The sequence below is a fragment of the Setaria italica genome, chromosome II, assembly GCF_000263155.2.
Source record: "Setaria italica strain Yugu1 chromosome II, Setaria_italica_v2.0, whole genome shotgun sequence".
Classification (NCBI taxonomy): domain Eukaryota; kingdom Viridiplantae; phylum Streptophyta; class Magnoliopsida; order Poales; family Poaceae; genus Setaria; species Setaria italica.
In genome coordinates this window covers 26,573,533-26,704,993 of record NC_028451.1, presented here as the reverse complement: position 1 = coordinate 26,704,993, position 131,461 = coordinate 26,573,533, and the positions used below count along the sequence as shown (strand labels likewise).

At 44.8% G+C, this 131,461-nt stretch overlaps 10 protein-coding genes and 2 pseudogenes across 15 annotated transcripts; 5 read left to right on the top strand and 7 right to left on the bottom strand.

Annotated features, from left to right (window-relative positions):
- Positions 1 to 272: 272 nt before the first annotated feature.
- On the top strand, positions 273 to 3,638 carry LOC101752505 (sugar transport protein 14). The gene is given in 5 exon segments (XM_004956530.2): positions 273 to 555; positions 737 to 969; positions 1,809 to 2,386; positions 2,388 to 2,762; positions 2,883 to 3,638. Coding segments are annotated over 4 exon segments (1,557 nt in total). The 5' UTR covers positions 273 to 555; positions 737 to 827; the 3' UTR covers positions 3,345 to 3,638.
- Positions 3,639 to 10,386: 6,748 nt separating this feature from the next.
- On the bottom strand, positions 10,387 to 17,193 carry LOC101786395 (putative disease resistance protein RGA3). Of its 2 annotated transcripts, XM_004956528.4 has the most exons (7): positions 16,787 to 17,189; positions 15,102 to 16,262; positions 13,927 to 14,844; positions 13,395 to 13,482; positions 12,685 to 12,986; positions 11,766 to 11,922; positions 10,387 to 11,377 (listed from the first exon to the last, which is right to left on the bottom strand). In XM_004956528.4, exons 1-7 carry the CDS (start codon positions 17,126 to 17,128, stop codon positions 11,136 to 11,138), a joined length of 3,210 nt encoding a protein of 1,069 aa, XP_004956585.1. In that variant the 5' UTR covers positions 17,129 to 17,189; the 3' UTR covers positions 10,387 to 11,135. The 2 variants fall into 2 exon arrangements, with proteins under 2 accessions (XP_004956585.1, XP_004956586.1); XM_004956529.3 differs by lacking the exons at positions 10,387 to 11,377; positions 11,766 to 11,922 and adding an exon at positions 13,246 to 13,279 and having other exon boundaries at positions 12,785 to 12,986; positions 16,787 to 17,193.
- A 6,766-nt stretch (positions 17,194 to 23,959) lies between these two features.
- LOC101784128 lies at positions 23,960 to 25,201 on the bottom strand (annotated as a pseudogene).
- A 3,032-nt stretch (positions 25,202 to 28,233) lies between these two features.
- Positions 28,234 to 38,415, top strand: LOC101785707 (putative disease resistance protein RGA3). 2 transcript variants are annotated; one of them, XM_022824426.1, is made up of 10 exons: positions 28,528 to 28,663; positions 28,768 to 28,826; positions 29,279 to 30,412; positions 32,488 to 33,735; positions 33,844 to 33,910; positions 34,455 to 34,670; positions 35,998 to 36,081; positions 36,160 to 36,504; positions 36,623 to 37,017; positions 37,560 to 38,415. In XM_022824426.1, exons 3-10 carry the CDS (start codon positions 29,324 to 29,326, stop codon positions 37,875 to 37,877), a joined length of 3,762 nt encoding a protein of 1,253 aa, XP_022680161.1. In that variant the 5' UTR covers positions 28,528 to 28,663; positions 28,768 to 28,826; positions 29,279 to 29,323; the 3' UTR covers positions 37,878 to 38,415. The 2 variants fall into 2 exon arrangements, with proteins under 2 accessions (XP_004956583.1, XP_022680161.1); XM_004956526.4 differs by lacking the exon at positions 28,768 to 28,826 and having other exon boundaries at positions 28,234 to 28,663.
- A 1,329-nt stretch (positions 38,416 to 39,744) lies between these two features.
- Positions 39,745 to 42,633, top strand: LOC101785440. Its single transcript, XM_022824304.1, has 4 exons — positions 39,745 to 39,903; positions 40,029 to 40,230; positions 41,034 to 42,304; positions 42,349 to 42,633. The coding sequence occupies exons 3-4, from the start codon at positions 41,732 to 41,734 to the stop codon at positions 42,631 to 42,633; spliced, it is 858 nt and encodes a 285-aa protein (XP_022680039.1). The 5' UTR covers positions 39,745 to 39,903; positions 40,029 to 40,230; positions 41,034 to 41,731.
- Positions 42,634 to 45,933: 3,300 nt separating this feature from the next.
- LOC106804155 lies at positions 45,934 to 46,767 on the top strand. Its single transcript, XM_014804700.1, has 2 exons — positions 45,934 to 46,221; positions 46,336 to 46,767. Exons 1-2 carry the CDS (start codon positions 45,934 to 45,936, stop codon positions 46,765 to 46,767), a joined length of 720 nt encoding a protein of 239 aa, XP_014660186.1.
- A 26,388-nt stretch (positions 46,768 to 73,155) lies between these two features.
- Positions 73,156 to 77,744, bottom strand: LOC101783703 (nudix hydrolase 20, chloroplastic). The gene is made up of 9 exons (XM_004956521.2): positions 77,454 to 77,744; positions 77,287 to 77,351; positions 76,099 to 76,279; positions 75,458 to 75,538; positions 75,125 to 75,250; positions 74,152 to 74,231; positions 73,934 to 74,049; positions 73,695 to 73,815; positions 73,156 to 73,595 (listed from the first exon to the last, which is right to left on the bottom strand). The coding sequence occupies exons 1-9, from the start codon at positions 77,682 to 77,684 to the stop codon at positions 73,526 to 73,528; spliced, it is 1,071 nt and encodes a 356-aa protein (XP_004956578.1). The 5' UTR covers positions 77,685 to 77,744; the 3' UTR covers positions 73,156 to 73,525.
- Positions 77,745 to 80,484: 2,740 nt separating this feature from the next.
- LOC101784109 lies at positions 80,485 to 85,199 on the top strand. 3 transcript variants are annotated; one of them, XM_022824118.1, is made up of 7 exons: positions 80,485 to 81,068; positions 82,173 to 83,755; positions 83,881 to 84,135; positions 84,232 to 84,405; positions 84,487 to 84,593; positions 84,737 to 84,987; positions 85,069 to 85,199. In XM_022824118.1, the coding sequence occupies exons 2-6, from the start codon at positions 83,702 to 83,704 to the stop codon at positions 84,957 to 84,959; spliced, it is 813 nt and encodes a 270-aa protein (XP_022679853.1). In that variant the 5' UTR covers positions 80,485 to 81,068; positions 82,173 to 83,701; the 3' UTR covers positions 84,960 to 84,987; positions 85,069 to 85,199. The 3 variants fall into 3 exon arrangements, with proteins under 3 accessions (XP_022679853.1, XP_022679851.1, XP_022679852.1); XM_022824116.1 differs by having other exon boundaries at positions 84,737 to 85,195; XM_022824117.1 differs by lacking the exon at positions 80,485 to 81,068 and having other exon boundaries at positions 81,601 to 83,755; positions 84,737 to 85,195.
- A 387-nt stretch (positions 85,200 to 85,586) lies between these two features.
- Positions 85,587 to 90,777, bottom strand: LOC101785034 (UDP-glucose 4-epimerase 4). The gene is made up of 9 exons (XM_004956525.3): positions 90,372 to 90,777; positions 89,118 to 89,167; positions 88,850 to 88,985; positions 88,122 to 88,223; positions 87,816 to 88,043; positions 87,064 to 87,148; positions 86,654 to 86,736; positions 86,195 to 86,286; positions 85,587 to 86,112 (listed from the first exon to the last, which is right to left on the bottom strand). Exons 1-9 carry the CDS (start codon positions 90,585 to 90,587, stop codon positions 86,001 to 86,003), a joined length of 1,104 nt encoding a protein of 367 aa, XP_004956582.1. The 5' UTR covers positions 90,588 to 90,777; the 3' UTR covers positions 85,587 to 86,000.
- Positions 90,778 to 96,552: 5,775 nt separating this feature from the next.
- LOC101782496 lies at positions 96,553 to 101,693 on the bottom strand. Its single transcript, XM_022824303.1, has 5 exons — positions 101,314 to 101,693; positions 99,756 to 99,890; positions 98,246 to 98,380; positions 97,879 to 98,176; positions 96,553 to 97,085 (listed from the first exon to the last, which is right to left on the bottom strand). Exons 1-5 carry the CDS (start codon positions 101,691 to 101,693, stop codon positions 96,849 to 96,851), a joined length of 1,185 nt encoding a protein of 394 aa, XP_022680038.1. The 3' UTR covers positions 96,553 to 96,848.
- A 16,836-nt stretch (positions 101,694 to 118,529) lies between these two features.
- Positions 118,530 to 121,874, bottom strand: LOC101783294 (putative G-type lectin S-receptor-like serine/threonine-protein kinase At1g61610). 2 transcript variants are annotated; one of them, XM_022824006.1, is made up of 7 exons: positions 120,452 to 121,874; positions 120,236 to 120,340; positions 119,970 to 120,166; positions 119,636 to 119,843; positions 119,286 to 119,547; positions 119,044 to 119,194; positions 118,530 to 118,934 (listed from the first exon to the last, which is right to left on the bottom strand). In XM_022824006.1, exons 1-7 carry the CDS (start codon positions 121,770 to 121,772, stop codon positions 118,632 to 118,634), a joined length of 2,547 nt encoding a protein of 848 aa, XP_022679741.1. In that variant the 5' UTR covers positions 121,773 to 121,874; the 3' UTR covers positions 118,530 to 118,631. The 2 variants fall into 2 exon arrangements, with proteins under 2 accessions (XP_022679741.1, XP_004956577.1); XM_004956520.3 differs by having other exon boundaries at positions 119,286 to 119,523.
- A 1,161-nt stretch (positions 121,875 to 123,035) lies between these two features.
- LOC101782086 overlaps positions 123,036 to 131,461 on the bottom strand; it is a 13,830-nt pseudogene continuing 5,404 nt past the window's right edge.

The following is a 131,461-nucleotide window of genomic DNA, read 5'->3' as shown; positions in this document are numbered from 1 at the left end:
GATTTATAGATTCGTCTCGCCGTGTTAGCCTCCGCTTATGTAATTGGTTTTGTAAATAGTCTACGTTTAATACTCCTAATTAGTATCTAAACATTCGATGTGACACGGCTAAAAATAAGTTAGTGGAAGTAAACACCCTCTAAATCTGACAGGTCAAGCGGATAAGGACCTTTCTGCAGTGGCACGCCTGTTGGCAGCCGCCGGACGCGGTCAACTGGGAGAAACCACTCATCTTCAGCAGTTAAAACACTGAAGAAAAATCCATCGTCGGCAGAAGACCCGGGGTGGGTGCGGTGGGGGTGCGCCTAGCTCCGTGCGGCCGCAACTCCCATAAAACCCTCCCCGTCCCAACGGCCTCCTGCCACCCCCGCAGCCTCCCACTGCCTTCCCCTACCAGATCAGCGGGGCAGAGTGGATCAGACTGGCTTTCTTGGTTCGGAGCAGCCGGTGGATCATTGTTTAATCGCCGGTTACCTGGCCCGGTGTTGAATACTGCTCGCCGCACGCATTTCGGCGAGGTCCCCGGGAGGAGCTGGTCCAACTCCAAGAACGGAGGTATCTTTTTCTTCAGCGATTGCTGCCGATTTGTCCTGCCTCTCTTTCGCCCTTGTCAGTTTCTTGACTCCCCCGGTGTTGACTTGTGCCGTTGTGGGCGCTCTCCTCTCTGATTTGCCCTCTTCCTCTTCTTCTCCGCCATCGTTGTCGGCTTCGTCATCCTCCTGTTTCTTTCTTTCAGGGAAGAGAGCCTGTCGGAAGAGAGGCGAGGAACTTGCTTCTCGGGTGAGGAGCAGAGGAGGAAGCGGAGGAGCGGGAGAGAGTAAAAGACCATGGCCGGCGGGTTCGGCGGCGGAGGGGCGGCCACCGGGAGGGCGGAGTTATACGAGGGCAAGATCACCGGCTACTTCATCCTCGCCTGCATCGTCGGCTCCTTCGGCGGATCCCTCTTCGGCTACGACCTCGGAGTCTCCAGTCAGTACATCTCTCCTCCCACTGCTCTTCTTCTTCTTGCAATTTTCTGTAGTATACTCTGTTTCTCCCATTCCAGTTGCTAGCCCATTTGATTCAATTGAATGCTATTCATCTCGTTTCCAAATGATCTAGTCTGAGATGCCGCGGTTGATAATTCTCTGCAAACAATTTGTCTCTTAATTCTCTATGTGGTTTGCGAAATGATTGCTCCTGAACAACCCAACCATTTCTTGAAAATGTTTTTTCAGAAAACAAAAAAAAATGTAGAAATGCAGGGGAATATTCTGATCCGAATTTCATTGACGGTCTCAATCGTGCCTACTGCTTTTGACTCAGAAAACAATCGATTGGGGTAGACCAGATAATCAGATGAGACGGAATTGGAAACATCATGATGTCTCTGTCTCGTATCATCTGTGGAAGCAAGCAAACCCGCTTTACTACTATGTTCCCTTGTGCAAAAATGGTTCATGGTTGTTGCCCACTGTCCGCTGGAATCAGGAAACTATGATTAATCCTCTTCAACAACCATTACCAAATCCTGTGTGATAACAGAAACTTGTTCCGTCTCATCAGTTTCTTGGAGACGAGACGTTCCCTGTCCTCTCATTTTCAGTACAGATATACTCTGTTTCGTGGAGCACAGCACATCCTATCCGCAGTATTGCAAATGCCATCTCTAAAAATTAGCATTTTCAGAAAGCAACATTTTTTAATTTACATTTTATATAAAATCTGAATTGCGTGAAATGAAGTCTGATTGAGCGAAATTCATTTTAATTCACTGCAAAAAAAAGGAAACATCAAAGCTTTCCTGCTGATGAAGACCATTGTTGCAGGCGGCGTGACATCCATGGACGACTTCCTGAAGAAGTTCTTCCCGGACGTGTACCAACGGAAGCAGGCGCACCTGCACGAGACGGACTACTGCAAGTACGACAACCAGGTGCTGACGCTCTTCACCTCCTCGCTCTACTTCGCCGGCCTCGTCTCCACCTTCGGCGCCTCCTACGTGACCAAGCGCCACGGCCGGCGCGCCAGCATCATGGTTGGCGCCACCAGTTTCTTCCTCGGCGGCGCCATCAACGCCGCCGCCATGAACATCGCCATGCTCATCGTCGGCCGCGTCCTCCTCGGAGTCGGCATCGGGTTCGGCAACCAGGCCGTCCCGCTCTACCTCTCCGAGATCGCCCCCTACCGCATCCGCGGCGCCGTCAACCAGCTCTTCCAGCTCACCACCTGCCTCGGCATCCTCGTCGCCGACGTCATCAACTACTTCACCGACCGGCTCCACCCGTGGGGTTGGCGCCTGTCGCTGGGCCTCGCCATGGGCCCCGCCACCGCCATCTTCGTCGGCGCGCTGTTCCTGCCGGAGACGCCCAACAGCCTCGTCGAGCGCGGACACCTCGAGGAGGCCCCGCCGCGTGCTGGAGAAGGTGCGCGGGACCCACAAGGTGGACGCAGAGTTCGAGGACCTCAAGGAGGCCAGCGAGGCGGCGCGCGCCGTGAAGGGCACGTTCCGGAACCTGCTCGCCACGCGCAACCGCCCGCAGCTCATCATCGGCGCGCTCGGCATCCCGGCGTTCCAGCAGCTGTCCGGGATGAACTCCATCCTCTTCTACTCGCCCGTCATCTTCCAGAGCCTGGGCTTCGGCAACTCCGCCGCGCTGTACTCCTCCATCATCACTGGCTCCATGCTCGTCGTCGGCGCGCTCGTCTCCATGGTCACCGTCGACCGCCTCGGCCGACGGTTCCTCTTCATCGAGGCTGGCGTCCAGATGATCGCCTCCATGGTCAGTTCTTTTGTCTTGATTCTTTCGTTCCTTAATTTCTTTACACAGGATTAACAAGTATAATTCTCATTTACACTTGCTGGCTGACACTGATCGACGTTCTTGTGACATTTTGGGCAGGTGGTTGTGGCGGTGATCCTGGCGCTCAAGTTCGGGCACGGCGAGGACCTGACCAAGGGCGTGAGCACAGTGCTGGTGGTGGCCATCTGCCTCTTCGTCGTCGCCTACGGCTGGTCATGGGGCCCACTGGGGTGGCTTGTCCCCAGCGAGCTGTTCCCACTGGAGATGCGATCAGCAGGGCAGAGCGTGGTGGTGTGCGTCAACCTCTTCTGGACGGCGGCCGTGGCGCAGTGCTTCCTCGCCGCGCTCTGCCACCTCCGGTGGGGCGTCTTCGTGCTCTTCGCGTCGCTCATCGTCGTCATGTCCATCTTCGTCATCCTCCTGCTGCCGGAGACGAAGCAGGTGCCCATCGAGGAGATCTGGATGCTCTTCGACAGGCACTGGTACTGGAAGCGCATCGTCCGCAAGGATCCCAAATACCCGGGAAATCTCCACGAGCAGCAGGAGATGGCGAGAGCTTAAACGTGATCTGATTTTATTAGATAGGGGAAAATGGTCCTGGATGCAGAGATGTGTTAGGATTGGTGTTGCTGCTGCGCTTTACGTTGTGTCTCTGTCCATGGTTTCATGTTCTTGAAGTTCAGACTTATGGGGCAAAAAGTTTGCCCCGATGTGTATTTGGTGGCGGGTAGATGAACGGTTATGCGAAAATGTGCTACGATATTGTTCATTGTTTGGGCTTAGTGTCCAATTCCCAATCTGATGAGTGTACTGATGGATTTCTCAATGCTCATATACAACTCTTAGTCAATTTAACTGGGTGCATTGTTGTCAAAAAAACATTTCGGCTTCCATAACCAGTTTATTCGTCTGAAATTAGATTGTATATCAAATTATCAAGGTTATTGTTTATGCATGTTTAGTGAACAATTACATAGTCTCTGTATGACTCAATGGTGAGCTCAGTTCAGACTTCAGACTAGTTCCAGAGTTGCTTGTGCTTGTACATCTTGTCCAACAAAATTTTAAAAAAAAGATTTCTGTCCCTTTCATCAGTCAAACATAATCAATTTTCAAATATCAGACTTGGACAGTCAAATGCTCACATGGATGTCTCACTCAGTAGTCAGCAAGACAGCAACTCATCATGTACTTCAGTCAGTCCTGCTTATCTCTGAACATCCAGCCGACTAGCCGTTTTCAACTATTTAAGTAGCCCAATTCTCGCCGTTGTTTCATTAACAAGGAATGTGTAGGAGTCAAAGTTATAACACAATTATTGTATATGAACCACGAACTGATATCAGTCACTATCAGTACTCTTTGAAGGCTCACTTGAGCTGAACAAGATGCTTTCAGAACCACGTACATTTATTCATCGAAACATGTTTGCGTTTTTCATTTGGGTGCGTTGTTTACAATATGTAAAATCATTTATGTCTCACTTCAGCTACCCACTGGCAGAGTACATGTACCAATACTTGACCATTCCGAGCTAGATCTCCCTTTTGTCCATAGCTCAAAGAGTGCACATCACTTAGTTTTTTTTGTATCTGAATTTTCTATACGCAGGTCTTGTCATTACGTCTCAAACTAGATTTCTGAATATTCAACAGACTTCCCTTGTCTATGCAAAGTCTTCTGTCTACAGGCTGGAAACATAAAAAATTGCTCATGACATAGACATGAAGACTTCCGTAGCTTCAGTGACAATGACTTCCCATTGGTGTTTCATAGAACTGAAATGACAAGGGTAATGATAATTTCACATGCATGTAACCGCTAGCTCTTTATCGCCACGATATCTCACTTTAGCTTGACAAAGATCATCTTTAATTTCACTGCTGATGTCAATCGAGGACAGCAGCAGCTGCAGCAGGAAAAATGGCAGCAAGAGCTGCTGCTAACGCTGATGGTGTCAACTGTCAAATCCAAGTCATATGTTTGTTCCTTTCAGGAGGAAGAGAAGCTACTAGAGATATGGCTGTAAGATCCCAAAAACCAGGGAAACCTCGATCAGCAGGAGATATGACGAAGGTGTGATTCTTGATGCAAAGAGGGACTTAGGAATTAGGATTGGAGTTGCTGCTTTAGGTTGCCCCTTTGTCCAAAGTTTGTTCTTGAAACTTCAGGCTTGTAGGACAAAACGTTTGTCCCAATGTGTATTTGGTGTCAGGTAGATGAATCGTGATACCAAAATGTGCTAGGCTTATTGTAACGTTACGTCGTTACTCGTAATTCGGATTTGAAATCGAATTTATATTTTACGAATGCAGTGTTGGCACTCTGAATGTTCACATGCTCCAATTGGTTGTCAATATAACAGGCGCTTTGTGCTCAAAAGCATTTTATGATGCCTGCTAATTTATTTTTCTGAAATTAGCATATATTGGCAAGGTTATTGCGTGCGTCTTTCTAATGATTACCTGAAAGTGCATAAATCTCTTTGATGTACCGCCGATACTCAGCTCATTTCAGACACAGCTCTAGAGACGTTACTCCGGTCATTGGGTGAGTCTTTCTTGTGAACCGTACAACCATACGTGCTAAAAAGGTATAGCCTCGGGAGTGCTTGTTTATGTGAGGTCTTATTTCAAACCCCACTAGCTGAACCTAGTCATCCATCCCAAGGGGCTAAGATGGACAATGGATATGCTGGAGCCGGACCATCGCATAGTCCCAGGTTCGGTCCGCACGGTTGACAGAGAGGGTCAGAGACCCTGAGGGGATGTGATCCGTGAAGCGGATGTTAGTGGTCCTTGTTTAGACCCCAGTATATCCGTGGATAGACCTAGGGAATGCTAGAGATAAACATGGGTGGGTATGGATCTCGTAGGTTAGTACCGCCTTTTCGCGAGGGTATGGGCTGATCGGACATATGGGAAAAATGTACACCTTTGTGTAGAGTATAACTATTCAAATAGCCGAGGCTCAGGTCATGAGCTCACTAAGTTAATACCTCATGATTACCTCTTGAAGCTCTTTGGGAGAGGGATTAATATTAGGAAATACTGGAGGAAGGTTGATAGACTGGAATCCAGAATAAAACTTGGGGACTGGTAGGGGGATAGTTTCCCTATATAGAACCACAACTATTAAAATATGAAATAATATATTATTAGAAGAATCTTTTCAATTCTCACCTTTTAACTCATCTTGCATGAGGGAGATGATTTAGGCATAGGATATGCCCATAAACTAGTCTCCTTGTCCACCTCCCAAATTGCATATAATTACGTAGTAAATGTTGGGACTTGCTGAGTACCAACCATAGTTATACTCAGCTTTGTTTTCATCATGCAAGTATAGATCTTCGGGTGTTTAGACCATTTTGTTAGTGGATGGGGCACCACTTCGCTGTGCTAAGGTGAAAACTTTTTCTTATTAAATTATATACCTTTTTATTGCTTAAATACTAAACTATGATGATGATTGTATTAGCCTATTGATCTAGGGACTAATATAGGTGATCAGTGAGAGGAGAGATCCCCGTAGAGTTGGTATCAGATTAATAAATAATTTATAAATCCATATAAGCTAGCCCATACACCTTAAGACACCCAAGACCTTCTATTCTGATTATATTTTTTAGAAATATTCGAAAACTACACCTCCCGTTCCCTCATACTCATCGTATCTCATGCTTAACTTCCATAATGCTACTCTGGCAAGTATGGATCATGGAATCAAGTTTGAATGATGATTCACAATATGGAGAATTATCAGGAGAAAATTTAGCTGAAAAGCTGTAACTATAAGAGTAATTAGAATAAAATTGTTATAATATTAGATGCTTTCTAAAATATAAGTCTAAAACCCATAGTAACGTATTTTTGATTGAATAATGCTTGATTATACCTAGTTAATAGACCCCTCCCATATAATAATTATAGGATTGTTTGGTAGTTGATTGTAAAGATTTTGTGGATAAGGCTCTCTTTCTAAAAAGCCCTATATCTAGATCCCGTTCAAACCCACATTTCAAACCCCATTTAAATTCGAGATCCGATATAAATTTAAACCTAAAACCCTCCATCAAACAAATGAAAAACCTTTCGAATGATACGCGGGCCAACAACCTCCTTTTTGGCCCACTCCTCGGCCCGATCTACCTCCCACCTCTCCTCCCTTTCCCGCTGCAGCCCAGCCCAGCCACCAGGCCCAGGTCGCCGCCTCCTCGCATGTGGCCCATCTCCCACCTCCCACGGCCCAGCATAGCGCTGCGGCCCAGCTCATCCCAGCATGCGCGCACTGGCCCGGCCTGCCTTCGCAGCACGCCAGCGGCGCCGCCGCCGGGGGAAATTCCCCTACCACCACCGCAACACGCCGCCGTGTTCACCACCGCGCCACACTACCACGCCGCCGCACACCGGGATAGCCTGCCACAGCACCTCACAGCCACTGCACCTGTCCCCATCGCCCCTACCCTTCTCTCTCTCCTCCCTCTTCTGCCTTGCCACCACGCACGCGCACGCCATTAGCCTTGCCGGAACAGCACCCCCGGCCGGTCGAATCCTTTGCCAAACCGCTGCCGCCTGGTGCCGACGCCCCAAAACCACCTCACCTGCCGTTGGTCTCATCCGCCTGCCCAACGTGGCGCCTCCCCAACGACCTCCTCTTCCTGTAAAAGAGCACCCGAGCCCCCCTCTCGAACCCACACCTCTGCCTCCCTCTCCCTTCCCCGGTTGGTAGACGCGCTGGACGCGTCGAAAGATCTGCTCTCGCAAACACCATTCCACCACCAAATCGAGCTCTAAGAGCTCTAAGCCTCGGTCCTCCATGGCCACACCATCTCCGGCCCTCTCCTCACCTCTCCAACCCCCCAGCTAGCTTCCCCACAACCCCCGCTCCTTCTTGGCCCAAACCGCGACGCCGCCGGCGAGCCGGAGTGCTGAATCGGCGCAACTCCGCCGTGTCCCGCAGTGGCACGCATGACGCCGCAGCGGCGCCGCCCGACCGCCGGCCGAACCGGTGAGCGCCGTCTCCCCCCGTCACCCTCCGTCTCCTCCCCTCTCTGTCTTAACCTGACGCGCGGGCCCGAGCAGCCCAATGCCGTCATCCCGTCGTCTACCTCCCTTTCCCACCCCCGCATGCACCTGGCACACGAACACCAGCCACCCAAACCACCCCCCACCACTTTGTGGTCCACGGACCACCGCACAGTAGCCACCCCGCCTTCCTTCCTTGCATGAACCCAGTCCACTAGACCATGGACTCCAGTGCGCCCGATCCACCGGCCCACGGGCGCGAACCACGGCATAGTGCCGAGCCGGTCCCTACCCTGCGCTGCAATATCTTTCCTTCATCCACAAGTGTCACACTGCACTGCAAAATTCTTCGGCTATTCCACTCTCATCGCCAAACTATACTCTGTAGGCTGTAAATACCAAATTGTACCGTTCTTAAATAGATACCAAATTTTTCGAGACCTCGTACTTCTTATGCTACTTTTCTATACGCAGATGTTGGGCATGTTCGGCTGGACTTATAAGCCGGCTGAAAAGCTGAAACGGCTGATTTGTTGTGAGAGAAAAACACTGTTCGGTGGCTGATAAGCTGAAACGAACAGAGCAAAGTCATTTGTCATGTTGTCCTTACGTTTCGCAAGTCTTCTGTCTACAGGCTAGAAACATCAAGAACTGCTCATGAAATAGACATGCGGACTTCCGTAGCATTGGGGACTACGATTTCCCATTTTCGAATTGGCAAGAGCAATGGTAATTTAGGAATCATATATATTATATATAACTGCTAAGTTTTTACTGACACGACATGTAACAAACTTGACAAAGATTCTATTCGGACTTGTACTCATTGAGAGATGGAGGCACGCGGCTAGCATTAGTGAATACTCAGGGGCAAGTCTAACTAGCGCGCGCCACGAAGGCTGCCAGCCGCCGATCCCGACAGCCCCTGCCGCTTCCCCGAATTTCTATATTTAGAAATTTTTAATTTTCCCAACTTTCTATTTTTAGAATATCATAATTTATATACGTACCTTTGACGCATAACTTTACACTGGCAATTTTTTATGAGATAAATTTTTAGCACAACTTTGATGTCAGGCAGAATTTATGCGTACAACTTTTATGCATAATTTCTAAAGGATAATTTTGAATATTTATTTTAGAAAGTTATAATTTATACACACAATTTATGTGCATACCTTTTAACCAACAACAACTTACATGATAAATTTTATGACACAATTTTCATGGTATGCATAATTTATACATACAAGAATGTTGTTAAACAATTTATGCACATAACTTATATGTATGGATGATATTTATTTGAATACATAAGGTATGAAAAAAAATAATTGAATAGGAAAAATGGAGAAGAAAAAAAAAACGACCGAGTGCCGGGCACGGCCGCAGGGGAAGGCGGGCACGCAGCAACAGCGCGTGAGGCCGTGAGCGGTGGCCCCCGTGGGCCCGGCAACAACTTGCTCGCATAATCAACATTGCGGATATTCAGCTCAGTTATAGAGTTGTTTAGTTGCTAGCACAAATTATCTGATTGTCTGAACACGGTTATAAAATGGTTTTCTGTCCCTTTCATTGGTCAAACATTATCGAATTTTCATACATCAGACTTTGACCTTTCCAAGTCAAATGCTCACATGGATGTCTCGCTCAACAGTCATCATGTACTTCAGTCAGCGCTGCTTATCTCTGTAGGTCCAGCAGAATTGAACAATTAATTCATGCTTGTCCTGAAAGAGTTCTGAAACATCACAATCCCGGATACTCGCCTTAATTTTGTGAATATGGAAAGTGTCGACATCAAACTTGTGACGCAATTGACTTGAGATGAAGAACGTGAAGTCAGAACCATGTAAAATCGTATGCCGCTATACAGTGTTTCCATTCAATGAGAAAGTATTGGCCCCAAACTGAACCTTTTGATTCACAGAATTCATATCTTCTGTGAAAGAAATTGTTGCATTTTAATTTTGATGCTACTCCCTTCGTTCCCTTCGTCCCAAAATAAATGTAGAAAAGAGTTAGGTAGTCTCATTCCTAGATGTGCACTTATTTTGGGATAAATTTTGAACTCTAGAAATGCACTTATGGAATGGAGGAGTATATCCTCTTACATTATACTTACATTATACGGTATCTTCGATTCCTTGCTTCAACTGGCCACTGAGATGCCTGTTCTAAAATCTAACCTACACTGCCAGGTTTTTAATTGGTACACTCCATTTCCAAAGATATTGTTCTTTCAATAAACTGTTCTTTCTGAGTCAGATCTCCCTTTTGTCTGACTCGATGTCGTCATCTCCTAGTTTTGTCAGTGCTACTTTTCTACATGCAGGTTTTTGACATTACTTTCAAACGAGAACTCTACGTATCCAGCAGGATCCCCTTCCCCTTATTTTGCAAACTCTTCCATCAACAGACTGAAAACATCACAAATTCCTCATGAGATAGGCAATAAGACTTCCGTAGCATCAGTATAAAAAATTCGCCGTTTTTGAGGTTCTTCGATCTGAATAAATATTTTGACATTGGACTGAAAGAAATTCAGGAGAGTATCGATAATTTCATCAGGATGTGACTGTTAACTTATTATTATTAACGAGGATTCATTAATCACGCTATGCTGGGCTCCAATAGTACAATGGAGCAGTATTAGTATTACACACTTCTCAAAAAAAATATAAAAATAAAGGCAACAGCATTAAACCTCACGAAACTGGGCTACGTTACATAAAGATCAAGAAAATTATAGACAGAAATGGGAAAAAAATACTAGTAATGAACAACTCTATACATAATGGATGGATCATTTTTTGGAAGAATAGTTCTTAAGTTCTTATTTTATAAAATATAGCCAAGGGCTATGCTAGGTTAAGAATTTAAATCTTACAAACTCTAGACAGTAGTTTTTTTTTCCTGGAGGAGAGAATGCAGTACTTGTGTGTGGGAGTGATTTTGGCGAATCGGAGGGAACACTTAATTTTTGGGCTCCGAAAATTTTCCAGCCCAACCCAGTCGTAAAACGTACGGACAAACTCTGCAAGCCCATATATGGTTATAAAAAGATGCTATCCTACGAGGCCCATACGGGCAATATCTAACGTCCAGTGAGAGATTGGTGGAAATGGCAAGGCCCAGTCTCTGGCTGTTTCAAACTCGCGACGCGTCGCTGCGGGGGAGAGCCGGAGGCGGCGGCCGGCCGCCGCCGGGGGAGTCCGCTCCTTGCTCAGCTCAAGGACGCTATGGTGAAACGACTGGAGAAGCCAGAGAGCCATCGCCACGACCCCCAGCCTCGCATCAGGGAAAGGGCAGGTCTGGCGCCCATTCAGGCACGCGGGCACGATGGCTCAAATGTCATCTTGGTTAGAGTTCCTGGCGGATCTCCTCCTCTTTTCAGTTGGTGCTCTCTAATGTTCTCTCTCATTCTGTCTGCCATCCCACTTGTATCTTGCATAACGTGCTCTTCTAATGTGCTGATCATTTCAGACTCCCTATTCTGCTGCATGTCGAGCGGCTTCTCCACAGAGCGATGTTGCAGTTCTAGTATGCCCCCAAGTGGAAGGGTACCTTATCCAGAAACAGGAGATTAAATTAAACATAGTTACATAAGGTACGGTTATACATGTTTGCAGCATCACGCTGTCTGCTCTCAAAATTCTAGACTCCCAATGCAATTCTGAAACAATAGGTATTGTTAAATAGAATAATATTTTTTATGATAATCTTTGCCACAAAAATATGGTCTAGAATGCTAAATTTTAAGAGGAGATAGTTAAATTCCTAGAGGAAACAAGAGAAACAACTGTATCCCAATTACTAATGAGGCTATTTCAAGTTTACAGATATTTATTGTTGGTTCGAGATGTTCATTTAACATTGTTGTTTTGCCTTCAGAAAGATTATTCTTATGCGTTAGTATGAAGTAGGAAAAATAGTGTAGTACAGGATGGCGTACCTGTTGTATTGCAGTTATTAACGTGCTTAGTCGTGGTGTAGATTTCTGAAGGCTTTGTGCCCTGTGACGTCGATAATAAGCAGGATGAACAAAGGACTGATCCTTGGTTCAACTCTTCTCCATTAGGGATGAATGGTTTCCGTTCACTAGTGTTTTGCTATACCAAGAAACAGGAGTAAGTTTTGCTCAGTAGATGCCGTGGTTTGGTTGTATACAGATGTTTCTATACTATAGATGTACATCGATATGATTATAATTGAAAATTTTGAAATTTCCGTTGCATTGATGAAAAAGTAATTAGGATGAGTATTGCTATTTGATTGCAGGCTTGCAAGGATTTTAGATACTAATTTGCTATATTTTGATATTTATTAACCTTTGTGACACCTAACTTACTATGCTATAAATTTCCAGTTCAATCCCAAACATAACATGTTATAAGAGGACTATTTGTTCATTTGTCGTCTATTCCATACAAGTATGGTATCATCTTGTCAGGTCTAAAGGTACCTAGAACCACCAATTTTCCTGTTTGATGCAACGGTAGTAGCAAATAAGGAAAAAAGAGCGATCTACTTACCTGGAATAACAAAATTAGTCCATTTCTGCTATTTAGCTGACGGAATGGCACATATAGCATATGTATTGCTAATTTCCAAACCTAATTTGCATTTACTTTTAAAAAAGGTTCGAACTATTTTAGGATGACCAATTGAACAAGCTACGGTCAGAGATAGACATGCCCACATGTTGATGTCTGAGGAACCTAATGCAATGTGGTATCCCTTTTTCTTGTGTAAGAGTGTGCTTTATGCAGCAGTAGAGTGCGCCGCAACTTTATTGCATCAGTACGATACTGTAGTATATAAGAAATGACATGTTGACGTGTTAGAAGCATTTTTCGCTGAAAATTGCTTACCTCCATGATGTATTCAAGCTTGGAACCATTTGCATCAACTGAAGAGGTAGAGCTCTCTAACTTAGGCGGGATTTGCAAGTCTCCGTGTTGATTGCTGGTAATTACCACATGAATTTTTTCAGCTGCTATGTTTATTGCTTTCTTAGGACCCTGACTTGTGCCCTCTAAATCCTGGCATCCACCTGGGGATTGAGCTAAATTCTCAATGGGTTGATGCACTTTAGTACCATTGGCATGCCTTTTTGCTGACTCAACAAGACTTGACTGCAGAGAAGTAGATGATCCGACTGCTCCTTTCATACCTGTGTCCAAATTACAAGCATTTGCACATTAGTTTCAGGCAAAATTAAAACTTGTGTTAAATCACCTATCATTTTATTTTTGACTTTAGGTCGAGTACTTGCATGTTTGGATTCAAATAGAGCACATGACTGACCAATAATTCTATCAAATCTTGTTATATTTGCTCAAATAGGTATCAAGTCAGAAAGTTTTAATTTAATCTTGTCCAAAACATTGACACCACAGGAGTAGTAATAGGATGATTGATTTTGGAAATACCTTTGTAGTCTTAATGGCAACTGGATCAGGAAATCTGTCACATTATAAAAGAGCTTATAATATAAAGAACCATGTAGATGCAGTGGTATGTGAAACTTTTAGGTTTATTTGGTTAGCTGGAAATTTATGATGTAGTTGAAATGATGTACCTGTTGTTTTGCCGTCATATGGATCCCCAAATGTTGAGTCGCTTGATGATAATGATGCACGATGTCCTCGGTTTGTCTCTGGCGATGGCTACGGAGAGAAGAGCATCATCATGTCGATCAGTACATTAGGTAAGTACAAAGCTCCTATTTAGTGCAGCAGTACAAAGTATAAAACAGATTTACTTTTTCTATGAATTCTAACTTCTAGCCTCTGCACCAATTAGGAGCCATTAAACTCCCAAACATCTAAATGTGAGAATAATAGGATTTGAACCCTAGTGGCTGAGTCGTACACACACAATGGAAAGTTACTTGAGTACCTCTGTCCTCTCTTTTGGTGTTCATTTTATAGAACCAAACCTGTCAACTTCAAGTTACATTTTCCAAAACGGCGTTGGGATTTTATATGCACAAGAAAAACAAGTAGAAGGAGACCTTGAGGTTATAGATTCCTTTGAGTTCAATCAGTTATAGCTACTTTTGGCACGTCACAATTTCATAGCAAGCGTAATGTCTGAAAAAGGCAAAGTACCTGAGATTCCTCTTGTTCATCGGCTAGATCTACCAGAGAAGTTGACTCCAACAGAAGCCCTGGATGGCTTCCCGTAATTTTGTCTTCCGTGGAAGATATTGCTGGCTGAATGGGTTGGGGATTTGGAACCTTGTCAGGCTGAGGAAGCTGATCTGGTTGAGGATCTGGAACCTGGTTTGGCTGAGTTTGGTCACCTTGGAGCTCAGAATTAAACTGTAACACTACACTCTCCTGGCAGCCAGATAAGTCAATTGTGCAATCTTGCCGAGGCGATCTAAGTCTCTTGAATGATGCAGGCAATTTTGTGAGTCCAACACACAGTGCTAAGTTAAGATATTTTAGACTAGAAAGCATGCCAAATGACTCGTGCACCCGTCGAAGATTGCGGCAGACTTGTAGGTTCAGATAAACGAGCTTTCTCAAACTGTTGTCCACACAAGGCAGTTCTTTCATGTCCAAGTTAGAGGCATCAAGGTACCTTAGCTGCTTCAGCTGACAAACACAAGCTGGTAGTTCTGTGATACCACATCCGCTAAGATCCAAGACTCGCAAGTACTTATTTCCTGAGATTACTTCACTGACAGCAACAGGGATCACAGGTTTGTGTTCCTGCAGATTGGTTGTGGGTATCAGAATTAGCGACCTGACCTTCTGTGGACGATGCTTGGTAAAAACTGGGAGTTGTGCATAGCGATGGTCACAATAGGTCAAACTGGTCTGTTCCTTTTCTTGAGAAAAACAACATGTCCGATTGGCCTCATCTCTTTCTTGAGGAAAAGAGCTGACCGCCGCCTCTTCACCTTCTAAAACCACAAGGATATCTTTGTTCGAGGTGAAACGGGCCAGTTCATATGCCATGTAATGCATGCGTAATACCTCACCTGTTGCGCCGGAGCTTCCTTCAGCATGGTTATCAACCTGAAGAAGCAAATTAGATTAAGCTTAGATCACATGAATGATAGATTAATTCAATTCTTTTTTATGTCAATTTGTTTTCTTTTGAGCGAAAAATAGTTGGCCTGGATCAAATTTTGTCCATCCTTGTACTGGGCATTGAAGATGGATCATTTGATCTTTGCAAAGATACAACACTTGATAAGATAAAATAAAAGGGCAGTTGCACCCAATACGCAAAAAAGGCTTAATTGGCATGTGGCAAAGGCCTCCAATCATACCTGAAGGAGATGGATAGCCTTTAGTTGCTTTATGATGTTCTCTGCATTCATTTCAGCTGTAACGGACCCATGTGTAGCAGGCTCAACCATGTTAAGTGAAATCCACTGCTGAATAAGCTTTCTCTTGTGTATCCGAGATCCTTTAGGGAAGACTGAGCAGTATGCAAAACACAATCTCAGACCATGAGGTATATTATAGAACATTAACCTGAAGGGGGCAAACAACGTCAACTCCTTGCTTAGTGTAGCAGCATAATCCTCCTCTAATTTCCACAAGTCTTTGTCCCTAGCATTTTCCCAAACAGCACGCTGATTCCATCCACCGCTACGTACAATACTACCAAGGAAATCGGCAACAAGAGGTACGCCTTCACACCTTGAAATAATTTCCTTTCTGTATCTAGGGAACAGTGAATTGCGACCACGCAATGCGCTCACAAAGATATCTGAGCAATAATCACCTTCAAGCATAGGAGCCAATCTGTACAACGGAAGAGTTGACATGTGTTGAGCAATTTGTTCGTTGTGCGTGGTCACCATGATTACGCTTTCTGTGTCCTCACTACAACTTGTGAACATCTGTTTCAGTGAATGCACATCATCATCTGTACCCCACAAGCCATCTAGTACGATGAGGCATCTTTCTCTTTTCAGTATCTCATGAACCTTAGTCGTAATTTCCTGCATTGTGTAATCAGCACTCGGTCTTTCTTCACCCACCAGAAGACCCTGTGAAACTACTTGTCTCCCAATTCTTTTGATATCAACTCTGGAACAGGACTTGTGTACATAAACCCAAATTCTGCGATGGAATCTGCTCCCACTATCTAGGTGGTTGAATACAAGCCGTGCAAGACATGTCTTCCCAACACCTACAGGCCCAACTATGGCAATAATGGAAAGTCGTTTCGCCTGTTCCTTTATAGTGTCCACAATTGCCTCCAGGTCGGTCGCCCTACCAATGACTTCATCTGGGCCATCATATGAGGTTGTTTCTTTCTCAGCAAACTTCCTTGACTCTAAACCAGTGCCAGCAGGTCCAGTACCATATCGTTCATTTAACTTGATGGCTGAATTCAGCTTCTTTGTCTCTGATATCATCCTTTTCACTGTCCATACTCTAGCCGCAATCGGATTCGAATATGAACAGAGTAATGATGCCTGCAGTATACTTTTTGTTAAATAATGCCAGCTAGACAGCTCAAAATAGTTGTAGCTACCTGAAATTTACTCAATTTGATGAGAAAATGAAAGAATTCTAGCAATTCTTCCATTACTATAGAGAGAATTCTAGCAATCTCTCTGCTGCTTACTGTTGTTTTTTTTTGGGTTTAGTTTGCTGGGTGTTAATAATTGAGCTCTTTTACGGTGCACAATACTAGGGGCATCTGATAACAAGAATGGTTAGGAAAAAATTAAACAAAAAATATGGGACAAAGCAAAAACATACTTGCGATATATTTCTTTCTGAAATCAGCTATCTAGGGAACATTATTCTGATGCAGAAAAAATGAAGTACCCTGAAATAGATGACATCTTAGTATTACATGGTACCTAGTGTCCTTCTAATGAGAACATGAAACCGATGATATATCGGTTAATGGCTTTATGCTGAGGCTAGAGTGGATAAAAAGACATGGTAGTTCCAGGTGCAAGGTAATTAGGAACTAAAGCAGAAGTCTTACCTTGTGGGCACAGGTGCTCTCATGGTAGAACTCTTCGGAGCAGACAAACTCATCAATGGTGTCTTCGATCTCAAAAGCCAGCTGCTTGGCATCTCGATGCCAACTCTGCGCCAGCACGGTTTGCGCTTCGTCAGCAACCTCGATGCCAAATAACCACTTGTCTTTTTCCTTGAGCTGGGCTTCAAGGCAGAGAAGCTCCTTCTCTAAATCTCTTAGATCATCTCTGAAGTTGCAGAATAGGCTGCAACAATAAACCTTCAAGGGAGGAAGACTGCAGCTGGCGAGCTTCTGAGCTACTATCTTCGCCACAGCGATAGCCACAAGAGTCTCAACGGCAAGCATGGCCTTTTAGGATGTGGGATGCCAAAAGGAACAGAGGAGGTGCGTCCTCTATCATACCCTATACTTCATCTGAAAGCTGCCCCATCATCTGTGGCTATACTTCCCTGATAATCGTCAGCAAAGATGCCCCATCATCTGGTCTGGGCCCCGGCGCCATGACTCATGGTCACATGTGAAAAGATCGAGAGAAAAAGAAAGACGAAGGAGGTGTTTGGATCCTGGAGCTAAAGTTTAGTCCGTGTCACATCAAATATTCGGATGCTAATTAGAAGGACTAAACATGAACTAATTACAAAACTAATTGCAGAACCCCAAGGCTAAATCGCGAGACGAATCTATTAAGCCTAATTAATCCATCATTAGTGAATGTTTACTGTAGCATCATATTGTCAAATCATGGACTAGATAGACTTAATAGATTCGTCTCACGATTTAGCCTAGGGGTTGTGAAATTGATTTTTATAATTAACCTATATTTAATACTCCTAATTAGTGTCAAACATTTGATGTGACAGGAGCTAAAATTTAGCACGAGGATCCAAACACCCTCGAAGATATAACCGCGAGGAAAAACCTCCAGATCTGCACCCCCATTCCCCACCGTCACTCATCGCCCCTTTCCAACTTTGCTTCGTGGTTATTCTTTCTTTCCTCTCCTCTTTTGTCTTCTCTGCTCTCTGTTCCATGCTGAGAAAGAGCAGGAAGGGAGATGGAGACGCAGGCTCTGCCGATTCATTTAAGGTTACCGTAAGGAACTGGTGCTCGAGGAAGAGGAGGTGAATTAAACAACTTAAAAACTGTTTTTAACCTATAGTTTCTACTATTTTGCATCAAAACATAAACCAGATCATGCTATCTAAATGTACAATCTATGGTTGATCTAATGTGAAACCCTCGTTCCAAGATAAATTTTGCAATCTATAGCCAATCCTATTAAGATATTACTCTAGGAAAGTAAAGGCACACAACTTGCAAGTATGAAATGCGGAAACGTAAGAGGAGATAAGAGGGAGCAAACTCTTGATACAAGAATTTTTTCCATGGTATCGGTAGACACTAAGCCACTACTAGTTCACGTTGTTAAAGCACTCACACAAGAGTATTGCTTCTCGATCAACAAGTCTCTCCTAAGGCACCCCTTAACTTGCCATATAGGTTTAGCCACTAAGGCGCACGCCAAATTCCTCGATCACCTTGATACCATTTCCACTAAGAAGCTTCTTTATGAAGGAAGGGGGTCTTCACATCCCCACACAAGGTTGTTGACGCCGCTCCACATCAAGCTGGAGGGTTGAAGACTCGCCGGTGAGCCACCAAGGTTCCAAGGCGCCGGTACACCTCTTGTACAACGGTGGTTCACTCTAGAACCTGATCATAAGGTCAGCACATCTTGTACTCACTCCTCTCTAGGCCTATCCTAGCACTACTCACTCTCCTAGGCTTGTGCTAAGCCTTTTATGAATCACTTAAACTTATTATTTTTGAATAAAAAATTAAAACGACATATATTTTGGAACGGAGGGAGTACAAGATACTCAAACTTATCATTGAGAAAACTTCTCATGGAGACGGAGGCTTACAGGGAAGATAAAGGAGGATGGTGGCGCGGCCGTATAAAGTAAGGGACCTACTCCCTCCGTCCTGCGATCCTTGAGTTGCTAAGGGGTGTTTGGTTCCACGGATTAAAGTTTAGTCCCTGTCACATCGAATGTTTAGATACTAATTAGGAGGATTAAACATGAGCTAATTACAAAACTAATTGCACAGATGGAGGCTAATTCGCGAGATGAATCTATTAAGTCTAATTAGTTCATGATTTGACAATATGATGCTACAGTAAATATGTGCTAATCATGAATTAATTAAGCTTAATAAATTCGTCTCGCGAATTAGCCTCCATCTATGCAATTGATTTTATAATTAGTCTATATTTAATACTCCTAATTAGTATCTAAACAAATTAGTATCTAAACATTTGATGTGACAGGACTAAATTTTAATGCGTGGAGCTAAATACCCCTTATGAATTGTCAGCTCGACGCCTCGACCAAACAGACAATGCCTTTGTTCAGACGGCAGCCCGCAACCCCATGTGGCCATGTGCACGCCAACAAGGACTTTTGACTTGACTTGCAGGGAGAAGGACGGCATGCATGGTGGACCAAACAACTAAACAATTCGTCGGCGGCCATTTGAACTGGGAGGCAACTTTCAGCTCCGGCGTGATCATGACCACACTGACCAGCCTAAGGCTCTGGACACCGTGCGAATGCAAGATAATCTTTGCATGACCTTTTGTAAGAGATGAAGATGGTTGCCATTTTAAGCTGAAACGGAGGACGTGTTAATTTGGTTGGTGCTGAAATTTGCCGTGCCAAAGTTTGGACGTGTCACAATTTCTTAGGTCGTTGTTTAGTTGTTTGATGGTTGCCATTTTAAGCTGAAACGGAGGACGTGTTAATTTGGTTGGTGCTGAAATTTTCCGTGCCAAAGTTTGGACGTGTCACAATTTCTTAGGTCGTTGTTTAGTTGTTTGGTTCGCTTTCACAGTTTCGGCTTGCCACACTTTCTTATACATCCACATAGCCCATATGGTGTAGACTCATTTTTTTTGCCAAACTTTACCACAAATGTAGCTTCAATTTTGTTGGCCAAACTTTCTTTGGCAACCATAACTTACATAAGGTCAGTTGTAACAAGGTTACGCATGCGATTTTTTTTTTGTTTTTTACTCTTTTTTTGAAAGATTCTCACAAATACAAATACGTCCCTAGCGGAACCATTTCAAAATCTGGACTCTTAGCTTGGCGCCATCCACGCTGGCGCCAAGCTTACACGTCTCGGCGCCAGCCGTCCTGACACTAAGGTCCATGCGCCGCTGCTGACGCGGATGCCGACGTGGCAAAGGCTTGGCGCCGGCCATCGTGGCGCCAAGCTTGGCGCCGTGGATCTTGGCGCCAAGCAGTTACCCTATACCTTTTGGCGTTTCGAATGAAATAAGTATAATTATTCCGAGGAGCATGCAACAAATCACACTGTGGTTCAGTTGGCTAGGACATGGGCTTCTTATCCCATAAGGGTTTTGTCACATGTTCCTCGAAATAATTATACTTATTTTATTCAAAATGCCAAGAGGTACAGGGTAACTACTCGGCGCCGAGATCTATGGCACCAAGCTTGGCGCCAAGATCCATGGCGCCAAGCTTGGCGCCACAGTAGCAAGGGTAAAAGAAAGGGACAATTTCCTCTGTTATTTATAACACTGACACAGTAAAACTGGGCAATGGATCTTTTCAATTTAAAGGATTGCCTAAAATTAGAGGATCTGAATGGCAGCTGCCTTTATTTCGGGAAGAGATAAATTTATTTTCTACATATGGTCACGTTGATCCTTATACCCACCAAACTAGTCGGCAATCGCATACGCTCGGGAGCTGGGAGTGATGGGGGTGGCAGCGCAAGCACTCAGAGATTGAGCAGTGGCGGCGGCGCTAGGGCTATAGTGCGGAAGTTGGAAAGAAAAATAGCAAGGGTAAACGGAAGGGACAATTTGCTCCGTTGTTTATAATACTAACACAGTAAAACTGGGTAGTGGATCTTTTCAGGATCTGAATGGCAGTTGCCTTTATTTCGGGAAGAGATAAGATTATTTTCTACAAATGGTCACGTTGACCAAAGACCCTTATACCCACCAAACTAGTCGGCTAAAGGCTTGGGGGCTGTGTGCCACGTGTCCATCAACAAAAGTTTTTTCTCAGGGTTTTAAGGGGAAAGTGGTGCAAAATTACAGATTGACCCTCAGCCTGATTCTTCGATTCAACCTAAGGCTCGGGGGCTACTCCATATGGAGTGCGACTTTCGTCACACTTCCATATAAAATTCAAAGATGAAGATTACGAAATCCAGTTTAATGAGACTTGAGCACATTCCAACCTCATGGCAGTTTTGGGTACCTTTGATGATCCAACCAGATGAAGTACTCGAGGAGTATTAAGAGTAGTCGGTGGGGATTTCAACGCTAAAAAGTATTCGGGGCCTTGTCGTACATACATCTATGGACCCATCAGAAGGTTTGGACAGTCCCAAATATTGGGTTGGACACCGAGATGCATCTGACATGAAGACCATGGCACAGGACAGCGTGATCTACATGAAGATAGGAACTAGTCAAGGATTAGGAAAGTACTCGTTGTAATAAGAGTAGAACTTCTCTAGTTGTATCCGACTAGTTCTCTTGTAAATCAACCAACCTGTAACCCTGCCCTCGACTATATAAAGCGAGGTAGGAATCCCCTCTAAAGCAATTCAATCCAACCAACACACAGGACGTAGGGTATTATGCTATTCAACGGCCCGAACCTATCTAAATCATGTGTCTGCGTTTACCTTCGAGTTCCTGATCTTGACGAGCCCCACCAACCAAAATACTACCTCGGGCACCCCCCTCGATAGGTTGCTAGATCTAAACACCAACACCAAATTCGTATTCGTATTCAATTTAAAATATGGTAAAAAGTGCTATCCGAATCCGATTCCATATGAATCCAATCCAATTCCATCCCTCCTTCGTGTGAACCCCGCGACGAACAAGGCTAAAGGGTAGGTCGACGGCCGAGGGTAGCAGAGGGCGCGCCACTATGTGCGCTAGTGGACAGCTCGTGGATGAGAGGTTTGTGGTATGAATTGTTCATTGGGACCCACAACCATGTGGTGTCCAAGACGCACTAGAGTAGATGGGTTAACTGCGTCACCACCTCCTATTGGCTCTATAATATTCTCTAGAGTGGAAAGTGGTATCCAGATATCTGAATTATCCGAATTCGTATCTGCTAAAATATACATATGGATAGTCAATCTGAATTCCTTTCTAATGTGTCACCTTAAAGGGATATATTCAAATTTGATTTTCATTATCTGAATTCGTATTTGTATTTGAAATAAACGTGAATGTAGATGGATATCCGATATTATCCGCATTCGTATTGCATTAACACCTCTCTAAAGTATACAATAAATATTATTTTTATTTATTTTGAACCTGTTTATTTGTTTGTGTAAATTACTTCAGATAATTTATTTTGTTATGGTAAAATTTTATGCTTTATTAATTAATTAATTAATAGTTACTCCCTCCGTCCCAAATTATTACTATATATTCGTTTTAACTTTTCGAGATACATGCATGTGGGACAGAGGGAGTATTTAGTTATTATAATATTTTTCATAATATTTTTAATGAATAATCTTTGTATAATGTGTTATATTTTACCCATACTTTGTAACTGTATGTGTAATGAGGATTTTGTTCTTTCAAAATTATCAATAAAATGAATGTATACTTGCTAATTGCTACCACCCAAATTAAATGGATATTCGAATAAAAATCCGAATTTGAGATATTTGAATCTGAATTCGCATTCAAGTAAAAACATGGTAAAAGATGCTATCCTAATGCGATTCCTCCGATCTGATGCCATCCCTAACTATCACACACATAACAACACAAGTTTATCTTGTAGTTCTTGTAATCTAGTATGATAAATTTTATTTATTAGGTCTCAATTTGTAAATCTTTTGGAATTTCACACTCCAGTCCGCGTGTCAATGATCTAAAATGACTCTTGTTTTGCAAATCACACAGTAAAGATGCAGACGCTCACATACACGCACACACACTCGCTCCTACAAACACATGCACGCAAAGTGATTTAAAATGACCCTTTTTTTCGAATCACACAGTATAGATGCAGACGCTCACATACACACACACTCATCCCTACAAACATACACATGCAACTCTACCCCTATGAGCATCTCCAAAGGACTGAGCTGGCAAATCTTTGAAATTGACGAAGTCACCACTAGCGCCTCATTATCAACGGGCACGTCGCCTACCATTGAAAGAATAGCGCTGGTTAAATCCTGGAATAAATTCAAGAAAATGCGAGCACCAGTGCCGAGTTAAGGACTCGAATCAGGTTCCACCACAAGGATCTTTACCAGTTGAGCTACGCTTAGTTCGTATTTAAAATGACCCTTAGGAGGCATTTGGTTGGGGCTCAGGTAACGCAAAGGGAAACGTAATCAGGTCAGAGCTGGTTTTGGGGTGGAATCACTTATTACATCCTTTGTTTGGTTTGATGCGGTAATGGTAATGGATAATGTTATAGCTGTTTGGTTCACCGCTCAGGTATCACAAGGTAGTTTTCAAATTTCAATACTCCTCATGGTAAGTGATGCATTGTCAATAACCAATACTATATTGAAACATTACAAGAATGATATAGCAGTAGCTGCAGTACGCGCATAGCGGTACTTTTTTAGCTTTACTAAACAAGAAGGTTAACTATTTTTAAATAATTAACTTAGGACACAAGATAAGGGTAACTCAAACACAAGTGTATCAAAAAAAAAAGCATTCAACATAGACCGAAACTAGCCAAGGAGACATAGGTAACATGAGACGCTTCAAACTAAAGACAGCAAGCATGATAAACACCCTTTTGATATTCAGATTCGTTGTCGCTTGACTGCCAATGTAGTTCCACCTTCTATCTTCTTCTCTCCTCTACAAAAAGGTGACAAGTTAAGGTACGAGGTGTTATATTTCTAAAAAAAATGGTATATCGATTCAACAATAATATTCAACAAGTTAAAGTATATTGATTGAATATTTCTGTACAAGATTAGCATCCTTAAATTGCAAACATACAGCTACATATACTAGAATATGTTGGCATGATATAACAATAAACTTGGTTGAATTCTTGTGAAAAAACAAGCATCTGAATTATGGCAGTAAATAAACAGCTGAAACAATATAGCAAAGTATCACATACCACTAAGCATGTTTAGGAAAAATTCTCTCCTCAGTGTCTCGTCCACCGTTAACAACATGCTCATTTGGTCTGGAATTCTCACAAACACACTAGCAGCTTTGACTTGTTCGCTCCCTGTGAACCCAATCTTGCGCAGCTCTACTGTTGCCTTCTCTCTTAACTTCTGCTGATGATCCTCTTTGGAATTTTTCTCTTGAACAGTAACCTCACATTCCATCACTGCTGCCATTTTTCTCATATTCGTAGCCACACCCTTTAGATCACCTTGGACTTCATGTAACACTTCATGATCTTTTCCATTCCTGTCTGTCTTTCGCCTCTTCAAGCTTGATGAAGGTGAGTCAGTAGAGCGTCTAGGGGTTTCTCTAGACATCCTATCCTCCTCTTCCTCTTGATGGTTACCACCTTCACTGCAAGTTCTTTCTCTATGTTTCCAACTGCTTCGCTAAGCTCTTCTGCACCTTCACTAGTAGCTATGTCACTCCCATATATAATAGTCAGTGAATCATAATAAGGGAAAGCAACACCATATAAGCCCCTCGCTTCATGATGATACTGCAAAGGAATGCACTAGTAAACACCATATGTGCAAGGAAAGGATGATACTACAAAGGAATGCACTAGTAAACACCATATGATATTGGTCAGAAATTACAGTGATTATCATCAGAAATGCACAGTGTTTCTCAACCTCCCATAAATTACAGTGATTATTATCAGATATTGGTCAAAAAATGAAATAGTTGATTCAATATGACTTCCAATAGATACTTCTTAATCAGAAGAAATCATGGAAACCCACACTTGGCAATTGATACAAAATGTTGCATTGCAAGTTGAAATGAAATACCTACACTGAAGTAAAGTTTAGACATACCTTATAATGTGCTTCATATTGTATTTTTTCACACTAAAGCATCTTTCTATTCTCATCCCAGTTGAAGCCACTTTTGTTAAGCATTACCTCCACTGCCCTGAACTTTGTTCTAAAGTGCCTTACTCTTGACTCAATGTGGGGAACATCAGATATTCCACAGTTAGGTAACTTTTCAGCCAGATGAGTCTCAAGCACTAAACAATATCCATTCTTAAAGCCTCCCTCGCCCTTCCACCTTGGTTCCAAAGATATCTCATACAAGGATTTAACCAATTCATCATCCTCGGCAACAGTCCACTTCCTTTTATTCTTTCCCCTACCACTGATTGTTGTTGATGAGCTATCAAATAAAACCATAGCTGCACAAAATGATAACATGTTAGAAGTGATCGTAAAACAAATCTATAAGTACTATACATGAATTTTGAACTCAGTAATAGAAACTAAAAAGCAAACCTTAATAAGAAACACTAGCCCTATAATTATTATACATGCCTTGAGCGAGAACATCTCGAAAACTACTCCACTCATTAGATGTCGACACACGTGATAAATTCTAGTTCACTCATTCCCCCTCTGTAATTTCCCCTGATGATTCCCCTGATGAGTTATCCTCCTCCATTTCCATTGGATCAACAGTTGTGCAAAAGGGCACAAGCCATTATTATTCGGCATTGAGTCTTTATAGGAAAATATGATGGCGACCTCAAAATTCCCCACGAACCCTTAAGCCTTCACCTCTCAATGATATTTCTTGCTCTAGCATGCCTCATATTAAAATATTCCTCCACACTGTGTGGTGGATTTTGTGCAGTCCAACCACCCAAATGATACCTTTGATCTCGGTATGGAGCTAGAAATTCATTTGCATTTGCATAATCAGCATCAACAAGGTAGTAACAGTCTTGAAGAACACACAACCCATTTGGCCTTGAAATAGCATCTCGAAGCACATGCCCATCATGTGCTGAGCCCTCCCATCCAGGTATATATATATATATATATATATATATATATATATATATATATATATATATATATATGCATGTCAGGAGCACAAACACCGAGAACATTCGTCACAATATCTCATTTTCTTGACCTATATCTTCCTTTCAGCCTAGTTGGAACTGTTACCTTTATATGAGTTCCATCTAAAACTCCCAAACAATTCTGGAAATAGAAGACACAACAAATAAAAGAATGTCACAAAACTACTTCTTTAATTAGGATTTTTTTCTTGAAAATAAAAACTGTTTGATAAGTCATTTACCTTACAATATTTCCATTTACCATCCGTGCTATTCTCTGGTATAGGTTCAGGGGCCTTAAGTAGCAAGTGGTGCAACTTTAGAACAGCTACAAGACAGAAGTTGAACTATCTACTAACTGTCTCACCACTTCAAAACAAAAATTCTTTTATTGTTGAAGTCTTCAATGATGGGATAGTGTGTATAGGAATTGAGCCACTATCTCCTCTAGAGACATATTCCGTGTTGCTTTCAACCCGCCAACATCACTAAGCATTTCACACAAAGAGTAGAATGTTCTCCTGTCCATCCGAAGCTGGCTGATACAAGCAACATTACTATTGCGAATAAGGTTGCTCAACCGTACATTCCTTTATTCTATGTTTTTTTTATCCTTTGTTTAATTTTTAAACATCTCCTTTTATATGCTACTGCAAGGAGTGATCACATATAGTAGTAAATGACAATGATGGAAATCATCATATTTCTAAGGGCCATGTTCCTTCTTCGGGTTCTTGTGGATAAAGGAAGGCAAGCCATATTGCTGTACACGATAGAGAATGCAAGTAAACAAATAGGGCGTCCAAAATAAAATTCTCTTTTATGCAGCCAACAAGCATAACAAATTCTAGCAACACACATCCTGTTCTACTACTGCATATCCAATTCAAGAACAGAATTGATTTGTAGCTTTGTTATAAGTACAGATTTAAACCTAATTCTAGAACCTATCGGCCCTCCTATGTTTTCTACTTCACAAACATTGTTTTTCTCTAATGTACCTGTCTCAGTTTAGCTGCTACTCTTACAAGTGCAGTGCCTAGATTACTATAGTGACTGGCAAAACCAACTCAAACAGGAGATGGAAAACTGGTAAAAGGTAATACGTAAGCTGAACATAATAATAACTCAGGAATCAGGATAGTAAAATATAACAGAGTGACTAAATTAAAGTAAGCGTTGTAAGCAATAATTAGAGGCAGTGCAAAAATTAAGTAATCGGAAAGGCATAAAGGAAGCTCCGTTGCAATCATGAACTAAAGAAGCTATCGCAATCATAGACAAAAGGATAGGTGCCCAAAAATAAAATAAGGACCATCGCAATCTAGAATATTCAGAACCACAAAGAGATGGCAATATGGCATGGAGATAAAAAAAAGGAAAGCGACGATGCTAGCAATTAGAGGTTGTAAAGTATCGATTTGCACTAATCTTGTGAGGTCGTGAGGATTAAACTATTTCAAGATGAACTTAAACTATGAGTTAAAATTCTTGTAGTGCAAACCCGTGCTTCATAATTCCTAGCTAAAAAACACACGGTACTAAATTAAGTTAGCACAGGGTACTAGAACTGCAAAAAGAGATTATACTCAATGCTTGTTACTCTTGAACAAGAATATCAATGGACAGACGATACAAATTAAGATGACACCCAAAAATCCACATGCTAACCATACAATTCAGAGATCCATCTCAATCACTTCACATCTCAGATCAAGAAAGTTAAGCTCAACCAGATCAAACATTAAGCGCGAGATAGATCGAGGAGGACCCGTGTCAAGGAGAGGCGTGCGAGTATCTCTGGCCTCCTGGTTGTTTTGTTGCCCTTCTCTTCCTTTTCCCCCGCAGATCATTCTCTTTGCCTTGCAGATCCTTCTCTTCCTCCCACAAATCCTTCGATTTTCCTCATTCTCCTCCGCTGCCTTGCAAAAGAACCGATCTAGGATTAGAAGAGAAGAGGATTTGAGAGAAGGATGGGAAAGAGAGAAAGATATCAACGACTTTGTACCGGCAATGAGGGGAGCAGCCGTTGGCGACGTTCGGGAGACGAAGGACAGACCACTACTACTCCCTGCGCGAGATGGAGGCGATGGGAAATAGAGAAGTCTCGAGGGGGTGTCGGGGGCGACGGGAAACAGAGAAGCCTCGGGGAAAGGGGTATCGATGGGATACCGGGGAGGAAGGGGTGTAATCGGATGGAAGCTACCTGGTATCCAATTGCGGGTAATCGGATTACGAAGGATGTTGAAACAAATAGGTGTACGGGTATCATTTCACGGCCCATAATCTGTTTATGTACGTGTACGCAAACCAAACACCTCCCCGTGTCATTGACTGATAAGGTGTCAAATGCCGGAAACCAATAACATGAAATCTCTCTCAGCCCAAGAGGCCAAGACAGAGTTGTCACACTTTTGCTGTGCTAACGGAATTGTCTTAGTTTGATGCCACGCCACAAATCCCGCCCCCTTCTTTTGAGGTCGAAGATCGGCCAGCCATGGCCACTGCTAGCGCTGATATAGATCGACTCCAAAGGAGGCTTGCCTCCGGCGGCCATGGAAGGCAGCTTCCCTCCAACATTTTGGCGGATCTATCGCGCGTAACGAGAGCTCTCTACAGATTGCAAGGCGTGCTGACTACTGCGGAGAAGCAACCGTTTGAAGCGAGCAGGGAGCCCCGCCTGAGGAAGATCAAACAGAATGTCTACGATGTGGAAGATCTTCTGGACGAGCTTGAAGATAGCAGAAGCAGTGGGCGGAAGTTTGCTGGGGCTTCAGATCTCTGGTCACAGGTGAGTAGTATGGATGATTTTAGGCACATATTTAGTGGCCTTAATTTCGAGTTGAAGAAATAATCTTCGGATTGCTCAGCGGAAGTTCCTTTTCTGTTTTTCAGACTGACTACGTTACTTTGTCAGGAAATGCCTGTTTTGCCAATCTACTCTGTTCTTGACGGTTGGTGCAGAATAATTAGGCCACCTTCACCTCTATATTTACATGTTATTTGGGAAGAGTCCTAATTCGGGGGAAAAATGTAGTGAAGGATTATTATGCCAACTGGTTTCGTTGTTTTATTCGGGAATTATATTCGCACCTATCTAATCTTTTCGCTTCAATCTGTAATTGTCAATCTAGGACAGAGTAACAGTCTATATTGTCAATCTATATTAGAGCCGGGAGATTTTTGGCTTGACATTTTCTAGACATTCAACTAGGCATCTTCCTATTTTCCAGTGTACCATTTTTTTTTTGCATTTTTCAGTTAAAAACTGCTAGCTTGAAGTGTAATTTGATTTTCTGTGCTGTTAATCATTCTTAATAAAGGGTTAGAAGCTATACCAATATACCACACCAAGGGAGATTTTGAAACCACATAGCTACTTAATGGTCACTTGGTGTAATTTCAGGCAGTATTTTTCTTCTCGTACGACCGCTCAGTTCTGCATTGTCGTATGGTGAAAAGAATGAAGAGGATTAGAAAAAGTTTGGATAAAGCATCAGAAGACTCCTTATTCAGCTTACTGCACCACAGGGCTGATGGAGATAAAACTAGTGATCAAGACGTGTTTGATGAAACTGCAATAATTGGAAGAGATAACGATAAGGAAAATTTAAGAGCCTTGGTCTTGAGTAACAGTGAAGAAAATTTTTCGATTATTCCTATAGTTGGTGTTGGGGGATTGGGGAAAACCGTTCTTGCCCAGCTCATTTTCAGTGACAAAGATGTACGATATCATTTTGACCTCCATGTATGGATCAATCTGAATATGAGTTATGATTTTAATAGTATCGCTAGTGCAATAGTATCAGAAGCTAACAGAGCAGAGGAAGGCACGTCACAAGTCAAAGAGGAAATCGAAGATAATCCTCAGATCCTAATGAATTGTCTTCGAGAAGTACTTCATGGCAAAAGATGCCTCATTGTCTTCGACAGCCTATGGACCACAGATGAAGGGGAGTTACTTCATCTCAAGAAAATGCTACAGGGCGCTGAGAACACCAAGATTATAGTGACTACTTCTAGTAAAAATGTTGCTAAGCTGATGCATACTATTCAGCCCTACAAATTGGGTCCTTTATCTGAAGAAAATTGTTGGACAATATTTTCTCAAAGGGTATTTTGTGGTGGAGGTAACTCAGACCTCACACGAATGGGGAAGCAGATTGTTAATAGGTGTGAAGGTATACCAGCAGTGGCTCATTGTCTCGGCTCATTGGTGCGTGATAAAGGCATGAGTGTTTGGAAAGATGAAAAGCAAGATCTGTGGAAACTGGAGAGACAGTTTCCATTCCAGGTCAACCTGTTCTCATCAATTAAACAGATATATTACAGCATGCCATCGGCATTGAAATCATGCCTTAATCATTTATCAATGTTTCCTAAAGGATCAGATATTCGTACAGAAAATCTGATTAAACAATGGGCTGCACTTGGCATCCTTGGATCAACACATGGGTCCTTGCCTGTTTATTCCCAGGGGAAGAAATATATCCAGGAGCTGCTTTCTGTATTCTTCCTTGAAGAACCCAATAAATCCTCAGTAAGTGACTAATGCATTTCTGGAGTTTTGCAGTTCAATATGTTAAGAAGAGCTTTTCAGATGTTTGACTAGCATCTGCCTCTAAGTGTGGATGTCCACTAGTTTCAGCATAATGGGTTGGATTAGATTTTGGATCTAGATTTAATTATTCATAAGGACACACCTATCGTCACTGGCATCATGTCCTTGAACTTGATGATCAGTTAATAAAAAGAACATATGAATTCTGCATGATACTTCTATTTTTTCTCGAACAACGCAGGAGAGCTGCGTGTCATTTCATTAAGAAGAAGACATGATACTTCTATTGAACTTTGGATATTTAAACAAATTTTACATGATAAGTTGGCAACTTGTTCGAGTAAAAGACACACACTACCAGAAACTTAGATCCCCTAACAGACAATGATACCCTGACAGTGATAATCTGGGCAAACTGACAGTATTGTTGATACTGCATTTTAAAAGTAAGTGTTTGCAGCTAAAAGAAAATCACACCAAGAACACACCTCACAATTTGTTCAATGCTCTAATGAGTAAGAGCCTAGGGAAATCCACCTACCATTTTTTTATGAAATAAAAATTTTATTTGGTGTAAACATTGTGAAATGTGGATGAAATAGATAAAATGGTGTCAAAATTACTAAAAAGAAGGCTATAATAAGAAAGTAGGATAACTATAAGAAACTGCTTTAGCTATCCTACTAATTCGCGTCAGAAAACTGGTGACAATCTAATCCCTGTATCGAAATGAAATTTTGAATGTGCATGAGTTTTGAAATACTATGACTAAATGATACAATTAAGAATCTCAGTAAAAACTATTTGAAACCTTTGGTAATATATGGACTGTCCTTGACGTAATATCCTCACTGATAAACTGTCAAGATTTTGTGTTCTTGTTGTAGTGGTTGTGCCTTAGGAAATACTCGCAAGTATGCCCATGTAACACGCATTGTAGCCATATTGTCCTTATTTTAATTGAAACTCAGAATAGGCGTGTATTAGCTCTCCATTGGACTGTTGAGCTCTCATTCTCCAACCTCTGAGTTGAAACTATGGTGCATTGTTTGACACCTTTACTTGTATCCCTAGATTATATGATGCTTGCAAATCTTCTATCTCCCAAAGCCAATTCTTCTCTGTGTTGTTTATCTGCATTACTACGGCGAGTACAACTCTTCACCAGTGGATCATCCGGTGTTTCCAATTCAAATCATCTCATAGCCATTGATCCTCTGACAATTTGTCCAGCGCTCATATTGTTCATCATCTGGCATGTAGATCTTCATCACTTCGCACTTAGCACCAACTTGAATACTCCGGCATGTATTTTTTCCAGTCATAGGATCATTTGGCCCATGTCCTCTACTTGCACTTCATCTGATCATTGCCACTATACCACAACACCAAATTAGCGTCGCACATGGGTCAGTAAAAGTTAGCTATCACTGATAAACACTCGATCGGTAAAGGTGCAAAATGTACTGTAGGTCAGAAATTCAAGATTTTCCGAGCGACAATCTGTTGGTTGTGATGCTACGATCACTACCAGTTCTTGCGCAAGCAGGAGTGATGCCCGGTTTTCTGGTAGTGTGGTGAAGTTGGGTCAGTGAAGTGTCTCGTTATAATTCATTTGGTCACCTCATGAGGATTGGAGGTTTAGCATATCGTGCAGTTGGAGTTGTACACTTTTACAAGTGTAAACATATGCAAAGTCCTGACCACACAATGATTAGATTCACGATGTGCATACTTCTTGATGGGTGTGTGGATATGTGGTGCCTCTGTTTGAGGACCGATGTTGTTGTGGACTAGGTGGGACTTGTGTCCACCAACTTAAAGCTCGGATACTGTAAGGGTAATATCAGGAAATATGGAATATGAATCCACGATACCAGAAAGTGGACTTAGTTTGTGCATTGTAGTGTGCACCCCAGCTGAGCATTTTTTGCATGTCTGCCATTGGCCTTGATATATGTCAGAATCGAATAATAATTAGCATTTCTGGGTTCGAGTAGGATGGTTGATTTGTAGTTAACTACTCCATATGATTAAGTCATACCTTTGTGCAGGGTAGAGGACTAAATTATGCTAGTGCCTCAAAGGTCCTCAACATGCACAATTTAGTACATGAGTTTGCCAGATATGTTACCAGTCATGATCTGTTTATAATGGATGGTGAAAGGAAAAATAATGATATCATGGAGATATGTACTTCCCGATATGCAATATTGACTAGATGCCATGATGAATCCAAAATTCGCAAAGTATTTCTCACAAGTGTAAGGGCGATATGTTTGAAGGACTGTATGGGAGCAAAGCTTATAGAAAACATATTATCTTCTCTAAAGCACCTACAGGTATTGGACCTCAGTAGATGCTCGTTTCTCGAGATACCTAGTTCTATTTACCAGTTAACCCATCTGAGGTACATTGATGTTTCTAACTCAGCAATTCAGGCACTGCCTGATCAAATGAGTTTCTTGCAAAACCTTGAAGCACTGGATCTCTCAGAGACATGTGTTCAGGTGCTACCTGAGTTTGTTGGAACTTTTCAGAAGTTAAAATATCTTAACCTAGAAGGATGTCGCAAACTCCATCACCTGCCCTCAAAACTTGATATTAAGAGTTTGCAGCATCTTAACCTGTCATGCTGTCCCGCAGCTCTCCAGCTACTTGAATCTATTAGTGGATTTCAAGAACTTCGTTTTTTGGATATATCAAGTTGCACAGAACTTCAAACATTGCCAGAATCTCTCAGCAGACTAACAAATTTAGAGGAACTAATCCTGTCAAAATGCACCAGACTCAAGAAGTTACCAGAATCATTTGGTGAACTTTGTTTTCTTCAGTTCTTGAATGTATCCAATTGCTGTGATCTTGAAGAATTGCCTACATCTCTTGGAAGGCTTGCTAGCTTGGAGATTCTAATACTTTCAGGATGCAGCAGAATTCAAAATCTTCCTCAATCATTCACTGACATTGTGTTCTTACGAATTCTAGACCTTGCAGGGTGTGTGGATCTTCACATGAACCTTGGAATGATACCAAATAATAATCTAGAGAATCTTAATTTGGATGGATGTCGCAAGATCTATGCTGAGCCTGGGTGGACTGTAAACTTCCCTAAACTACATCCCAAATCTCTACAAACCTGTGACGAACAGATTCAACGCTTAATTACAGAAAGCCAAGTGTGTCCTAGTCACAATGAAGTAGAGATCAGTGAGGAGCTGAATTTGCCTGTGCATGACAAATCTGAGGAAGCAATGGCAAGTCAATCATGGGAACACACTGGTAACTTTGAATGTACCACTAAGGTAATTCTACCTAAGAGTGTCTCTTATTTTTTATTTTTGAAGTATTACAAACCTTTTAGTGATTCACTAGAAATAAAAAGAAAACATTTATAACTTTAACTTTTTCAGGAAATCTTTAAGGATTCCTCTGCGCGTACAAGTCATAATGTTCCTCAGCATCACACTACCCCTACCGGTACAGAGATATAATTTATTCATACGCACACTTACTTTCTAATTTATACACTTTCCTCAATTGGGGATGATCATCAAAGAAAAAACAGGTTCCATGAGGGCAAGAAAATTTGGCTCATCACAATTTTTATTTTGGTGAAACCTAAGGAACTAAAAATAGCACAAGTTGAATATCTTAAACCAACATATAGAAATCCAATAGTCGGAGTCAGGATTGGTAGCTGAGGATGTATATTCTCTTGATGTGAACTAGCGTTACTGTCCCCAGCAAGTGAGAGAGAATATATAAAAGATAATAATAAGGGACAACTTCACCTGTTGTATTATTTATGATATGTGTACAACAGAAAAGTGTTTACAAGAGCATGGAATGCTTATTACAGATAGTGATTGAGGGTCCTAGGATTATCCAAGTAATTTTGGAGGATTCTAAGACTTGGGAATTTTTTCTATAAAAGTTGTTTGGAACAAAGCAATGGATTTGTCAAAATACTCTAAAATTTCTAGGAAATTGCTTATTCCTTAAAAATTTCTTGGGCATGCAGATATTGATATCGCAGCTGGACCCGCTGACAGAGCAGCAGCTGCTGGGGATCTACAACCAGAAGCAGTCGTCGGAGCAGGCGGAGGAGGCACTCGCACAGGGCCTGCACGAGCTGCGTCAGTCCCACGCCGACATCATCGACGCAGCTCCCAACTACATGAGCCTCATGGCTATCACACTGGAGGAGCTCGCCAGCCTCAAAAGCTTCAATCAGCAGGTCACCATTTTTTACTCCCCTTCTCCATTTCCTACATCATTGACTGTGCCCCTTAAGCTGTTATTCTTACTGGATCGTGATCAGGAAACATTTTTAACCCAAGAATCAACACAACGAGGAAAAGCTAGTTTAAACTTTCAAGTAAAAAAAAACTCAGCCAACGGGGGAAAACTTTCAAGTACACTAGTCCTTCTCTGTAAGAACTGCATAGTAACAGTAGCAATGGAGCTGATCCACGTCCTACAAGCTACAGGGCCTTGGTCCTGCTTTCTCCATGGCAGGCCAACCTTTGATCAGAAAGCTAATGCTTAATAGACCAGCATAAAACCGGGATAAGCATCATTACCACTTTCCAGCACGCATAGTTAGGTCGTGATTAAACAACAAGCTAATGCTGCTGGTGACAACTACTGTACGTTTTCTAGAGGAGACAGGAGTTGATAGGGAGACCAAAGAATGCAAGGCTTTGATCCTTTTTTTATATGTGTGGATTTGGCAAGGCTTTGTTCCTGGTCACATATGTGTATTGACTGTGTACAAACAATGCCCCTTGCGCACCTTCGCTGTGCTGGCCAAGTCTTTATTCTCTCTGTTTGTTGGTGCCTCGGCAGAACAGAGGGCCAGTAAAAATACTTGAGGCCTCTCTCATTCGAAAAGTTTCTGGGTGGCATCTGGATGCCAGTTGCTGAGGTTGTTGGCAGGTGGATTTCTCCATTCGTGACAACTGGTGTTTGAGGCTGGCATCTTTTGTCGGTTGTTATTGGCTAGTGTGTGTTTCATGAGTTTTGTATTCATTGTTCTCCTCTCTTATATATGACACACGGAACCTCTGGGGTTTAATTTTTTGTTTTGCAAAAAGAATTTCTCATCTGATTAAGGTTGTGACTACTGGTGTTTGAGGCTGGCATCTTTTGTCGGTTGTTATTGGCTAGTGTGTGTTTCATGAGTTTTGTATTCATTGTTCTCCTCTCTTATATATGACACACGGAACCTCTGGGGTTTAATTTTTTTGTTTTGCAAAAAGAATTTCTCATCTGATTAAGGTTGTGAATGTCGTAGATTCAAAATCGGATCAGGGCTCTCTAGGTAAGATGGCAACTATAGGATTGTTGAAACATAGATTATACTGATGAATAGAATATTAGAATGGAGCCCCTTAGATGTAGAGTCGTATGACAATTTTGGCAACCATGCATGTGATGCAGCACAAATCAAAAACTAGCTTCTTTCCCTTTTTTCCCTCCTTTTTTCTCTTTCCTGTGTTTGTATGAGAGTAATTTAGGGTAAGGAATATATGACTTTGCTGCTGACATCTTATTTTGAGCAGGAAGTAATTACTCCAGTACTGGAGAATTTTGTTTTGCATGTTGGCCACGCAGGAAACTACAAAAGCATTTCTCCGATGTACCTGGTAAGCATGCAAAACAGCAGGAGAATAACTTAAGGAATAATATTGAGTCAACTTAAGGTGAGATTTCGAATGTTGCAGGCAAAGAAGATCCAGAGGTGCATCTTGGCCAGCTTAAAAAGTTTTCACTACGAGAACTACGAGTTGCAACAGATAACTTCAGCAGTAAGAACGTTCTGGGAAGAGGTGGGTTTGGCAAAGTCTACAAAGGAAGGCTGGCAGATGGTTCATTAGTAGCTATTAAGAGACAAAAGGAGCAGAGAACACCTGGTGCTGGGGAACTGCAATTTCAAGCAGAAGTTGATGTACTTAGTACAGTTGTACACAGAAACATTTTGCATCTTCACGGATTCTGTATGACACCAAAAGAAAGGTTGCTTGTGTATCCATACATGGTCAATGGAAGTGTGGCGTCACGTTTAAAAGGTACTCTCTGTTGTTTATTCCAGTAATACAGTTTTTTCTTTGTGTATTTTAGCTTGTCGTACTTTGTTAACAACAATCTCAAACTGGAAGGCATTTATTATTTGGTTTAATTCTGTAGAACGGCCAGGATCTGAACCTCCACTAGATTGGCAGACAAGGAGGAGGATTGCATTGGGCTCTGCCAGGGGCCTGTCCTATTTACATGATAATTGTGATCCGAAGATTATCCATGGTGATGTCAAAGCTGCAAATATTTTGCTAAATGAAGACTTCGAAGCTGTAGTGGGGGATTTTGGTTTGGCCAGACTAGTGGATTACAAGGATGCCGATGTAAATACTGCAGTTAGTGGAACAATTGGCCACATAGCACCAGAATATCTTTCAAAAGGAAAAGCCTCTGAGAAAACTGATGTATTCGGTTATGGAATTACGCTTTTGGAGCTTATAACAGGAGAACGTGCCTTTGATCGTGCTCGCTTTGCCAAGGGTGAAGATGCCATGCTGCTTGGTCGGGTAATTTACTAATGACATTTCCTTAGTTCAAATTGCAGTGTAGATATTCATGCCGTTTTGCAGCTTGATGCTGTGTTGGGTTTGGATGCTCACTTTTTCTGTACTATTATAAAAAACAAATTGTTTCTGAATCAGTGCCATGTTTACAGCTAAACTAAGCATATGGTAGATTGGCATGTCTCTGGAACATTCTTTGTTCATTGACATATCTGAAAGCTTTGATACCATGAAAGCAATTGAGGTTGCTGTAGATTGTAGATTGATTTAATGGAGTACAAGGATATGCAAGAACCCTGGAGGTGGTTTATAGAAACATAACCGACCAGAGTGATCCTTGCTTATCTCTAATCAATCAGAGGATATGCACACCTTAATATGCCGGCTATACCTCCAGGCGCACACGCCTGTACATATCACGCACGCATGCACACGCTACATGATAACAATATCACATTAGCTTGTACATGAGTTTTTTGTTTTGTTCTTATGATAGAACACCTGGTTTGACTAGCAAGCTAATAGTGCTTATGTGCTTTGAGCAGGTCAAGGGGTTGATTAAGGAGAAGAAACTGGACCTAATCCCTGATCCAGATCTAGGAAACAACTACTACGAAGTTGAGGTGGAATCCCTGGTCCAGATTGCGCTCCTCTGCACGCAGCGGGATCCCATAGAACGTCCTAAGATGTCAGAGGTGGTGACGATGCTTGAAAGCGGTGGCGGCCTCGTGGAGAGATGGGAGGAGTGGCTCAAGGTAGCAGATGATCAGGACGTCGAGATAGGCCCGCATCGAACAGCAGAGTTGTTTGTCGGGTTGAGCTTTACAACACTTAATGCAGTGGAGCTGTCAGGGCCTAGGTGATGACAACGCACACTCATTACCTGCTGTTAATATTTTGTAAGCGTAATAGAGATGTGTATCAACCATCCATTTGTTCATACCAATTGGTGGACGAAGATGTAGTCAGCTCATCGCGCTCTTGACGTATATTGCTGCTGCGTCGCCATGGACATCTTATGCTGAGGGCAGCAGAGCTCGAGAAGCTAGTGTCATGTGCAGAGCTCAAGTTGACTAACCTCGAGGTTGACAGAAATACTGATTGGGAAACTGGAAAGGGAGGAAGGTATATATCAGTCTTCCGTGCAACCCTTCTTCAAGTCATCTTGAAGGTGCCTTGTCAGGCACGGGTTAGAAGATGAAAGCTGGTAAGCTAGCTGTGGTCGTTTGATCATTATGAAAGAAGTGCAGTACCGAGTCACTGGGAGTCCTAAAACTATTCGGTTTGATGTTGTACTGTAATGCGATGATGAGCACATCGTTTTAATTTGTTCGTAAAAGAACACTGAGCGTGTTATTTGGAATCCAATAGTTGAGTAGTTGACCCATGTTTATTTTTCAAGACACTTTCTGTTGATCCATGTTGCTGCACGCCTCCAAAGTTCACGCTTTTGTTGCATCGCGCAACGCCAGCGGTGTGCTCCATATCGCAGTTCGATGCATGCGCACATAATGAGCATCCCTTGTAATGTAAATCATGCTTTTTTGTTGCATCTCTACTTTGACGGCATCAAGTGACAAAATGCACATCATGGTTTTTGCTCACAGACGTATGAAGAGCAGTCGTTGATACAGCAATGTTACTAGATTCTTGTTAAATTGCAGGGCCATCTCACGGAAAATGTAGATGGGTGCAACTACTGCTTCCGTCCCAAACTGTGTTCTTTTTAGCATTTCTATATCTAGATAAATAGTAAAATCCCGACCCCGTCAGTTTCAGCTCCTCCCTTCTCCTCCTTCCCAAGCTGAGCGCGGCAGCTCCTCGTTCCCTCCGCTGGGCGGCGCGCCACCACCGCCGTGCACTTAGAGTCTTACAGGAGCTACAACCGCCTCATCCTGGCTACCACCAGCTGGAGTCCGAGCTCCGAGGCAAGGACACCGAGGCCGAGCGAGGGTGCCGTCCTGCTCCTGAAGTCCCAACGCCATCTCTCCTCGGTTCACTCCCCCCACACCGAAACAAGCAACAATAGCAATCTGCTTAACTAGAAATATTTTAATACGGGGAAGTTAGTCCAGACCTAATGATAATTAACTACCCGACACGAGTCGATCCGCAGGACAATGAAATAGAGCTTTGAACAATACAAATGGAAGTAGCTTCTTCTAGTAAGACAACAATTTGCCATGTCGCTTGGTTGCCATGTATCTTGAATTCCAACGTCCTCGTCACATTCCTTGCTGACATAGTACACTCTATTATACGGAGTACTTGAGAGGAACAAGGAAACAAAAAGGAACAACAAGAAGCAAGTAAAGTTTTTACTCCATTTTACAAACTGGTTCATTCAGGATATGTTGCAGCCTATTTGCAGAAAAACAGCGAGTAATCCAAATACTAAAGATGGTTGGGTGTCTTGTTTCCTCTAAAATTGATAGGTAGGTTGGAGAGGTAATAACAAGAGTGTTCTAGTACAAATTCTTACAAGAACATTCGACGCAGCATTGTGTTGGCCTAGATGCTGCATTCCGAAACCCAGGCCGTCTCCAGTAAACATATGTTACCGACCGGACAGGCCGCAAACATATTTGGAAGCATGGAGGCGAGTTGGCCCAAGTCCAAAAGCGGAGGCAAAGGTTGATGGAGCCCTTGCCCCGGTGGCCCGGTCTCGCTCGGTGGCCGCCGCCCTCCAAAAGCAACCGCGACGTTCACGGAAGGATGGCGTTGCCGGAAGGAAATGAGTGGAGGAGAGGACGCCGTCGATACCTTGTTGACCTGAAGGACATGAACGAATAGGACATGAAGGCATGAAGCCATCAAGCTATGCCGGATAGCGGAGGCTTAGCTCTGCTGCCTTCCATGCGCCTGCCCAGAAGGCAAAAGATGTTCGACGTACTCACTCCTCGCCTCCGCATCCAGTGCGGTTTCCTTTTTTTTTTTTCGTTCTATTATATATTCCGACAATCCAGATATATCTTTTGATGATTGGTCACGAAAATGCTTACACGCCAATGCAGGATCGAGCGATTCTTGGAAGTGATGAACCGTGCAGCCCGAAACGACGAGCGGATCACTGCTTGCTTCCCGGATGTATCTCCACATGCCACTCATTAAGAGCTCAGTAGCGCCGTTGGTGCCTCCCTTCTCCCACCCATTCGAGATCTAGAACACTCTCTCTCTGTTTCGTATCTGCAGCAGCAAGCTTCTGCTTCATTCCAGGTTCGCATTCCTTTATCTCTGCAATTTTCTGCTTAATTTCAGGTTCGCATTCCATTCTTTGTGCAATTTTCTGATTAGTTTCGGGTCCACGTTCTGTGGTCTACTGTTTTTTTAGATAGAAGACCGTCGCCGGCCCAGCTTTATAGAAAGCAGAAAAGGTTTTGCTGGGGTTACCAGCTTACAGCGTTCAGGTTCCTGACAGACAGAAAGCACGAAACATGTGCACATTTGTTTCACAGAAGCTTAATGCCTCGCTCTCTAAGCACCCTCTAAGAAAAACCTCCTAGGCAGACTAGTAAAGCAAAATAAAGCGTTTCCGTTCCTCTTTTCCCCCTTCACGCGTCCTGGGCTCCTTCAGATCTTGATGATAACAGTCGGAGTTTTAGCCGCTGAATCACCGTATCGATCCAGCATTGTTCCTTCTCCTTGCTCAGGATCTTCCATTTCTGCATAAATGAGATTACACGATACAGGCTTACATCAGGTGAAGACACTACAACATTGTTGAAAACAAAGTCATTCCTAATAAGGCAGAGACTCCAAGACAGACAACCGAATAGAAAGATTATGTTCCTAGTTTGATTATTAGACCACTCATTCGTCCTCTCTTGCAGTTCATTTGCACTCCTTGGGATGGCAGGCCACTCTAAAACGTCTCTGCACACACACCAGGCATGTTGCACGATTGCGCACCGGAATAAAATGTGATCAGTAGTTTCAATCTGTCCGCACAGTTTGCACTCTATATCACCTGGCCAATTTCTTTTCTCAATTGTTCAACCGATTGAATTTTGTCATTGCAGGCTTGCCATAGGAAAATCTTGATTTTCAATGGGAGCTTCGCTCTCCAAATACACATCATCCATTTATTGTTGAAGCCCATGAAAGTTAGTCATTGTACAAGGAAGCTGTTGAAAAATTCCCAGACTTCTCCAGAGCCCATTTTACTGTGTCTGGAGCATCAGATAGGGTGATATTTTTCAGTAGGTCTGTTAGTTCTTCCCTCTCTATTTCCTCTCTACCTCCGAAGTTTCTTCTGAAAGTTAAGTTGATTTCATCATTTTGGAGAACTTCGAACACTGTCCACTTTTGCTGATGGCACATGTCCAAAATTTCAGAGAAAGTGATTTTCAGGGGACAATTACCCAGCCACACATCTAACTAGAACAGTGTCTTCTTTCCATTTCCAATCACATATATAAGGCTGCTAATGGTTTGAGATCCAGACCAAAGCCGCACCAAACTAAATGCTCTGCTGCTCGCTGATTAAACCCCCACCAGACCAATCTGCATTCCTAAAAAACCGAGCACCTGCACCAATCTTCCAGCGTCTTCACACCAGAGAGGGAACGGAGGTGCAGATGCTCGGTGCCTTAATGGAGCTTCGGCCGCTACCGTTGGCTCTGTTGCCCATCTGGGTGGTCCGGCGGAGCCTTGGAGTCGGCGAGCCGCGAAGAGCGACCGTCTAGTGCTGGCGGATCCGCGGCCGGGCAACGCGTCAATGGCGAACCCACCTCGCATGGACAACAAGGACAAAGAGCCGCGCAAGGACCACCCCGCCGATGAAGACTTCCGGATGGCTGACAGGACCGTCAACATGATCTACGGCGGGCCCGAGCAATTCGAGTCCAAGAGGAAGCAGAAGGTCACCCAGAGGCAGATCGTCTACGCTACTGAACCAGGCACTCCAGAATACCTACGGTGGTCCGAGGTTCCCATCACCTTCAGCAGAGCCGACCATCCAGGCATGGTGGCCAAGCCAGGAAGATATCCCCTGGTCATCAACCCCAGGATCCGTAACGTGCACCTTGGAAAGGTCCTCGTTGACAGCGGCAGCGGATTAAATATCCTCTTTGCCTATACGCTCAAGGAGATTGGTCTCTGTGCCATGAATTTGAATCCAACGCACACGCCTTTCTTCGGCATTGCCCTGGGTGACCCAATGGTCCCCCTAGGACAAATCACACTGCCGATTACCTTCGGTACGATCGAAAACTACCATATCGAGTACCTTCGCTTCATCGTCGCTGACTTCGACACTGCCTATCACGGCATACTCGGTAGACCAGCTCTGGCAAAGTTCATGACTGTTCGCACTATGTCTACATGATCATGAAGATGCCTGCTCCAAATGGAGTCATCACGGTGTTGGGCAACGTGCACATATCATACGACTGCGAGAGGGAAAATCTTCAATTCGCAGCCACCCTGGAGCTCTCGGCGTGCATAGAGGAAGTCCTCACCGCCTCTAAGAAGATGGCGTCGGAGGAGTTGGAGATCCTGACCAAGAAACTGGCGACGAAGGCGATCAAGGAGAAGCCACAGGAGATGAAGAAGGTGTCGCTCGACCTTGAAGACCCGTCTAAGACCGCGACCATAGGGGCCAACATGGACCCCAAATAGGAAAGTGCGTTCATAGAGTTCCTCCGGGCCAACTAGGATATTTTCACATGGAAGCTAGCGGATATGCCAGGGGTTCCGAAGGAATTTGCCGAGCACTCCTTAACGATTGACGTGAAGGCTAAACCGATCAAACAAAAGCTTCATCGTTTCGCACAGGTCTGCAAGGAGGTGATTAGGGTAGAGATTACAAAGCTGTTAGTGGCTGGTTTTATCAAAGAGGTGTATCACCTCAACTGGTTAGCTAATCCAGTTCTTGTAAAGAAAAAGAATAACGAATGGAGAATGTGTGTTGATTATACCGATCTCAACAAACACTGCCCTAAAGACCCCTCACCCTCCCGCGAATAGATCAAGTCGTAGATTCTATGTCAAGATGCAACTTACTCTGTTTTCTCGATTGCTACTCGAGCTATCACTAGATAAGCCTGAAGGAAGAAGACCAAATCAAGACATCATTCATCACACCCTTCGACGCGTACTGCTACACGACTATGTCTTTCAGTCTCAAGAACGCTGGTGCAACATACCAACAAGCGATCCAAGCATGCCTAGACTCGCAAATCGGAAAAATATCGAGGCTTACGTGGACGACGTGGTCATCAAGACCAAAGAAGCTGATTTGCTAATTAGCAACCTGATCGAGTCATTCAACAACCTTAGGTTCTGGTGGAAACTAAACTCGGAAAAATGTGTTTTTGGTGTCTCGTCCGGGAAACTACTCGGCTTCATTATCAGCAATCGCGGCATCGAGGCTAACTCAAAGAAGGTCAATGCGATCACTCAGATGAAGCCTCCCCAAATCTAGAAGGACATCCAGAAGCTCGCCGAATGCATGGCAGTACTAAGTCGATTCATCTCTAAGCTCGGTGTATGCAGACTACCCTTCTTCAAGCTCCTGAAACACCAGGACAACTTTACTTGGGATCGGCAGACTAGGATGTCATTCAAGGAGCTCAAGGCTTACCTTCAGAAGCCCCCAATCCTCACGGTGCCGGCAGACGGGATGGCAATTTTCCCCGTGGGGGTGGATCTCCGCGGAGACCCGAGTCGAACGAGGTGAGGATGAGGGCTAAATCCCCCCGGGGGAAGCGGGGCAGGGCCCCGAAATGTTAACGGGGTAGGGGCGGGGGTCATTTTTCACCCGCGGGGGCACCACGGGGACCCGATATGAGGTATGGCCCATCAACAATAGCAGCCCAACTAAAGCCCAATACCCCATGCGCATATATAAACTCACACTTCCCTGAAACCCTAACTCCAGTCTCATTCTCCCTCACTCCCACAGTAGGCGGCGGCGGCCACTCCTCTGGTCCACTCGACTCGCACTCAAGCGACTCGCGAGCGGATGGCAGGAAGCTAGCTAGAGGACGAAGGGCTTATCCACGCACCATCTCTGTACACGCGGTGGTGCTGGTAAGGGGAGCATCAATCGACACCACGCGAGGCAAGGTCTGGGCATTCTGATTCCGTTCACGTGGACTCGTGGAGGTTCCAGCAAGGAGCAAGCCGTCCACGATTTGTAGTAGGCTACTCCTATACGCTGGCTGCATACGCATAGCCATCTTGTTCTTGATCTTTTAGCTTTAGCTTGATCTGAGACTACTTGTTTCTGAGTATGTGCTGTTGTAAATATGCATATTCAAGTGCTCGATTGGAAGTTTTGGACCAGCAAGCAATATTCCTTTTCCTTGATTGTTTTGCAAGTCTAATTGATTCATGAACTCATTATTTCAAACCATGATGAACATGTACGGAATTTTTGAAGTGATTCCCCACGGATCCCCAATGGAGTTTGGGCCCCGACGGAGTCAGGGACGGGGCGAGCTTTTGCCCCGATAAGCAGCTCGTGGTCGGGGCGGGGATCGAAGTTCGGGGGTCGGGACGGGGACGGCGAGCACTCCCCGGGCCCCACCCCACCCTGTTGCCATCTTTAGATGCTCTACCTCTACATCTCTGCTACTACCCATGTAGTCAGCACATTACTGGTGGTTGAGCGATCAGAAGAAGGACACGCATACGACATCTAGCGACCCGTATACTTCATTAGTGAAGTCCTAACAGAGTGTAAGGTCCGCTACAATCATGTGCAAAAGCTGCTATACGCACTCCTGATCACCGCCAGAAAGCTGAAGCACTACTTTGAGGCACACAAAACCGTTGTAGTGTCCGGCTATCCCATAGGCGATATCTTACAAAACAAAGACGCCATGGGACGAATCGTGAAGTGGCATAGAGTTGGCTGCGCACGACATCACCTTTGTCCCCTGGACCTCCATTAAGTCGCAGATTCTATCCGACTTCGTGGCTGAGTGGACCGAGATCTAGATGCCCTTTCCAAAGGAGGAACTCGAATAATGGTCCATGTATTTCGACGAATCCCTCAAGATTGAAGGAGGCAGCGCTGGAATCTTGTTCATCTCCCCCAAAGGGGACGTTCTCGAGTACATTCTGCAGATAATGTTCCCAGTATCGAACAACGCTACAAAGTACGAAGCAGCCCTTCACGGGTTACACATCGCAATTTCACTTGGGATCAAGTGCATTATTGTCAGAGGCGACTCCACGCTTGTGATCAACCAAGTGAACAAAAACTGGTCAAGAACCAGTGAGAAGATGGATGCCTATTGCGTGGAAATATAGAAGCTGGAAGGAAAGTTCTATGGACTAGAATTCTACTACGTCATCCACGACAACAACATGGCAGTTGATGCTCTAGCGAAGATGGGGTCCACCAGGTCGGCAGTGCCATCTGGGGTGTTCGTCCAGGACCTTTTAAAGCCTTCGATAAAGAACCCTAGGGGGAAGAGGAAGCCGCGACATCAACTTCGGCTCCCCCACAAGACGGCCTCAACGATGTCCTGATGATCAAGCTTGAGCCCCATTGGATAATAGAAATTAGGAACTTCATTAAAGATGGTGCGCTTCCGAGGCTCAAATCCAATCCGGATTGGGAAATGCGAGCAAATCACTCGGCAGAGCAAGAACTACATCCTCATAAGAGACAACCTATACCGCCGAGGGGCACGATCACGCATCCTCCAGAAGTGAATCTCCCAGGAAGAAGGATGACAGTTGATCCATGAGATCCATGCGGGCATCTATGAAAACCATGGAGGCGCTAGAACTATCATTGGCAAAGCATTCCGATTTGGTGTTTACTAGCCCACAGTGGTAGTGGACGCTGAGAATCTGGTTCACCAGTGCGAGGGATATCAATTCTTCACCAAACAGATCCACACGCCGGCACAAGAGCTGCAAACTATCCCTATGTCATGGCCCTTCGCATGCTAGGGACTCGACATGATCGGTCCCTTCAAAAAGGCATCCGGAGGATACGACCATATATTGGTCGCCATTGACAAGTTCACCAAGTGGATAGAGGTGAAGCCAATCAAGATGCTAACGGATGCTAATACCGTCGAGTTCATAGCAAAGATAACCCACAGGTTTGGGGTCCCCAATAGGATCATAACCAACTTGGGCACAAACTTCACTAGTTGGGGGTTCCAAGACATCTGCGACAAACAGAACATCAAGGTGTACCACACCTCTGTCACCTACCCAAGGCCCAATGGCCAAGTCGAGAGGGTCAACAGAGTGGTGTTGCAAGGAATCAAGTCTAGGATCTTCGATTGGTTGAAGAAGTACACAACCAAATGGTTGTGAGAGCTGCCTGCGGTAATCTGGGGGCTGTGTACGCAGCCAAGCAGAGCCACGGGCCAAACCCCATTCTTCCTAATGTACGAGTCAAAGGTGGTACTGCCAACTGATCTCATGTTCAGTGCGGCGCGAGTGGAGATGTTCAAAGAAGATGAAGCTAAGAAGGAGTGCATTGAGGACATCGATAGCATCAAGGAGGAACGGGTGGCGGCGTGCATCCAGGACGCAAGGTGCACTCAAGGCTTGCATCGCTACCACGACAAGAACATCCAAGCGAGAGGCTTTTGCGTCGGAGAGCTGGTGCTCCGACGCATCCAGAGCAAGAAGGACATGCACAAGCTAGCGGCTCCATGGGAGGGGTCGTTCATTGTCAAGGAAGTCACTCGGTCGAGCTCCTGCCAGCTGATGAGGAAAGATGGCATAGACGTGCCAAACTCGTGGAACATCGAGCATCTACGATGCTTCTTCCCATAATAAGCTATGTATCTTATATTTTTGTTTTAATCATATAATGAATAAAGTTCATATCGTTTGGCAGTCAATATATTTGACCCTAGTTTTCACCCCAAATTTTGATCCCCTTTTACTGATCTTGAAACTTGGGGGCTGCACAATTTTATTTTTACGATTTGTTTCTTGCATAAACGCTCATCTTCTCCAACCCTAAAAACTACATAAAGTACTTCGGTAGAACACATCTTAAATCGAAGGACCTAAATATTTTTGTGACGCCAAGGTACTACGCATGCACGAGAGTATGCCCTCTGCGCTAGGAAACTGTGGCTAGCGGGACTACGGATCCCCATAACAGATTAACTAGCAGGGAAATTAAAGTCAAAGGGAACGGAAAAGTAAGCTTATTTACAAAAGCTTGTTCAACTCGGACATCCCACCGAGGCAAAAGGCATAAGTTCAATACTAAACATCCTACATTGTTTTTGGCTACGGGCTCACATGATCAACATCGCCATCTTCAGGTACGACATCGTTGGTGAGGGAGACGGTGACCGGCTTCACCTCCTGTAGCGGCTTGTCAATATCCACTTAGGTGGTTCCAAGGGCGTAATCGGCGACGAGCGACTCCAAGGGGAACCGAGGAAATAGGGACTTCAGCACCTCTAGCACATGGCTAGTACTCGGGAGGCTAACCATCCGCAGGTAAAACTGAAATCTCTCAGGGGCGACACGCAGGCGATCCAGCAAGCTGGGCAACCCGCGGATCGGCTCCCTGAGTGACTTGGAAGTCGACGGTTGCATGGGGAGCAGATCGAGGATCTCCATAAGGGGTAGCACCGTTGCCTCCAGGTTGTCTTCCCTCTCCTACTCCCACTAGCGGCGTGCCTCCAGATCTGCAAATTGTGCGAGGATGACCCCGCGATATCCTGCACCGGCATCATTCTCATTGCAGCAAAGAACTACAAAGCAAAACCAGTCGGATTGCGAGGTTGTTACCTTCCAGAACCTTCTTGCCCTAGGCTTCACTCTGTCAAGTTTGCTTGACCTTGCCGCCAAGGTCCCGCACCTTCCACCGGAGCTCCTCCAACTCTTGACACGCCCCCGCCTGTTCCTTCTCACAGGCTGCAAGGCAACCAGGGATGTCAGAACAACGGTAGGATGCAACAACAAAACAAGTCCAGTCAGCAATGCACCTTTGAGGCTACTACGGAGAGTTTCAGTTTCTTGCTGAAGCGTCGACAACTCCACCCGCAGCGTCTTGATCTCCCAATTTGTGGAGTACTACCGCTCAATCACCTGCTCCTCAAGGCTTTCAACCAAGCCCTGAGTTGCTGATTCTCCTCATAGGATAGCATCGTCTCCTCCAACATCTCGGATTTGCGCTTGTTATGCACAATGATCCGCTGCAACAATGACGATCAGACACAAAGGAGCATGAAAGAAAGGTGACACGGGGAACAGGTACTTACCCGAGACAACTAGGAGGCCTGCCGCAACGACCACCTTAGGGACCTCCTCAACCTCCTTGACATAGCTCGTAGCAGTAGCCCAAATGGTGCGCAGGGGACATGGAGGACTAACCCGGGGCGGAGAGACCTCTCGACGGATCTCCTCCGCAGCAACCTCCGCCTCGATAGCAGTCGACGTGTCGATAGCTACCAGAGCACCCAGTGCTGCAGAAGAATCATCCCCAGCCCGATGCTGGGGGCTGGCCGGAGGAGTAGGCATATGAAGAACCTCCGGTTGCACCGCTGGTTCCTCCAGCATGGCGGCAGCTGATGTGGCAGAAGCTGCACCAAGAGCAGAGCTAAGGGACGGCTCAACCCCCGTGCCTTGAGGCACAGGAGCCATGGCCTCCCTGAAAGCAGTGTTCAAAGGAGCCCTGCAGCTAGAATCACAGATTAAACAGACACCCGTAAAGTGAAAACAGATGGCAATCACAATCCTTGGGTTGGGAACCACTCACCATGAAGAGGTGCGCACCCGTGGGCATGCATTGAACAGCGGAAGAAAGGGTGGTGCAGTAGCTGCCCACGCTAGCACGATGGAGGGAGAAGCACTGACTCGAGCCCACTGGCAACAACTCCAGGAGTTCTGGCAGCAGCTAGAGGAGTACTGGCAGTAGCCGGCGAAGTCGGGTAGCACCCGGAGAAGTACCAACTCGAGCAGAGGGAGTATTGGCAACAGCCGGGGAGGTGTAGGCAGCAGTCGGGGAGGTACTGACCCGAGTTGGGGGACTACTAGCAGCAGCCGGAGAGGATGCGTGGGGCGGAGTCCTCACAGTAGCCGGCTCTGGAAACGCCATGGCCCCCTCGTCGTCCGAGCCCTTGTCGTCATTCACCAAGAGGTGGCGACGGCGCGGAGCGTGCTCGTCCAGCCTTATGCTGCTAGCTTCCTTCCCCTTTGTCGGCAGCCGCCATCGCTTCTTTGACAACGCCATCGGTGCCTTCCCGGGTCACCTCCCACCACTCGGCGGAGCATCATCCTGGGTCGCAGAGGAGGCCTGGGGGCTATCACTGTCAGTGCTAACCTCCACGGCACCCTTTTGTGCCCTCTCCTCCCTCAGCTCCCTCATCCATCTGGTTAGAGTATCCTTGGATCTGGGGTGATCAGGGAGGGGAGCGGTGGAGACAAAGGCTCAGCGACTCTGCAAGAAAACAAACAAGAGAAACATATTTTTTTAATAGGCATATGTTCATCGCACCCAATGGGCGCATATGCTACTCTAGCAAAATAAACCGCAAAAGGAAAACTTACCTCGGACGAGGAGTTCCGAGGCTGAAAGGTGGGGGAGGCTGAAAGGTGGGGGACACCCCCGGCTTGTTATCCTCGTACCGCTGGCAAAAAATTTATCCAGCTAGCAGTAGAGGTCCTTCTTCCTCACCGGTTCCGGCGCCTCCTGCGTCATGCCAATGTCCCCGGCGAACTCAAACGTCGGATAGGCACGGTCGTTCGCCAGCTGGATGTAGCGCGTCGCGTAGTTGATCACAACCCCATCACCGGTGAGGCCATGGTCCTTGAGGTCCTTGATCAGGGCCACCAATTCTCGCACGTGTCCCCTCTTCTCCTCCGGAATGGACTCGGTCCAGCAGCCCCTCACCTTGGGGTGAACGTCAACGTTGCAGTGGACGGCGGGATCATGGTTGGTGATGTAGAACCACTCATTGTGCCAACCCTTGTACGTGGTTGGAGTCGGGACCAAAATGTACTCCTAGGAGATCTTGTCCCGAAGTTGGATTCCGGCTCCACCCATGACTTTGGGCTTCTTGCTGCCAGGGAAGCGCTTGAGATGGAAAAATAGCGAAAAAGATCAAAATGGGGCTCGATGCTCAGATATGCCTCACAGAGGTGAATAAAGATGCAGATTTGGAGAATGGAATTGGGATTGAGGTGGCAAAGCTCAATCTAGGAGTAGAGAAGGCCACAGAGGAAAGGATGCATAGGGAGGCCAAATCCCCGCTAGAAGAAAGAATTGAATACCACAGCCTCGTTGGTTTTGGGGGTAGGGAATTCCTCACTTGCCACTAGCCGCCATCCGGCCGTCACCTAATCCAGCAGTACACCATCCCAGATGAGGCCCTCCAGTTGCTCCTGCGTGGAGCATAATGACAGCCACTCCTAGTAGCGCGACGGTGGCGTCGCCTCCCTATTGCCCTCCTTCTTCCCCTTCCCCTTCCTCTTCCCCTTCTTCCCTCTAGTACGCGATTTGGGCGTCATTGTCCCTTGCGATGCGTGGGGGCTGGAGGGTGTAGAACGGCGGGGATGAGCCCTCGCTATGCTCGGGGGCTGCAAGTGGAGGAGCGACGGCGGATCTGAGGTGCGGCACGGGCTCGATATGACGGCGGGCACGAACGTGGAGCTTGAGCGTGGCAGATTAGCTGGATGGAGAAATGGTGGAGCTCGCATGGCTAGGATGGAAGATGTCAAGGCAGCACAGAAAGTGGGGTTAATGCCCGCAGCACGCATGCATGTGCCTCCAAGAGATGCAGCACGGCGCCTTGGAAGCTCAACTGCCATCGCCTGATGGTGGGGGATGGAAAAGGAGGGCACGTGGCCCACCCATCTTGTCACTCTTGCCACCTCAGCGTGGCGGGTTGATCGGGATCCGCAGGTGCGGGGAACCGTGATAAATCGCGAGACAACCCTCCGCCTTCAATTTCTCGTGATGGTCACCTAGGATTTTCAACTAGGCTCTGTCCTGGGCCTTAGTTGGGTCGTCGCATGTATGGGCCTTATTTAAGCTCGAATTATTCCTGTTGTCTTAGCGGGTTTCTAAGAACACTTGGGAACGATAACTACACAAACTCTAGGGTTCAGAACACAGAGGGCCAGGTTATTAGATAGTTCGTCCTCGATTTTATTTTGGTATGGTTCCTAATATGAAATTTCTTCTAGCTCATGAGGATTTGTTCACAGGATGTGCCACACATGGCCAAGTTGTCTTGATTTGTAAGAGCAAATCTGGCATGCGTTCTGTGCAGGCTTCCTTGGGAATGCAGTGTGCCTGGAGGCTAAATCTATGCCCAAGCTGGAGCTGGGCGTAGGCATTGCACCAGATCAATGATTCGAGAAATACTCTCCCCAGAGGGATGATAGGTGTAGTAAAGGTCCTTTTAAGAGCCTCAACTGGATTCTTCAAATCCACTTGAGTCTCGGGGGCTGCACCCAATGGGTGCATCTGGAGATGCACCTATTGAGAATATTGTAGGTCAGTAAAAACTCTTGTCTTGAGACCTTTGGCTGGCTTCTTTGAACCCAGTCAAGGCTCGGGGGCTAGCAGGCGTATGTTCATCTCTGGAGGGATGAACGTCATATTGCTTAAAGGCTCATTTTCAGACCCTTAGCAAGCTTATTCTAAACTTCCCAAGGATCGGGGGCTAAGTGTACACACTTTGCCTTCAGCGCGCGTGTGGAAAAGTCCTTAGAAAGGATATGTTGAGACTTCAAATCAAGACTCTTGGCATGCTTATTCTAAACTTCCCAAGGCTCGGGGGCTAAGTGTATACACTTCGCCTTACACTTTGCCTTTGGTGTGAGTGATAAAGAAGACAAGGGGAGGAGCTCTCCTCAACCTCTCGGCAATCACGAGTCAGGCATCAACCACTTGGTTGAAAGTTGAGAAGCACTCAGACTTGACGGAAACTACTCGACAATGGAGAAAATCACTCGGATAAAGGATCAATCGAGGTTGATGTTCGGCCAAGAAGCGCTCGGGGGCTGCTGTGGGGGATATAACCCTCGGGTACCACTCGGATGGGCCAGTATCGCGGCCCATGCGAGGGGAACTCGGGATAGACGTACGGATCAAGATGAAGGATTGGCATCAAGAGATATAGTTACAGATAGGCATGTTTAAGTATGTGAAGAGATAACTTGTACCAAAAGGTAGTAGATTTCCTTGTAACCGATTAGGATTAGATCAAATCATATCTGTAACCTTGCCCTCCAGACTATATAAGAGCAGCAGGGACCCGCCTCAAAAACGCAAGCCATATTCGATACGCTACACGCTGAGAATACAAACGCGAGCACAGGAATTGGGGTATTAAACCAATCTGGTGGTCCGAACCTGGTAAAGTCCCTTGTGTCCTTGTGTTCATCGATCTAGCTCTAGGTGCGGCGATCCCGTCCACATAATCTACCACCTTGGTCTACCCCATGGTGGACTGCCAAACTATTCCCCCGACACATGCCTAACTATTTTGTTTGAACCAAGCACGAGGAAATATGAGTTATGATGGAAGATGATGAAGAAGATGAAGATGATAACAACATTTCAAACTAGGCTCAAGAAGGTACCTTTTGTAGATACTCCAATGGGTGAGGCTGAAGAAGAGGTTGCAAAAGAATGCCCTACTAATGATCTAGGTCAGGTGTGTTGGGATACGAGGTAGGCTACGCTAGCGCAAATCAAAATTTCTACCACGTAAAACCAGGAATGACTGCCATATAAGGATCACGGGATTACCACTCGACGCACTACTGGTGCGGAAGATGTAGATATGCGTCGATGCAGTGAAGACGATCACGTAGTCGTACGTAGTCGATCAACGTAGTCGTACGTAGTCGATCACGTCAACGTCCACCAGCTCCTCAGCAGCTCGTCCACGAGCAGCAAGATCGCCTCCGGTGCCGCGGCTCGTCGTCGGCTCGTCGTGGCTCGTCGGCGGCTCGTCGGCGGCTCGTCCAAGTGCTGCAGGCGCAACACCTCCAAGGTATCCACACGTGTAGGGAGGAAGCGTCGCAAGTCGGACTGCTAGATCCGCGAGTTGCAACAGGTGAGGGCGTGGGAGGCGCGGCAGGTGTGTTTCGCCAAAAAGGTGTAAACCCTAGGGCGCCCCCACCCCTCTATTTATAGAGGTTCCTGACGGGCCTCTGGGTCCGAGGCCCATTAGTACTTCTAAACCTAATCCAACTCGGATCAGATCCGAATTGGGCTTCCAGCCCCTTAAGTGTGTGACCCTATGGGTTCGGATACGTATAGACATGGCCCGAGTACTTCTACTCGGCCCAATAGTCGGTAGCGGCCTCTAGCAAGATGTGCCAACTCCTATACGCACACGAAGATCATATCAGACGAACCATCACAACATAATATACATGCTATTCCCTTTGCCTCACGATATTTGGTCTAGCTTCAAGCCGACCGCTCTTTCTCGATCCTGTGATTCGGAATCCCTTTGTAGGTTAACTCTTAACCGTACGTAGCATGGCCATGCATTTTCGGATCCGATCACTCGAGGGGCCCAGAGATATCACTCTCAATTAGAGAGGGGCAAATCCCATCTTGATTGACTATGTCTCATAGCATGCTTCTTGACAAACCCGAAAGCTACCTTTATAACTACCCTGTTACGGCGTAGCGTTTGATAGCCCCTAAGTAGGTCGATCCACATCTAGAATACATGCGACAATCTCAGGTCTAAGGACAAAGCGTATATGTTGTTTAAAGAGAGAACTACTTCTCATGTTGGGTCAGTCCTAGCACATGTCTCCACATGTGTCCACATTATTAGTTCAACATCTCCATGTCCATGACTTGTGAAACATAGTCATCAACTAATACATGTGCTAGTCTAATATTCATGTGTGTCCTCACATGAACTCCGACTAGGGATAATTTTAGAATAACCATACAAGTAAAGAGTTTCACATACAATTCACATAATTGCAAATCAATTCAAGTAGCCTTCAATGGATATTCAATGAAAACAACATACAAATCATGGATACAAATGGAATATCATCATCTCTATGATTGCCTCTAGGGCATACCTCCAACAGTCTCCCACTTGCACTAGAGTCAATCTAGAAGGTACCTAATACCCATAGCTCTAACATGCACATCATGCTTAGCCTGCGGGAGTGGTTTTGTCAACGGATCAGAAATGTTCAAATCCGTGTGTATTTTGCATATCTTGATCTCCCCCCGGTTAACGAAGTCTCGAATGAGATGAAATCGCCGCATTACGTGTTTGTTCTTCTGGTGGTTCCTTGGCTCCTTTGCTTGCGCAATTGCCCCATTGTTATCACAGTACAGATTTAATGGGCTGGACGCATTCGGGAACACACCAAGCTCAATGAGGAAATTCCTTATCCAAACACCTTCCTTCGCGGCTTCCGAAGCCGCGATGTACTCGGCTTCTGTCGTAGAATCGGCCACCATCTCCTGCTTGGAACTCTTCCAACTAACAGCACCACCATTTAGCATGAACACAAATCCTGATTGTGACTTTGAATCATCTCTGTCGGTTTGGAAACTAGCATCGGTGTAACCTGTTACAACGAGCTCCTCCTCACCTCCATAGACGAGGAAAATATCTTTAGTCCTTCTCAAGTACTTAAGAATGTTTTTCACCGCTGTCCAGTGACTCTCACCTGGATCAGATTGGTGTCTGCTTGTCATACTTACCGCATATGAAACATCTGGGCGAGTACTTATCATTGCATACATGATAGATCCAATAGCCGAGGCATATGGCACTCTACTCATGCGATCTCGCTCATCAGCAGTCGAACGACACTGAGTCTTGCTGAGATGTATGCCATGTGACATAGGCAAGAACCCTTTCTTTGCCTCTTCCATGCTGAACCGCTTCAACACTTTGTCAATGTAAGTATTTTGGCTTAAACCTATAAGCCTTCTCGATCTATCTCTATAGATCTTAATGCCCAGAATATATGCCGCTTCCCCTAAGTCCTTCATCGAAAAACTATTTTTCAGTGAAGTCTTTACGGACTCAAGCATAGGAATGTTATTTCCAATCAGTAATATGTCATCCACATATAAGATTAGAAATACTACAGAGCTCCCACTAACCTTCTTGTAAACACAAGACTCTTCTTCGTTCTTGCTGAAGTCAAACCCTTTGACTACTTCATCAAAACGAATGTTCCAACTCCTAGATGCTTGCTTCAATCCATAAATGGATCTCTGAAGCTTGCATACCTTTCCAGCATTTTTCGGATCGACAAAACCCTCGGGCTGTATCATATACATGTCCTCAGCTAGGTTTCCATTCAGGAAAGCTGTCTTGACATCCATCTGCCATATCTCATAATCAAAATATGCAGCTATAGCTAGAATAATCCGAATGGACTTAAGCATCACTACGGGCGAGAAGGTCTCGTCGTAGTCAACTCCTTGAACTTGTCGAAAACCTTTTGCGACAAGTCGTGCTTTATAGATGTGAACATTTCCATCCATGTCCTTTTTCTTCTTATAGATCCACTTGCACTCTATGGCTTTAACACCATCAGGCGGGTCAACCAAGTTCCAAACTTGATTGTCTCCCATGGACTCTATTTCGGATTGCATGGCACTCTGCCATTTTTCGGACTTTGGGTCCATCATTGCTTCTGCATATGTCGAAGGCTCATCATTGTCCAACAATAATATTTCCCGCATTTCGTGGAGCCTTGCCGACCTTCGTGGTTGTGGCGGTGCTTCTCTTGCCATGGGTATCTCAACTTGTTCTGCTACGTTAGCATCACTCATTGATTCTTGCCCGATCGGCTCATCTTGAACTTCTTCAAGATGCACTGTCTTTCCACTCTTTTCTCCTTTGAGAAACTCTTTCTCTAGGAAAACCCCGTTCCGAGCGACAAACACTTTGTCTTCTGATCGGTTGTAGAAATAATATCCCAAAGTTTCCTTTGGATATCCCACGAAAATGCACTTATCCGACTTGGGTGTGATCTTGTCCGACTGAAGTCGCTTGACAAACACTTCACATCCCCAAATCTTTAGAAAAGATAAACTAGGAACCTTTACAGTCCATATCTCATATGGTATCTTAACTACGGATTTAGATGGTACCCTATTAAGTGTGAAAGCTGCTGTTTCTAGAGCGTATCCCCAAAATGACAACGGTAGGTCCGACTGGCTCATCATTGATCGAACCATGTCTAACAAAGTTCGATTACGTCGCTCGGACACACCGTTTCTCTGAGGTGTTCCAGGCGGCGTAAGTTGTGGAACAATTCCGCAACTCTTTAGATGATTGCTAAACTCGTGGCTCAAATACTCGCCTCCACGATCAGATCGTAAGGCCTTAATTTTCTTGCCGCGCTGATTTTCAACTTCATTCTGAAATTCCTTGAACTTTTCAAAGGTTTCAGACTTGTGCCTCATCAAGTAGACATAGTCATATCTACTAAAATCATCAGTGAAAGTTATGAAGTATTGGGATCCTCCTCTAGCCGTCGTGCTCATTGGTCCGCATACATCACTATGTACGAGTTCCAACAAGTCTACTGCTCTCTCAGGAAATCCTGTGAAAGGCGTCTTGGTCATCTTGCCTAGCAAGCAAGCCTCACATGTCTCGTATGATTCAAAATCAAACGAAGTTAGAAGTCCATCAGAATGGAGCTTCTTCATGCGTTTTTCACTTTTATGACCCAAACGACAATGCCACAAGTAGTTAGGACTCAAATCATTAGACCGATGCCTTTTAGCACTTACATTACAGACAGGTGAACCATCAAGATTTAAAACAAATAATCCATTCACAATGGGTGCAAAAGCCATAAACATATTATTCTTAGAGATCACACAACCATTGTTTTCACTCGCAAATGAATAACCATCCTTCATCAAGCATGAAGGAGACAAAATGTTTCGACTTAAACTAGGAACGAAATAACAATTATTCAACTCCATAATAAATCCTGACGGGAGGTGGAGTTGCATCGTCCCGACGGTCAACGCAGCAACTCTTGCATTATTGCCCACACGGAAATCAACTTCTCCTCTTTCCACACTTCTACTTCTTATCATTCCCTGCATCGAATTGCAAATATGAGCAACCGATCCGGTATCAAATACCCAAGAATTAATAATTGTATCAGCGAGAAATATGTTGTCTATAACATTAACAACAAGCGTACCTGAGGTAGAAGTACTCTTACTTCCGCCATTCTTCAACGAAGCTAGGTACTGCTTGCAGTTTCTCTTCCAGTGACCAAGTTCATGACAGTAAAAGCACTCTTTGTCTGGAGCAGGTCCAGGTCCAGCTTTAACCTTGGGCGCTGGATTTGGCTTGGACGTTCCAGCCTTACCCTTCTTCTTCCAAGAATTGCCCTTCTTCTTAAAGCTAGGCTTGTTCTGTATAGCCATCACATGGCTGGTACTAGCGCTTTTCTTGATGTCAGCCTCTGTTGTTTTAAGCATGCCACACAGCTCATTCAGACCCTTCTCCGTCCCATGCATATGGTAGTTCGAGATGAAGTTCCCATAGCTAGGCGGAAGAGACGAAAGAATAAAATTAGTGGCCAACTCTTGGCCCAGTGGGAAGCCCAGCTTCTCCAACCGTTGAGTCTAACCAACCATCTTGATTAGGTGTGGTCCTACTGCTGCTCCTTCTGCTAGCTTGCTCTCAACAAAGGCCTTAGACACATTGAACCTTTCAGTCCTAGCCTGTGTTTGGAACATGTCTCTAAGCGCCACGATCATATTGTGCGCCTCATGGTTTGTTTCGAACTGCATCTGCAGCTCGGGTTCCATGCAAGCAAGCATAAGGCAGCTTACTTCGAGGTTAGCACCACATGCTTTCTTGTAAGCATTCTTAGCAGCAGCGGGTGCATCATCAGCAGGTTCTTCTGGTAGTGGGTTTCCTAGAACATCTTCCTTTTTCTCAGCCCTGAGAACAATTCTCAGGTTACGGATCCAATCCGAGTAATTTGTTCCATTCAACTTGTCCTTCTCAAGGACCGAACGCAAAGCAAACGGTGTAGTGCTGCTAGGTGCCATTTAATCTACAACAAAGTAATGCAAAATACACTAAGACAAACGTATCCACGATAGAGCAAATCACATTAAACTATTTTAACAGAATCTACTCCCACTAAAATCAATATCCCTCTATTGAAACTTAGTGATTCAGGATCCACAACTAACAAGTCCACTAGTGAGCTTTAGCATCACCGCTAGCAAACAAGGTAGATCGGTAAGCAACTTTTGCTAATCATATCACATATGACTCCTGTTGTTCGGTGACATCTCTATGTCTCGGCACCCAACCTTTATGCCCCAAGGTCCTTAACCGTTAAGATAACCTTGTTAAGCAAACCAACCCTTATGCGTGTAAGTGTCCGACACAAACCCATCTAGTCAAGGAAAACTAGTGGCACCCTAATTTCATAGACCCACCACTAATTGTACAAGACATGAGATGGTGCAAGTTTTAGTTGGGAGGGCATACTAACTTAAACTTTGTGAGGGATCGTTCTACTTCTAACATCACAGCATGCAGAAAGTAAAAACATAAACAGAATAGCATTCACACAGTTGTGACACAGTATGGCCTGTTTTCATATGGTGATCTCCATCTCCATAGAACCTATTCACCATGGTGATCTCCATCTCCATGTTCCATGTGCGCCATCCTCCTGGTGATGAGTCCTCCAAGAACTAGAACATGCTATTACGCCTAATAGCTAGTAAAGAATCTAGTACTGAAGATTACATAGTTGCTTGGATCATCACAAATTGGTACGCAGACCATTAAATACAATAAAGTGACAACACATATGGCTCCTGCCGTGTTGCCGTACGCGCGACACGCAGGTCACGAATGAGTTACACACATGCATCACATACACAAGGGGGCCATACTGATCACAAGATACATACATCCTGCAAAACAGAGTTAGGCGTTCTAACGTTCCAAACTTCAGAGGCCCGAAACTCCATCTTAGAGGCCGAATTTGGGAAATCTAATTTCGCCAAAACTGACATTGTCAGTCGTAATCATGTGTAACTTTTTCTGTAGATCAATTTTCATATACAATTCGCCTCGATCCGAGATCGTACCGAAAAGTTACGGCTGTTTTACCGAAGCACATGCACACGGCAAAATTCCGACCCCGGTAGTAGATCCCATCTACTATTGCACATCTCATGCGTCTGGCGTATGAATTTGGATTTCGATTCGACCAATCATATTGATCTTCGCTCACTGCAACTGGATTTACGTGTATCACTTAACTCCGATGGCGGAAACCGACCGGTAGGAGTATGTCGTTACACTACCATTGCAGCAAGGGCACGAAACCGGACATAGATCAAACGGAAAACTCGCATATCTCCATATGCACACATCCCGAATCCAAAACTAAGCAGCTACGGCTCTGATACCACTGTTGGGATACGAGGTAGGCTACGCTAGCACAAATTAAAATTTCTACCGCGTAAAACCAGGAATGACTGCCGTATAAGGATCACGGGATTACCACTCGACGCACTACTGGTGCGGAAGATGTAGATATGCGTCGATGCAGTGAAGACGATCACGTAGTCGTACGTAGTCGATCAACGTAGTCGTACGTAGTCGATCATGTCAACGTCCAGCAGCTCCTCAGCAGCTCGTCCACGTGCAGCAAGATCGCCTCCGGTGCCGCGGCTCGTCGTCGGCTCGTCGGCGGCTCGTCCAAGTGCTGCAGGCGCAACACCTCCAAGGTATCCACACGTGCAGGGAGGAAGCGTCGCAAGCCGGACTGCTAGATCCGCGAGTTGCAACAGGCGAGCGCGTGGGAGGCGCGGCAGGTGTGTTTCGCCAAAAAGGTGTAAACCCTAGGGCGCCCCCACCCCTCTATTTATAGAGGTTCCTGACGGGCCTCTGGGTCCGAGGCCCATTAGTACTTCTAAACCTAATCCAACTCGGATCAGATCCGAATTGGGCTTCCATCCCCTTAAGTGTGTGACCCTATGGGTTCGGATACGTATAGACATGGCCCGAGTACTTCTACTCGGCCCAATAGTCGGTAGCGGCCTCTAGCAAGATGTGCCAACTCCTATACGCACACGAAGATCATATCAGACGAACCATCACAACATAATATACATGCTATTCCCTTTGCCTCACGATATTTGGTCTAGCTTCAAGCCGACCGCTCTTTCTCGATCCTGTGATTCGGAATCCCTTTGTATGTTAACTCTTAACCGTACATAGCATGGTCATGCATTTTCGGATCCGATCACTCGAGGGGCCCAGAGATATCACTCTCAATTAGAGAGGGGCAAATCCCATCTTGATTGACTATGTCTCATAGCATGCTTCTTGACAAACCCGAAAGCTACCTTTATAACTACCCTGTTACAGCGTAGCGTTTGATAGCCCCTAAGTAGGTCGATCCACATCTAGAATACATGCGACAATCTCAGGTCTAAGGACAAAGCGTATATGTTGTTTAAAGAGAGAACTACTTCTCGTGTTGGGTCAGTCCTAGCACATGTCTCCACATGTGTCCACATTATTAGTTCAACATCTCCATGTCCATGACTTGTGAAACATAGTCATCAACTAATACATGTGCTAGTCTAATATTCATGTGTGTCCTCACATGAACTCCGACTAGGGATAATTTTAGAATAACCATACAAGTAAAGAGTTTCACATACAATTCACATAATTGCAAATCAATTCAAGTAGCCTTCAATGGATATTCAATGAACACAACATACAAATCATGGATACAAATGGAATATCATCATCTCTATGATTGCCTCTAGGGCATACCTCCAACAAGGTGTTACGAGATGCACAGAAAGACGAAAGTGTGAAGGAGGCAAAGAATTTCGAGCATATGTTAGAGGATCACATAATATTGTTGTACCTAGATTACAAATAAGGGGAAAATTATGGTAGCACACCTGAATTACTACAATGGAAGGCAACAAATGGAGTGTTCAATAAAGGATTTGAGGAGTTATTGAAAATCGTAAAGAACATGCTTCCCGAGGGCAATTACAAATTGCCATCCACAAAGTACGAAGCAAGAAAAGTTGTTTGGCCTATGGGATTGGAGTTACAGAAGATACATGGATATCCTAATGACTATATCCTCCATTGTGGTGAGGAATATGAGAAATTGGATGCTTGTCCTATGTGTTGCGTGCTGCGCTATAAGATCAACCAAGATAACCCTAGTGATGTTGAGGGGCAGCTTTCCAAGAAGAGTGTTTAGAAATAATTCATAATAATTTATTTTTTCTAATGGTGTGCATGAATTGATTTGGTATAATGATATTTGCATGTGACAGATGGTGCGGATGAAGCGAAGACTGCTCGAGGCAGAATGAATAAGAGGGATTCAAAAGCAACTATTTGAATTTTTTTTGGAGAAGGTAGTAGATCCCAAGGATAATTTTATTACCGTAGATCAAGTATGCATGTTCGTTCCGGATGCAGATTAATTGAAAATGTTGTAGTTCATATTTGGAATAGATATGTTACTACATAAATTGTGTGTGTATATATAAAACGTAATATTTGAAATGTATATACAATTGTATATATTTAATATGCTAGAACCATATATGTTAACGTTCAGCACTAGCATACGCAAAGGGATACAAATACAAATATAAAATAAAATAAATGGAAAACAAACAAAGAGAAAAGAAAAAAGATGCAGTCTCGCCCACATGCAGTGTGGTGGGAGCAAGTTTAGTACCGGTTGGAGTTACCAACTAGTAGTAAATGGATCCTTTAGTATCGGTTCGTAACAAAATTATTTTTAAATACAACGATACGATATTAGTATTACGAAGGACAAAATTATATTTCTTTGAACTATAATTTCACTCTATCCTCAAATTCTCCACTCCGCATTCATGTATAGGTAATTTTACTTTCTATGCATGTATAAATATAAAATCTCACCGTTCCTTCATTTAAAAAATCACAAATTTCTCTAACTACAAAGCATACAACATAGCATACTAACCATGAGAGGAGAGATGATGAAGTTGCTAACCTTCAGAATATTTGGATGAGTGAAATCCTCACAAATCATGGAAAAAATGGGCAGCACCTCTCCTAGGTCGTCATGGGAGTGAAGAAGCCCGAGCTCTCGGTCAAATGGTTTGGCTTGGGCTCGGGGAGCAACAAGGAGCGTGATTTAGGCCCCGTTTGGATACACAATGCTAAACTTTAGCACAGTGCTAAACTTTAGCACCCTCAAATGGAGTGCTAAAGTTTAGCACTTGGGGTTGTTTGGATACAATGCTAAAGTTTAGTATATTGGGTGAGAAATGACTACATTGCTGTGGCGGAACCACCTCGGATTAGCCTGATTAATCAGAGTTTAGCCGCCTAACATGCGACACCCCTAGTTAACTCAAGCCAACACGAAGCGCCGTCGGACTTCATCCGATTTAACCACTTAAACAGGATCGAGTTCAGCAACCCACACAAGGCGAGCGGTTACAGAGAATACAACGAGTCCACGGACTTTTAAACAAGTTTTACTCATTTTTGGTTCCACCATAAAATCCAACATTAGGGTTTACAAACAAAGATCAACAGAGAAAGCTAGCGGAAGACTTCGTTGGGGTCGGACGTCCGGGCGAGGCCAACCAGAACGTCACTGAGTCCTCTCCTCGCCATCCGAGGAGGGGTTCCACTCGACCGTCCAGCCTGGCGGGAGCTGGGGCGGCCAAGCACCAACAAGGGAGGGGTCGGGAACTGCAACTTCACCTAAAAAACAAGAGCCACAACAAGGCTGAGCTACTAAGCTCAACAAGACTTAACCGGGGAGGAGCCAACTACTCTTCCAACTAGACATGCAAGGCTTCTTGGCTGAGGGGTTTGTTTTGCCAAAAGCACTAAGTAACCTATTTTCAAGTTTTAGCTCCGGTTCTAGATTTACTTACCAGTCTAGGTTGTGCAACCTATTCTAAGCAACCATCGAGCCAATCAAGTGTGTAGATAAAAACAACAACATTGCCATCATCAGATTCCTCATTTACTCAGGGTGACATAGCGATCAAGTAATCTCAAACTGTGAGAGGCAGACGAATCGATTCGAGTTCTTTAACCATGCATGGTGAACCTAGCCCCACGACATCCGCGCACCCGGAGGTCGCTTCCTGTGTCGGCCTTCCCCATCAATCCCCTAACCCGTGTCGGGCCCATTTCCTTTGGTGCAAGGTTCCACAGACCCGGTCTCTGCCGTTCTGTGACCACGCTTTGCCACCACGTGCGACAACCAGCAGGGGAAACTCCGTTCCAAGAACAATGGGGCGACCGCTCACGTCTAGGTTCAATCAGGTACTAGGCTTCCTCATCCCATACTAAGTATGAGGCTAGTACTTTCAAACACTTGATCACGAACACCACCACTGTCGGGCCTTAGCAAGTTTTCATAGACAGACGGGGCAACCATCCGACCACCAAAGTGTTACCAACCCTGCCCCGTCCACCGTCCTTATAGTTGTAGCAGAGAGTAAACATGCAACTCCTACAACTCGCGAGTGACAGGAGATCACTCGGCTTTTACCGTATCCTATTTAAGCAATGCAGCTACTCGGTCCAACAGCTAGTGCTCATATCAAGGGTGACTAAGTCATGTATCTAGGGTTTCATACAACTCCTAGACGTAAATGCACAAACATGCTATTCGGAAGGCATGTGCAAGTTTCGCCAGAATACGTAGGATTTTCATGCAACCGGGGCTTGCCTGCAAACAAAGAGGGCTGGAACTGCTCGACTTCGGGGGCGGCTTCGACTTCCGCGGGCAGGATCTCGGCTACAGCTTCTTCTTCGGGCGCTGGGTGCAGCTCGTAGAAGCCGTCAGCGAGATGCAGCTCTACACGAATGCAATGCAAGGGTTAGCTTAAACGTTTGGTTTGACAGCAACACTGGCTCGCCTGAGCCCCGAAACTTGCGACAAAGAGCAGGAGGTTGAGGCGGTTTGAGAGAGCTGATGATGATCACCGGTAAGGGTAGGAAAGGAAAGTAGTGGTCTGATCCTTGAACTAGAGGATGTGATAACTGGGATCCTCAGACGTAGGCGCTGAAGGGTTCCCACGTTTTACACATACACCCTCGAGTTGAAGAAAAAGATCACAGCCAAGCCCTCGGGCGAGGCGGACAAGGGTCGGCGAACAGACAGGGTCGGACGAGACAGAACTGGGGTCGGGCGGATAGGAGGGGTCGGGCGAGGCGGACTTAGGGTCGGCACTCACCTTCTTCCTGAAAGGAAAGCTTGGGGTCGGGAAGAGGCAGACTTGGGCGCGGAACTAAAGCTTCGAGCAGGGACTAGGATTGGCGATGCTCCGGCAGCGGCGCTGCTTCTTGCGGATCACAAGAGAGCTCTACGCAGCACAAAGGAGCAAGCTGCTGGGTGACTTGGTGGAACTGAGAAGGAACTGGGAGAAGAACTTTTCAAGAACTGGGTGGGTGGCGCTAGAAGCTTGAGCAGGGAGCTAGAGGAGGCTAAAGGCAACAAAGGCGGAGGGAACTCCGGTGACGGGGGCATTCCTTTTATAGCTGCAGGAGCAGAGGAACGGAAACGTCGCGGAGAGAGAGAAGGGGAGCGGCGCGAAGGCCGGGGAGAAGCAATGGAGTGCTCTGCCGTGGCGGCGATTGAGCAAACCGGGCAGTGCTACAGAACTCCGGGGGTGACGCCAGCGATCATTGCGCTACTCCGTCAGGGCGGCGTAGGCGCGGGTAGACCGGTGGTTGGGATTTGGCGGAGAGCGGGCGTCGTCGTGCGGGAGAGGTGATAGAAGCGACTGGTTAAACGGCGCTAGGATCGAGGGCGCACAGGTGGAAAGACAAGCGGACGCGGCGCGGGGGAGAGCGCGGAACAACAGATTGTCGGGCGGCTTCTGACAGAGCGGGAAAGGAACTGTCGCGGCCGCGGTCGGGGTTGGCGGTGGGGGAATCGTCGTGTAGCGACGACCGGGCGGCACAACTGTTGCTGGAAGGGACGGAAAAGACGGGCGACATCGGTCTCCGGGGCCGGGATCTGGTATCGCGATGATGGGCGCGGGAGACGAGGGTCTGTAGAAAGGGGTGCAGAGGGCTTCCGCTGCTATTGGGGACAAGGGCGCGGGACCCAACTCTGTTCCTCGCCAGAGACAAAACTGGGCGATGGCGTCGGAGAAGACGAGCCACGCGGCAGGAAAACTCTGAGGCGGCCATGCAACTCGAGTGCGGCTGACGCGGGGATCTGGAAAAAGGATCTCACGGGTCCACCGGGGGAAAAGATCGGACGGGTGAGGAAGATCAGCAGGATCCGACGGAGGGCTGAACTCGCCAGGGTCGGGAAAGGAACGAAGCGGTAGGGGTCGGATCTCAGGGGTCGGGACTGGCGGAAGACTGAGCACTTAGGTGCGGTCAACAGAACAACTGACTGAGGTTAAGTGCTGAGATCAAACCTAACCGGAAAAGGTTAGGGGTCGGTCGCTACAGCTACCCTCATTTATGACTGGCTTGGGGAAAAGTGGAGAGGAGAGAGAGGGGAGCACCAGGGGAAATAATGGGCTTGGGACCACTTTTAGCACCCATTAGCACCTTTTAGCACCTCTTGGGTGTGCTAAAGAAAATGAGGGTGCTAAACTTTAGCACACCCCTTTTAGCACCCCTGTTTGGGAGCCCAAGTGCTAAAAGGTGCTAAAAAGTAGGATGCTAAAGTTTAGCACCCCTCTCCAAACAGGGTCTTATTGGGTGGATGTTAGGACCACTAACATGCCTGATTACCATTTAGTATTGGCTCTATCCACCTGCCAGTTGGTCAAAGTTGAAAAAATTTGACTTCGAAAAAATCTAAAGGTAGCTGTATCTGGGACATAGGAGTATGAAATTATTGTTCACGACCTACTAACGCGAACAGAACGTCAATGGGCCGGATTGCATTACACGTGAGAGAGAGAGAGAGAGACCTTGTCATCATCGTCGTATTCGTTGTAAGTCATTTGTCATGAGGTTTGGGGGACAGTGTCTTGTGACTTACGGAGTAATTTCTACCAAAGAAAAGTGCTCTGTCTTCTCTTTGTCTTTGTGAAGAACTGCAGAATCATGCCACTGGAGTTTGCAAGTACCTAGCTACACCACTACTAGTTCAACAACCCTAATTGGCTCATCATCCCCTGCTCCCTCATTGTCTAAAAAATAAACCATCTCCTGTTCCCAGCTGTCCCCGAATCCATCGAAAACTCACTCATCGTTGCTATCGCCGCCCTTTGCTGGTCTCCATTGCTAGCACCGTCCACTTGACACAGACGCGTTCTCGCTTGCACCGTTTTCCCGTCTACAACTCTATGCTCCCCTGTTGAACTGTGCCTTCCTTGTTCCGTAACCATAGAAAGAGAAACAAAAGAAACACGGAGATTTCGCTTTTCTCTCCATCTGCTCCTTCACTTCCTTCGCCTGGCCCCCAAGAATCCATTTCGTAAAGCGAAAACTGACTGATCTTGTGACTCATGTGGTCGTCTTGTGTTATCTTCTTACTCGTACCTTCTATTTATTGAGCATGTAAAGATTCTTGTTTGCTCTCCATTGTCGATCCACTACTCATATATATCCAGTGTCAAATTTTGAGAAATTCTGTCTACTCTGTACAGATCTCTCCACAAAAATGCCGATGTTAAGAACACAATACATCTAGGATCACGTTAGCTTTGACCCTGTTCCTGAAACTTATCGGATGATATTTTTTAAAAAAAAAGGAAATTGTTTCCGGCATCTGCAACCGCACACAGTCATATTTTTTCATAATTTTCACCTCACAAGTTGATCACATATAATAGAAAAAAGTACACATAAAATCAAAAGCAAAGTCTATTATTATTTCTCCATCCATTCTTGGCAAAGATATCCAAAGCAACGACTTCCAACGCCTTGCTTGGTAAACAGATGCTCTCCCTTATTTCCTCTCGCCGTTATAACAAAGACCAAAATCGCAACCAATACGCTCCCCTGAAAACAGCTTGCATAAAAGAGGTGAATGGTTTTTTCTCAAAAACCACATTGTTTCGCGTACACCAAATTGCTCACATGAGAGCTGCAACCCCAACAAAAATCAAACTTCTATCATTCTTTCTTATGCATGTTAACCAATTTTCAAGCATATGCGCTATTGATTTTAGTAGGGTTAACCCAGTAGCTATATTAATAACTCTCCAAATTGCCTTGGCATGTTGACAATAAAAAAAAGAGATGTCTTGGAATGTGAACTTAGATATTTATTTCTGCCATTTTCATTCAGTAGTTTAAATAACCATTTGCTGAGCAGACATTTATTTATAATCAACAGGTTTGTTATTCCCAAACCCCCTCGATCTTTAGAACGACACAATATGTCCCATTTGGCTAGACGGTATTTTTGTTTATTATTGTTACCTTGCCAAAAGAATTTGGATCAATAAAATCTAATCTTTTAAGGACTTCTTTAGGGATCTCAAAGAAGGACGTCATGACCATAAGGGATCTCAAAGAAGGACGTCATGCCCATAGGAAGACTACTTAGGATAGAATTCAATAAAATCAGTCGTTCTCCATAAGATAAATATTTGACCTTCTAGATACTTAATTTTCATTTGAATTTTTCCTCGATAACGTTCCAACCCGCATTACGGAGTTTGTTGTGATGCATCGGGATTCCTAGGTATCTGAAAGGGTACAATCCTAGGCCACAACCAAACAATTCAGTATATTCTTGTTCGAACTGTTTTGCAGCTCCATAACAAAATATCTCACTTTTGTGGAAGTTGATTTTTAAACCTGACAATTGTTCAAAGACGCAAAGCATGAGCTTCATATTCGTAGCTTGCTCTAATTCATGATCCATAAATATGATTCTATCATCTGCATATTGAAGGATCGACAATCCATCATCCACCAAGTGAGGTATCACTCCATCAATTTGGCCATCATTCTTAGCCCTCTTAATTAAAATAGAGAGTATATCAACCACAATATTGAATAGGATAGGTGACATGGGATCTCGACTTTTTTGTTTGGAAGTAGTGAGTAGTGACAATGTCATCATTAATTTTGATGCCCACGCTTCCTCTGGAAACAATTTTTTTTGTGTATGTGTGGTTCCTAAGGATTACATAGAACCTGGCTTAATCTATGTGATAAACTGAAATTCTAGTGGCACTGACGTGCCAGTTTGCTGGATCATTTTGCACAAAGCAAGCCATCTGGTTTCAACCAACCAACCAGGAACTCAAGTCTTCCATGCATGCCAACTGCTTGATTTATTAATGTTTATCATTAAAACTACAACGTGATACATGCATAATGTTCTACTTTCCTGCCTACTTGTAAATGCACTGAGTCTAAGTTTGTCTTGCAGTTCCTTCGCATGGTATCACCAGATACCTTGACGGGCACTCATCCCTGAGAGCTTGGACCAGTACTCCTTCAATGGCCACCATGTACTATAATTGTGATGCCACATTTTCTAGTTTTGGATTATATGTTTATATTCTTTCTTATTTTATGTGGCTTCTGTCAATCTCTGAAAATGTTTTGTGCTTAAGCTTTTTGTCTTTCTGATTTACCATTGTATCAGAGTTATGACTAGCATTTTTCTAAAACATCAAGTAAAACCTCTGCACACGGTATATCCTCTATGGAAAATACTACTGGAAGAATAATGCCCTGCTCATAAGCTCTGCGAGTTTCTTATGGTCTTGTTCATTAGCCATCACTCTTCCATTGGGTAAGTTTCCTAAAATAACACCAGAAAACCACACTTTTAATATTGCTTTTAAACTACTGCACATTATTTTCCTGCTGTTTCTCAAACTACACTTCTGTCGTAGTCATACCCAACGGAATAGACACTCAGGCACCTTTCACCACTGACTGCACCTGTGCATGACATGATGTAACTTTTTACACTGACAGAAAGGCCATGTTCATTAAGCAAATTCAGCTGAGCATTTGGTGGTCACCAATATGTTTTATAAACACATTTCAATTTTTATGTGGATCTGTTTTTCCTCAGAATATGTTTGTGAATATCCTTACATTTCTTGATCAGAATCAGAAAAATGTAAATCATTCACAAAGAATTGTTCGATTTTTCTCTTGGCAGAAAACTCAAAATTTTAGAACTTCAGACTGTGTACAAACTTTAACTTCATATGTGTATCTTGAATTTTTACCCATGTTATAGGGCTATCTTTAAATGCAGAGCATGTTTCAATTTTATTACTTTTTCTTAACCTAAACTTTGCATGTAATGATCACACTTCAGGTATTCGTTATTACATCTTCCGGTATTGTCTGACCTTGTTGTGGTTGACTGAATGTGGGAATAGTACAGTCTTCTACTTATAGTTTCTAAACTTTTGCTTGAAAAAAAAGTGAGGTAAGCATGTTATTGTGCTCATAAAGTAATTTCGATCTTGGCAATCCCAATGACAGCATATCACTGAGAGTGGAAGCAACTATATCTATTTGGCAGGTGGCAAGAGGTTCTCTTTTATGATTGTTTCTGCCAATAATGGCATTCCTGATGCAACTAGTCAAACCTATCCTGATGCCGGTTTATAATCTCATATTCAAGCATGCAGCTTACCCCTTCAAGATTAGCAAAAATGTAAAGGATTTCAGGGAGGCAACCAATGATCTACATGCAAAGAGTAAAGATGTTCAGGACCATATTGAGATCGTTGAACGACAAGGGATGTCAGCGTCCAACGAAGTGCAATGGTGGCTAGGTAGGGTCAAAACTATCAGACAACAGGAAGAGCAGATTGGCTGCAAATACGATCAGAGATACAAAATCTTTGGATGTTGTGCACCGAATTGCTGTCAAACTATAGAATCAGCAAAGATGCTGCCGAGAAGGTTCGCTGTGTCAAAGAATGTATAGCCAGTAAACCATGTGATTTTGCAGTTCAGCGTGCACCATCTTCTGTCCAAGAGATGCCATGTTCATCGACAGCGCAGCAACCTTCCAGAGTTGCTATGTTACAAGAGGCCTTGAGGTGTATTACGAATGATCCGGTGGGAGTTATTGAAATTTGGGGCCTAGGAGGAGTGGGCAAGACCCATCTTCTGACAGAGATAAATAACTCTTCATCGGGGATGCATCCTTTGATTCTGTTTGTCACGGCTTCCAAAGACTGTTCAGTGAGAAAGATCCAAGATGAAATAGTAGACAAGCTTCATTTATGTAAAGGCAATGATGTAAGATCTCAAGCCAAAATCATTTTCAAATTCTTCAGTAAAAGAACTTTTCTGATATTATTAGATGACATCTGGGACCGGATTGATCTGCATGAAGTCGGCATACCCCTTGTTAGTATAAACCAAATGAGGAGAAAAGTGGTGCTCACAACAAGATCCAAAAATGTGTGTGGTCTAATGGAGGTCAGGAAATATATAAATGTGGCTTGTTTGCCAAATGATGAGGCGTGGCACCTATTTAAAGACAAGGTTGGACTTGAGACACTCTCTAGTCCTCTTATTGAAGCTCTTGCGAAAGAACTTGTGAAGGGACTATAAGGCTTGCCATTAGCTTTGATAACTACTGGGCTGGCAATGCATCCAAAACTGATCCTGTAGAATGGGAATCAGCCATTGTTTACATGAAGTAGTCATGTTGTGATAAGGATGATCCCCTCTGCATGGAAAGTGTTTTTAGGCAGCTGAAGTTCAGTTATGATAGGCTTAGAAATGATACCCTGAGACAATGTTTCTTGACTTGCTCACTGTGGCCAGAAGATAAGGAGATCCAAATGGAAGCTCTAGCTGAATGCTGGTTGGGCTTAGGTCTGGTGGATGAACGCGATATACATAAATCAAACATAAAGGTACATAGTATAATAGGTGAACTCAAAGCTACATGTTTGTTAGAGAATTGTGAGGGTATAAATCCATCAAAGCCATACACAGACGGTGTTAAAAGGCATGATATGGTTCGTGGTATGGCCCTTTGGATAGCTTGCGGTTGTGATAAGAGCAATGACAAGTGGGTTGTCCATGCAGGAGTTGGTGTAAATTCATCTACAAACACCATTGATTGGAGCAAAGCTGAATGCATATCATTGATGTGGAATAAAATGACAGACCTTCCTCCTATTGATCCTAACCCTTGCTTCAGGAGATTAAGGATATTGGACCTTCGATGGAATATGTTGGATCAAAGGATTTTTGTAGCTATTCAGAGTTTCACTGCACTGACATATCTAAATCTTAGCTGCAACAGGTTCACTAACATAGCCAAAGAATTATGTACCTTGGTAAACTTGGAGTATCTCAGTTTTTCAAGCAATCCACTTATATATGAGATGCCTGAGTGCCTCAGAAAGCTTACCAAGCTCAAATTCTTGAATCTGGGAGGCACCAACATTGGACTAATACCAAAGGGAGCTATCTCAAGTCTTAAAGCATTGGAAGTACTAGACTTGAGGACTCTTGAGAAATTCAGTACCACATCAATATTTGTAGAGCTCTGCACCCTATCGAATTTAAAAGCAGTTCATATACAGTGCATGGTGCTGATGAATATAAATCATTAAGCAAGGCTGTTAACATCCCCATGAGGTTTTTAATTGTGGAGAATTTAGGGGAGAAACCTGTGTTCTGCCTCTCAGGTGATACTTTTGCAGATGACATTGTGCGAAGGACCTTATATAAGCTGGATATTTGTTGTAGCTATGGTGCAAATAGAAGTAAGAGACAACTTTGGAAAACCATTTGAGAATCTCAGCATGCTCAAGCTCGGTAGTTTGATGAACCTTCGAGAGATACCTTGGAAAGAAATATCTGCTCTGGCTATATTTCCAAGGCTCACTCAATTGCACATAGTCAATTGCCCCGAGATACAGCACATTTCTTGGGCCACGTACTGTCCTTGCCTTGAATATGTTGATGTGTCTTTCTGTCATAATATGAAGCAAGAAGCATGAGAGGCCAAAGGCTTCAGTGGACACATTCCCTTGTCTCAAGCTTCTGTATTCAGGGAATAACACTGGGTTGGCCAGCTTGTGTCTCTCAGGTAACATTCCCATCCCTGGAGACCCTGGAGTTTGTGGATTGTCCAATTGAAGAGGCTTCCTTTCACGATGCAAAACTTGCCGCCCAAATTGCGTACACTAGAGTTCGGTACTGTTACAGAATGGAATAGATTGTATTGGGAGAACCAAGATGTCAAGTCTCACCTGCAACCCTTTCTTAAATTCCGTTTTAAAGAATACTAGACGACGGATGCTATGATTATTCCAGCTGTCCGCATCCACTTTTGGTTAGCCTCTCTTCTTTTGCTCGTTGGAAAGTTGGCATGAAGTTTGGGTGCCAAGGCATGAAAATTGAAAAATGTGTGAACGATACATCTGGGAGCCTCTCTCTTTTACGCTTCTTAATTCTGTTGACGAAACAACCATTATTTCTGTAAACAAAACCGCGAACATGTATGAAATGGTACAATTTATATTGGTTCCCTGTGCTGCTCCCTGGACCGATTGCGCTGGCCTGGAATGTATGTACATCATGAGTTTTGCTGACAAACCTAGAGAGCCAAGAATCTTCCAGCCCTGAGAACCTGTTTGTTTTTCAAAACAACTTTCTGTTGATCCATGTTGCCGCACGCCTCCACAGTCCACCCCTAGAACCGATGTGAACGTGTTCCTCGCTTTTGTTGCATTGCACAAAATTACTCGTGTGGCTGATACCGCTGTTCGATGCGCACATAAAGAACAGTGTTTGTTATGTCCATCTTGCTTTTTTGCATCTCTATTTTGTCGGCATCAAGAGACACAAATGTACATCCTGGTTTTTGCTCACAAACGATGAAGAGGAGCCCTTGAGAGCAAGCTGTATACTAGATTCTTGTTAAAATTGCAGGGCCATCTCACAAAAAATGTAGATGGGTGCAACCACCAACCAGTATTCACCAGTTGTATGAAATCGACCCACTCCTGATGAGGTAAGCTCAGTTTCATGCATCTATCTAGTGATTCATCCATCAAACTATCAAGCAACGCCAAAATTATGAATATCCATATGATTACTAGAGCAGAATATCCATCTACTCCATAAGAACAGCAGGCTGCTTATAGACCAAATTCAAGTTCTATCAAAAGGACAAACAAAATATGTGTTTAGTTAGCATTTTTCATAAATTTTGTGTAACTGTAGACACTGGACAGTGGACTGGTCACAACTCACAAGCATCTAAAGACCTACATCTTTAACAAGTTTCACAATGATACATCAGCACCATCTATATACAGGTACTGGAACTACAGCAAACCAAAAAATAAAAACAGACGAGACAACTGAATAACAAGAGTTCCATATTCAGTATCATTTCTTCCTTATTTTGTCCCCTTAAATCAAACTAATCCGTTGCTAATTCTAATCAACAGAACTCTGAAGATAATGCTCTGTTCATAGTGAGATTTGACAATTAAGTCCCATAAATATTTTTGATCAATGATCAGCTATCTTTCCAGCCTACTCCATGATTTTTCTATTTCATAAAAGTGAATTGTCAACAAAAAAAATTTAACAGCAAACGGCAGCTAAGAACAATCACCGCTCCTCAAGCTTTGCAACAGATTTAGGTAGCCGCGAGAATCTGGGTTTATGTACCTAAGACAAGGTTACAATATCAGCAACTCAGCATCAAAGAAATTATTTCCCTTGAAATTTCAGTGCTAAGAAATCAAGAATGTAATATGTATATAGTACCCATGACGGAAGAGGAAGTCGATGATCACAAGGTTGCAATTTGGCTTGAAAAATTCTGTCCTCCGGATAATGTTTGCAGCATGTGGCACAGGGATTAGCCTGAAGCTATCAACCTCTCCATCTGAAAAAATGTGTGCAGCAGGTAGCAATTTATATCAATGTGAATACAGAAAATTAGCATGCTGTGTTTGAAAAAAAAAAGAAAATTAATGATGTCAAGTTTCAGATTCAGCATCTACCTTCATTATTAGGAACAAAATCTGCAAGAAGTTTGAGGTCATAGCAGAAGAGGACATCCCTTTTGTATCTAAAGCCTTCAATATCCATGTAAGAAATCGCTCCAACAGAAGTAGCACTAGTAAAGTATGATACTTATTATTTAAATATTTCAAATAGATATAGAACAAGACTCACAAATGGAAGCAGCAATTTCTAAGATAAAAGTTAGCCATGTTACTTGGTTGATACGGATCTTGGAATTCCAGCTTCCTCTTCACATTCCTTGATGATGTTCTCTTTGCATGAGATTCCATATGGCTAAAAATTTCCAAGTGGAGCTAACATAAGCTAACAGATACTCAGTTCTACTTCTACATGAGAGGAACATGGAAAGAAAAAGGAGCAATAAGATGCTAGTTAAGTTATTTAAGATCAGCTTACAGCTTTTCATTCAGAATATGTTAAATCTTATCAGCAAAAATCAACAAACAATCCATATTTCACCTCGCCATGCAGCCTAACTTTAAATAATCACATCCTGATTGTTCCCATCTAAATATGTACAGGAAAGCTGTCTAAAACTCTGCCCCTTTTGTCCATTATGTTCATTTTAGATTGACATAATGTGAAAATTTTAATAGCATGTATGAAAAATAAATCCCAGTAAGACCACTTGTCTTCTTTCCTCTAAAGTCCATATGTTAGACCAAGCAGGTACTTTGGTCAAAAATTCATTTACGCCTAGCATGACCAGGAAATGATTACAGGCTAGAAAAGTATACATGAAAATTAACTATTATTTCAGAATGTCCAAAAGAGCTGAAAATTACTAATAAGAGTTCACTACATATTTGTTTTACAAAACACCAGGTGTACATACGTCCGTATACAGATTAACAACGCAGAGAAAACTCCCTATGTCGCTTGACTGGAGCAAATTCAGATCTCTAGGGAATGGAAAGGAATACATGAATGATGTGCGTTTATTAATTTATGGTTGAACATTCTCTAATAGGAGCTTCGAAATGCCATCATCAGAATTATACAGAATCCAGTTGAACAGTTTTAGAATGAAAATGGCATCAATGGTCATATGGTGCACATAGACAAGGCTGGAAATAATTCATAATTTATTGACCCGTCTGTAGCAGCAAATATTTTTTGTTAATAAGGTAAACAAAAAAATTCAAGAGAAGAATGGGAATGCACACCAGGCCACCAGCAACAAGATGATCAAGCATTCCCGGATATGTTTGCTTCACATCACTTCTCTTACCAATCCAAAGAAATTTCTGACCATCTTTCTCAACATATCCATTCATATGAACTCCGTAAGCCTGTCATGAATATAACATCATTGACAAATGACAAGGATCTAACTGTTACAAATTGAGGGAGGAGAATAGCTACCATATATAGACATAAACAAAGAGAGTAAATTTGGGGCACATGGGGACAAGATTAGCACTCGGATAGCACCATTAGAGGTGTACAATATTTGGCAAACACATATTCATAAAGAATGCAATACAAGAACAACATACCTTTATACCAAAGTAGGGAGCAGCAGCACGTTCCAGAGAGAAGTACACAGGCATGCCATAAGATGATGTTACTGGGTAGAGCTGTTAGATTGCAAAACATTATCAGAACAATAAACTAAAAACATATATGAAACTAGAGTTGAATTTTCATGTATAAAGTGACTACAAGTAAAACATTCTCTGAAGGTAAAAGCATCAGTAAAAATAGATACAGAGCCAGCGATATGACAAAAAAAATACCCACAACTTGTTTTGAAGAAATTTAGTTGTTGCTTTGACAAAAATGCCAGCTTGTGGTGCATTGGTGATGAAGAATGAATGAGGCATAGACATAGATCATCCCAAACAACTACTATCACCAGCAAACAAGTCTTTTAACCCCAGCAGAAGAAGCAAGAATAAGTTCAAAATACATTTATCTTTACAAGGCTGACTAACACATAACAATGTGTTCACAAACCATTAGTTTATATGGCTATTAGTATTTTCAGTATTAATTTATTCAGCTATGCAAATGATTTGCTACTGTAGTTAAATTGACAAGTACGAATGGAAAAATAACTATTTCCAAATTTCAGACAAGTTGAAAAATCAACAAATTCAACTGAATTATTTCACAAAACAGTTGAATACTTAAGTACCTCATTCCGAATACCTGGAATCAATTCTCCAAGGTTTTTTATGACATCTCCAATAGCATTTGTTCTTTCCTCTGGCGTCCTAAGCGATGACCGGAGAGACACATTTTCCAGAGTGTTGCTGCCATTGTTGCCCGAGACAATGGTAAACACATCATGGAAGTCTCGGAGGTGCTCGACAAATCTGAAATTAGCATCGCTATTTTAGACACCTCGTAGGAAGAATCTGGCCTTTAAGTGCACATGAACGATGTAATTTTGACCAGAAGTTCAGTATGCTCGTAAACGCCCCTGTGACTTGTCTATCTGAATTCCAAGTCCCGATAAGCAAAACTTAGCCCCCTACATCGGTATAACAATGTACCATTTGCTTGACTTGTGTGCAACTTATGCCTAGATCACAATGATTATGTTTGGAGATTGTTTATTTTTAGGAAAAATCGCTTACATGCCAGTTAAAGATGACTTTAGTTATCATAAAAAGAAACTGGTGCACTTTAATACAGCAAAAGTTCAGCCTTTTTGTACTATTTCCTTCAAGTTTAACCACACTGACATTAACTCGGACAAATTTTGCCAATGCCATGTCTCTCAACCTGATCTTTCTTCCTCTATCAACCTAAGCTCAAGCACACAAATCCAAAGCTCCAATGCCCCTGCCACCCACAAGATCTCTACTGTGTCATCAACCCTCACCCTCCACCAGCACTATTCACATCTTCCCGTGGCCCAACTTGTCCTCGCCACCATGCCTGCACCTTGTGCTCTAGATATGAAGGAGTGCAGCCATGATGTCCTGAAGAATATAGGGGTAAAGCAAACCACAACCGACCGGCTCCATTCTGAAGAAGGATGTTGCAACACACTGGGCTGGATTTTAGCCATGTTGTCAACTCAGCTCAAAAAAAAAGTAGATTATGTCATTTGCCTTTCTTTCTTTTATCTTCCTCCCTTTCACCTAAATTTCCTTGGTTGATCACATACTAAACATTGGAGTTCTTGAGTACCATACATAATCTCAATGCCTCTTATATGTTAAATATTATACACTGATACGCGATCATTAAGTAAATAAATATTTAAGTTGCTCACCTAAATCACATACCCAGACTCAAAAAGAAAACATGGGCAGAAATATTTCTTCTGAGATGATATGGGCATACAAAGTTTCAAAGTAGAAATTACACTCACCCCTTGTGGATGTATCCCACGACTTGATCCTCCACCAAGAACTTCACGAACTCCCCCCTTTTGTCCTGTAAAATCGCCACGCAAATCCGCACAGCCACATATGAGGCCTTCGCACAGCATACGCATACAGTTGCGCGAACACGCGTGAGAGCACGAGAGGAACTCACCATTCCCCGGTTGCAGGTGTCGACCTTCCGGAAGTACCCGGATAGGTCGGACTCGTCGCCGCGCCCGCCGTCGCCGGCGACGCGGAGAGCATCGGCCCAGCCGAAGCCCGCCGCGGCGGCGGGCGGCGTGGCGGAGGAGAAGGAAACGGAGAACGGGAGGCAGCGGCGAGTGAGGAGCTGGCGGCGGGCTGGGGAGTTGCAGCGAGCGGCGGCGGCGGCGATGGTTGCCATAATGAATATCGTCGGTGATAGCAGTTCTACCCGGAGAAATCGGGAAATGCCAAAGGTCTTTTTTTTCTTTAGAAAAATAAATTTGCAAAGGGGTTCTACTTATCTTATCGATTATCACGAGCTACCTCCGTTCTTAATATATAACACCATTAACCTTTTCTTTATTCATTTGATTATTCGTATTTTCTACAAATATTTTTACAAATAGATAAATCTACAAATTTAATCTAAAATACTTTTAACAATAGATATAATGGAACTCATTTTACTTTATTTATTAACTAATTCATTAAATAGATATTGTTGATTAAAGTTGGAGAAAAAGTCAATAGGGTCACAATTTAAGAATGGATAGAGTATTATTGTATGTTCTAGGTCTTGTATGAAAACTAAAATAAGTATATAATCTGTTTTGTGCCATCCAATTACCAATATCGATAGCATATTGTACTTGTTCATTGATAGGTTTTACTGAAGGTATGTAGTAATATGATGAGACCTCTTATCCTAACCTGTGATTTTATATTGATATCATTTTCTTTTCCTTGAACTGTTACGTTATTGACTGGTTGGATGGATGGTCAGTTGACAGTGTGAGGGATGGTGGTCGTGTTGATGGAGGCGTTGATGACGGGAAGTGGCAGCAAAGGAGGTTGCCGCTAGCTGCTAGCAGCACGCCAGCATGGAGCTTGCTCTGCAAGCATCTGGGTGGTGGAAGTAAGATGATAGTTGTGTGACAGAAAGATTACATGAAACCAGCAAAAGAAAGAATCTGTTACCAAGTGTTCAAATAGCTAGGTAGTCATTCTATTTTTTGACAGTTATTTGTACTTCTATCTAAAATAAAGTGAATGCTTCTATTATACATGTTGTTACAAAAAATTTATACAATGAAAATTAATATTTATGGAAAGAATAACTCATGGGCATGATCCTAGTCCAATCCCAGGTCTACAAACGAGGAAGTCGAGCCTCTAACGGCCAACGGTCTAGAAACGAGCAAGTCGACTCTCTAACGGCCAACTCGATCAACGAGAGGACGCCGCAGCTCCGAGCCTCCGACTCGACTGCTTCGCGGGCACCTGGTTTCTCACGCCGTTACAATCCAGACTGGCGGCCCAGCCCGAGTCTGTCTGCAGCATGTGTGCCGAGACTTTTTTCCTTCGTCTTCCCCTTCCCTCGACAACCGCCACACCGAACAGGCACGCGCGAGCTGAGCCACCCATGCCGCCTTCCACCACCAAAGCCAACAACCTCACCGCGCACCACATTCTTCTCCGCCTCGTTGCTTTCGTTCTCCTTCCATGTGCATGGCTCAGTTCGATTTCTTAGGTTCTGGGTAAGGCATATCTCTACCTTTCTTGTTGGATTGTTCTCTGCGAGCTAGATTTGTTCTGCGATATCTTCTATTTCCTGTGGTGTGAGTAATGAGTAACTAGTTCGAGATCGTTGTTGTTTTGTGTTGGTGTGGATGAATATTAGTATTGCCATCCTGCTTGCTTTTCCATGTCATGGTTTCTTATTTTTGAAAAGAGCCAGCAGGAGAGCTACTGCTATATTAATAAAGGGGAAAGCCCGACGGGGCAAAACAAATGAAGTTATGTATGCTCACATCCCCGGCTAGGACCCAAGGGAAAGGGGACAGGGCGATACAATGTACAATTAAGCACACCTCACGACCTCTATTAACCGCCCTAGGTGTTTAGCCCCTGCCGCGATCCATGTATTTGCCTCCTCTTTTATCTTGTCCACTAATCGGTTAAGTGATTATTCCTGGTGTTGGAAAATCCGTGCATTGCACTCCTTCCATATCTCCCACAACATGAGGATGATCAGTGTTCTCAAGCCTTTCATATCGACGACTTGCCCGCCCGATGTCATGGTTTCTTAGTCATAGCAGTTTATTTCCACTTCTTGCACGACCCTGCCCCATGATTTTAATTTTGAAAAAAATGGAGGAACACAAGCATGAAGACCAAAATGTTTCTAAAGCATGACTTTACATGTTAACATAATGACAGGTTTTTGTCAAAGGATCATAATTATCATCAGGAAAAGCTATGTAACACTCTAATTTTCCAATTTTGCAACTGAATAAAATTTATTAGAATTTCTAGAATTTATTTGAGCTTGTTTATGGATTTAAGGTCTTTTTAAGATTGCATTTAAATTCCTAGGCATTTAAATATTTTTCTAAAATTTAATTAATGAATCATAGGATTTCATTGTTGCATTCATGCTGGTGCATTGCTTTTGGGTTGTTGAGTTCAGATTTCAAATTTCAATTCAGTTTATTCGAATCTGTTTTAAATTAGCAAAGCTTTTTCGCTTTCTCTTTCTTCTTCCAGCATGGTTTCTTCTAGCTTCGGCCTTCCTCTCCCTTGACCAATCTTCCCTTTCTTTCTCGAGCTAATTCTTTCTATGCCATTGAAAATTGATCCAATCCCTTGTGTGCCACTGAAATTCGTTAAGTTCCCTTGTGTGCCAAATTTCCAATCCCCTCGAGCTGGTGCATTGCTTTTGGGTTGTTGAGCCGCGAACGCGAGCGCACGGTGATAGGAGAGGCTAAGAGCACGCGTGCTTCGTATGCAAATCATTCGTGACCAGATTGTTTGTACCGAGCAGTTATACTTCAAATTTTTTTTCTCATGTATATATGTTTGACCTCTATATGTTTTGATGATCTGTCCAGATCAATGCTTGATATGTCAACCATTATAAGAATGCAATGGCAATGAAGGGAACCAGTGATTTTTTGCTTCATCTCACTGCGAGGGCAAAAAGGTCTATTCAACTCCAACTTCACAGCATACTAACAGCTAAATTGACGGACTGGGGCATGAAATTTTATCCAATGGCACACAAAGGAACGCAGGAATTTTGATGGCACGTACGGAAATGATATAAATTCCAGTGGCATACTCTCTTCTTTCTTCTTCCAGCCCGGTAATAGCTTGCATCAGCAGCCCGCCGGCCACCGGCCCGGCTCACCGCAGCGGCCCGCCAGGCCAGTCCAGCTCCCCGCTTCCACCGCGCCGGCCTCGCTCGATGGCCCAGCTCGCCGGCCCACCTTGGCCCAACTCCCGCCTCCACCTCTTGCCACTGACGCGGGGGCCCCGCGTGTCATCCCTCACCTCCCAAACTCAAACCCGAGCCGGATTCCCCAGCCGCACCCTCGATCCGCCTCCGTTTCGCGTCGCGCCAACCGAGGTTCGTCGCCCCCTTTAAAGCCTGAGCCACCGCCTCCTCTGACCTCTTTTCGCCAAATCTTAAGCCCTAGCGCCGCCCGCCCGAGCTCGAAACCTAGCTTGAGCCCGCCGCCGTCGATCTCCCGCCTCCCCGCCTCCCTGTCGACGAGAAGCCGCTCCGGAGTAAGGTGAGGAGGTAAGGAAGCCATCCATCCAGGTCCCGTGCGCTCTCGTGCCGCCCTCCGCTTGCGTCAGCTCGCCGGAGTGGGAACTGCCGCCGCCGAGCCGCCTCGCCGGGCATGGCGCCCTCGCCGCCGCGCAATCCGCCGCAAGAACATCCTAGATGCGTTCTCCGTGCCCCCAGCTCGCTCCCAAGCCAGTTCCCGTCGTCTTTGGTGGCCGGAAGCTCGATTTCGAGCAAACTCCAGCGAAACCGCCGCCGTCCCACAGCTAGCCGCCGCCGTCCGATGGATGGATCAGATTGAGGTGGTGTCTGGATATCCGAGGCTATTTTAGCCGGATGTTCGGATAGTTAATTAATTAATTGCAGAATCTCTAAACTATTTCGTGAGATAAATCTATTAAATTTAATTAATCTAGTATTAACAGATGGTTATTTTAGTATTATATTATTAAATCATGGACTAATTAATTTTAATTGATTCGTCTTAGGAATTAGACTACATTTGTATACTTAGTCTAAAATTAAATTATATTTAATACTCCTAATTAATATCTAAACATATATTTAATATTTCAAATTAATATCTAAACATGCCAAGTGATACGACTAAACTTCAGCTAAACACCCTCTAGATCCGACGCCGGGTCAAACCGGTCGCCTACCAGAACCGGTCGCCCGCTGCGTGCCGTTTATGCAATAAAGCCCCCACATTTCTGAGTTTTTGCACCCGAAGCTAGATCAGATAAAAAATAATTAGATTTTAGTCCTTTTCTTTCTATTTAGCCTCCGTTCTTTATAGTTTTTGCGCCCGCCGTCCTGTTTAGCTCTTTTACTCGTTAGACCTTCAGCTTATACGCATAAGTAGGTTTTTTTCCCCTCGGTTTCTTATAATTTAGCCCCTTGAAGTTAAGTTTTCTCACAGATAAACCCCTATACCTTGTTTAGCTCGTATCTTTAGCGTTTTAGCTCCGTTTTAAGCGATTCTTGCGTCTATGAGTTCGTGTTAATGCATAGAATGGTTTTATGATCTTGTTTTGCTCTATTTCTACTGTTTGGTGTATTGTTTTCTTATTTTAGCGTTTTGTTTGCTTGTATGTACTTGATTGATGCGCATAGAAGGATCGCAGTTCAAGGAATTCGAAGACTAAGCCTTTGAAAACTTTGAGCAGCAAGAACTAGTTTAGGAAGGCAAGTGGTGTCCTTGATCACAATTTGAACATATGCAACAGTTACTTTTATGTTCAATATACACATGTTATGCACTTTATGCTTATAAATATGATGGGTCCTATCTAAGTTGTGCCTAGTTTTATCCTTGTGCCTTGATCAACCTGGGTTCACTTATGTTGGGTAGTTGTTGCTTAGTTTCTCTAATTACATATGGTGGTATTAATGAACTCAATGATTAAACTTGTTTTATTTATGCTATACCTTTCATTAATACAAGATCACCATGCTTAATTGGAACATGGAGAACCACCCAGAAAAACAGTGCAACCATAAGACTATATGGCTCTGGCTTGGCTAATTAATTAGAAATGCTAGTATGTTGTAGCTTTACCAAAAGGGCAAGAAGGGGAGACAGTGACAGTGTATAACCCGACCCTCAAGTTGATCTGCTTTATGGTAGCTTTGCAGTCTTAAGGGAGGTTTATGCATTTCTCTGATCATGAAACCTTATCGAGCTATCCTTGCTAGGGGATCTTTGTAAAGGCCTCGTAGTGCACCCTAGCTACTCACCTTGTAAGTGTTTAAGGGCCTTACAAACCCGGGCGACATGGGAGACATGACTTGTGGTGAAAGTGGTACAACCTCTGCAGAGTGTCTAAAACTGATTGATCAGCCGTGCTCACGGTTAAGAGCGGCCTGGAACCTCACATGATAATCTATCAGAAGTTGAATTAAATTGCCGTTATTTATGTTATTTATTGCTATTTTATTTATTTATGTTCATGCTTAATGTGGGTGGTATAAAATTTTACTTAGTAATTGCTAATAAAACTTGACCAACCAATTAAAATGTTGACATGCTGTTAAACCATAGCCTATCCTTACATAGCTTTACATTACACATTCCCCACGCTTGTTGAGTACCAACCATAAGTGTACTCACCCTTGCTAAAACAGTTGCTTAGACCAAGACTACTTTGAGAAGATTCCTGAAGATTTTGAAGAATTCTAAGCATACGTGTGCCGCCAGTCAACTGCCTGTGGAGTCGTCGTTATCGTTAGAGTTCTGCTGCTAGAATAAAGACTCATTTTGCTATTCAATTTAAAGACTTTCAGTTATGTAATAAATTTAATACTCTATTTACGCTTTGGTATTGTTTATGGTATTTACTGAAGTCGTTGTATGTGTGAAACTTGATCCCAGCGCACATGTAATTTATCATCTGGTTTTGCTTTTAATACTCTATTTACGCTTTGGCACTGTTTATAGTATTTACTGAAGTCGTTGCATGTGTGAAACTTGATCCTGACGCACATGTAATTTATCATCTGGTTTTGCTTTTAAAACCGGGTGTAACAAGCTATGATCATGCTCTGTATAACTTCTTTCAGTTTTACATATGCTTATTTGGTTACCATCCAGTTTGTTTCAGAGATATCTGACTTGAGAAGATTTGGATTCTGCTAGGCTCACAATGAGAATCTCTGAGCAGCTGGGCAGTGGTGCCTATTACATGCAAGTAGATCAGGTTCTTTGCCCTTATGGCTTCCTTAAATTTATTGTGCCTGTTCCCGTTTTATTTTTTTTGAACGAATTTTGTGGGACTAGTCTGGTTTCTCCTCCTCGATTAAGATTTGTAATTTTGATATGTAGGGAGAGGACAATGAAGATGATAAGACAGATCGCCAGCCAACTCAATGTCTTAATCTCGAAATAAGCGGCTCCTTTCTGACGTGCATTAGGCTCATGCTGGCTCGGGACAGGAATGCTTTTTTTCAAAGCGAATATAATGATAGGATCAAATATGAGGAGCTCACAGCTGCACAGAATCAGCTTACAAGTACTAAGAATTGCAAGAGAGTTTCGACAGAGCTGCCTCTGCTGACACTTACAATCGGCAACAAGAAGGTATATGTGTTCAGAATTTTTCCTGTTATGAGCTTAATTCTTTTCAAGATCAGTGTAATAATATGCTCTTTCATGCCTCTGAACCTATGCATGTAGTTCATTCGTAAGGGTGATTGCAACATACTCGCTTCTTTCTGCTACGTAACACAGCTAGTCGTGTGCAAGTTGTGCTATGAAAAGCTGATTAGAAGGGTTGATATCCCCTTTTCCGACATCACATCTCTCCTTGTCTGTTTTGACGATATAAGATTTGATACCTTGAGAATAGAGGTGTGGATTTTTATTCCCTGAGAAAATTAATATTGATCCTCTTTAGTGTCAATATAAGAACTGAATGAGTCAATCATGCAGGCAAGATCTTCACTCCAATATTTCTCCACTGATAAGCCACTTCCTGGAAAGTTTACTCGCTGGAAAGTGGACAACTCAAAAGAAGATGACTGTTTTCCTGAATCAAAGTAACCACTCAACCATTGTTCTTCTACATTAACCCATTTATCCTTTCTTCTAACAAGCACACAACATGGATTTATGGTGCAGTAGCTGTTACAGACCCACTTGTCTTTAATGATTATATTGTTTTCTCTGGATCATATTTCAGATTTGTCTTCGTTGAGATAGAGAAGGGGATGCTTGAAAAGGGCCTTGCAAAACTATTGTATATTGATCCAAGACTACAACGTAGTGTAGAATTTGCTAGAGCTTCTGATGACCAACACATGTACCAAGGCCGTCTCCATGCTCACATGCAGCAAACCAACATGTCTGCTCTTCAGCCATTGCTATGTGTCAATGCGCTCCCCAACATTGGAGGGAGAATGTAGAATGTTCTTATCAACTCTTTATAGATAGGTAGTCAGAACATTGATTATAACATCATTATTTTTTGCTTTTGAACACCACTTGACTCTTGATATCATGCATAATTTGCAGGAATTGACTAGCTTGGGTGTATGATTCAATGAACATATCCTTGAGTGTGAACGATAGCAGAGTAGATGGTAATGCTTCTGAGCACGTAGATAAGATGATGAAACTTTGGAGATGCACTATATATTTTCTTAGGTGGACTAGGAAATTTCAGTTTTGTATTAAATCTTCAGTAAGGAAGTGCATGCAATTCTTTTTTTTTTTCTTTGGAACGAAGTGCATGCAATTCTAATCACCATGACTACAAGAAGACCCTAAGCAATCTATTATCGGTCATAAATTGCAATCTACGAGAAGCCTGGTTGCATGGAGTATTAAGCAACAAAAAAAACCAGCAACCATGCTTAAATAATGTGAATAGCTAGCTTTAATGAGGATATAAAGTGAAACAATAAGGGAAACAATGGCAATCTCAAGTATTGCTCAACTGCATTTTCGGTGCAGAAATTACACAGGCTAGGGTTTTGACATAGGCAACTTTTTTTACTCCAACGGCCCATTGGAATGTGATGAAACTATAATACTGATAAGAGTTAAATCGATGTATTACTGTGGTTCAACTCACTAATATTACAGATACAATCGTCGCAAAGAAGACATTACAGATACAACAAAAAAATCGTATAAGCTGCAAATTGTTTTGTGATGCTGAAATCTATATCATGCTCTGTTTAAGGCAACACAACTCAATTAGCAGTAGAAGAATTGAATTAGCTGACTGACTATATCAATGCTCCTAGAAAAAGTTTGACAAACTATACGCATATGGAGGATCCATTTATAGGAGCATTTATGCTAGGGAGGAACAAGATAACATTGTTTCCTAAGCCTATAAAACTTTTCTCTGTATGACTGACCGAATAGATCTACATTTATCCTGGTTGGCACTACGTCGCATGTACAAGTAATAGTCCACATGGAACAAACGGTGTTGCTCAGCGTGAACTGCCATTGAGCTTGGGAGACTCGGATGCTGCATATCCATAGGGGTGCTTGCTAGCCCAGTTCCACAGGTCTCTGCACATTTCTGTGATGCCGTATTTCGCTCTGAAGAAGGAACGTTCATATTAAATGACCAAACAAATGGTTTCCATTCATGAAAACTTGTAAACGGTATTTTTTATCTTACTTCCAGTGGAGCTCTCTCTCTGCTTTTGCAGGCGATGAAAAGAGAATCTCAGCATCACCAGGGCGGCGTTGACCCATGACCAAAGGGATTTTCTAAAAGGAAACAAGTACAGATAAGATATAAGTCACTCACACCAAAAAATGCAACTATTGCTACTGTTGAAACTTGGCAGCAGGGTTAACTCTTTGGATTAAATAGCAACTGCCTATTCCAAGAATCAACCTGCACAAATTTCTATGTTCTCGTTGTGAACTGTCACATAGTCTTAATTATCATTATCAGCCTCTAAATTCTACATGATCCGCTGGATAAATTCAAGGATTTGCTTTTATGATACTAAAATTCAGGAGAGTGGAGGTTTGGGAAAAGTAGTTCCGATAACCAGTAAAAAGATATCATGGCAAGAAACAGGAGCCAGAGATTTGTCCAATACTCAAGGTATATCTAATCAGGTATTACCTTTCCAGAAGCCTTCTCAAATGCATTGACTATCTCCAATACTGAAGTTCCCTTTCCAGTTCCAAGGTTGTATGCTTCACATCCTGCAAGAAGAGTTTCATTTTGGAACCAGATCAACGACAAAACTTACTGAAGGTTTTGTTTTGTGAGTATCCAATTAACTCATATATAGAAGTAACTAGGGTTTGACATAAAAGTTAAAGCATCATATGAAACGGATATAGTTTTCTATACATTTAGAAGCATAAGAAAACTTTTTAGTGATACGTTACTGTTTAGTTTTTGACCCGAAAATAGATAGTGTGAATGGGAAACAAAAGGAGGCCATTATTTACATCTTTAGTGTACATCTGGGAAGTTCTATAAGCATTTTGGCTAAAGGATATGAGAGGGCAACCATTTGAGCAAACCTATGTTAGATGAGCTTTCAAAAAGTTTTCGTAATGCGAAAAGATGTCCTTCAGCAAGGTCAACCACATGTATATAATCACGAACCTGCAATCATGCAGAAGTTCTGTCAGTACATGGGAATGTTCAATGACATATTACTGCAGTTCTCACAACAGTATGCCTAAACTAGCTTCGTGGCCATTTGGCCATGATATTGTCCACTTTCAACTGCACTTTGAAAAGTAAATGCTACACGCATTAGATTGGAAAGGTGAAGCTAATTGGCTGCAACGAATGAGATAACCATGTCAGCATGAGTGCCTATCTTTAAAGTAAACTATGGGTTAGTTAGTGTTCCCTCTTCATTTGATCCTTTTTCTGTAAACCAGGCATTAGGGGCCTAATAGTATTGTTCAGCAAAGACGGGGGCAAATTCTTTTACTGTAACCTGCAAAAGGCGCTGGGTGCTCCTAATGTTATTACTAGTATCCTACCTTTCACTTCAGTTATTTGCTTCCAAGAACTTATATTCTGATAAATACTAGTGGACTGCATATTTCATTTGCTACTCTAGCTTTTAAACTGAATAGCCATAAGCACTCTGCATATATTTTTTGTAAATGCCCTCTACAGAAAGAGATTATGCTATAACAGACCTAATATCAGTAACTACAATCTTGTGACATTGGAACATGACATGAATGGACCAAATGGGTAAAAAAATGCAATGCTGGTGTAATTAACAACTGAGTAGGATGATGAAAAAAAGTACCCCTGTCCCATCCTTTGTTGCGTAGTTATTTCCAAATATTGTTAGCGATGGCCTCCTTCCAACAGCAATTTGCTGAACGAAGGGCATAAGGTTGTTAGGAGTTCCACATGGGTCTTCACCAACATATCCACTGGGGTGGGCCCCAACTGGATTGAAGTACCTAAGCAAAATGATACTCCATTCAGGATCTGAATGGTAGATATCACGGCATATCTCCTCAGCCATAAGCTGCAACAGATATATACAACTGCAATCAGTTAAAAGGTTTGATGCAAAGATTTATGCATGGGAAATGAAGAAGCATACCTTGGTTCTGCCATAAGGGTTATGTGGAATGAGAGGAAAATCTTCTGTGCACGGTGAATTCTTAGGTGATCCATAAACTGCAGCTGATGATGAGAACACTAACTGCAACATTAGGACACAAAAGGTAAAATAACATTGTCAGTATAAGCCCAATCTGGACAACAAATGAACAACCGGCTTAAACTCAAACAAAATGTTACGGTTAACAGAATTATTAAGCAAAGAGTATCACCTAGATGTACAACGAAAATTAAGAATGTGGTGACCATTGTCTAGTAGGTGCATGGATGCATTGTTACAATTCATAAAACTTGATCTAAACCCGCATAGGATGGTGTTTGTTAACAATGTATTCATTCAGAAGCAGTCTGGCACATCAATTACATACAGCAACATTCCTTTTTAATAAATTGTCACGCATAAGTAAAAGTGTATATGAACAAGTCTGTCACTGCATTAAAAAACATATTTGCCATTAGTCTTTTCAAAACAAAGAATATTATGTACTTTTTGTTAAAAAAAAAGAGATATCATATATTGTATGAGCATTCAAATAATTGGCAATATCGATATGTTAGGAATATACTACCGTGGAAAGCACTAACTAAGAATTTAGAACAGAGTAAATGTCCATTAACAGTGGTTATACATATGTATCAGAAAGTTAACTAGATCACAAAATATCCACATGGAGCACAAGGTATCCCAGATATAGGTATGGTAAATACCTTCTTACATCCATGAGCTGCCATAATTTCCAGAAGATTTATTGTACCAACAACATTATGATCATAATAGAGCAATGGCTTTTGCACACTTTCTCCAACAGCTTTCAGTCCAGCAAAATGAATAACAGCATCAAATCTGGAAAACAATAGCATAATATTAATAAGCTCTCAGCGCAGATGCATTTACACATAGAAGACAAGCTAAACATCGAACAAGTAATATCAATGAACAGAAATACATTGACTACTATTTTGCAGTGAACTTTACCTTGCTGAAGCAAAAACTTTTTCCAGTCCATCTTTTTCACGGATATCAACCTGCAGAAGCAGAAAAGTATAATATTGCTTGTATGTCCCAAAAGGCCATTAAAAATTTTATGACTAAGATCAAGTCCGATCCTAAACAACTGCAGCTCAAACTTAACTTCACAATTAACCCAGAGTGTGAATTTGAGTGATCACAATCACGCTAAAATTACCAAAGCTTTCACTGCTTACCATCATCCATCTACCGCGTCCAAGTAAAATATCAGGCGACCAAACAAAAGTAACAGAATCCAAGAGTTCACCACAGAATAAGAGGATCTGGCGATCTGCAGCCCAATATCCAATTAGCCAATCATGGGAAGTCAGGCGTAGTACATTCTCCACACCAGACTAAGGGGGTGTTTGGTTCATTAGTCCGGACTAAAATTCATATCACATCAAATATTCGGACGTTAATTAGGAGGATTAAACATGATCTAATTATAAAACTAATTACACAGATGGAGGCTAATTCACGAGACGAATCTATTAAGCCTAATTAATCCATCATTAGCACATATTTACTATAGCACTATATTGTCAAATCATAGACTAATTAGGCTTAATAGATTCGTCTCGCAAATTAGTCTCCATCTGTGCAATTGTTTTATAATTAGACTATGTTTAATACTCCTAATTAGTATCTAAACATTCGATGTGACAGGAATTTTAGGAGGTTCTAAGGAACCAAACACTCCCTAATTCATACTTTACTACAGCCCAAGATCAACCTGCGTTAATCCTTAGCAGCCGGGAACGTGGAACGTGGCCACGTTCCTCGTTCCGGGAACGTAGCAACATCCCTGCGTATATATCAGGTAAAACAGAAATTCCTTCACCAATACACCGCTAGCAAAACAAAAGATAATAATTTTGGCTACAGGTCCCACAACAGCGGACGAAGAGACGTGCAGAGACTTAAACGAATCCCAATCAAATCACCCCGAAAGCGACGCCCCAGAGTGGGCAAACCCAACTGAATCGGAATTTTCCCATGAACAAAGCCCGCCAATTCCGCACAATAATTTCCCTTGATCCAACGCGCCAAATTCACCAGCACACTCAAGGCACGTAGTACGCAGCACGCTGATCTACCTCCGCCCCGCATATCGAGCGGAAGCACCAAAACCGGCGCGCGAGACCGACACGGGAGATCGAAAGCAGCGCGCGGCCACACTGAGAGGAGACAGAGAGAGAATACGGTCGTATTAATTACCTTGTGGAAGACGAGGTTTCTGGCGTGGTCCCCCGCGAGCGCGCGCACGCGGCGTAGCGCGATCTCGGAGGAGTTGGCGAGGCTGTCGACGACGACGACGCGGAAGCCCGCGGTGAGGAGCTGCAGCACGGCGTGGCTGCCGATGTATCCCGCCCCGCCCGTGACCAGCACCGCCCTGCCGCTGCTCGGCCCGGCCGCCTCCTTCGCCGCAGCCATCTCCTCCACCCCCCGCAGCCGCCCTCCCGCCTCTCCGTCTCCCCCCTCCCCCCTCGCTCCCTTTCCCTCTCCCTCTCCCTCTCTCTCTCTCTCTCTCTCTCTCTCTCGCCCCGGCGCTTTCGGATCTGCTGGGTCGGGGACGAGACGACGACCAAGTGTCCGAACGGGAGGAAGCGTGGACGAGCGGGGAGGCTAGGAGTGGGGGAGGAGAGAGAGAATCGAGGAGGAGGAAGAAATTTGAATGCGCCCGGGGTTGCCGCATGCCTCCCGAGGACAGGAGGGCCAGTCGCGGCGGGGCCCGCGCGGGTCCTCCACCAGCGGGGCCACCCGCCACGTGTCCGCCCGCGGGGGCTGCTCGGGGTGTCGGTGGGGTTGATTTGCCTCGCGTGCTCTGCTCCCGGCCGAGGCGATTCGTCGTCAGAGGATTCGATTCGCCCGTCGCCGCATTAATTAACGTCATTTGCTTAAGGTTTTTTTTTCTCACACCGATACTAATTAGAGCCTGCCTCACTGGACTAAACTTGAGCTCTTGTTACGTCGGATCGGACGTTTGATACTAATTAAAAGTATTAAATATTAGTTAATTATAAAACTATAATTCACGAGACAAATCTATTAAGCCTAATTAGTTCATAATTTGACAATGTGGTGCTACAGTAACCATTTACTAATAGATTAATTAGGCTTAATAAATTCATCTCGCGAATTAGCCCAGGCTTCTGCAATTAGTTTTATAATTAGCTCATGTTTAGTCCTCCTATTTAGCATCCGAACATTCGATGTGACAAGAGCTAAACTTTAGCTCATAGTATCCAAACAGCCCCTTAAAATGACTAAACGTGAACTAATTATAAAACTAATTGCATAAGTTGTGGTTAATTCGCGAGATAAATTTATTAAGTCTAATTAATTCATAATTAGCACATGTTTACTGTAGCATCACATGGACTAATTAGTCTTTAGATTCATCTCGCGAATTAGCCTTCATTTAAGGGGTGTTTGCGTACCGCCTGCTAAACTTTAGCAGTATCACATCGGATGTTCGGATGCTAATTAGGAGGACTAAACATGAGTTAATTATAAAACTAACGACAGAACCCTGTGCTAATTCGCGAGAAGAATCTATTAAGCCTAATTAATCCATTATTAGCAAATGGTTACTGTAGCACCACATCGTCAAATCTTGGACTAATTAGGTTTAATAGATTCGTCTCGCGAATTAGACTCCATCTGTGCAATTAGTTTTGTAATTAGCTTATGTTTAATACTTCTAATTAGCATCCAAACATTCGATGTGATAGGTGCTACACTTTAGGAGGGTGTATCCAAACACCCCTTATGCAATTGGTTTTATAATTAACCTATATTTAATACTCCTAATTAGTATTTAAACATTCGATGTAACATGGATTAAATTTTAGTCTCTATCTCCAAACGGAGACTAAGAATCTTGTCGGTTCAGTCGGAGCATTCGACATCTCTACCAGTAATTAATACATGATTTTTCAAGCAATTAAAATTTTAATAATTTAATAAAGTTCCAAAAATTAAAAAAATGAATTTAATGACTTTTTTTGCTAAACTTAATAAAGTTCAAAATAATTTAATTTATGAGGATTTTTATTAATTTAATTTAGTAAAAAATTAATAAAGTAACGGATCAAGACTCCCTTTGTAATTTTGTTCCTACTGATAAGGAATCCAATAAACATTCCTCCTGGATCATTGGATCGCTTAAAATTAAAATTTAGTTGGGATTAAAGTTTAGTTAGCTAAAAGTAAACTACCGTTTTTAGATGACTAAACTTTAGCTATCCCGTTTGGTTTATAGGACTAAAACATAGCTAAGAGATTTGTAGAGTCCATTTTACCCTTTGCATGTGCTACTGTTAGCTGTTGCTCCGCTGCTGCTCTGCGTGCGCTGCAGCTGCCTTGCGCGCGCTCTCTCTTTCTGCATGAGCGGCTGCTGCTGCTCTGCCTTATGCTCTCTGCTCTGCATGCGCAGCTGCCGCTGGTTCGCGTTTGTGTGCTGCTCGGCCGTTCACATTCGAGCATGGAAGTCAAGTGCATGAATAAAAATTACAAGATAAATCCGGGAACTCCTCCATCTCCGAATTGAGGTCGAATCCTTCCATGGAGCCACGCCGAGGTTGCAGCCCGCGCCCCACCAGGGATGTCTCCGACTGGGAGAAGAACTCCAAGCCGGGTGGAAGGGTGGGCGGCTGCTGCTGGGAGAACAAGTCCATGAGCCCGTCGTCCTCGTGCTCCCGAGACGAATCCATGGGTGTGTGCTTGCGGATGGATGGCGCCGGCGTGGTTGCGGAGGTGGACGGGAGGGCGGCGGGGGGCGGACGGGATGGGTGCGGCGCTGGGAAGAAGCGGGCAGGGGAAAGGGGAAAAGGTGGGGGTATTTTCGACTTTGCGTGATCCGGTGGTTCCCCTAATTAGATGGGTTTTGAGGACTCTAAAGTTTAACAAACTAAAATTTAGTTGGAGTCTCCGACCTATTTGTCTATGACTCTATGCATGCGAGTACAATGGAATGGTTAGCACATTTGTCTATGCTTGAACCACACTAGGCATATAATAAAGGAGTACAACAAAGTTAATGCCAGATTCCTTTCCAAATCGTTTTTTAGGCAGATTCCATTCCAAATCTACGAGCTTCATCGAAGCATCCTCCGACGAATTTTTATTAACCAATGCAAGTTGCATTTCCTACTACCTACTCCCTCTGTTTCAAATTTTAAGTGGTTTTGATGTTCCTAGATATATAGTTTTTACTATGTATCTCAACGTGGTTTATATCTAGGTGAATAGCAAAAGAATATGAATCTAGAAAAACTAAAACAACTTATAATTTGGAACAGATGGAGTACTGACAATTTTAATTAGAGGCTAGATAGGATTCATTTTTTTCTTCTTCTTCAGGCTATTCTTCAATTGTATTATTAATATAAGTGATGCTACATATAGATACATAGTAAAAATTATATATCTAATTTGGGATGGGATACTAATTTTCGAGATTTTTTGCTGTTTAAAAGCTAAAAAAAGGTTGGTCAAATAATGACGGTATCCCGACCCAAGTGAAGTTACAGGAAGGCATTTCTACAGAATTGTGTATGGGTAAACGAGAACTTTATCTATTAGTTATTAGGAGATGAGTTACAATCAAGTTTCTACAAGTTGGGCAATACATGGAGATGAGGAACTTGCCTCAACCACACTGCCGATGAGTGAACATTTCTCCTAGCTAAGTGCACCAACACATGCAACTACTTCGCTTCGCTCTTATTTGACTTGAATAAATTCCACCCGTTGCAGCATTTGTAAGCCTTTTTTTTCGATCAAAGTATCCGCCCGGCTTTATTAGAATGTTTAATAAGGACATAATTGATCAGACTACTGGAATTACCAGCTTACAAATTAGCGCACAAACAAAGACATCTCTTTACTAAACTAACTCTACTAACCCCTCTACTAACCAAACTCACTCTACTGACAGGCTTGTCGCGGCTGCACCTTCGCCGTCGTCGACCAAACCACCACGCAATGCAGACGCGCCTCCGGCAAGGTGATCAATAACTCGCAGTGCAACCAAGGATGGCCGAAGCGAGACACCCAAGCCAGTAGCCCCGAAGCCTTTCTTCAACCACCAATCTTACCGAGTTGTCTATTCATCGGCGCATCAGATTGGATCATTGAAGCATAACTCTTTAATGCGCGTCTCCTTCTTCCATAAATAGAGCTACGTTGATAATCCAAGAAAAAAACCAAAATAAATAATGCTACGTTGAAATTTTCAATTGCATATTTAATCTAAGATGGCTACGTATACATTGTAATAATGAGAGTCCACGTCCTTCTTCTGCCTACCCGTGACTAAACAAACCCACTCTTATCGTCTCATTTGGCACTCCTCTAATCCTCTTCCGTGAAAAATTTGAGCCAGAGTTGATGTTTTGATTCCTGCTACATTTTATGAAGGAGCGGCTTCCTTTCCGTAGGAACGGGCTTTCGATCCAAACGGCGAGTGACGTCATCAAAACAAAAGGAATCGTATTCCTGTAAAATTTCTCTATCCGTTCCAAACATATCCGTTCCAAACATAACCTTAGACATTCGTCTCTATCACTGTGAGCCAATGTTCTTTGGCAAGTACAATTTACATGGTTAGGCAGTACAATTTGGCAAGCAGGGATAGTGGGACCAAAAGTCCAATAAAAAAATACCCGAAAAAGATACAAGTCTGTTCCAATTGTTTCGGTACAGATGAGTGTGCCCTGGATTGCCCTTGAGCAAAAACATTCTTTATGTTGGTAGCGGGCTGCCACCGAATATATGTTGCTTCCTTTGTCGGTTCAAACTTGAAAGAATCACTATGGCCCCGTTAGTATCCACTTATAAGCGGCTTATCGGTGGAAATAAGCGAGAATCCCGTCAAACGCTTTGTTTATTTCCACCAATTCTCGCTTATGTGGTAAGCTGCTTCAACGATTTGAACTACGAGAAGCGAAAAGCGAGAAGTGAGAAAATCTTCACTTAGATTATAATCCAAGCGTGACTAGGAAAAATGTATACAAACAGGGCCTGTGAGATAGTTCCCGCTAAAAAGTGTAAAAAAGCTTTGATGAGATTTACTATTTGCTGGGAGTTGCTTCACAGTAACGCGCCATTTATTTGTCATCCAGTTCCCCCATGGGCATGGCCCCATTAGAAAATAGATATTGGCCAAAATATGCTCAACCGACATGTCAACAATTTTGGCCGGTAGGACAAAAATATTTACAATTGGCACCAGGAAGCCATACCAGTAGATTTATCGTCGGAGGCGCTCCCAACTTTATATTTTACCCATGTTTTGCTAATAATAGTGTATAATCAAGAGAAAAATAGAAACAAAATACTATGCAAACGCAGATCATCTAATAACACAATTGCACCTACCTGCTGTGGCCCTTTGCTGTAGTGCATTGCAGATTCTTTGCCATACAAGAATGTGTGCATCCCAAAAGGAAAAAAAGAACATGTAGGTGGCATCCAATAGAAGCAAATGCACGTGGAGCATCAAGCACCTGGAATTCAGAATTTGTAAATGGTTTATTGGCACCTGGCCGGCTGGCCGACTGTAAATGGTTTATTGGCACCTGGCCGGCTGGCCGACAGAACCTGCATCCAGCAATACAACCGGCCAAATGTGAGTTCAAAAGTTTCAGGCTGTCGAGGACCAGGACTCTGGACCGGAGTGGTGGCCACAACCACAATCCATGGCAGGCTCAGGGGTGTTTGGTTCGACTAAAGTTCAGTTCGTGTCACATCGAATATTCGGACGCTAATTATGAGAACTAAATATGAGCTAATTATAAAACTAATTACACAGATGGAGGCTAATTCACGAGACGAATCTATTAAGCCTAATTATTAACAAATTATGAACTAATTAGGCTTAATAGATTCGTCTCGCAAATTAGTCTCCATATGTACAATTGGTCTTGTAATTAGTCTATATTTAATACTCCTAATTAGTATCTAAATATTCGATATTAGTATCTAAATATTCGATGTGATAGGAATTTTAGGAGCTCCTAGAGAACCAAACACCCCCTCAGTTCATATCATTCTAGCCCAAAAAAACCCAGCAAACTCGTGTGATGCTGGTCCCAGAGGATATTGTTTCAGGAACCAAGGCAAGTGACAAGATCTCCTATCCTCTGTGACAGCACTTCTCTTGGAGGATATTGTTTTCACAGCTTTCCAGTCAAGAGCTGTCCATGAACAAACATTGGCTCACGATATTTTGCATATGCCAATTAATATGTTTGCCCTGACACAACATAATAGGATATGAAAAGCATCATTTTGAGAGGTCAATTGAGACGGTTAGTAGGAAATTTGAACAAGTCTTGGATAGTGTATTTAGGCTCTCAGCTTATAACACATTTCACCAAGCACGCGGTGCATAGAATCACAGAACTGGCAGTAATAGAACACCTGTGAAGTTCCTTGCAATATACACCTGACAAGTGAACTTCATGTTCCTTATTTACATCCTTGTTGAAAATGGTTACATCAGAATATAGCAACACCTCCACGTACTACAGAAGCTTGCCTTTACAAGCACCAGATCTCCACCTGTAGTCGTCGTCTTGAGCACACCAAATGCAGATCAGTGCTTCTCTTAATAATCAATAAAACCATAGCAGCACAATGAGCAGGGCTCTTTTTGTGTAAGAAAGGATAACACTGAAAAAACATGTTCTATACGTTGAATCTTGAGCTAGCTACACCTCTTCCTGCCATCCTATCGACACGTCGGCGGCCAAAGGGCAAGCCGAAGAAAGATCGAACCACACCCCCAATCTCTGTCTTGCAGAGTGGGCATACTGCGTTTATCTTGAGCCATTTATCAACGCACTGCACATGAAAGAAGTGTGTGCAAGGAAGCTCACGGAGCTCATCATCATCACCATACTTGGTAAGACAGATGCAGCACACCTGCATCAATATCAATAGACTTTACAGTTATCATACTGTGAGAAAGAAGAAACTATGTGACTGAATAATGGAAATAGAAATGGCATGGATATTTGGTCAACTTGGTATCCAGTTGCTTGTGACAATCCGTTATGAGGCAGCTTACTAACAAATAATGATCGAGTAGAGAATAAAGAATAAAACATGGACTGATCTAAGAGAGTGCCCAGTTGTTGAAAAATGTCAACGCTTCGAAACATAGTTGAAACATGCAAGCATGCATGAGCACATAACTACAATACTCCTGTTTAGTCAATAATTGTCATGTGCACAGACCAGATGCCACTAAATCAGAAAAAAATAATGAGGAATGGCAGTAGCTGCTATGGTATGGCATGTAAGAATCGCTTAATCTTGCATTTCTCTAGAGGTAGTGCATGTAAATACCAATGAACTTCTACTGTTACAGACTCATGAGTAAAAAAAGAACCTATATTGTAAAGTGAACGGAGTAGTATACAGGTATATCAGAATACTACAATGACAGACTAGTTCAAGGTCTTACTCAGAGATCAGGAACATTATTCACCTAGAGCACCTAAGAGAGCTGCGTTTCTTTTTTACATGAGAATAATAGTAAATATCCAAGCATCCCTAGAGAACATGTCGGCAAACAGCATCACAAGCATATATGCTTCATTTGTATGAAATAGAGATGTTAACAACTCACACATAGAAAGAACATCATTAAAGCAAAACCTTCAACTACAAGTAGGATACTGCAAGACAGGAAAAGGATGAGAAATATACTCACAGCATCTTCAGCTGAAACAACTCTTTCCTTCTTAGTTCCTGGGCCCAGTATGCCACCCTCATCAAGATTCTCCGAGCTTGAAGCATGGTCCATTCCCCAGTTTTTGTTTCGTTTTGGCTTGAATTTGTAGGTTGGCAATGCATTTATTAGCTCTTGAGTGGCTCCTCTACTTTGACCCAAATCTTCTTGAAGGCGCAAAACAGATATCAAGCATGGAAAGCAGCAGCAAATTGCTGCACACATGATAAAAGGAATGGCATACCCAACACAGCTAAGTGCAAGGAATGCCAAACATAGCCTAAAGAGAGGAGCAAAGTCAGGTTTGAGTTCAACAGACCATGAAAGAAACAGAGAGAAATGCAGGTACCTGTACATATTGGGAGCGTCCTGAGCATCGGATGAAATACTGCGCCCACCAAAAATCCACACATTGCCAACAACAAACCATACAGCAAAGAAACAGTCTACGGCTGTCTTGAAATGATAAGCCAGTACGCTAAGCCTGTGATGCATAAATGCATAATCCCTTCAGAGTTCAGACAACAATATTCATTTCAATTTAACATACAACTAATATATCGGGTGTTAAGGAAGCTACTAGCCAACTTTGAAGACACTGGAGTACTGAAACTACCAAAGGTTCAATTTTCAGGTGAGCAATACATGTCATAATCCACTCACATGCTTCTAATAAAACACAAGATGGGATCATTCATCTGCAAAGCTAATGAGGCACCAAAAGTGGAAAAACTTTTTCTGCTGCAATACATCATGGTATTACAGGAGAAGGTGGTAGTGACAATAGTCCATGCTAAATGCTACAGTACAAATTTCCAAGTTTATAGGTCAATAAACACAGGCAAGTCTTAAATTGTTCCATAAGATGTGAGCAGGTGCCAAAACTTGACTCAAGAATATATTATTGTGTGTAGAATCCTTTCTGTGGTACTTACTACATTATTAAAAACAACAAAACTCAAAACAAGATGAATTTGTTGAAATTTATTGTTTATTTCTCAAATTTGAAGTTATTCTCTGTGGCACACTAAAATTGGTACACTTAATTGAAACTCAGGTCTAAATGTATGTCTTTGTCCTGTTTAACAAAACACATCAATATTATTTAGTTTAACTTGTTGGACAAACTCAAGCAAAGCAAAGGAGCAGGCCTACTGAAAAATCAGAGTATCTAGAGAAAGGCATATTAAAACTAACCATACAACCCCACACTGGTTTAAATAAGATAATGTCCCTGCAGACAATTAGATAATGCTACCTCATAAACCAAATAAACATCTACAGAAACCGAGAAATTAATTTGCTGATTTCTAAACTTTCTGCTGTTGTGGTTTTTTCATCGTTTAATTGGTTGCAATGCAGGCCATCAGAGTTGCCCCAGTGGTTCAGATAGGCCAGAGCCCACAGAACCATATAACTAAGCATTTTAGTCATCGGACTTGGATTGATGCTTTGGATGAGGCCATCAGGTAGTTTTGACGACTGAGATGCTACACTTAACGTGTCATCCACATGGGACATGCATCTTAGTACGCACTCACAGCTATTATGACAAAATAACAGGTCACAATGATCTTTCTGTATCATCAAGTTAAGTCTTGATGATTAATGGTGCAATCTACTCTCTTCAATTTTTTCCCTTAAACAACTAACATGTTACTAAAATAACTAAATTCTTAGACACCCTGGCGATAACAATCAATCCAATTAAACTTACAATCTGTTCACTGAATCTGCCAGGTTTCTGATAACTCTTGTTATAAATAGTAATATTTACAACACATAAGACTGCGTGAAAGCATTGAAAACCTTGTAAGCTCAGGAATTCAAACTGGAAAGTGGTATGGACAAAATTTTACCTGGGGCAGGTAATTGTGGTACATCCAAGATGCAAGATAATACCACTGGTACGATGAGTGCGTCCTTCAGATGACTGAGAAGGAGTCAAAGTAGGATATGTTGTGGGTGGCTGCTGAGGTTCTTGGTCCAAAGGTCTGTTTCGATGAACATAGCGCCAATAAATAAGAGGAACACAAGCAATGCAGCCAACCGTATATCCAACTATCCATGCGAACAATGGAGCATGGGGATGCTCATGTCTTGAAAAGATGAGGATGACAATAGCAGCTACAACCTGAGCTATGTACATGACAATTTCAAACGAGATCCATAAACCAGAGTTCCAAGGACTTCTTCCATGACCATATATACTATCTCTTCTAGGAAAGGATAAATTTCTGGAGCTATACGTTGGCGATGTCGATGGAGAAGACTGTGATGATGGGGTTCGTGTGCTTATTGAAGGCCTATCTTCCTGATGTGGTTCATCTGAGTCGCTGTACATATCTTGATGACTGGTGGATGTTGATGCAGTTTCCCCATGTGCTACATTTATGACATGCTCATGTACATCATCACAGCAAGCTTGCTCCATCAATAACTTTGATCTATCAATTTCCAGCCTAGTTCTTACGACAAAAGGGCACTAACAGTCATTATGGACAACCATCTGTAGCTCAATAATGAGTCACTATCTTTTTAACTGGAAATTACCACTAGCCATCATGTTAGGAAAAGCACAGATGACTGAAATGTTGATCCCAACAGTCTACTGAACTTTGAGCTGTATGCTAGGTAGCTTCATTTGCTTCATGGAAGGTACCCACCGAGGCAGCCTACGCTACAAATTTCAAACAAAGGATTTCTCATGTACCTTTTGCCATACATATAGAGATAGTAGTAATTCATGAATATACTGAAGTGCCATACGAAAATAGAAGTTAGTGCTGTATGCTAAGCTGTAATTGGTCGGTACTGGAGTCAACAACTGTGGAAGGCCATGTTTTATGGGTTTATAATCATATTAGCAAGTGTCTAAACAGTTCAGATTATAACCTTGCTGTGGAAGGAAGAAAATTTTGCTACAATTCTCATCACGAGCTAATGTATCTCACGGTAAGCTAAAATGCTGTCAGCTCAAACCCCAGCACGCTTCCAGTATAATTCAGGTTCAGGACTAGCAAGGAAATGCTTCACTCCTATGCCCTGTACTCAAAGGGTCAACGATAAACTCCATTGCTCACTCATAAACATGAACTCAGGTTGTAGTAATCACACATACACGAAAGAATAAGAATAGGTGCCATGAATTTAATGCCATAACCGCAAGACGAGCCCTACTACAAAACCCTACAGATCTCTTTCTAACGGGATAATACACCACCAGCAGTTCTTATCACTTCAATCTTGCCCCCAACAAAATCAAAACTCCAACTTTAGCCAAAAACATCCCACCCTAACCCCTCGAGTTCTTGGCGCCTCTCCACAAGGGTTGTTTTAAATAAAAAGGAAACATGCACAAAATTGGTTCACTAGGTAGCTCGAGGGCGGAACGAGAGAGGAGACGCGAGAACTTACCGAATCGCCGAAATCCTCCGACCAATCCGGCACCGCACCGACGCGCTCTCCTCCCTTGCCGGCGGCGGTCTCAGGGGTGCTGGCCTGGCCACGAGAGGAGGGGAGGAGGGGGAGGCAGCCCGGCAGAGCAGAGGTCCCTTTCGCGACAGCGACCCAGCCCATTTCCTCGCCTCGTCTCGTCTCCAGTGAAGGGAATGGTGGGTGTCCAGGCTGCCGCTCCCTGGGCCTGGTCCGTGGACGATAGGACTCGTGGAGCCGGTCTGCCGGTGGCTGCGCGCCTGCGCGGGAAGCAGAGAGAGGGTTGGTCTATGGACCTGGTGTGCGCGTGCCAGGAGAGCGTGGCTCGCTTCGCTTCCAGGCACGAACAACGTGTCGGTCATGCCGATTTTCACTTTTTTTTTCAATCTTTTCTTTGCCGCTGAAGTAAGGGTGCTAAGCTTTGTTTATACAAAACCGCGATCATGCTCGTGTTCTTGCACGCGTCACACCTGCTCAAGATTCTCTGGCTCAAATTCTTTAACGTGGTATTATTCGGCATGGTTACTTGAATTACGCGTATTGACAGCTCACCGTGACAATTGTTGATGATATCAAGAGAACACGTCTCATAATGTTTGTTTAGCACTCAAAATAAGTGTTTCTAGAAAATTTCAGATAAATATTGTAAAAATTTGAACTCTAAAACATCACTTATTTTAGGACAGACACTACGGGAAAGGTTTGCCGTGTGCCCAGGACATACGGCAAAGCTAGAAAAACTCTCGGCAAACCCTTCATCAAGTGTTACACTTGGCAAAGTGCACACAATAAAAAAAAAACTACGACAAAGTTTCTTTGCCGAGTGTTTTATGTCGAACACTCAACAAAGCTTTTTGAAAAAAAACATTCTAGCCACCGCCACCACGCTACCGCCACCACCTACATGCCGCCACCACCATGCACATGCCGCCGCCGCAGAGCCTCCTCCCCTCGGCCCGCCACCGCCGAGCCCAGATTTGGCCGCCACTGAGCTCCAGATCTGGCCACCGCCGAGCCCCCTCCTCGAGCACATGCCGCCGAGCCTGGATCTGGCTGCCGCCCAAGCACCCTCCCCTCGAGCCGCCACCACCGGAGCCCCCTCCCTCGAGGCACCTCGCCTGGCCACCGGATCTCGCCTGCCGGTGGGGAGAGGGAGGGGGAGGGACCTCACCCGACCGCCGGATCTCTCCCGCCGGTGGGGAGAGGGAGGGGGCGGCGAGAGAAGGAGGGGAGGGAGGAGGGAGAAGGAGGCTGCCGAGCTCCGGCCAGATCTGGCCGCCGCCGAGCCCCCTCCTCAAGCCACCACCGCCGGAGCCCCCTCCCTCAAGGCACCTCGCCCGGCCACCGGATCTCGCCTGCCGGTGGGGAGAGGGAGGTGCGGCGGGAGAAGGAGGGAAGGGAGGAGGGAGAAGGAGGCCGTCGAGTTCCGTCAGGATCTGGCCATCAAACCATTAAGAAGGGGAGGGGGCGCGAGAGGGAGCTGAGGAGGGGAGGGGCCGGGATGGGGGAGGGGCGTGTGGGTGGGTGGGGGGTTGGGCCGCGTGCGTTTATGGCCGGATGGGGCGCGTGCGTGAGTAAAAAAAGAGGTTTGTCGAGTGCAACAAAAAAACACTCGGGAAACTCCCCCTTTGCCAAGTGGTTTTTTGTTTACACTCAGCAAACCCCCCTTGCCGAGTGTTTTTTTTTGCCAAGTGTTTTGGATTGGCACTCGGCAAAGAGATTGTTTACCGAGTTTTTGGAAAAAAAGCACTCGGCAAAAAAACACTTAGCAAATTTGAGGTTTCCGGTAGTGAGAGAGATAACATTATTCAAAGAATACAGCTAATGTACACAAATGTTTTGCCTTTCCATGTAATGCAGGTCGGCACTGGATGAAAAGTTATCAAGGAACATTCATGGCCCCTCATCCATGTGAATGCTTTGATGTACACAAATCATCACCTGGAAATAACGAACAACTATGCACGTTGGAATGTTGTATACCATGTAAAGAAAAACTATGGAATGAGATTATGAGTAGCTATTCAGTTAAGATAACAATCATCCAGTGAGACTATCAGCATAGTAACAATATAAGCTAGGGTGTTTAGGTGGAATTATTAACTCTTATCGGCACAAATATTGAAAGTACACCTTGGCAAATAACTATAACCACAACTAAATCTAGTGAAGTGAAGGTAGTACGGATAAGATGCATTGAGTGTTTAGCAGGTTGTTTCCTATCTATATTAAACGAACTCTGGGAAAAAGACCTGTGACTCAGGAGTCAATGAATCAGACAAAAGTAGAAAAATTTATCTGTCATGGAGTCAATGAATCAGACAAAAGTAGGAAAATTTATCTGTCATATAGAAAACTGGGATACAAAAGGCGATGCTAATTACATAAATTCACATTGCTTGGTTGCATTTCATTGAACAGTTTGGGAGCACAGGGACAATTACATTAGGAAGCTACTAATTACTTTGGTTCATCGTCACCAGTAAACTGCAGCAGTCTGCTGTTCTGAAAATTTTGAGTAAGAACAATCCAAGTTTAAGGATCAGTAAGACAAACCATTGCAGAACTGAAGAACGCTAAGGTGCGGGAGCAGCCAGGAACTAAGCGGGAAACTACTGGTTGGCCCGCGTAGCATCAATTCAATCTAAGAGGAAGCAAATTTGGCAATCTTGATTCTCTGATCAGATCAATTTGGAGGAAAACACAGAACACAGATTGGAAGAAGCAAGGAGCGTCAGGTTCCTTACGATGGGGGTGTCTTCAATGCTGAAAAGCGGCAACAGTTCAGCGGCGAGGTGTCCAGCACCGGCACTCCTCGCGGCTCACCTCACCTCCAACGTCAGGCCCTGCGACGGCTCGAGCTGCAGGAAGGGATTCCGGATTCCTTCCTCCTCTGCTGTCCGCCCTCTCTTTCCCCGCTGCCTGCTGGATGGAGGAGGCCATGAGGGAGCGTGTAGGGCCCGGCCTGAGGCGGGGAGGCGCCAGCAGCAGGTTGTCAGGACTCAAGAGTAGTGGAGGGATGCGAAACTGCCAAAGTGCATCTTCTCGTCGACAGCGGCCTCCGTGTCGAGCAGGTCGTGACCGACGGCGGCCACCGTGGGCAGAAGCGGGGAGGAGATGGAAAGGTATGAGATAGGCACAACAGGAGAGGTCGTCGTGAGGCGGGAGGAATCCACGGTCGCGTGGAGGGATGATGCCGCCGTTCCTGCATCTATCGCGCCGCCTGAGGTGCATCCGTCGGGATCTGAAGGTAGGGGAGCAGTGGGGACTCAAAAGAGAGTGGACATGGAGGACAGACCTACTCCTCGTGAAGCAAGGGCCTGTGGGTGCAAGGTCGTGCAGAGGGACGCGGGGACGGGGTCGCCATGACCAAGCTACGCAGGCGGCGTGGAGGACGATGGCATGTTTGAGCAGCGCCGGCTTGGAGGCCTGCCCTGGATGTGAAGGGAAGTTTTGTTTGCGTCGCCAGCGGTGCCGACAGGAGCCGAGGAGGTCGAAGACGGGACGGAAGGTCAAAGGGAAAAGGCGACGAGTATTGCATAGGGTCGATGCGCCCGACTGAGGGCCAGGGACACGCGCCAAAGGGCCGACCGACGGCTAGGGAACAGGCGCCAAATGCATGTGCGGGAGGCCGTCGCCCATGCATGGATGCGGCCGGCGGGAACCGCATGGAGGCAGGAATCGTTACAGTGATATAACTACACTTATATCCCATCCATATAACTGAAATAATAAATAGCCACTCAAAAAGTTGAGCCCAATACCTAGGATATAGGCCCGTCTACGGCCCACATAAAGAGAGACAAGCCCATCAGTGTAATAAAGTTTAAGAAGTCCGGTGGGCTCGTTTAAGAACTCTGACAAAGTTATGGTTGACATTTCTGCTGCCTGTGTGCCGATCGGACGGCCCGGTAGTTACAGTGCACATCACGTCAGTGTGGTGCAGGCCTTCTCTTTCTTCTAGTTTCACTACGTTAATAGAAGTATAAAATTTTTGTAACGGAAAGTATGCACTATGTTTTAACATAGAAGTACAAATCATTGTCCAAAGAAAATAGAATGCTTGCCTAGCTATTTGAACACTACGTTACAGATTTTTCCCATTGCCGATTTCATGTAATATTTCTCTCTCTAAACTATCAGCCTACTTCGCTGGCAGAGCTCCATGCTGGCGTGCTGCCAGCAGCTAGCGGCAACCTCCTTTGCTGCCACTTCCCATTATCAATGTCTCCATCAGCACCCTCACACTGCTAATCGATCATCCATCCAACCGGTTAATAATGCAACAGCTTAGGGAAAAGGAAACGATGTCAATATAAAACCACAGCTTAGTATAAGATGCCTCATCATATTACTACGGACTTTTAGTAAAACCTATTCATGAACAAGTACAATATGCTACGGATATTGGCAATTGGATGACACAAAACAAATTATATACTTATTTTAGTTTTCAAAAATACCAGACCTAAAATTTTTTATTCATAAAAGGAATCGACAATTCACTCTCTTACCTACACCATCAAATAATATCCATGGTTTCAATAAAATCATGATCTCATACCTAGCTACTCATTGTTAGGGATCCCAGTACCCGCAAGGAAGAAGACGGACTCCTACTAGAACTCCCCTGTAATCCTACTAGAACTCCCCTGTAATCCTACTAGAACTCATACCCTGTAATCCTAATAGGACTCTAGAACTCATACCCTGTAATTCTAATAGGACTCCTACCTTGTAACCGACTAGTAATCCCACCCCCTAGAGTATATAGAGGAGGGCAAGGGTCCCTAGATCGGTAGGCTAAGACCTCATAGAACCACAACAAAAGACCGAATCCTCAATACCAAACAACAAGCGCGGGGCATAATATACAACACCTCAAACAGAACATATGGTATTACACTACTCTAGTGGTCCGAACCTGTATAAATCTGTCTTATGTCCTTGCTTTTACCTTCAAGTTCCAGGTTCGGCGATCCCCCACCAACCAATCTACTACCTTAGGATACCCCTCGGTAGGTTGCTGGGTATAAAGCACTGACATCTGACGTGTCAGGTAGGGGTGATCGTCAAGATCATCGGGCGAGCTTGAAGGACCTCATCAAGATCAATCTACTCTACAAGACAAGAACGTTGTTCTCCCATCCAATCGACAACTCGGTGTGCAACTACGTTGGAATCTGAGGCGAAGTCACCGGACACGCTAATTCTGAGCTAGCATCTGTTCTCGCCGAATTGGAATTCGAAATGAAGTGCAGAGTGGAGCAATTCACCTGCTGCTAATCGTCCGATCGAGATGGAATAGAATTGGACGGCGTCAAGACGGAATTCTACCGGGAATCGATTTCCTTAGTCGAGTTTGAAGTGGAGACCAGCTTTGTTGATCGGAGATGGAAAAGCACGCCAAGCATCAAAATAAAGAAATAGTTGTTGTTGTTCCCTTTGGCGTTGGAAATCAATGGTGTATTCAGCCATGCGCACGCCAAAAAAGCTACTAGAAGGACTTCAGCTTGCGTGGCAACACCAACAAATCTCCGACGATGTGATCGACTACTTCTGCAAGAGCAAGACATCTATGCCGGCTCGCTAACGACTACTTCAACTACTCGTCTTGAGGGCGGGCCTCATACCATCGACGATTAGTCGGAATCAACTCTGACTAGTCGGTTTTATCAACAACCGTCGTGACTTCGACTGCCACGGCTTTGTCAACAATCGTCCATGAATCAAGCTAAGTCACTTTTTAATTATTTTATATAATTTTTCCAGCTGTTTTTCGCATGCAGGGCAACGCGCCGACTACTTATTTCTGTACGCCTGGAATTACCAATTATTCTTAGGGCATATTAATCGACAGCCATGGGCTTGGTACACCGAATTATGGAGACTATAGCCACGAGTTTTGTGCACTAAGTTCCGGAAGCTCCGCCAATAGGCTTGGTGCATTGAATTTCGGAAGCTACGACCACGGGTTTGGTGCATTGAGTGCTGGAGGCTCGCAGCGGCTACACCCTAAAGAGGCAGAAATCCTATGTGTGACAACATGTGCTTTCCTCGCCAAAAAGGAAAAAAAAATCTCAATGACTACTTTACGCGCAATCACGTAGTCTTTTTTGTTGCAATACCGACTACTTATTTTCACTGTCTTCTCTTAGTAGTCACTTGTATCCTCAAGCAGAACATGCCTTAATTTGTGAAAGTCTCGGATCTTCTGTCATGCCTAAATGCTAGGATGCGAGACAAAGATCTTCGTAGCAGCAGTGCCAATATGCATACATGAGATAAAGATCTGACATGCAGTGGCAATGGTTAAACAGAGATCGGGAGTCTAAACATAACAGGCTAACTACTCGGGAAAATATGGCCAAAACAAGAGCATGACACACAACATTTACATTACATTTATCACTAAATAAATTTTAGTAGTTTCAATATTCCACAATATGCTACATAATGTATGCATTTTTTTTCAGGTCAAGCTTCGACGACGACTCTCCAGGACGCTCAGCGTACCTCCAATGGCTCCGCTAGCTTCTAGGATCGGGGGCTAAGCATCAATTACTACTCAGAATATCTCTAGTAGCTCAGCTAGCTTCTAAGCTCAGGGGCTAAGTGTCAAATAACTACTCGACGTGGCTCCTACGGCTCACCTGGTGCATAAGCTTGGGGGCTGGATGCCAAATGACTACTTGAAAGACGACTGGCGTGAAGACTAAAGACCCTCGGATTGATTATTTAATCATTCCAAGGCTTAGGGGCTGATAAGCTACACCCAACAGTTAATTTTCTCAAGATAAAAGAAGAAGATTCAAGATATTATTGACTCTTAGCCTGATTCTTCAATTCAACCTAAGGCTCGGGGGCTACTTCATATGGAGTATGACTTCCACCACCATCCATATCACATTCCAAAGATGAAGATTACAAAATCAAGATGATCAAGGGCTTGAGCACACCATAGCCTCATGGCAGTTTTGAGGAACTTTGAAGATTTAACCAGACAAAGTACTCGAAAAGCACTAAACTACTCGACGAGGATCTAAAAAGTACTCGAAGACTTCGACTATGAAGCGCTCGTGGGCTTGTCGGGGATAGATCCCCAGTACCCGCAAGGAAGAAGGTGGACATCTACTAGAATTCCCCTGTAATCCTACTAGAATGGAGTATATAAAGGAGAGAAGGGATCCCTAGATTGGTAGGCCAAAATCTCATAGAACCATAGTAGGGGACCAAATCCTCAATACCAAACAACTCCCAAGCACAGGACGCAATATACAATACTCCAAACAGGAGGTAGGGTATTACACTACTCTGGTGGCCCGAACATGTATAAATTTATATCTTGTGTCCTCACTTTTACCTTCGAGTCCAGGTCCGGCGATCCCCTACCAACCAATCTACCAACTTGGGATACCCCTGAGTAGGTTACCGAGTATAAAACACCAACAGTCATCATGCTAATTTATTTCAGAGTAAATTGCACCCACCATACAACAAGGTTGTATCAATTTGGTCCAACAGGTTGCAAATCATGCAAATTGATACATAAACTTTTAGATGTGTGCATATACGGTCGTCACATGTATGCCACCAAGAGTATTTTGTCACCATCGCAGGCCACGTGGGCTATATCTCATATCATATGTACTAATTTTGTCATTAGACCAATCACTCGGTAGTAGGGAAATTAGTTCAGTTTTTAAGTAAGACCCATTTCAGAATATATCCTTTTTCTCCAATTGCTCTCGAGCCGAAGAATCTCATATAAAATTTCTACTATTTTGTCATGGCAGTCTATGTTGTTTCAGTGCACTATGTGGCAACATATATGAGAACCAAATTAGTGCCACAAGTGTAGCATAGTAAAAACAACACTATGCAAAGTTAGATTAAAGAAAGATGCCATGTGTCAAGGCCAAGAATAATTAAAAAATATGCAGCAAGTTAACAAATCGAACAGAAATACTAATATAATCGAATATGTTGATCTGGAATGATTCATCCGAGGCAAACGTGATCTAGACATGCAAAATTAATACTTGTGACCTAATTGATAGTCGACGTGGCCTGCTACGGTGCAAAATACACTCGGTGGTGTACATGCATGTGACCGTATATGCACACATCTAACAAGTTCATGTATCAATTTGCATGGTTTGCAACTTGTTGACCAAAGTGATACAATCCTACATGTTGTTGTATGGTGGATGCAATTTACTCTTTATTTCTTCAGACAAGTGACTAATTAAATGTTTCAACCTAAATTTGCTGCTATCTTTACCTCAGAAAGGGCATAGTTTTCTGGACAATAGTAAAATGCAATAACAAAATAAGCTTACTGTATCTATTCCACTTCCTTCACAAGTCATAACCCAACGCCTCATTTCCCTTTTCTTTTGAACTGTAATAACCCGGTGCTTAAACGTGCAAGGTGCAAGTCACTGTCACAAGTTGGTAGGCAGACTGCAACCTACAGGCTCCAGATCAGCACATATCTCCAACTACCGAACATGGCAAAGAACAACAGGAAGAAATAACTTGCAAAACTGTACCATGAGCTTTAGGCAATAGCAACATCAACAAGCCGTCGTACGCAATCGAAGCCTAACGTACTGCGAAATACCTTCTGGATCAGAGCCTCGGCTTTCTCAGCATCTTCCATGGTCGCATCGTTGACTGCCTTAACCTTCAAGGTGGCCTCCTTGAGATTTTCATTGCTGGGAACGTGTGGATGACCTCACCAGCAGCCTTCTCCATCACCTCTGCCACCATGTCGATCACATTGAAGAAGAAGGATCCATATTGAGAGCAGTATGGCATAACTATGTAGTACCATCTTATAACAACTTAAGAATCTTATCAACTCACCTTCAGCAGGTCAAGGACCCAAGGTACTTGCATGCTGCTGCACGCATAGCCCCCTAAGGCTCGAAAGAGCCAATGAAAACCCACATTCAGAAAACTTCAGTTTTGTAGCTAAGTTAAAATCTAGCTAGGATTGCAGGAGCTCACAGGTTCAAGAATGAATGTGGACATGGCTGATTAGCAGCCATAGGAGTTCAGCTTCCCCGGCATTGTACTGCTGGCATGACCACCAGAGAACTGTGTGTTGCCTGCACATAGAGATTGTCCGCCATCCAAATATTTGCTACACCTTTTGCGTCTCCCATCCATTTTTGCATGTACAGCTGGTATTCAGTATTGAATGTGGACATGGTTGAGAAGAGCAAACATAAACAGAGCATTAGAGATACGGAGGAATATGTATATCCAGCAAATTAGTCATCATAGACATTGAAGTCCATGGATCAAACCTTGTATCCAGGGCTCAGCATGGTATATTGTAGCTGGCCTCAGTTCTGAAACTGTCATGCCTAGTTGTATACTGTGGTGGGTACCTACGAAGGGAATTGATCACCAGATTTGAACATTGAAGATTGCCTGAACAGTGAATATTCAGTTAGCTGGCATTCTTCTTCATCCCCACTTCATGTCCGGAGCAATCTAATGTCACAATCTATAATTCCAAAAGAGGTTCAGAAATTGAAAAGTGGTATGTCAGAGAAAATACATAGCAGAAATTGGAAAGTGATATGTCAGAGAAAAGTGATTTGTCACACCCTATCATTTCAAATGCTCATATGCACAAAAGAACAGGAAATTTTGGCTCAAGATTCAAGTCTGCTACGAGATGGGTCATCTACTATCTGGATCAGGAACGAAGATATGAGGGCCACACAATCATCATTCAACACCCATATCTTTTGCTGATATCTTGTCTTGTGCAGTGTATGCCAGGTGGCTAGGTGCCCCTTGGGTCCGCCCCTGGATGAGATGAGGGAGGACACGACACGAGGTAGGGTGGCCCCGCAACAAAAGTTCAGAACACGAGTGGGTGGCGGCGCGGAAGGGAATCGAGGCATGGAGTGGGAAGAGTCGAAGAGATGGGATGGCATATGCAATGTCTAATCGGTCTACGGTGAACTGGGTTCATACGAAGAGGTATCTGATGTTAAATAAGCCTTGTGCACGTTAGCTGGTTTTTAGTTCAGTTCGTTAGAGCGCATGGCTAAGGTAGAGCTCTGACATGTGCACGTTCGCCTGGGAGCGCGTCTTAGGCGCGTCATGATCCTGTTGCTTGGGATAGCAGGCATCGTGAAGGGGTGGTGGCGTGCATCTCTCGGCTTGAGGACCAAGTCTTTCATTTGTAAATCCGTTTTGCTTTATAAGAGAATAGAGTTAAAAAAACGCTGCAATGTTACGCAGCACAAAAACAAGATCGTGTTCCAGGGAGTTCCCATGAGTTTTCCTTGCGTGCGTGTGTGAGATCTTGAGCTCACTGGCGTCACTGTATGCAACGATTCTCCGACGATCTCTGTCAAGTGGCATCAGAGCCGGTTGCGGGCCAGGAATCGATCGTGACGAGATACTGCCGTTGGAATTGAGATCGCGCAATCGAGTGGGCGATCATGGCGGGCGCCGCAACACCGCCATTGATGGAGAAGATGAAGAAGGGCGATGGGTCGAGAGGCACCAAGGAGGGGACGGTGATCTAGCGGGTGGTCCGTGAGGTGGACGGCGGGACTAGCTACTCCACCCTCACCAAGAACAACTACTCTGACTAGACTCTCCTTATGAAGGTCAAGTTGAAGGCCCGGGCGCCCTGGATGGCAGTCAACATTGGCGGCATCGACCCTCATGAGGACATGACAGCGCTTGATGCAATCTGCAACGCCATACTAGAGGAGATGGTGTCCATGATCACCAAGAAGAAGACGGCGAAGGAGCTGTGGGACGCCATCACCACCATTCGCGTCAGCGACGACAGGGTAAAGAAGTCCACGATGTACCAGCTGCGTCGCCAATTCGATTTGGTGACGTGCAAGGAGACCGAATCAATGGAGGATTACACGCTCCAACTCAATGGCACATCAGCTAATCTCTTGACACTCAGAGAACCCGTGGAGGAGGTGAAGATCATAGAGAAGATGCTTCACAGCATGCCCGCGTGGTTCAAGTAGATCATCCTTGCGATCCAGACTCTCCTCGACCCGACGACACTCACTGTCACCGAGCTGATCGGGCGCTTGAAGGCCGCGGAGGAGGCGTTCGAGACACCACCATCGATGATGCAGCTTGAAGGGAAGTTGTACTTGACGGAGGAGGAGTAGGACGTGCAGAGGAAGTAGCGTGAGGCGGAGAACCAGGGAAGCAGCAGCGCCAGTGGGAGCAGCAGCTCTGTGCGTCGTGGGGCCAGGCATGGGCGCAACGGCAGTAGTGGGTTGTCTTCATCCAGTGTGCCGACGAACAATTCCGATAGGCCCATCAACAAGGATGAGTAGCCATTGGGCCTGTGAGTGCCCATCCAGGACCAAGAAAGAGCAGGCCCATGTGGTCCATGAAGAAGAGGAGGCCTCATTACTCCTCCTCAAGTCAACGCCACTCATCCACCGCGTCTTCCTATTACCACCACGGCGGCGCTCCACCACGCTACCGCCACCGGTCTCCCCGGTGATATCTTGCGGCTCGTCCCCAGTCCGGCTCCTAATTCCAGCACGTGCGGCAAATTCTTCCCCAGGCACCATCCATCGAGCAGGAGGTGGAGGAGGAGATCCAACACTGCAGCATGAAGGATCAGGATCTGGGGAGCTGGCGCGGCGCATTTGGGTGCGGCTGCACCAGCAGGAGGTGTTCGTCCACCTTGAAGAAAAAGAAGAGCGGGATGCGAAGTCATGGGTGCTCGACACCGGGGCCACGAATCACATGTCGGGGTGCGGGGCGGTGTTCGCGGAGCTAGACATGGCTGTCTGTGGCTCGGTGCATTTCGGCGACGGCTTTGTGGTGTGGATTGAAGGCTGCGGCACCATCCTGTCTGTGTGCAAGAACAGTGAGCATCGATCCTTCTCCAACATCTACTACATCCCCAAGCTCATGACAAACATTGTGAGTGTTGGGCAGCTTGATGAGGTGGGCTACAAGATCAACATCGATGACGACATGATGAGGATCAGGGAGCACAACGGGCGGCTCCTGGCAAAGGTCGTGCATGCGGTGAACCGACTGTATGTGCTCAACATCAACATTGCACAACCGGTCTGCCTGGCGGCGTGCGGCAAGGAAGACGCCTGGCAATGGCACACCCGGCTAGGGTGCTTCAACATGGCGGCACTGTGCAAGATGGCTTGGGAGGAGCTGGTGCGCGGCCTGCCGGCGGTGGAGCAGGTGGACCAGCTGTGCGAGGCGTGTCTGGCTGGAAAGCAGAGGTGCACCTCATTCCCGGAGTAGGCGAAGTACCGTGCACGGTGCGTTCTGGAGCTGGTGCACAGTGACCTGTGTGGGCCCATCACACCAGCGACGCCGAGCGGCAACAACTACTTCCTCCTGCTCATGGACGATTGAAGCTGGTACATGTGGGTGGCAACTCTGCCATCCAAGGATCAAGTAGCGGGAGCGATCAAGGAGATCCAGACGTGGGTGGAAGGCAAGTCCAGGCTCAAATTGGGGGTGCTCCGGACTGATCGAGGCGGTGAATTATTCTCAATCGAGTTCGCGGAGTATTGCGCAGCTGAAGGCATGTGTCGTCAACTCACCGTCCCCTACAACCCACAACAAAATGGCGTCATCGAGTGCCTCAATGGCATAATGGTGGCCACGACCCACAGCATGCTCAAGGTGAAGGGGTTGCCGAGCTGGTTCTAGGGTGAGGTGGTGAACACCACCGTGTACATCCTAAACCGGTGCTCGACCAAGAGCGTCAAAGAGATGACCCCGTTCGAGGCGTGGCACGGGAAGAAGCCGGTGGTTCACCACCTGAAGACCTTTGGCTACATTATCTACGTGCGGAACACAAAACCACACCTCCAGAAGCTTGAGGATCACGGGCGATGATCTTCGTCGACTATGAGCGCGGCTCCACGGCGTTTCGGGCATATGACTCCGTGACTCACCGTGTTCACATGATGAGGAATGTGATGTTCAATGAGGAGGGCTAGTGGGACTGGTCTGATGGTGTGGAGAAGGAAGCTGCAGTAGCACATGGCGATGAGATCTTCACCATCGAGTTCACAAGCCTTAGCCACGACGGTCAGGAGGACACGCCAGAAGTAGAGCCAGGAACGTCGATGACACCCCCTGCTTCGACACCAGCTTGGCAGGGTGGCTCCCTAGGCATGCCAGCATCAACACCAATTGGTGTGCAGTTTGTGTCCCTGCCGTAGGACCTCGATGAGGAACTGGATGCTGACCACGACGAAGACGCACCGCTGTGTTTCTAGGTGGTGGATGATGTCATGGGGTCAGGATCGCCTCCAGGCTATGCTGTGCGCGATCTTGGCGATGGCAGGCTGCTGGCAGTGAGCACGGAGGAGCCCGCGTCCCTGGCGTAGGCGAAGAAGGAGGCTTGCTGGCGTCGGGCGATGGAGGAGGAGCTGTGGTCAATCGAGGAGAACCGCTCTTGGACTCTCACTGAGGTGCCACAAGGCCGGTGCACCATAGGCCTCAAGTGGGTGTTCAAGGTGAAGAGGGATGAGCACGACACAATGATCAGGCACAAGGTGTGGCTCGTCATCAAGGGATACGCGCAACGTCAAGGCATTGACTATATGAAGTGTTTGCTCTAGTGGTGCGGATGGAAACAGTCAGGCTATTGTTGGCGTTGGTGGCGCATGAAGGTTGGGAGGTCCACCACATGGATGTCAAGATGGCGTTCTTGAATGGAGACCTTCAGGAGGAGGTGTTCATGGAGCAAGCGTCGGGATTTGCTCAACCCAGCCTAGAACACAAGGTATTCAAACTACGTAAGCTTTGTATGGTTTACATCATGTTCCTTGTGCCTGGAATCAAAAATTAGATGATAAACTGGGTGTTCTAGGATTTAAGAAGTGTCCATCTGAACATGTTATTTACTGCCGTTGTGTGGGGACTGAGAGGCTGGTGGTAGAAGTCTATGTGGATGATCTGATAATCACAGGGACTAGCTGCAACAACATCAAGAAGTTCAAGGCACAGATGGCAGAGATCTTTTAGATGAGTGATCTAAGATTACTCACTTATTACCTGGGCATTGAGGTGAAGCAAGGTGTGGAGGGAATCAGTCTGTCTCAAGGAAGTTATGCTAGAAAGATCCTTGAGAAGGCTGGCATGGAGGAGTGCAATCCATGTGAAGTGCCTATGCAAGCGAAACTAAAGCTGAGTCAGAAGAGTGAAAGCTCTTGAGTTGTTGCTACTAAATATGGTTGGAAGTTTGAGATATTTGATAAATACTCGACCTGATTTGGCTTTCTCAGTTGGGTATGTGAGCAGATTCATGGAGGAGCCTCATGAGGAGCATCTAGCAGCAATGAAACACATTCTGAGATACATTGCTGGGACTAGTGATTTGGGGCTCAAGTATGCAAGGAAGAAGGGAGATGGGCCTTTTCTTCTGGGCTTCAGTGATACTGATCTGGCTGGGGATGTTGATTGCAGGAAGAGCACTTCTGGAGTCATTTTCTTCCTTGGAGACAGTCCAATTAATTGGCAGTCAGCAAGGCAAAAGGTTGCGGCACTGTCAAGTTGTGAAGCTGAATACATTGTTGCTGCAATTGCTGCCTGTCAAGCTGTTTGGATGGCACGGCTGCTAGCTGAAATTCTGAATGCAGTTGTGAGCAATTTTGTGCTTAGGGTGGACAACAAGTCCACAATCTCTCTAGTCAAGAATCCTATTTCATTTAATATGGGATTATGCACAAAATAGGCAGATCGAGGTGAAGTTCATTAGGATAGATGAGCAGCTTGGTGATGTACTCACAAAACCACTTTGCAAGACGAAGTTCCAAGAGCTCTACGCCAAGATTGGCCTTTGTATCTGTAAGTAGTTCAGTGCACAAGTCTTAGGAGGAGATTTGTTGAATAAGCCTTGTGCACATTAGCTGGTTTTAGTTCAATTTGTTAGAGCGCATGGCTGAGGTAGTTAGCTGTGCGCGTGTAGAGCTGATCTTATGTGTGCACGTTCGCACGGGAGTGCGTCTTAGGGTGTGTTTGGTTGGGCTGTGGCTCTTGGAAAAGCTGCTATCAGCTGTAGGCTGTGGAAAAGAAGCTATGAGAAAGTAGCTGTGGGAAAAGCAAAAAATTGTTTGGTTAGAGCAGCTGTGGCTTTTGAATAAATTGTCGAATGGACCCTACATGTCATCCACAGTCCACCCCACTCAACTCTCTCCCTTTCTCACTGACAAGCGGTCCCTTCTTCTTCCTCTCGCTGCCCAGTCCACCCCACAGCGGAGCCCACGCCCGCGCCCGGTGGCAGCGGAGGAGCTCTCGCCCACAGCAGAGCCCATGCTCGACGATGGGCGGGGTGCGACAAGTGGCGTTCGGTGGTGGGCAGCAGGGTGCGGCGAGCGGCCGGTGTCTAGGAGCGGTAGGCTAGGGACCGGGGGCGGCAGGCGGTGGACTGCTGGGGACGGTTGGAGGAGGCGAACGGTGCTTGTGTTGTGGAGGAGCGGACGGTTCCTTCACGTGCGGGAGAGAAATAGATTCGGGTGTAAACGAAATGGTACTTCATAATCAGTGGCAGGTGGGTAATTTTTTACCCAAAAAGTACTTGAAAGCAGGGGAAAGGTGCTTTTGATTTTGTACTAGAGTAAAAGTAGCTTTTGGGCAAAAGCACATGTGGCTTTTTGGTCCTTTGGTTGGCTTTTGGCTTTTGCAAAAGCAAAAGCAGGTCCAAAAGCCCAACCAAAGGCACCCTTAGGTGCACCATGATCCTGGTGCTTGGGATGGCAGGCATCGTGAAAGGGTGGTGGCGCGCTTCTTTGGGCTTGAGGACTGAGTCTTTCGTTTGTAAATCCGTTTCTCTTTATAAGAGAATAGAGACAAAAAAAAAAAAAGGCGCTGCAACGTTACGCAGCACAAAAACAAGATCGTGTTCCAGAGAGTTCGCGTGAGTTTTCCCTGCATGCGTGTGTGAGATCTTGAGCTCGCCGGTGTTGCATACAGCGACGATTCTTCGGCGATCTCTATCATCTGATAGATATAATCGTTGCCATTAATTTTGGATCTGAGGGCCACCAATGAATCATCTTTCCTCGACTAAGGAGGACGATGACCATACGCAGCGGCGCCATGGCCGGAGTATCACCGGAAAAAGCTAGGATGAGCTACGGCGCATAGATTTCGATGGAAAATGGCAAAATGGAAAGAGGTCATGATGGATGTCTCACTTTAGGTGTCGTGGAGGGCAATGGAGCAGTGGAGTGAAGGAGAGGACCTCCACCACCACGGCAGGCATCCTCCAGCGAGGCGATGTTCTTCCTCGTGGAGCGAGAAGTCAGAGGTGAGTCTGAAGATGCGTCTGCGAGGTTAGAAAGGAATTAAAAGGAAATGGCAAAGAGGTGAAAATCGTGGGGGTGTGTTGAGCGGTTTGCGCCGCGGCGTGTATGGAGAGGGGCAGGGATGATCGAAGGGCCAATTTTGATTCTTGGCAGGACGATGTACAGACGCAGGGCAGCGCGGACGGGAGGGAGCGATTTCCCCATGCGTGGAGAGAAGACCGATTGATCCAAGGGTGAAGGCTGTGTTCTGCGCGGAGGACCGTGAAACAGAGGACCGAGGTCGGCTGGAGCGAGGGCCTCGGGGCGAGGCTCACGGAACGGACCGTAAAAATGTCGTCTCTTTGGTTTTTTTAGCTGTAGAGAAGAGAGGTCAGCATGTTCTACTCAGTGTTCAGTAACATGATTTCTAGTTCCAGTGTGTTTTCATCCGTGGTCAGTTTTGGACTCCAAGAGATCAACAACCACCATTGATCATTGTCGGTTATTTCTTTCTTTCCTAGTCAAGGTTGTCAGAATCACAAATCTTGAAGTAATCCGGAAGCTGTCTCTAAAAGAAGACCGCAACCATAGGATAGTAACTGCTAACATCATGAAAACTTAGTATTTATATTGACAACAATTTTTAAATTTGGCCTATCAGACTAGACCATAATAAAGTTGTAAAATCACAAGACAGAATCAAGATTGGATTGTGGAACCATGCTGCCAATTTCAATTGCAAGAATAAAAGGGACACAGTGAGAAACCACCAAGTAGTTTATTTTATTTTGTTCAAATTCGCTTCATTGATTTTTCTCTATTATTATGTTAGGAAACAAATAATATCTTATTCTGCCAGACTCCATTGTGAGATTGCTCACAAAGAAAAGGAAAATGAATAGAAAAATACTAAGGAAATGACTTGGTCACTTGGAGACCCAAGAAAAGGACCTTTGTTGAGCCAAAATTTGGACAATGCATATAATACATAAAAGAAGAAGAGGAAGAAGATTATCGTCCCTCTATATTCGTGAGAGTAAGGGAATTCATGGAATTGTCAATTCTGTCTCTTATTTGCTCCATATCACTACTGCCCTGTGCATAGTGGCCAGGGTTTTTAGGTGTTGGGAGTGTGGTGCTTCCATTCTCCAAGGCCAACACAACAGATGACATAAATGGCCTATCATTTGGGTTTTCCTGGGCACACAGGAGTGCCATATGACTACAAAGCAAAACTTCATCCTGTGAACAAGTATCCATAATAGATGGGTCAACCAAGTCTTTTCCCTTCCCATCTTTCCACATATTCCATGCCTGAAATAACGAAAACAATTAATTGGATTGTGGTAATGGCAATTGCTTTTGAAATGTCTAGACTATACTAGCTTTAATTTAAAACTTTATAAAAAAGTCATATACTCACGTAGATCATAAGATTTGGAAAACCCTTGATTGTGTTAAAACTACTTCTCTTTGTACCAGTTACAAGCTCCAAGATCAGGACACCAAAGCTATAGACATCAGACTTGACAGAAAAGACTCCTTCCATTGCGTACTCAGGAGCCATGTAGCCACTATTTTTACAATTCATGTCCAAAAGTTATTGCGAAAACATTGGATTTTAATCACATTAAATTTGAGCACTTAATTCAACCATATACTCACTATGTTCCGACGACACGCCGAGTGTTTGCATTTTTCTGGTTATCATTGAAGATCCTTGCCATGCCGAAGTCTGCTATCTTAGGTCTCATATCTGCATCTAGCAAAACATTAGCAGCTTTGAGGTCTCTATGAACTATGGTCAATCTTGAATCTTGGTGAAGGTAAAGAAGTCCTCTTGCTACCCCTTTTATTATGTTAAATCGCGTTGGCCAATCTAATGACGTTTTTCTTGAGCTATCTGCATGCATATCGAAACAAAGCACTGCATTTTGAGATGTTTGCTATGAAAATATTATTCTTTCTTTAGAAAAACAAAAAAACAGCTTGTAGTGTGTGTTACTAAAGCATACCGAAAAGAATGGCATCCAAGCTTCTATTAGGCAAATACTCATATACGAGGATCTTTTCACCACCCTCAACACTACAACCAAGTAGTCGGACCAAATTTCTATGTTGCAGTTTGGCAATTAGAATAGCTTCATTCCTGAATTCCTCAGTTCCTTGCTCTGAATCCTTACTTAGCCTTTTGATAGCTACTTCCTGACCACCTAGCATTGCCTTGGCAAAATGTAAGAACAGAAAACTTAAGATTAGTCTGTCATATGGACAACTTAATGTAATTACTGAAGTCGAATTGATATTAGAAAGCTACTACCAGTCTACTAGTAAATGGGGGCAAAATACCTTATAAACTTTGCCAAAGCCTCCTTGTCCTATCTTATACGCTTCCGAGAAATTGTGTGTCGCAGTCTCAATGTCCTCAAATTTGATGAAGGGAAGCTCAAAATCTTGGGCAGGGCTTCCTTCAACGAGTACATCTGACGAACTCGTAGTAACCAGACTTACCTTGGTGTTATATTCCTTATTACTTCTTCTTTTACCTACACCCAAACTCATCATTAACGAATTCCTTTCTGACGACGAGGACAGTTGAAATTTATAGTTTGTACCTCTGAATTTAAACCAGGAAACAAATATGCCTGTGATTATTAGAATGCTAGTCGTCAAAACTGTTGGCAGAGCAATCCTTAGTGCATTGCTCTTTCCTCTGACACCTATATTCAAACTCAGTAGTCACTAGTCAGTATATATAAAGTTTTATGATACATGTAGCAGCCACGAAACATCAACTGTAAATGGATCGGAGAAGATAAAATGGTTGTTACCTTGCACGGCTGCATCCAAGCCTGCAAGCCGGAGGTACAGCGTGTCGCTGCCTACCACGTCACCCATCTTCTCCGTGTCGATCAGGTCGCCGGCCCACACCAAGCACCTCGTCACGTCCCCCGCCGTCGTGGTGGTGCTCAGGTTGGCGTAAGCGTACGCCACGCAGGAACAGTTGCCGGCGCACTCCGCCGCGCACTCGTCGCGGGTCCGGTTCGCGACGCGCACGAACTTGTCCGGCGACTTCATCCCCGGCAGGGCCAAGAAGCCGTCGCCGGCGGCGCACCGCAGCGCCTCCTTCCGCTGGCACCCCCGCGAGAAGTCGCCGCCGCTCCACTCCTCGGCGTCGGCGGGCTCGAAGCCGTCGAGGCACCTGCACGTCGGCGCTGCCACCGTGTTGTCGCAGTAGCCGTACGGGCCGCAGTGGCCGTAGCGGCTGCACTCCCAGGCCGGCCAGTCGCCGAGGACCGACCACGCCGACGAGCCGCCGCCTTTCCAGCTCTGGAGCTGGTACCTGCCGGCGACAGTCACGACGAACCTGGCGCGGGCGGCGCCGTCGGAGAGGGTGTAGGTCAGGTAGATCTCCTCGTCGGTGCTGACTATGGCCTGGTAGACGAAGACGCTGGCGTTGGCCTGGTACCGGCTGGCGATGGAGTAGCCCGTCCATGGCCCGTCGCGCATCAGCGGGCGCGTCCCGTTCCAGAGGAAGAGCTGCAGGGCCGTGCCGGCGTCGATGCCGTAGGAGAAGGTCCCCGGCGAGGGGTCGCCGGGTGCCTTCCACGACACCAGGCGCACGCCGGCGCGCGTGGCGAACGCGAGCCGGATCTTCATGCCGGGGAGGAACGAGTCGGCGGGGTGGTCGAAGCTCTGCCATATGGCGGTGCCGTTCGGGGACCGGATGACGAGGTTGCCGGTGTTGAGAAGCATGGCGGCGGCGGCGGCCGGAGAGGAGCTGCCGGAGACGGCGGTGACGTTGGTTGCCCAGAGGACGACGCCACTGGCGTCGGAGAGGACGAGGTTGGACGTGTTGGTCAGGGACAGCGTCGGTGTGGAGGAGGTGGTGTTCGTGGCCGGGGTTTCTCTGTTGGCGACCCACACCACGGTGAGCGTTGGGATGTCATTGTACCATATGCCGAGGTAGAGCTTGGCCGGAGTGGAGGTGGAGTTGGTGGGGGTGAAGAAGCCCAAGGCGAAGCCGCCGTCGTCGGATACTATGGTGGTGCCGGGGGAGAGCGGCTTGCCGAGGTCCAGCCGGTCGTCGGATGCACACGGCGAAGGCTCGAGGAGGAGGAGGACGACGAGGACTACCGCTGACCAATCCATTGGGCACTTACTATTTCCTCAGAGTTCAAAATTTAGATAGGGTGAGCCGGACGATTAAGGATGAGCTGATAATAACTACTTGGCATGGATATATTAGCATCAGCTAGCTAGACGACTGGAGAATTTACTTGTTTAATAGGAGTTGCTTTGATTTAATTTTGAGGCTTGATGTACAAGAAAATTACGATGCCAAAGTTTTTGTTCTTTAATTTGACGTCATGCATTAGAGAGATGAAGGAGACAAGTGATGACCGGCAATAATGCCTGCTGGTTCAGTGCAAATGGAAGGGTGTATGATGCCAGCATCCAGGAAGCTTCCTACTAGTACAGGCGGCTCAAAACTTACGGAAGCAGAGGTCTGCAAGTCCCGTGGAATGGTAAGCGTGGCTCATGGATTCAGACTGCTCATGTTGTGATTGACATTTCAACTGTCCACGCGGACCGAGCACGCGGTAGTTAGGATGGCAACGGAAAATCTAGTTACGGAACGCATACGGTGTACAAGGAGATGTGAATGGTTACTATACGTTGGATAGTAACGACAGTCTGGTGCATTCCTTTAGTTCTTTCTTAAACAAAGTTTGCAATGTATGTTCTATTCAGTGTTCCGTGTTCATTAACAAGAACATTGCTTTCAGAAGCAGGTCCCATTGTATGTCCCTATTGCATGGGGAACATGATAACATCTTCTTGTTGAAGATGTCTGAATTCTGCAGGATTTTTAACGGGAGCTCCTATGTAGCTTCCGTGTGCCAACATGGCTTTAAAGCTCATTAGACCAAACTAATAGGATCAACTTATAGATAAATAAATTTAACATTTCCCAAGATTACATTCAACATTTCTCAACATTTATAAATACTACATTCAATATTTTTGAAAAAATAACTACTTTCAACATTTTTCTTAGACTGTTCCAACATTTCAATAGAATGGATTCAACATATACTAAAACTTATATGAACATTCTGGAAAAAATCGGTGTTCTTCTCCGGCTCCGGCTCTGGTGCAAGCATGCAGGGCCGCGGGAGGTGGCGTGGCCAGGCGCGAGGGCCGCCGTGGGACAGCGAGCGGCGACGCTCAAGCATGGCGGCGGCTGCAGCGGCAAAGAGGCAGCACAAGTGGCGGTGGAGAGTGGAGACTAGGGTTGAAGAGGTGTATCCGATGAACGAGAGTTGTTGCTAGGATCTCAAAAACCGGCCAAATAACAGTAAGACTGTTCGCTTCAGCTTATCAGCCACCAAACAGTATTTTTCTCTCACAACAAATCAGCCGTTTCAGCTTTCCAGCCGGCTTATAAGTCCAGCAAAACAGGCCGTTAAAATACTACCTAATCTACGATTTTTTACGGCTTGTTCACGGGCCGCAGAAGCATGAAAATAAATTCCTTGGACCTCGTACTACTGTACTAGTGGGCCACCCAACGGCCAAGGATGAAGCCACTTTGTCCAGACTTACATCAAAGCCAGTCCGTCCGCCACCGATATGCTCTCTGAATTGTTTTTGCTTGCTTGATTGATTTGTAAGCACAAATCGTCTCAGCAGCATGATTATCTGTGCTAAAAAAAGCAGCATGATTATCTCCTGCGCCTTCTGCCGCGATCATTAGCAGTACAGGCCATCAGGCTCGGCGGCCAAGGCAGCTGAGACGGCTACGCCGGCCCGGCGTACTTGTTCCTCTCGTGCTCTCGCGCTCCACTCGCATCGTCTCCAGCTCGACGGAGAAGAGCCACGTCTTCTCCTGCGGCGTCACGAGGACGTACCCCTCGTGCGCCGCCACGACCATAGCGTTGCGCTGGAAGAACCTCTCGTCGCGCCCCGGCAGCCCGAGCGTGGCCTCCCGCAGCCGCACGAGCCTCTCGACCACCCACACCCACTCGTTGCCGTCGCTGCCCCGGCGTCGCGCGAGGACCCTGAGCTCGTTGCGTACCAGCCGGACGACGCGCAGCGCGCCGCCATCCTCGCCGCCGCCGATGACCCGGAAGCTCCACCTGTCGTATGACGATAACGAGCCACCGTCGTCGTCGTCGTCGGCCGGGAGCGGGACGCGCGCGAACTCCATGGCGGCCTCGTCAAAGACCAGCATGGCGGCGCCGTCCTCTTCTCCTCCGACGACCCAGTAGAGAGAGCCGTTCGCGTGGTCGGCAAAGCTTACGCGCTCGATCTCTCCCGGAAGGCTGACGGCGGCGCTGTTGGTTGACGCGGTCGGCAGGACGCGCCAGCCGCCGCCGTCGCTCCCCAGCGAGAACACGCACGCCGCCGGCATGGCGCGGCCTTCCTCCGACTCGTGGTACTCGTGCAGGACGGCGACGACCCTGAAATCGGACATGCCGATGCGGCCGCCGCTGTCGAGCAAGAAGACGCCGAGGCACGTCGCGTGTTCCTCCGGGCTGAGGATCCCCCGGCACCGCCGCGTGAGAGGCTCGCACACGACGACGTCGGGGAACGGGGAAACTCGCGGGTGTTGGCGCGCGCAGCCCAGCCGGTCCGCCTCCTGAAGAGGAGGAGGCTGCCGCGGCTGTCGGCGAGCACCCACCCACTGTCGCTGTCCGGGAGGAAGCCGTCGAGGTCAAGGGAGAAGCGGCGGCTGTCGACGACGGCGAGCGACGGAGAGGGGATGAGCACGGGTACGCCATTCCCTTGTACCTGTTCCTCTCGTGCTCGCGCTCCAGCTCCATGGTGTGCAGGTCCACGGAGAAGAGCCAAGTCTCCTCAGCCGGTGACAACACGACGCGGTGTACGGCCATCCATGGCGGTACACGTCGTCGTCGAAGTCCCTGTCCATGTCATCCCTGTCAGGGTCGTACAGCACAAGAAGCACCACGACATGACGCAGCCGGTGACCCTGGCCGGCGCCAGATCTCGCTCGATTTCGTGCAGAGCGCCGGCGCCGGCGGCGAGCGGCAGGTCGTTGACAGGCCGTGGCAGCCTGCTCCTGCTACTCTACGACAAGGTTTGTCTGAGAGAGCGTGCCGGCTGGGGCTGGTACTACAGCGACCGTACGGCCCCTGAACTAGTAGTCTGCGAGCCGCTGACCCGGCGGTACCAGGAGATCGCCTTGCCGTGGAACAGGCCCGTACCTAAGTTTTTTTAGCCCTGGTGCAAAATATAAAGTAGGGCCTATATTTATAAAATGCAAATAGCTAAAATGCACCGTAGATTTCCTCATGTAATACCATAAGTATTCATACAAAACGATTAAATGACGAATCTTACTTACTCATAAGTTCTTAGCTTCCATTAAAAAGCATCATTCTTCTGGTATTCTTCTTTGAAATAGGCACAGTATTACGTTACCTGCACCTTCTCAGCGAATCACGTGATCACGCCTTCACGCGGTAGCTTTTGTTGTGAAGAAACCAGACCTGCCGTCAGAGCCCCAGAGGTGGAATCGCTGCCTGCATGCAGGCTTGATTGCGGCGGTAGCTTCGCAGAATCACAGTTCGCGCGCAGCTCGGCGAGATGGCGACTCGGCGAGATTGCGGCAGCTGGCGGCACTCACGCGATCTGGCAATTAATCCTAATCGGCAGACGGCAGGCGGCAGCGGCAGGCCAGGCCTACTAATCAGAGTATCGGTTTATCGGACGGTTATGGACTCCTGGTTCGATAACACGCAATGAGCCAATGACGCAACAGATTCTCTAGGCCAAAAAATCAAAAAGTTGCATGCAGGCCTGGTCCGCTGGTCGCATACAGAATTGCAGATGCAGGCAGGAATAGAGTTACAGAGGTCACTAGGCACCAGACTACCAGAGGGAGGTCGACACATTGGGCCCTAAAATTTTGGAGGCCTGGTGCAGTCGGCCCACTTTCTATCTTTATCTGAGTTGTCTTTCTTGTGTTATCGAGCTTCTCATTGTTTTAGGTTTAGAGTCTAAAAACTCTTACAACTTTTTTCTGGTAACTTTTGGTGGTACATCCACCGCCGCCACTTCCATCCCTCCCTTCCTAACTGGTGCATCTCATCATCCCGCAACCAACCACCGCCCACTAGAGATCTTGCCCTGCATGGCCAGCTCCTACACCATCTCGTATTCGCCACCTGCCAAACCTCCGTCACCCTCCCTCCTCAACCTTTTCTAAGTCCGGAGACTATTGGAGCCCCCCCGCAAACCCCCACACTAATCCTAACCAGGGGCGGAACCACGATGAACACCTCGGGAGGGGGGAGGGGGGACTAAATAGTAGAGATTAAAGGCTAGAGTTAGAAATTAATGGTGATTTGAGACTATATCTACAGTGTTTTACAGGTAAAATCAGGTTCCGGGGGGCTGCAGCCCCTAGCCCCCCTGGATCCACCCCTGACCCTAACTGCAGCGGACACCACCCACTGCCGCCAACCTCGACCATAACCGGCGGACGAGGGTGACCTCGCCACCGAACCCCTCTCACCCCACCGGCCAACTTCCCCCTCCCCTCCAGCCCTAGCGCCTCGTCGCCGACGCCCGAGCTTGCAGCAGCGTATGTCGGACGAGTACGTGAGCAAATGAGCTCGAGGGAGTCGAAGGAGATCGTGCCGCTGCTGTAGGCCGCATGAATCTCCAACACTTCCATATATGTAGGATTGCCGGCCACGGCTGCGCAGGCCCAATCCGGCCTGCTCAGATTTACCTGCGCACACAACACAGCCCAGTCTGCAACGCTCTCCCTTCAGCAATCGGCCCTGCCACGCCTTAGAAAAGATCACCGCCACGGACGGGAGCATCCGAGCCCAGCCTTTGGATATAAAATCGATGCCCCTCGTCTCGCCAAAACCCTTTGAGCCTTGGGGTTTCTTTCCCTTTGCCGCCGCCACCAAACACGTGAGGAGAGGAGAGCCGAGGGAAGGGAAGATTGCGAAGCGGAGGAGCGGGTCGCCGCCGCCGCCGGCCAGGAGCCGCCGCACCGGGCGACATCACTTCGCCACGCCGTCGACTACGCCGGGCCAAACCGTGAACCACGTGCTGAGCCACAGGACCTGTGCTTCTTCGCCTACGCCATGCCCCAAGCGGGAGCACGACGGGGAGCGAAAACGGACGATGTTGCCGAGAGCTGCGGGCACGAAGTCGCCGTGTCCTCCGAGCTGCACCAACTCGCCACGGCACCGCCATCCTGGACTCCCCGAGACCGTAGGTGAGCTTCCCCGTCCCGCACCATGCTACCATCGCTCGTTGTTGCCTTCCTGTGTTGGATAGCCCCATCGTGCCGCCGTTTGTGTTTTCCCGACGCAGCGACGCCGTGGCGGGTCGAAGCGCTCATCCGCCGCGGAGCCCAACCCAGCCTGGCCTTGGAGCCGGCAGCCTACGCGAGCTGCATTCCCGGTAGTGCATAGCTGCTCGTCCTGTAGTTTCGACGCCTCTTTTGTTCCCATGCATACTAGCTGTAGTTTTGGGTAATTCTTGTTTAGGCCATCTTTAGGCCTAGCAATTCATGCCTAATGCTACTCTTCGTTTCAGACTTTGGATGTTGTAACTAGCCTGTGCAGTTAGTAGTTCATCATCCAACAGCCAAGTTTTGCACTTTTGCTCTACTTTGCACAGATACTCCGATACGGATATGCGATAAGGCGGTACACCGAGATACGCCATTTTTCCGAAAACACCAATACAGGGATACACGAATATATATGTTATATTTATATATAATAGAAATAAAAATAAATGCATAATTCAGAAAAACCACTTAAAAGGTTATTGGAATACCTGATTTCTTATTATTTTGTATTTCATCATGTCTTCTTTTATTCGTCCTCAGTCACTACTACTGTGAACAGGGAAGCAAGCTGCAAATAACAGGAGAATGAATTGCCAAATTAGTACACATGAATACAAAAGAATCAGAATCAACAGATAGACACATAATGCTTACTTTAACAAGTGTGTAGCCTGGTTGCCCAATAACTCCAGTGATCCATTTTTCAGTTGACTCAAAAGTCCAAACAGCAGAACAGATAAAAAAATAAGAAGCAAACAAGCAGTGCAGAGAATACAAAATAGTAGATCGACCACTTAGTATGTAATATGATAAAGGTCACACAAGTTCACAACCAGTTTCTAGATAATACTGCAACTCAACGTTCAGGTCTAGTTCAAAGGATCATTATTACATAACTTGGTGATATAAAAAATAGTATGCAAACGATAAATCTAATTGTTGCTTGGTGGATGAGCTAGGACCTGAAGTATCAGATAGAACCAGAGCCCCCATATCATCTAGCACTCTCTCTAGGTTTGGTTCATCCAGTGAGAGTTGAGCCTGCTGAAGAAAATCAGCAGCACCATCAAGGTCGAACTCGAAGGTATCTCCAACATCCCACGTTGCTAATGGGCCTCGGCAATATTCTTCGGTTTTCTTTGAAAGTGATGGATATATAAGCACTTTTAGTTTTAATTTAATCCAGAAATAAATCATGAATACGATGAACAGATAGCAGATTAAACTAGACATGTCTACGCAAGATCTAGACAAGTCTATCATTGCAAATAGAATCACATATTCTACCATACTATCCAGTGCTATCAGACTGCAACAGATCATAATGGCTAGTATGGAAGACATAATTTGAGATAATAGATCGTATGTTTCTTTCTTGATGAAGACCGGCTCCTGGACGACTACCGGGTACAGCAGGCGACGACGATCAGCAGCCTGACGTTGTTCGCGACGGCGAGTGACGAAGAGGTAGACGAGCCATGGTGAAGGAGTCGATGAAGAACTTGACGAAGCGGAGGAAGCGATCGAGCAGTCACGCAGAGCGCTTCCCAAAAACCTTATTCGCCCTCTCCCGGTGCAGGATCGCTGAAGATGACGGTTCCGAGACCTGCTCTCCCAATCGCCGGTGCACGCCGACAATCGGGATGGAGTAGACTACGGTGGCGGCGCAGCAACGAGAGGAGGCAAAAACCCTAGCTCGAATAGATCTGTTTTTGGTAGAGGCCGGCAGGTCGCATATATAGGAGAGCCCACGATTCTCACGTCATGATCCTGATCTAAACCGATTAGGATTCCATATATCTCGCTGACTTAAGGACCAAGTAACCAAAAAATAAAACGGCAAAAGGAAGCCGCATCCCTGCAAGGCGAGGGGCCGGATTTCGGCGGACCATTCACGCAGGTGCCGCGCGCCCGCGCCCTTCGCCCCGCCCCGCCCGGCGAGGCGTGGCGAGCGAGCGCGCGCGTGTGGAGCTCTCCTTCTCTCCCCACACACATAGCTTGGAGGAGTGGTGACAACTTCCATATTTAAGTTGGTCATCCCTCCCCTCCACTAGCAATGTTGGACTAAAGACTTGCACCACTCCACCTCTTGCCCACATGGGCCTTCGAGATTTATTTGGAATTCTGAAATTACTATGGGCTAGGCCCATTATTTCAACAACCCCCCACCAGATCTCAAATGCCCATCAGAGATTTTGCCTGTTTCTCACTGCTGTTTATATACTAGTGTTTCAGCGAGGACTGTTAAGTTGAACTCTCGCCTAGAGCTTCAAGCTACATTCATCCACAACTTGAACAATGGACTAAGCCTTGAATTACTAGTTTTGTGCGGACAAGTTTCACTCAAAGTCGGGACTAGTACCTGGCTGCCTGTAGCCTACCCCGCGGGTGGGGCATATAGGTCGTACTCCCTGGTCTCTTCATGAGCTTAATAGAGATCACCCAAGTCTCACAGATTGCAACCTTACAACATTCGGGCTCATATAGGTATATTTTTCCAAGATGTTCTGTAGGGCAACATCTTTGCTAATTAAAGCTAACAAAATATATTAAGGCAGTAGCCAGCCTGCCATGCAGTGGTTTGAGAGTGTTGCATCATTTCTCGAGTGGGTTAGTAGGATACTCTCATGCTATCCAATGGCTTGTTCTTCCCAGATCCTACTTCACGGGGTCTCCGATCACATAGGTTGGGCTACCACCATGGTGTAGCTCATATGGGTCTCATACCCATATCCTTTGATGCACTGTCTATCACATTACGTGACAGCCCCTTAGTGAACTGATCTGCCATGTTCTTATCAGTTGAGATGTAATCCACTGATATTACTCCGGAGTTTCTCATTTTCCTGACAGATTTCAGACGTCTCTTAACGTGTCTTGATAACTTCATATTGTCCTTAGAATTGTTCACTTTGACTATCACCGTTTGATTGTCACAATTCATAAGTATTGCCGGCATAGGTTTCTCGACAATAGGCAAGTTCATCAATAGTTCACGTAACCAATCAGCCTCAACTGTGGCTGTATCTAATTGTGCAAGTTCTGCTTCCATGGTAGACCTCGTTAAGATAGTCTGTTTGGATGACCTCCATGAAACAACACTACAACCAAGAGTAAAGACGTATCCACTTGTGGCATACAGTTCATCAGCATCAGATATCCAATTTGAATCACTATAGCCTTCCAGTACCGCAGGATACCCGGAGTAGTGAATTCCGTAATCCATAGTACCAACTAAATAGTGCATGACTTGCTCAAGCACACGCCAATGATCATCTCCCGTATTAGAGGTAAACCAGCTCAGTTTGCAAACAGCATATGAGATATCAAGCCTAGTAGCACTGGCTAAATACATAAGTGATCCAATAATCTGAGAGTATCTTAATTGGTCTCTACCAATTCTCTTGTTTTTTCGAAGTATCAAGCTCGGATCATAAGGTGTGGGAGAAGGCTTACTGTCCTTGAAGCCAAACCGGCTCAAGACCTTTTCCACATAATGAGATTGCATGAGAGTAATCCCATTCCCTCCTTTGATCAACTTGATATTCAAAATTACATCAGCCTCTCCCAGATCTTTCATGTCAAAACTTTGGCACAGAAATAACTTGACCTCTTTAATCACGTCAAGATTCGTACCAAAGATCAGTATGTCATCGACATACAAGCACAATATAGCTCCCTCACCCCCACCATAGTGGTAGTACACACATCTATCAGACTCATTGATAGAAAAGCTTGCTGATATGAGTGTAGTATCAAATTTCTCATACCACTACTTAAGTGCTTGTTTCAGGCCATACAAAGATTTCAGCAATTTACACGTCTTGTTCTCTTGACCCTTTATTACAAACCCATCAGGCTGATTCATATAAATTTCCTCATCCAACTCTCCATTAAGGAAAGTTGTCTTAACATCTATCTGATGGACGAGAAGACCATGTGAGGCAGCAAGGGAAAGTAATACTCATATACTGGTCAATCTCGCAACAGGTGAGTAAGTGTCAAAGAAATCTTCGCCTTCTTTCTGGGTATAACCCTTAGCCACAAGTTGAGCCTTGTACTTATCAATAGTACCATCAGGCCTAAGCTTCTTTTTAAACACCCACTTGCAACCCACAGGTTTACAACCATACAGTCGATCAACAACCTCCCAAGTTCCATTAGAAAGAATAGAGTCCATCTCACTATGGATAGCTTCTTTCCAATCATATGCATCTGGAGATGCAAATGCCTCTGAAATAGTCTTAGGAGTATCGTCTATGAGATAAACAGTGAAATCATCACCAAAGGACTTTGTAGTTCTTTGTCTCTTGCTCCTCTTAGGAGCTTCACTGTTAACCTCCTCATGAACTGGCTCAAGTGTTCATTCAGCATGATCAGAAAGCACAACAGGTTCAAGAGTTGTCTCAGCAATCACATCAGAAGATAGTCTAGACATACTATGCAAATATTTCATAGGAAATATATTCTCAAAGAAAGTAACATCACGAGACTT

Excerpts from the sequence above, each read along its gene's own strand:
- LOC101785440 (XM_022824304.1), top strand. The coding sequence starts at position 41,732 with ATGGCGAACCCACCTCGCATGGACAACAAGGACAAAGAGCCGCGCAAG. Across the intron at positions 42,305-42,348 it reads TACTCGGTAGACCAGCTCTG|ATGCCTGCTCCAAATGGAGT; the intron begins GCAAAGTTCATG and ends ATGATCATGAAG.
- LOC101783703 (XM_004956521.2), bottom strand. The coding sequence starts at position 77,684 with ATGGCAACCATCGCCGCCGCCGCCGCTCGCTGCAACTCCCCAGCCCGC. Across the intron at positions 76,280-77,286 it reads GTGGGATACATCCACAAGGG|ATTTGTCGAGCACCTCCGAG; the intron begins GTGAGTGTAATT and ends TGCTAATTTCAG. Across the intron at positions 75,251-75,457 it reads CTCCCTACTTTGGTATAAAG|GCTTACGGAGTTCATATGAA; the intron begins GTATGTTGTTCT and ends TATTCATGACAG.
- LOC101784109 (XM_022824118.1), top strand. The coding sequence starts at position 83,702 with ATGAGAATCTCTGAGCAGCTGGGCAGTGGTGCCTATTACATGCAAGTA. Across the intron at positions 83,756-83,880 it reads ATTACATGCAAGTAGATCAG|GGAGAGGACAATGAAGATGA; the intron begins GTTCTTTGCCCT and ends TTTGATATGTAG. Across the intron at positions 84,406-84,486 it reads TTGATACCTTGAGAATAGAG|GCAAGATCTTCACTCCAATA; the intron begins GTGTGGATTTTT and ends TCAATCATGCAG.
- LOC106804155 (XM_014804700.1), top strand. The coding sequence starts at position 45,934 with ATGATCGGTCCCTTCAAAAAGGCATCCGGAGGATACGACCATATATTG. Across the intron at positions 46,222-46,335 it reads CCAATGGCCAAGTCGAGAGG|CCAAGCAGAGCCACGGGCCA; the intron begins GTCAACAGAGTG and ends CTGTGTACGCAG.
- LOC101782496 (XM_022824303.1), bottom strand. The coding sequence starts at position 101,693 with ATGACCGACACGTTGTTCGTGCCTGGAAGCGAAGCGAGCCACGCTCTC. Across the intron at positions 99,891-101,313 it reads CGGAGGATTTCGGCGATTCG|ACCTTTGGACCAAGAACCTC; the intron begins GTAAGTTCTCGC and ends TCATCGAAACAG. Across the intron at positions 98,177-98,245 it reads GACGCTCCCAATATGTACAG|GCTATGTTTGGCATTCCTTG; the intron begins GTACCTGCATTT and ends TCCTCTCTTTAG.
- LOC101785707 (XM_004956526.4), top strand. The coding sequence starts at position 28,370 with ATGGCCACTGCTAGCGCTGATATAGATCGACTCCAAAGGAGGCTTGCC. Across the intron at positions 36,082-36,159 it reads GCATTTCTCCGATGTACCTG|GCAAAGAAGATCCAGAGGTG; the intron begins GTAAGCATGCAA and ends CGAATGTTGCAG. Across the intron at positions 37,018-37,559 it reads ATGCCATGCTGCTTGGTCGG|GTCAAGGGGTTGATTAAGGA; the intron begins GTAATTTACTAA and ends TGCTTTGAGCAG.
- LOC101785034 (XM_004956525.3), bottom strand. The coding sequence starts at position 90,587 with ATGGCTGCGGCGAAGGAGGCGGCCGGGCCGAGCAGCGGCAGGGCGGTG. Across the intron at positions 88,224-88,849 it reads CAGCTCATGGATGTAAGAAG|TTAGTGTTCTCATCATCAGC; the intron begins GTATTTACCATA and ends CTAATGTTGCAG. Across the intron at positions 86,737-87,063 it reads TGAAAGCTCATCTAACATAG|GATGTGAAGCATACAACCTT; the intron begins GTTTGCTCAAAT and ends CTCTTCTTGCAG.
- LOC101783294 (XM_022824006.1), bottom strand. The coding sequence starts at position 121,772 with ATGGATTGGTCAGCGGTAGTCCTCGTCGTCCTCCTCCTCCTCGAGCCT. Across the intron at positions 120,341-120,451 it reads CTTGGATGCAGCCGTGCAAG|GTGTCAGAGGAAAGAGCAAT; the intron begins GTAACAACCATT and ends GTTTGAATATAG. Across the intron at positions 119,844-119,969 it reads GCTTTGGCAAAGTTTATAAG|GCAATGCTAGGTGGTCAGGA; the intron begins GTATTTTGCCCC and ends CATTTTGCCAAG.
- LOC101786395 (XM_004956528.4), bottom strand. The coding sequence starts at position 17,128 with ATGCTTGCCGTTGAGACTCTTGTGGCTATCGCTGTGGCGAAGATAGTA. Across the intron at positions 13,483-13,926 it reads ATGAACAAGAGGAATCTCAG|CCATCGCCAGAGACAAACCG; the intron begins GTACTTTGCCTT and ends TTCTCTCCGTAG. Across the intron at positions 11,923-12,684 it reads AGCTTGAATACATCATGGAG|CAAAACACTAGTGAACGGAA; the intron begins GTAAGCAATTTT and ends TTCTTGGTATAG.